Below are 140,329 nucleotides of genomic sequence, written 5' to 3' on the forward strand. Positions count from 1 at the left end.
AAAAAAACAAAGAGTAAAAGGGAGTCTTTTCAAATGCATTTCCCTTTTTTTCTTGTCGGGTGTTTAGATGTCAAAAAATCCAATATATATATTTTCATGATAAAATAACACAATGACAATATTAACAGAAGACACTTTTGAGTTTTTTTATTAGTAACTTTAAGATATTCTTGTAAAGAAGAAGTTTTTTTGTTGAAGTTGTAAGCAAGAAGTTGAACTTCACAAGTTTAAAAACCATTAATCTCATATAATATATAGTTTTCCATACACCACTCCAAATTAGGTAAACAGATTCTAGGTTTATTTCAAACGTTAGTATTTCTTTTCTCAAACTTATGAGAGATAGATCGTAGACGATAAGTGAATACCTACTATCAATAAACCTTCTTCTGATTTAGCCAAGTTCAAGGGATATGAGTTTAGTCAGAGCGAGTATATATTCTATTTTTTTAAAGACATTTTACACCTCTCTGATAGTACCGACAGTTAAGATGTATGTCTCCGGAATACATCGACTATTCTTTTTTACAGAGTAAAACATGTTTTACATAAAATACAACGATAATGTCTCCTCATATCCTCCTCTCATGTTGTAACTAGTTAGATCTCCTAGAAAACTAAAATATCTAAACAAATGACTAAAAAAAATCTAAATCAGCAAGAATAAAAAAATAAAAAATCAGAGCGAGTATATATTTTCCTTCTTTAAGACATTTTTACACCTCTCTGATAGTACCAATAGTTAAGATGTATGTCTCCGGAATACATCGACTATTCTTTTTTACAGAGTAAAACATGTTTTACATGTAATACAACGATAATGTCCCTTCATACCCTCCCCTCATATTGGAACTAGTTAGCTCTCCTATAAAACTAAAATATCTAAACAAATGACTAAAAATCTAAATCAACAAAAATAAAAGAAAAAAACTGAAAACGAAAATGATGGAAATAAAAAGATTTGAAAGCAAGAAGAGAAACACAGGAGAAAGACATCTTCATCTATTAGTCCCATGTCTATGTCAACTAGGTGGAACTTAATTTAAGAGGAAATAAAATAAAATTTCAAACATGAGGACATGATCTTCATAGGATAGCCCCTTTATTTTAAAGATAACCTAAATAAATGGTAATAATTTTCAACAAAAAAATAAAAATAAATAAATGGTAATAAGGAGTATCTTCTTTTTTCTGTGTTTGTCTAATTAATTGAAAACGGACCATTTCCAACTCCTTGGGATTTGGTCCCCTCAAGGAAAAGAAAACAAAGAAAATGACTACCTAGGAGAACAATGGGTGTTATTTGTATTAATGACCAAGAACCAGATCACAATTATGGATGAGTTCTCAATGTTCCTCATTGTTCATAGATCGTCTGCCACCACTCAAACTCTAAAATTTATAAGGGTTGTTTCCCAAATGGTTCATAGATTATGCCAGATTTCCATCCAATCACTTAATTTATCAAAAATTTTCAAATGGTCCACTTTGTCATTTTCGATACATTGACTAGAAAGTTTATTCTTAAATTACTCTCTTTTGTCTTTTTCTTCATTTTCAATACAACTTTGGATGCAAACATGTAAGAGATTTTTTTTTTCTTTTTGTTGAACAACATGTAGGAAGTTCATAGTAAGATTCCTGCTATAAGTAGTACTTCGTGAGAATCTTGATCCCTTTGTTTGTTTGCCAACTTTGGATTTATAATTCCAAATTTTGTGTATGATTGAAATCATAGCCTATAAATTTTCTATATGTTTTTTAGCCGCTAATTTCAAAATTTTCTCTATGTAGAAAAAAATTGTAAAAAAAATCAAACAATCGCGAGTCTTAGGATTCTACTTGGGCCACTAAATAGACCAATCAAAATCTTATGATTCATAAATAATGAAATAGACCGAGCAAAATCTTATGATTCATAAATAATGAATTTCATGATTCCTTCATCCAAATAAAAGAAAAATCAATTACATAACTTTAAAAAAAATCCAGAATATCAGGATTCAATAGTCGGTGCTACGAAAATCTTTGATACTTTTTTATGGAAGTTGACTACGACCTAAGATAGTCATTACATTGACATTGATACATCAAAGACGTGATAAGCACGAAACTGTCGAATTCAAACTCTTACAAAGAACAGGCCTATAGCCCAACAAAACTATGACCTGAAGCCCTACAACATTATTTATACCTTAATAACCCAAATTCAATGAACCATAGAAACCACCTCCTCTAGAAATCGAACCTGGGACCTTCAAGATTTTGAAATTTATGTCAACCCATTAGACCACTTGGGCAACTAATTGTTGACTAATCTTTGATATTTGAGTCATGCGCACCCTTGTAAAGTGAAATACCATATAACTATATCAGATCAAAACATAAATAACATTGTACTATCATTTTTGGGTATTTATCTTGCATCTCTCTTAGTATATTCAATAAAAGAGAAGAGACACATAAATGGTGACGGTTCCAAACGTGGGAAAGGATTTTGTTGTACTTTTGTGTGTGGTAGTGGATGTTTGGTGCTGACTCGGATCCACATTCGCTTATCATATCCATGCCAATTAGAGCCTTTGATTATTTGAAATTGGTACACCATTCATTTAGTTTATTCTGTCTTAGAACTTTCTTCAATTAGTTTAATTTTCACTTTTGCCTTTTGAATTATTTTGTGCCTTCTTTTAATAGGTTTTCTTTTTGTTGCAAGACCTTCTTATAATAGTTACTCCACCAATGTTATTTGTGACTTATCAAGTTTTCCGGTGAAGATACATTATCAACTTTATTAGCTGGGAAGAGTTTATGTACGATACATTGTCAAAAAGAACTTATCAATGACTAAAACTGGTATTTCATTCATTAACCCAGTCTCATTTTTTTTTCTCCTCGCGTATTTCACTATCTTTTGTGGGTTAATAAAATTTGATTGATCAATTTCGGAGAAAACAAAACTTGATACTCTTAGGCTCTGTCGGGCAATCGATTGGAGTGCAATGAATAAAGAGACACATCTCAAAATAGTGTTTGATACGTGAAAGCTCGAGAATCCCAAATATGCTATGGACATAATGGATTTAATCGTGCATCGTAAAGAGATAACATAAAAATTGGATTGACCATTTGACCTACTGGACTTAGACATTGATCTGTTCGTGTCGACACTGTCTGAATGTGTCTCTCTCTTGAATATGGGATCTTGCGTAAATTCGCGCACGTAACGACTGATAAACCCAAAAGATTTGACAAATTTAGACGGATTTTGGACACTAAATCTTAACATTACCTATTCAAGTCCACCCAATAACTCTAGTGGCCATAAAATTCCAGAGTCTGACCAATGAGGGAGTAACCTTTGCTCACCGGACCTGCCTGATTCTCAATTTTATATGGGTGGGTCAATCAAATGATCTGTCTACGAAATGACACTCCATTCCTGACTAAACCAAATAGTATTACAAACTTAAAAAATGACATTCTATAAATGTTGTCCCTAGAAATCTACAATTGTATTTCATACCCGTGTGCTTAGCACTACTTCGATAATTGATTGGTTAAAACTTAAAAAATGACGGATTTAGGGGTGCATTTCGTTTCTTCAATAATTCACCAAGAGAAAAAAGGTGGAGAATTAAAAAAGAAAAAGAAAGTATTATTTATTCCAAGAATCTAATAATGAAGTTTTTTTGTTTAGTTTATGAAAGATGACAATTTTATATAAATTGGTCGGCACGGAAGATTTAGGGCATCTTGGTTGGATTAGGTTTCAGGTTTGTTAGTTAGTTGATGATTTATGTGATCTTAATCACTGAAATGTCCTCGATTATAATGTCATTTACAATTATGTCCTCCCAAATATATCAAACTATGTGAAACATCTCAAATCGTGTCATGCTTCTTTTGGCACAAAATTGTGTCATACTTGTTAATTGATCGGTTGGCACCAAAATAATTTTTGAACGAAGCCACTAACATCAATGACACAAATATAGATAAATAAAAGATATTAGAACTTATTTAAAACATACACAAAATAATTATATTGTGAAGCCGGTAACACAATGGTGCATCATACAAGACACATTTTTTTTTGTTGAAATGTGACACATTTATGTTCTTAAATACAATTTCACTTATGAGAAGTTCATAAAATTACTTGTTATTATACTCAGATTAATCTCTTTCCTTAGAAATCGACCTATTGCTTGTGAAGACGCAACAACCTTCCACGGTTCCCCCTTATTTGCAACATAGATAACTAAGGGGTAATTAGGTATTTTGACCTAAGATTCCAACTAAATTGAGATAATTAGTTATTTTTGGTTTGGTCCCTTATTTTATAACCAGTCTTCTTCCCTGCTATTAATTTTGTACAAAATTTTCGTATGGGACCTTGTATTGCATTGTCAATGCATTGACTACTAAGTCAAATTGTTGTTTTTTTAAATTTCCAACTGTAACCTTCTTTAATTTCATTTTATCTCATTTTATTTTTATTTTTCTTAAATTTATCTTTATCATCATCCTCTATTTCATCTTCCATCTTCAACATTCAACGTCATGAACTTACAATAACCCTACACTTGGAATCATTGCTTATATGACACATGCCATTCCTTTCGCATTCATTCTCGGCCGTAAACACCCACCTTATGGAGTCTTTTAGATCCAAAGTCCATCCTGGATCTAAGAAGATCAAATGGTGGAGAAGAATTGGTTCTTTCCAACTCATACGTTGAGGCATTTATACAATTCTACTAAACTGGAGGGCTTGACAGAAAATTATTGTCAAAGGGGGCAAACAGAAAATAACCCTAAATACGTAAGAAATATTTCATACAGCGAAAACGAATTTAGTATTTATCTTTTTTTTTTTTGAAAACCGACTATATTGTCGTTACATTTTTTTTTTTTTTTTTTTTTGTTGAGAAACGAATTTAGTAGTTGTTGGACACTTGGACCTCTCTTTTCTTTTCATTTCTTTCTTTTGATTCCTAAAAGACAAGTGTTTTGTGTTTGGCATTGTCACAGTGCCACACTCTTTTCATCTCTCTAACTTTTTTTCTCTCTCCAACTTTTTCCACTTTTGTTTTAAGGAAATAACTAAAATAAACATTTCAACAAAAAAAAAAAAAAAACTAAAATAAACACGGAGAAATGAAGGTCAATTAAATACTACTACTACAAATTCATTCATAAACAATCGAGCGAGTAAATGCCGGATTCTTTCTTCCTCTTCGTTCCTCATTAAACTAAACCCCCCACTAACCCAATCTTCTTCTTATCCATTTCTCATCAATTTTCTTATTCAATTAGGGTTGGTTTTCTTCTGATTTCAATTCTGATGGGAGCTGCTACTTCTAGTTTTCCAACTGAAACTGATAAAAAAGGATCTTCTAATCCGATGAGTTTGGGTCTTGGTGATATGCCTGAAAGTTGTGTTGCTTCCATTTTTATGTATCTTGATCCACCAGAAATTGGTAAACTTGCTAGGTTAAATCGAGCTTTTCGTGGTGCTTCTTCCGCTGATTTTATTTGGGAATCTAAACTTCCTTCTAATTACAAATACCTTATTGAGAAATTGTTCGATGACGTTCCTGTTAATTTGAGTAAGAAAGAGATTTACTCTAGGCTTTGTCGACCTAATCTCTTTGACGGTGGTGCTAAGGTTAGTTCTTTTTCTTTCTCTCTCTCTAAAATTGAATTGATTATTAGGGTTTTCTTTCTTTCTGCAAATGTATTGATTGATGGGTTTTGTTTGATTTCATTTTAGGCAATTTGGCTAGAGAAGAGTAGTGGTCGTGTTTGTTTATCAATTTCAGCAAAAGCCTTAACAATAACAGGAATTGATGATCGGAGATACTGGAACCACATACCAACTGAGGAATCTAGGTATAAATTTGATCTTTTTCATTATCTCTCTTCAATTCAAATTGGGTTGTTGTTTATCAGTTTTTTTTTCCTTCTGCTGTTTATGAACTCCTAGGTTTTTTTTTGCTTTTGAATTGATGTTGATTTATCATTAATGAGTATTCCAATTTAGTAATCCTTTTCCATTAAAATCATACAAGACTTGAGCTTTTAGATTGGTTAATCATGATCTGATTAAAAAACTCATACTTGTTTTAATGGTTATTTAGGATCTGATAAATATCTTGAATTTCTTTGTATTAGACTTCTCTGGTTGAAATAGATAGGGATGGGTAAACCATTCTTTTAAAAAAGGTTGAAAAGATGAAAACAAGAACCAATCTTTCTGTTGGTATTGATTATTGATTGATATTTGTCTACTAATATCCTTGATATTTAAAATATCTCATTCAAGTGAACTAATTGTTGAATGTGAAATATCTAAAGTTGACATGAAAAAGCAAAGTTTGAATTTGTTTTGATCAATTCTTATTAGCTTATCTCTAAGTCATGTTTTTCGAGGGCTTGGTTTGTTACAAGTGGTAGTGACTATCCGGCTCTTCTGAATTGTCAATAGGAATTCAATATTGACCCTAATAAACTATGAAGTCATGGCCTTATTGAATATGTTCGTTCTTATCCCTTCTTTTTTTTTCTTTGTATTTATTTTTTCGGTTGTGGGTCTAGGGTATTTGGACTAACTGGCTATAGATTGGCCCCCATAGTGGGGATACCTAGTAAAAGCAACCTCCTTGAAAGGGACTGCACATTTAGCAATCGTTCCTAAGCGTTTCCATATCAACCCCATAAAATGGATTATATGATCCAATGCCCCTCCAATCATTTCTAGTTATTAAACTCCGAGCTAGACATAATTATTTTATATTTGAAAAGATAACTCTCAATTCGGAACATGGGAAAAGTGGGGAATCTCCATAGATGCTGAGTTGTTTATAAGGCTACTGGATTGACTCAGTCCGACGCTGAACTTTTTTGAAGTGACAAGTCCGCTCGTTAGAAATACACTATTTTCTATATGTTGAGTTGATCTAAATAGTTAGATGATTGTCGTTTATATGATTTTAGAGTTCGGTTTGTAGTTTTTGAAGTTACAGATATTATCTTGCATTTGATGTGATGAACTGATTGAGAATTTCTGTTTATTAGGTTTCATTCAATTGCTTATCTGCAACAAATTTGGTGGTTTGAAGTTGATGGTGAAGTCAATCTTCGGTTCCCAATAGGAACCTACAGTTTATTCTTCAGACTTCAACTAGGAAAATCTGCCAAGAAACTCGGCCGGAGAATATGCAACTCTGAACATGTCCATGGATGGAATGTAAAACCCGTTCGATTCCAATTAACGACATCAGATGGACAACACGCAATATCTCAGTGTTTCTTGGATGAACCCGGGAACTGGGTTCATCATCATGTGGGTGATTTCGTGGTTAATAACCCAAATACCCCGACGATTGTCAAGTTCTCAATGACTCAGATAGATTGCACCCACACCAAAGGGGGACTTAGTTTAGATTCTGTTTTAATATACCCAAGAGAGTTTAGGGAGAAATTTAAGGGTTTTTGAGTATGAGTTTTTAACCTTATTTTAGGTCTTAGATAATGTCATAGTGAGGAAATGTGTGGATTATTATAAAAATAGAAGTTTGCCAGGTTAGTCTGTTTTTTTCAGGTGTGGGTTTTTCCTGGACAATTTGTAAAATATTGTATATTGATCCTTGTTCTAGTTTTCTCTGTTTAATGTAGTACTTGAAGAGGTTTTGTTTTGTCAAAGGAATTGTAGTTTGAACTTTCAGTATGATTGCTAAGATGCAGAAACTTTTGAAATCCCTTTTACCTTTACATTGACATTTCCATAATAGTGGAGATTGTGATATTTGATTAGTCGATAAGTTTGTGTTCATCTAATTCAATACTAATTTGTGGAGTGAAGATAATATAGACATTATATTTTTGGTGACTAGAACATTCTTTATTTTTGGTAGTTTTTTTTTTCTCTGAGAATTGGACTACGATTTACGTAGTCGATACAAGGTATTAATACATCATGAAGATGTAATAAACACGATAATAGCCTAATTTAAACCAAGAATGAAAGAGACCTAAAACCCAACAACAAAGAGGGCAAAGCCCGACATAAATTACATAGGATAAATCTTGATGGCAAACTGGTTACGCGGAGACGCGATCCCATTACCTCATGAGGTTAAGATATGTGTGTCTAAACCACTTCACCAAAAAGCTGGTGGACAAGAGATGGTAGTTAGTGTCGTTAAATAAGGGGCCAAAATGTGTACTGGTCACATTTATATTGTCAAACATGCGACTTTTTCATTCCAAGTTGATCGATTTCAGAAGCAACTGCTCATAATCTATCTCTACCTTCTCTCTCTCTCTCTCAGGGCTTTCTTCTTCTCTGCTGAGAATTGATACTTTGGGTGTCTAATCATTGTATTTGAATTTCATCTAGGGCTAAATTATCAATAAGATTCTTCTGTGGTATTGATAGTTACTTATAATTGAGTTTGAATGGGGCTGCGATCAATTGATTTTCTACAGTTTCTCAACCCCGACTTGTCATCAATTATTTTCTCTTATTTGGATGATCCAGTTGCCATTATTCGTGTTAGTGCTGTTTCTCGTTCTTGGCGCCAATTCGGTAAAAAACCTCAATTCATCAACCCCACATATTTTTTGTTTTGTTGTTGTTTTTCCATAATTGTTCTACTACTATTTTCAGAATCTGGTTATCTAGAATAGCTATTAATTAAACTAATCTTTGTTTAGGAAATAAATTTGTAATTAGTTATTAGATTCATCTTTTAGAATACTAGTACTTGAACTCTTGCCAAAAGGAACTACATTGTTTGTATCAAGTTAGTCATTACTTACTCATAACTCATAACTAAGCGTGCATACTTCGGCCGAGTTTATCAGGTTACCGAGGAAAATCAGTACCAGTTTCTTACTTTGTCGAGATAGTATGCCTTGGGTTTATCACAAAATTACCTGGTTGTACCATAGCTGTGTGTGCCCTGGTAAGGTCGAGACTTGACCTGATCCAATCGAGACAAAACTTGATCCGGTCAACTGTCCGTCGGTGCTGAGACGAGCGTTCCATTAGCCATCCTCAGATCGTTATAGAAGTAGTTCGGTTTGTGTCGATAGTATGTAAGGTGCAAGAATGCTTGAACTTCTAGTTTACATTGGACTGTCGTGCTTTTCCTTGGTTAGCACAAGAGAAACATGACTGCCCAGATCTAGTTTCTGCAATAAATGTCAAAAATGTGTATTTTTTAAGAAATTCTCTTCCTAATTCTGTCATTGATGGACGGAACTTAGGAGTTGGGGAATCAGGGTATTGAAAAGTCTGGTCAGCATCTTGATTTCTTCTTTCAAAACAAAGATTATATTATTGAAACATATACGATCAATTGTTTTTCTGCAATAATTTTTTTAGAGCTTCTGACTTTTGTTCTAAAATGTTCACAGTAATTGTAAATGGCCTGTCTAAGAAGCTATGCCTAAAACTATACCCTGTGCTACATGGGCAATTGAAGAAAATAATAAATTAGAGCCAGTAGAAGGTGGGCCCGTCAATGACGTTGAAGCGGATAATTTGAAGATAAACCATCAAGTTTATGCCTAACTAGCTCGAGGTCTGAGTCCTACTTTAAGAAAAGATTGCATCTCGTTAGCAATATGTGCATCTAGTACTGATCATTACCCTGAAGAAAGAATGCGCAACACATTGAATCCTTATGATAGATTTGGCGACATAGGTTGTTATTGGTCAAGTGAAGGAGAAAGTGACCCTGTAGTGCCCGAGACACTAACTTATAAATTGAGCTCCAACTTGTGTTTTGTAACTGAAATCAACATCCGACCTTTTCAAGGTTATTTTTCCAACTTTTAGATGCATATGTGGTTTGGTTCTGTCCTGTTTTTATCTTTAGCTGATAATAATATTACTTTTCTTCTCTGTGTACCCAGTATTTTGGGAGGTTGGTTTCCCCATATGTTCCGCCAAAACTGTGCGATTTCGAATGGGCCATGTTAAGTCATTGGAGCTGGGAAGAGATCTTCTCTCAAGGCTTGAGATGGATCGTAGATCAGTTGATGATTTCATGGTATGGACATACGTTTCACCGGAATTTCCAATGGCTCAGGTGTGTATCTAATTGGCCTTGTGATGGACATATACATTTGTATGTATATATATATATATATTTAACTTATGTAGGGAAGGATAACTTGTTTTTTGAGATTGTGGTACTGTGATAAAACGTTCGAGGCAGATTGATATGATAAAGCTGAGTGTTGCTTTGAGGCGTATGCCTCAGGTAGTGAAAGGTGCACATCAATTTGGCATAAGTAAACAACATAATATTCCTCGAAAAATAAAGAAAACATGAAACAGTTTTTTTTACTTTGAACAAGTCTCAGGTGTTTGACAAACAAAAATAGTCCAATTTGTATATCCTCCAAGTCAAAAAATAACAGTTTTCCACAGTTCTCCATGAGGCAAGCTTCAAAGGTAATGTCTCGAGCGTTCTTTTTAACCTTGACTGCCATGAGTTCCACGTGCAGAAGCCCAAACTCGATCTTTTGTTGTTGAGTCATTACTTCAAAGTCAACGTTTAAATAACTGTTTCATATCTATCCATGACCTTTCTACCCGAAAGACTGGCCATTATCATTACTGTCAAAAGTTCATAACAAGTAAATGCTGGTAAAACGTTTTTTTCATCTAAACAAGAAATTAAGAAAACAGTTGATGATAGAAAAGCATCGAAAAGCAGTTAGTATGGTAGAAGTGGTAGTTATAATGGTCCATCTTTCATTACAAGTGCTATTTAACCGTCAAAACACAGTTTCAACAGAACAACTATCCTTGTAACAGTAACATTGCAAAGAACAAGATTTTTGGAGAAACGTTGATGATGGGGGGCTGTCGTCAAAAATTACCTCTATATCTATTATAAGAACCATTTTTAAACAGGGTTTAGGGTTCTTGTGGCTTCATATTTTAGTAAACTATCAATTTGATAACTAAATCAGGAAAACCACCTCCAGAAATTCAAGCTGCCGGAGCCTGTTCTTTGTTTAGGTGGAATTTTGCAGATAGAGCTGTTGGGTAGGGTTCAGAGTTGTGTGGTGGACGGATTATACTACATATGGTTAGTTTTCTTTCATTCTTTCATTTCGAGTAGTTCTTTAGCTACTTCCCCGGATTCACGTTGGTTTGCTATTCTTTACTAGTTCCCTCTCAATTCAGTATCAGTGTCTAATACACATCATGGCCGGCTATTGGAAGGCCAAACCTCTGAACTCTGACATATTATGTCAACTTCTGCTTAAATTTGCAAATTGCACCATCCACTTCCAGTATGTTTAGTTTTAAAATCCTGCTAGGTATGGTTTAAGAGACATGCAAATATATTTTCAGGCTCGTGCTCCCTATGCGAACCTGTGCATTTTTAGTGAAAACTTATGCAGGTTATGGTGCAAACTGAAAACCCTATATATTATGTGCGAACTTGTGCAAATATACACAGGGAGCCGAAGAAAACCTGATGGATTATGCACCGGCACCAGCCACGCTGTTCATGGGTTTTATGCACCGGCACCACAAGACCTGATTGAGTCTAGTTACACCTGGTACAGGGTTTTTTCTTGGCATGGGCCTTCCTAGACCATCGCGCGCTTCCCAACCCGAGATGCAATGTGGGACTAAGTGAATTGCACGTATGTGTTTAGCTCTAATCATGTATAATTAGTTGGTTAATGTTACTGATTCATGTTCTGTCTTTGCATTGGCATGGCTGAAGTATATCTCATGTTCAAGTCGTTGGACGCCCACTATCGCCAGCATTTGATGTCAAGCTAAATGAGATCACCGGAAAGTGGACATTGAAATATATATGACCGTTGGTCGAAAATGTGAGTACTTGTCCATGGAGATCAATAAATGGTATATACCCGACAGCTTGGCTTACGTTGGTATATATATGTAATATATCAAGAGAGTGTTTGTTGTTGGTTGGTAGAGCTAGGATTGTATTTTCTTTACGAGGTTTCCTTTCAAATAACTTTAATGGCTATAACAAAGTAAAACCAGAAAGAGGAGCCGAAAAACATTGGTAGCTCTAAAAGATTATACTGTTAAACATTGGTAGCCGAAAAACATGTTCTCTCTCTCTCTCTCTCTCTCTCTCTCTCTCTCTCTCTCTCTCTCTCTCTCTCTCTCTCTCTCTCTCTCTCTCTCTCTCTCTCTCTCTCTCTCTCTCTCTCTCTCTCTCTCTCTCTCTCTCTCTCTCTCTCTCTCTCTCTCTCTCTCTCTCTCTCTCTCTCTCTCTCTCTCTCTCTCTCTCGATCCGAACCAAGCATTAGTGTCATGATTGGCGAGCTTAAGCCCCCTGGCAGAAATCTAAAAGTTAGTGCCGTAGCCTTAAGATTGATTCGATCAAAACATCAGTGTCATGACTGGTGAGAGAGAATATGAGAGAGATAGCAAGAGAGAGGGAGGAAAACAAAAAAGAGAAATAGAGAAAGAGATGGCAATGGTGGTTGGGGAAGGTTGTCGATGGTGGTCAGACGTGGGAAATGAAAATCGGAGGCAGAATCAAACAAGCTAAATTTTAGACTCAAAATAATATTGTTTTCTAGGTCAATTCTAGTTAACGCAAAATATTATGTCTTCTAGGTCAAAATATTATGTCTTCTAGGTCAAAATATTATTAACTCGACTCTCAACAATAAAAAGTCTAATTAACTCAAAATCTTTAGAGGGGTTGGGCCATTGGTCCAAAAAGGGGGCCAAAATGAAAATCCCACCCAAAGTTGCCTAAAAATGTAAAGGAGGTCCAATGTGTCAGTTTTGGGGGTCAAAATTACGTAAAGGGCCCTTAGAAAATAAAGTATTTACAGTTCATGCCATCGAAAATTACAAAATTGCCATCGAAAATTCTCGGGAAACGATTTTTTTTCTGAAAAATAATCTGACAACCCGTCCATCAGAATGTGTACTGTTCAGAAAATTACAGAACAACCACCGAAAAATTCCCGGGAAACGCAATTTTTTTTGGTAAATTATTTTATTTACTGGAAATTTTTTTCTGTACTAGACATTTTTGCTGGGCGGGAATTTGAAATTTCGTAAAAAATTTGAAAATTTGGGCGGGAATTTGAATTTTCGTTTGAAAATTTCAAAACTTCGAAAAAAAAAATTTGTGACCGGGAAATTATTTTATTTACTGGAAATTTTTTTCTGTACTAGACACTTTTGCTGGGCGGGAATTTAAAATTTTCAAAATTTGCCCGGGAATTTAAAATTTTCAAAAAAATTTGAAATTTTGGCCGGGAATTTGAAATTTCGTTTGAAAATTTCGAAAAAAGATTTCGTTTGAAAATTTCAAAAAAAATTGAAAATTGGAATTTTTTGTGTACAGGAAATTATTTTATTTACCGGGAAGAGATGGTTTGCTGGGCGGGAATTTGAAAAATTTTCAAAAAATTTTGAAACTTTGAATTTTTCGTGTACTGGTAAATTATTTTATTTACCAGACATTTTTTTTTTCAGGAAAACGTCAGCATGTCCCGTCCAAGGGTAAGAGGGGAATAAAAAAAAAAACTGACATTTGGACCTGCAACTAATTTTTGGGCAAGAGTGGATTTTTTTTGGGTTTACCCCCCAGATTTTGGACCTTTGACTCAAAAATCCAAATCTTTATTCTCCGCTAATTTTCATTTTTTATACCCACCTCATTTTTTATTCTTTTTTTTTTCCTTGCAGAGCACATTGGGATTGTTTGGCTTGCTTTGATCTGATTTTGTCACGGATGCCACCTATCATTCTTCTATTTATAAACAAATGTTATTGACTTGGGGCGCTTCTTTAAGTTTCATTTTTTTTGTAATCAAACCTTTGATATTAATGGATTTATGTGCTTTCAAAAAAAAAAAAAAAAAAAAGTTTCATTTTTTTTGTACGTCACGTTGAAAATAATATATATGTTCTAATTAGATTTGTAACATGATTTAAGCGTTAAGAGTTTATATCATGTTCAAGAGTTCAAAGCCTCCCCTAAACATTATTAAAGACTTTTTTTCCAACATGCCCTGTAAAAGGTTCCCATTTTTAAAAGGCCAGCGCTTTGGGGAAAGCTAAATAGTTTCCGGGGTGTGAAGACTTGGTCAAAAAGTGGTCAATTTTGTTTGACAATTTTATTTAGGGGGAAAGCAAAATAGCTTCTCCACCTCAGCTCTCTCTTTCTCCACCTCACTTCTCTCCCTCCACCTCATCTTCTCTCTCCACCTCATCTTCTCTCTCTTCTCCGATTAGGTCGCCGGCCGGAAAATTTTCCGGCCGGCGACCATGAACAAAAAAAAAAAAAAAAAAAATTTTTTTACTCACTCTCTCTCTCTCTAGAAACTCCGGCGAAGGGGTTTCCCTTCGCCGGAGTTTAGAGAGAGAGAGAGAGATGTGAGAGAAAAAAAAAAAATTTCATGGTCGCCGGCCGGAAAATTTTCCGGCCGGCGACCTATCGGAGAAGAGAGAGAGAGGATGAGGTGGAGGGAGGTGAGGTGAGGTGGAGGGAGGTGAGGGGGAGAGTTTTTTATTTTGAGCCATATTCCCCATAAAATATGTTTCCCCAGAAACTTTTCAAAATTTTGCATATTCCCTTTAAAATTTCAAACCCCGGAAACTATTTAGCTTTCCCCAAAGCGCTGGCCTTTTAAAATTGTTTGGGGCCTCCGAAACGATTGGGCGGGCCCTGCCCTCTCAAACTATTCTGTCTGGGGAAAAGTGCCGACAGAGGGCGCCAGTCAAAACGACTGGACTAAGTCAAGGAGTGTTTGGGGGTGCTAATGGCAAGAAACCGGTGTGCCTGCAGACGCACCCATATATTTCTCCTGTTTCATTCCCCACTCTTATAAATTCTCTAAAATCTTACATCTTATTTTCAGACTACATTGACTATTATCTCTATTCTCTCTCTCTCTCTCTCTCTCTCTCTCTCTCTCTCTCTCTCTTTTAAGGTTTCCTTGTTCATCTGTCCTAAAAAGATCAGATCCTTCTCCTGTCCTCCATCATATATATAGGTAATTATTAGTTCGGAGCTTTTATCAGATCTTCAAAGTTCTTAAGACCATTCAAGTTTAGGGTTATTGTTTTTTAAAAACTTCTAAGTTTTGTATTATTGATTCAAACTTTTATTTAAGACCTTTAAAGTATCATGTTATTCATTCAGGTTTTTTTTTAAAGAACTTCAAAAGTTTAGCGTTATTAGTTTACAATTTTTTTTTTTAAGGACTTTGAAAGAACACGTCATATGTGCTTTAAATTGATTATATTATGTATTCTAATGGCCAGCTAGTTAATATTTGGGGTTCTTATTAGTTTGTTTGTTTTGCTGATTAGGGTAAAGCTCTATTCTTTTGCAATTTTACTTTTTTTTTTTTGTTGAGGGCTTTTGCAATTTTACTTGGTTGGGTAATGGGTATCTAAATATTCTACATATGTGAATGTCAATCAGGTGTTAATTATCAAAAGGATATTTTTTTTCGCTTGATCTTATAATGGAGAAGTCAACTGATTTTCTGCAATTGTTCGACCCTGACTTATCTTCGGTTATTTTCTCATGTTTGGATGATCTTGCCGATATTATTCGTGTTAGTGCTGTCTCACGTTCTTGGAACGAATTCGGTAAGATCAAACTATCTACTTACGCCTTTTTAGTTTTATTCCGCAATGATCCACTACAACATTGAGTTTGAGTCGAGTCAACTTGGCCCAGCCACATAGGCTAGTTTCGGCCAGCCTAAGGTGGCTGGAAATGTTGGCCTGGTTTGGGCCCAATCCGCCAGCCTCCGGTCTACAGAGGGCCCGAGGAGTTAGCGTTGTACTCTAAATGTTAACACGAAGGTATCATGTCGTGTACTCGTGTACTGGAATTAACCCTGAAATAATCGAAATTCCCTGCTTTTATTGTCTCTACTGTTTGATCTGGCCAATATCATATTTTGTACAAACCCTGATTTTGAACACATCAACAACTCGTTCTCTAGAGCTTTCTCAATTTAGTGTTTTGGTTTTAACTTTGAATAAGTGAGAGTTATCTTAAAGGCTATATTAGATACAACTGTGGAAGAAGCTCTAGACAATCATTTTTAGCTCATGAGAAAATGAGATGCAACCTATCCAGTTATAACTTTGGTGTCGATGTTGAGAATGTCTATTCTCCTAATATACGGGAATACGCATTATTAATGCTTGTACTAAAATTCCACTTGTCGATAATAGATATTAAAGATCTAATTATGTTATATAACTTGTGTTCTAAAATGTTTTCTAGTGATTGCAAATGGTTTCACTAAGAAGCATTGCCAAAGATTATTTCCGGAGATATCAAGTGCTACACGTTCCATTGAAGAAAACAATATGATTGAGCCAGTTGATGCTGGGTCGGATAATTTGAAGAGAAACCATCTACTTTATACTTTACTAGCTCGAGGTCTTACTTCTACTTTGAGTTACGATTGCATCTTAGAAGCGTTATGTGCATCCAGTACTGATAACTATCCGGAGGAATGGATTCATAATACATTGGTATCTAACGATAGGATCGACCGGAGGGATACTTACTGGTCAAGTCAAGGAGAAAGTGACCTAGAAGTGTCGGAGAAGCTAACTTATATGCTGTGCTCCGATTTGTGTGTTGTTACTGAAATCAATGTCCATCCATTCCAAGGTTACTTTCTCTGATGACATTCTATAGAATACATATGTAGTAGAGCTCCATCCTGTTCTTTTTTCCTTTTAACTGATGGCAAAGATTACTTTTCCCAGCACATTTCCAGAAGAATTCCCCTATATATTCTGCAAAAGCCGTACGATTTCGGATGGGCCATTTGAAAGTATTGAATCTAGAGAAAGAGATTGGCCATGAGGATATGGAAAGTTTTGAGGCAATCGATGAGTACGTAGTATGGACGTACATTTCACCCGATTTTCCAATGGTTCAGGTGCGTAACCAGATGTTCCTTGTGACTCTTTTAGTTGTTGATTTAGTTTCATATTTCGTCAACTCCAAACGATTTTATCATCAAACAGGAAAATTATTTACAGAAGTTCCGGCTGCCAAAACCAGTGGTTTGTATTGGTGGAATCCTGCAGGTAGAGTTGTTGGGAAGGCATCAAATACAGGAAGCGGATAAGTTATTCTACATATGGTTAGTTTTACTCTAAAAGTTTAATTCATTTTAAAATGTTGTTGATCTTTTGACGGTGACCGTTTGAAATTGAGCATCCAATTTATTGGAGGAGTCTGCCCGACCGAGTCCACCAGATAACCCTAAGATTGTCGATCGCCCGGCCTAATGAAAACTTAAACCGCAACTGCACGGCCTGGTCGGATTCCCATCCTTGATTGTGTTGTTTAATTCAAATTGTTTAGTGATCTTATTCTGGTTTGTTGTGTCGTAATTGTCATGGTTGAAGTGTGGCACATGTTGAAGTCGTTGGATGGCCGCTATCCTCATTTGATGTGGAGTTTGTTGATGTCTCCGGAAGGTGTAAATTGAAGTATAATAACCCTTTGGAAGGAAGTGTCAATACTTCTGAAAGAAAAAAGGGTTATGGTAACGGACGAAGGCATTTTGCTTCTCGCTTGAGATCCCCAAGGTTGATGCAGACGGACGAGAGGGGTTTCCTGCTATTATTACCTGATGATCAATGAGTCAGAGTGTAGTTACAAGGGCTACTTCGGTGCCTAGTTGTTTATTATTAATATCCCAGATTTTCTCTTAATGATCATCGATAACAAAGATACCTCAACAACCTAATGAATTTTATTTGGTCTCAGTCATACTCATAATTACTACGACATTCTAAGCATGATATTGTCCAACTGATAGTGGCTTAATTAGCATTTCTTACCATGGAAACTACATCATAAATTCGAAAGCAGTACCATATAAGACATAAAGCCTTCTCACATTTGAATAATGACCAGGCTAAATCTAGTATGGCAAGATAAGTCCAAGATGGATTGCATGCACCTCAGACACTCAGTGACATATTGCTACAAGTACAACTGTACATGTAATATATGCTATAGACATTTAACCCACACAACGCGGAAACAAAATAGAGTTCAAACGAGCAGGCCAAGTGAATCAACTGAAGTATTTGAGGCACCAAAGTATAGACAATTTCGCGACCTTTCTCTTTCCAAATAGAAGTTATGGTTGTAGACTTATCGTAAACAGTAAACATTGGTTATTGCGGTAAATGAGTGGTGTTTTTTTCATTGCCTGAATCTGACTCGTCTCAACCAAATGGACCCAAAAGTAGCTCAAATCAGACACTCAGACAAGTCAGACATCACGCATTAGCCACAAAGAACAATCTGAAAACTGACTCGAGTTAACTCAGACCTCAAGGCAGATCCACTTGAAACTTTGAGGTATAAAAACACTTCCTCAGTCAAGGGAACACCATATAATGTTGTTTTTGGAAAATGATATTAATTCTCAGTTTGTGTCCAAAATATTGAATGGAGCTACCAAAACATTCATGTTCATTCATTCATTTCTAAACAAAATTTCTTATAACATTATTTGTAACAAATCTCAATTATCGGCGTCATATGGCAAGATGAAATATCTCTTATGGACTCTCCCTGATTAAGTTGATTTCCTTCTTCGTACATTACTAGGGGAATTGAATTAATCGACCCCAGATACTTGAGCTTCTGAAAAAAGACATAGCTCTACATGTTTGTTCATGGTTTCCATTGCGCAAAGTCGCTAACAGCCATTCGGGGTAGTGTCACCTACAGTTCAGTTCGTCTTCTATTTGGGTAGATAGCTGTTCCAACACCAAGAATACTTCATCCTTGGATGGATGAGATTGATCTGCGACAGTAAACGTGTGCACCTTCCTTTCTACTTCCAACCAACTCAGCGCTCGTTCTTTCTTCACTTGTCTCTTGTTCATAAGGTGCCTCACCTTCTCGACAGACTCCCACCTCCCACCCGCTGCGTATATATTTGAAAGCAATACATAAGCTGCAGATTCTTCAGGCTCCAACTCGATAAGCTGCTCCGCCGCTTTTCTTCCCAATTCTACGTTTCCATGAAGCCTACAAGCACCAAGCACAGCATTCCAAACTCTACCGTCAGGCTTACATGGCATCTTTTCAAGATGAAACATGACCTTCTCAAACTGTCCAGCGCGACCCAATAGATCAATTAAACACGCATAATGTTCTTGGTCGGCGACAATGCTATGTTCTCGTGTCATAACCTCGAAAAGTCTGACCCCTTCATCCACGAGCCCCGAGTGACTGCAAGCGCTAAGAACAACAACCAAGGTAATTCTATCAGGTTTAGCTCCTGCTCTTACCATCTCGGAAAACATACTTATGGCCTCTGCCCCAAGGCCATGTTGTGCTAGGACTGATATCATCGTATTCCACAACACAATATCTCGCTTTTCACCCATAAGGTCAAAAACTCGTTTCGCAATTTCTACACACCCACATTTTGAATACATATCAATGAGAGAGCTAACGACTATTGTATTTGGCACGAATCCCATCCGTATTAGGCGAGCGTGGATTTGTTTACCATGCTTAAGTGAAGCAATGCTGGCAGAAGCACACAAACTACTACTAAAAGTGAACTGATCTGGCCTGAGATTTCTCAAAGTCATCTCTTCAAAGAGCTTAAGTGCCTCTTGTCCCTGGCCATTCCGAGCGTATGCCCCTATCAAGACTGTCCACGAAACAGGATTTGGCTCAGGCATCTGGTTGAACAATTCACGAGCAGACTCCAGATCCCCGCATTTAGCGTACCCAGAAACCAAGGTAGTCCAAGCAAGAACATCTCTGTCATCCATGTCATTGAACAATTTCCTGGCATCGTCTATCATCTTACATTTTGCATATGCATCAACAAGAGAGCTCGAAAGTACCAAATTTGACAAAAACCCAGCAACCAAAATTTGACAATGGACCTGACGAGTAAAACCGAAATCTTCCAACCTGACACAAGTAATAAGAACCCCAGCGAAACTAAACTGGTTAAACCCAATCGACGACCTACGCATCTGAACATAAAACCTCAAAGCATCACGGTGCATCCCATTTTTAGCAAATGCAATAACCATCGTATTCCACGAAACAACATCCCTTTCGGGCATCTTATCAAACAGCTTCTTTGCTGGTTTAAGCATTCCAAGTTTAGCATACCCAGATAACATATTGTTCCAAGAGTACAAATTTCTCATAGACATTGTATCAAACACTTTACGAGCTTCGATATCGTTACCACATTTAAAGTACATTATGATCAAATGGTTGGACAAGTAGGTATTGGGATGTTTGAGACCAGTGAGCTTCAAATGAAGGTGAACCCATTTTCCTTGTCTAAGAGATTTATAGTTACCACATTGTTGAAGAAGAAATGCAAGAGTTGTAGAGTTTAAGCGAATACCCTGGCGAGAGAGGAGGTGTAAAGAATGAAGAGCTTGTTTCAGTTTACCTGTCAAGGTTAGATCAATCAAACCATGGATTAGACAAGGTCTGATATTGGATTTGTAATCTGAACTCCACCTCCCATCATTACCTGTTGTTGTTACAAGTTTATTTGTGGGAAATTTGGTTGGCATTGCAGAATGAGTAGTAGTAGTAGTACAATTTTCTCTTCAGATGTCTTCATCTATCTATCTATGTTCTTCTTCTTCTTGATTCCAACACAGAAAGTAAAACTTCATCTATCTAACTATCTATTCTCTTCTTCTTCTTCTTAGAGATAGATCAACCCAATCACACAGATTCAGCACAAATATTTTTTTATTCAGGAATGAATGGTGATTTGATTACTAGAGAGGTATTGTTGGAGGGGTCAACTGATTTTCTGCTCTAATATTCTCTTGTGAATTCGGAGGGCTCATAATTCACGAAGAGGAATCCTTTTAACAAGAATGAGGGGCCTTACAAAACTTTCCTTAGTTGTATTTGGTTACAACATTGAGTTCTAGTGGTGTCAACTCGGCCGGGCTACACAGGCCCAACCTAGATCTAGAGTACCTAAGGTGCTCGGAGCTGTTGGTCAGGTTTGAACCCAATCAGACAGCCTTGGGTCTACTTAGCGGTGTACTTAAATGTCAACACCAATAATTACTTCCTTCTTACTTGACCTCCAATTTGTGACCAACTGAAAAAACTTGCTCTCGTATAAGTGAAGTTGTCTGTCGATCATCAGTTTCAGACAAAGAAGAAACATAAGGGAAATAGTGTAAGCGAATTGAAAAGAAATGATAAAAACAAAAAAGTACATGAGGAGTTAAAGTTAATTGGGGGAAATTGTTTTTGCCGTCATTTTTGAAACGCTGAACAAGTATGAGAGCCTAATATTCGTGTTGGTCACGAACTGGAGGCCGAATTGGAATTAACCTTGAAATAATTGTACAACGAAATACCCTGTCAACATTGTGGTCTCAACTTCTTGGTCCGGCCATTATTGTATTTTGTACAAACATGGATTTGAACAAATCAACAACCCATTCTCTAGAGCTTTCCCAATTTAGTACTAATCTTTTTTGGCTTTGAATATATGAGAGTTATTGTTGATCTTTTGACAATGACCTTTTGAAATTGAGCATCCAATTTATTGGAGTCTTGCCCGACCGAGTCCACCAGATAACCGTAAGATTGTCGATCGCCCAGCCTAATGAAAAATTAACCGCAACTGCACGGCCTGGTCGGGTTCCCATCCTTGATTGTGTTGTTTAATTCAAACTGTTTAGTATTCTTATTCTGGTTTGTTGTGTTATTATCATGGTTGAAGTGTGGGACATGTTGAAGTACACTATAACTAGCTAAATGCATATACAATTACAACACTACAACTAGCTGGTAGCAACAGGGCGTTATCACATGAAAATCATTCAAGGCTGAGTCTGAAAATATGTTTGCTTTCAGAATATAAGTTGTGGATGTAGTCATTGATAGTCGAGATAGGGTAATTGATGAACGTACCCTGCAGAATCAGGCAAAATGCATCAGATAGATGAGAGGGTATTAGACGCTTTCAGAGGAGGAAAGCTGCAAGGAGATACACACTCTGAACTCTGTTGACTGCCTTTGCTCTCTGGAGTTTCCAAACTTCGCAAAGTAGCTAAAGGAAGGGAGGTCAACCGGAGCCCCCGGTTGGAGAGAAAGTAGCGGACATCTTCGGTAACAAAGAAAAACCTTCCTTTTACATGCTCAAAAATAACCTCAAAGTAAAACTCTAAGCAAGCAAATTCTGAGAGAAATATTAAGATTGAAAGCTATAATAGTGTATTATAATTGGTATGTTGGGTCCAAGGTGATTGGACTTGTAAGCCTGACTAAAATTACAATTGAAATACTAAAACAAAAACAGGAGAATGGCAAACCCTTTCAAAACTGCCAACAACACAATAATTTAAAAATACCCACTGTTCCTTGCTTTTCTTTCACATTTAGTCATCATAATCACCAGAAGTAAACTATTAAGAGTTCGCTCTTATGAAAAAGGGTTCTGTACAGACACAGAAAACTAAGAAGAGGTTGTCATTTTCAGAGAAATTGTAGATTCCCTCTCAATATATAGACTCACACTAGCTGATCCCAATCAGGGAATTCAGATAGATCCGGCATATCTGAAAAATTGTAGTGAAGATCAGACGCTTTTGTGTCGAAGCTGTTTGCACCACCACCACCACTACCAACCGTGGTGATGTTATTGTTTGCACCACCGCCAATCATGGTGGAGTTGCTGTTATCACCACCACCACCACCACCCATGGGGGAGTTACTAGTGCTGGCAGTTCCCTTGAAACTATCACACCTTGCCATATTTGGGTTATGGTTTCCACCTCCAACCATAACTGCAGGGTTACTATTTGCACCACCTCCTACCATTCCGGAGTTACTACTGTTGCCAGTCCCCTTAAAACTTTCACTCCTACCCATACTGGGGTTGCTGTTTGCAACACCGCCACCAATCATGGCGGAGTTACTGCTATTGGCGGTTGCCTTGAAACTGTCACTTCTACCCATACTCCGGCCCCCAGAAGTCATGTTGTTTCCAAAACCTGGAGGGATTCCTACAGAACCTGTGCTTCCGGCAGGCCTCGCCGTCAATGTACCACCACCACCTGTACTAACAGCATTTACTGAATTGAAAATATTACTGTTCAGGTTCTGACTACTGGAGTTCTGCTGTTGCTCGGGGATCCTTCCGTCCCCAGTGCCACCGGTATTGATCATTTCTGACAGCAATTGGTGGATCATGTGCTGTTGTAAATTCTGATTTCCTTGAGAGGATGGTGGAGGGTTTTGTTGAAGTAAGTTACCCTGCTGCTGCTGCAGCTGTTGGTGATGGGGAGGACTCGACAAGTTACTAATGTGTATATTCTTAAGAGATCCTTGAGTTGAGGAAGCGGGATCTTGAAACGGCAAAGACTGCCGCGTCTGCTGGGAACCACCAAAAGAAGCATTCTCTTGTTGAAAAACATTAGGATTTGAGGCCATAGAGTTCTGTCTTGGCAAATTTTGGTAATTACTTGATGCCTCTGCCAATGGAGTGGAGTTGTTCAAAACTCCTCCAGTTCCAATTAGGTGGTTGTTGTTGTTCATGTTGTTGCTCAGGCTAGATTGCATTGCCATTAGTTTGTTCAAAGTGCTGACATCTGTTGGCAAACCTTGTGCATTAGCTAATTGCTCCATCTCTTGCATCTTCTGCATCTGATACTTGGATGTATTTGTCTGCCGAGGATAACTCTTCAAGCTCTCTGCAAATGGTGTGTCCGTGTTAAATAGAAACCAGAAGGAACAGAAAATTAAAACCATTTATCAATTATTTTATTCATTATCGAACACAAAAACAATCGAAGTTTATTCAAATATGGTGAATCAGTGACTAAATGATAGATTGCTTGCAGTTATATGTTCAGCCACACACCCCAGAAAACTTCTTAGGTAAACATCAAATTTCTGAATAATAAGAGAAGTGTAACAGTTGCTTAACATCCAACCACTGAAATGGCATCCAGAAGACGACTATGTTTTCCTTACATTTTCAGAGTACCTCATAATCATCAAAACCAACAGACCGAAAAACATATATCATGAAACAGGAAACAACATTTCCTCCATATCTAACAAAGGGAACTAGTAGAACTTTTTCAGGATAATAGAGACATATTTCAGGACTAGCAAAATAGAGACGTATTTCAAGACTAGCTAAGTCTTAAAAGAGGAACCTAAGAATTACATGCTTTCCGACATGGTAGATTGGTATAGGAATAGTTACTCTCTGTGACAAGAAAAATTCAGGACAGAAATTGCTATTTGAAGTTTTAGACTACGAACATAGCATGAAGAGGCTCGGTTCAAACAACCAACAGATGAATGGCAACCCAGACTATACATATCAATATAAAAAAATTCAAAGTAGCAAGATACCAATAGGTCCCATGTTGTGCTCCCGGCTGAAATCTATCAAATCTTTCATACTACTAACAACTTCTGATATCTGTTAAAATGGATAGACAACATAATTAGGAAGAGAACAAACTAAAGACTACCCACATTAATGCATCACAATTGAAATGCTAAACGAAACAATACATGAACTGCTCAAATACCTGCAAGCATCGAACATATCGCTTGGAAAATCCCAAGTCATTCAGCGACTGCAACTCCACACTTTTAGCAAGCTGACGCCAGGCCGCTACAAACCTAAGGAAAAAAATATTCAAGAGCAAGGTCCATTTTACCAGAATTAGGTTCTATTAAGATAGCCAGCAAAGATGACTTGAATGTCTTGAAGGCAGAGAGAGGAATTTCTTGACGAGCTTAACTTGTAAGGACAACAGAACTCCCCCCCTCAAATCATAAACAACAAAAATGGGTCTAATAAGAAAACACCATTGCATAGAAGAAAGTACGACAAAGAGGTGCTTGTTTGACTTACGCATTGCAGTTTGCTTGCAAGTCCTGAGGGGAAAGCCCTGCAGACCCACTTTCAGAAACAGCATTTTGGTATTTTTGTGCAACCTGCATCAATTGACCCACCTGTAACCGAAAAAAACATTTATCAGGTAACCAACCAATTAGATCCCAGATGTTTTCTTAATGATCATCTATAACAAAGATACATCAAAAATCTAATGAATTTTATGTGGTCTCAGTCATACTCATAATTACTGCGACATTCTAAGCATGATATCGTCTAACTGATAGTGGCTTAGTTAGAATGTCTAACCATGGAAACTACGTCATAAATTCGAAACGATATCGTCTAACTGATAGTGGCTTAGTTAGAATTTCTTACCATGGAAACTACATCATAAATTCGAAACTAGTACCATATCAGACCTAAAGCCTACTCACATTTGATTAATGACCAGGCTAAATCTAGTATGGCAAGATAAGTCCAGGATGAATTGCATGCACCTCAGACACTCAGTAACATATTGCTACAAGTACAACTGTACATGAAATATATGGTATAGACCCACACAACGCGGAAACAAAATAGAGTTCAAACGAGCAGGCCAAGTGAATCAACTGAAGTACTTGAGGCACCAAGGTATAGACAACCTGAAAACTAACTCAAGTCAACTCAGACCTCAAGGCAGATCCACTTCCAACTTTGAGGTAAAAAAACACTACCTCAGTCAAGAGAACACCATATCCTTGTACAAGTAATGGTAAAAATAATCAACACATGACAACCTTTCGAAACTATAAGACACCCTTAGAACTTCTGAGGCTGCAGACGCGTACTCAATTTAGAAAACTAAAACAGAAAAGCTCCAAAAGAACTTCAAGAACGAAACCGAAACTAATTGAAAAAAGGTTTAGTATGCATGTAACCGAGATACTTCATTTATTATTTGCAAGTAAACTTAATGTCATTAATTTCCTTCCACAAAAATTCAAGCAGCATTCTAGTTTCCTGCTTTCTGTATTTAGGGAAGTGGGAATTAATAGTGTTCTGTCAAGAAAGAACTCTAAACCAATAAACCGCAAGAACATACGGTGTAGCAGGTATAGAAATGTTATTAATGCAATATATTATCTGGTTTTAGAAAGGAAAGAAGTGGGCGTGCACATAGGGAATATGATATACTTAATTACAGTAGCCATGTAGACCTTCATGAATCTTCAAAGATACCCACAACATGTAATAGGGAAAAAAGTTATGAAACTATAAGTTTTCTTACAGAAATGAGAAAATACATGACCAAAGACAAAAGAAATCATTAGATGATCTCAACAAGAGCTCATAACACATAAAATCAAGTTAATGCAATCCAAGAAAAAGTAACAGCTTTACCTGTGGTGCCAACAGTCTACGGGACATAAGTTCTTCGTGCCTCCGTGCACAAAACTCCCAAGACAATATCTGTATGGAAAATAACGTTCATTTATGCCATTGGTATCAAAAATGCACTATCACAACTAAGAAACCAACACCCTCAAATAAAAGAATACACATGTCAAGAACACAATGCTACTTCCATCACAATTAACTTCATATAAATTGCTCAAATTCTTTCTTATAGATTATTTATTTTTTGTTTTGCATTTTTGCAATTCAAGTTCCGATCATCGTCTGTCAGACATTGGTTGTTTACTAATTACTAATAGAAGTTGATTCCAAGGATCAGAGAAGTGCTGTACTTGAAGGCATGGTCTTCAACATGGAAGCTATCAAAGGAGAAGCACAAAAAATAGTCTTGTTTTATCTCGTGACCCGATTTCCTTTTGATGACGGAACTTACAGATGTACACACCCATCTAATCATACCTTCAAATCGGAGGAGAATATTATACGAAGTTGACCTTCACGAGCAACACGAGCTTGATCGTAAACGCTTTCTTGCACTGCTTTTCCATATTCCAACATCATTATACCTGAGGGGAACCTACATTCCCGTGGCATGTCTACAAACAAGAGCTCGTCGATAACCCCACCGTCAAATTTGATCTTACTAAGCCTGGGGAGTACTTCACAGGTTGCCTCTGTTCAATAACATATAGAAGAGACTATTAAGCAATACGATATCTTGTCCGCAAGACAAACCAGAGTAGCAGAAGAAGATACATGAAAGAGTATCGGCAACAAAAACAAAAAGGTACATTAATGTAACACAATGTACATATGACTTTCTAGTGAGACTAATAAAAAAGAAATGGAAGAATTCTCATGCACGCATACACTTATAACTCGTCATTACTTGAGGACTCCAGCATCGTGGGATTATAGCACAGTAGAACAAAGAACAAACGCAATAAAAGCGAAGCACAAATTAAATGTCATGTAATGTTTTTCCCTATGATGGAGGAGTCTAACAGTTCCATTAGTGTGCAAATGCTCTGATTACCTCGTTTCAAAAAATTTCAAAGATATCAATGGAACTCTAGATTGAAGCCATACGGTTGTATTTTGAATGAAAGACAAATTGGTGCTACACGCAAATTGCTAAAAAGAGGTAGATACAAAATTTAAATCAAGTTCACATCACATGAAAGACATTGCAAATCTCTAATAAGGACAGCAAGTTAAAAAGTGAAGCATTTAAGGGCTTATGGCCAAAAGAATAAAAGAACATGAGATCTGGGACTTGCTTAACACCTCCTGGATACAGAACCCAATGAAAAAAAATGTACTTACCAAATCCCCTTCCTGATCTGCAACCACAAATGTCGCACTGCCAAGCATCCTAAATGGAACAAATTTAAATCACCTTGTGAGATTGGCAAAAGTGGGTATACTCAAAGTCAAAGGGAAGGAGAGTGGACGTGTAAAGACGAAAAATTGCATCTAATTAAGAGGTAACAATACAAACCATAGCTGCCTGAGCAAAAACACCTAGAGCATGATGTCCAACATTATCATATTGCGACAAACACCACCTTCTTTTAGCACGTGGAGCAAAATATTCCGCCACAAATTTCCTCCAGTAAATAATTGTATTGTCCTAGAAAGAATAACTTAAAAGATAAGCTGAAATTATGAACCCAATAAGGCGTAACACAAGATGCCCGATTTTGCAACCAATAACTCATGAAGAACCCAATTGAGGAGAACCAATGAAACTTAGTAGATAAAAAGTAAAACTCACGGGTGGCCTATGACGCTGATGATATATATATTGCATCAGCCGACGAGCACATACACCGCTTTCGTAGGGACGTTTCACCCCAGTTACTTGTTGCAGGCCCTGTTGTTGTCTTATTTGCTGTTGCTGCAATTGCTGGTGTAAGTGGGTTCGCTGAATCTGTGGCATTGACTGCAATATCTGTTGTGGCTGTTGTTGCCTCTGCAAGAGTCTCTGTTGCTGAACTAAAGTTGGTAGTTGTGGGTTATGTCCTTGCAACTGGATCTGGTCTTGTCTTTGCAGCAATTGTTGCATTACCTGCTGCTGCATAATATCTTCTTGCTTGATTTCAAGTTTGGGTTTTTTGTTCATATAATTGTTTGGTTCTTGGGATAGAGGATTAGGAACCGAAAGTTGTGAAATTTGGCCTGCTCTTGACGATGGTTGGGATGTAGCACTTGAACCTCCTTGATGAGGGTTTTGCTGAATTGAAGTTCCATCCATCACGGAAGATCCTGAAATACTTATGTTATTTGACGAAAAAGACATTGGAGATGCAGGTAAACGGACATGAGAATCAGTATTGATGCTCGCACTTCTCTGCAAGTGAGGTCCTCCAACGAGAGATGAGTTTCCGTCAGTGACTAATGAGCTTGCAGCAATACTCGGTCCAGAGTTTGCAGTGCGGTTCATATCACAAGCCACACTCAAAGTTGAACGTTCATTCCCGCAAATAGAGTTCCCGAAAGATGAATTTAAGTATGTCTTAACAACTGACTTGGGGTGACCATCTCCAGAGAAGAAAATACCAGAGCTTGAAGACGAATGAGCTAGGCCCCCAGCCACCTGAGACGGTGCCAAAGGGGCCGCCGCCAACTGATGGCTGGAATTCAAGTGGCTATCCAGTGCCAGCCCTAAAAAAACCCTTCTTCACAAAACCATGTGCTCAGCATAGCTCAAAGTCAAACCCTAGAAAACTAACAACATCCACTTGAATCTAAAGATTCAGAAACAATTAATTTAAGTCCACTCTCCCAGATCACATAAACATTGAAGCAGAAATAGTACAACACGAATCTACCATATCCATCTGATAAAATCTCCTGAAAGTTGTAGAATCTGTGATATTAACAAAAGATAAAAATCCAAGTATGAATTTACAACTCTATTTATAATCATAACATATAAGTAGCACAACAAGTATTATTATTATAAAACAACAACAAACTGAAATTAATCCATCGAAACATGAACAGTAGAAATCAAAACAACCCTAAAGCTAATACCTTGTAATGCATCAACTAGACTCATATTACAACTCCAACAAAAACCCTAACTTTTTTAATTCTAAAAAAAATCAAATCTTGAAATTCTAATCTCCCACAAACAAAAACAACGATCTAAAAACAAACTCACATAATGAAATCAAAACAACTCTAACATTCAGCAACTTAATCTACCAAGAGAGAATGTCCAAACCAAGATCAAATCCCCAAAATCAAACATTTAAATTAGAGGCTAACATCACCTAATCGAAGTCAATAAACACTAAACAAATAAAGATTCAGATTAAAAAATCAAAATCTTAGAGGATCAAAGTGATGATTATCTAGAACAAAATGGATATAAACAAAATTAAAGTTGAAAGATTTGTTTTTGATTCAAACAAAAAACAAAATCAAAAAGTAAAAAAAAAAAAAAATGAATAAAAAATAAATAAAAATACTGACCTTGAAAATGAAGCTGGAAAAAAAAGAAATACTAAATAAAAAAAGTGAAGTAAATCTGTTTTCAACTGAGTTTCTTCAGAACCGCCATTGTCGCTTGAGTTCAACCTCAGCTTTTATATATACACACTAACACACACACAAGTTGTAGGAGTTACATCTGAGATAGTGACCGACTGCATCGGTACTTAACCCTACTTTAACCGAATGTAGCCGGTAATTAAATCTAGATACGTGTCTAAGATCCACACGATCTTGAGGTGGCGACACGATCGAGTTGTTTTATAAAGTGAACAGATGGCCGAGAATTATTGGAAAGTTATTGTTTCCAAAGATATGTTAGAAGAAGGGGCATAGTAGGAGAGAGAAAGTAAAGACTTACCACTTTGACACTATAAAATTGGTCTCTAGTTTGACACTATCTTGGTAGGTATAGAGGAAAAACTATTCAATAATCTTCTAGCTAGTAATATTTAATCTAACCCAATAGTTGTTTATCTTCATTTGATATAGTTGTATGATAGTATACAACAAGATTTGAACTCCAACTGATGACGATTAATTCAAAATTGGTAAAACGACACAATTCAATCATATTTGACAAGTTACAGTAATTGATTAACTAATTTTTTTTTTTTTTTTGATGAGAGAATTGATTAACTAATTTACTATCTAAAACAGTAATAGCTAGTGATCGTAATACAAAAATAGAATTTAATTCACGCGAATTTGTGGTGGGATTCCGTTATTGTTAACTTCTATGTTATTTATATATACTTCCTAAAAAAAACACGATCTAATGAATGTGATCTTTAAACAATTTAAACTTGTTATTTTACGAAGACGTAAACCTACAATATATGGAGGGTTGTGGTTTTTATTTTGGCCGCGGCTTTGGGGCGTAAAGAATGTTCTCCGGAGACTAGATTCTCTAGGGAATCTATATTTTTGTGTCAATTCTCGAGGGAATATTTTCTTTTAGCTCAAAAGTTATATTGATCAAGATTATCCCTTAATCTTCATCTTCTCTATCATCTTCACCACCACAACTTCTCACCACCACCATTCCGACCCTAATAAACTGATCTAAAACAATACTAGTTCTATTCTCAATACTATTACTCACAATTGAAGCCAAGGACCCAATTGCACTAGAATACTTCATACATCTTCTATTCCGATCACTCTCCGAGGCGATTGACCTTAAACTTCGAAACAATATCATTTGACGTTAAGTTGTTTTAGTGTCTTAGGAAGCTTCAAGATTTGAACCTTATTGACGGGCGGTTACGGTGTGGGTATTCGTTCGATAGCGTTAAGAGTACACCAACCTTGATTAACAGTACCGGCCCTGATTTTTGGGGGGCCCTAGGCGAACGTATCGATGGGCCCCTACACTTTAAGTCGAAAACAATATAAAAGTTGACATGTTACATTGGAGTTTGAAAGAAATTAGACTAGAGAAGAAACTAAATTATAAGAATATGTGTTTAAATTGATTTTTTTTCTTTTGATTAAGTTTAAATGTTATGACTTGTCTCTTAAATTTCATATAATTAGGTTGTTTTTAGTAGGAAAAAATTATCAAAAATATAATGCAGGTCGTGGGGATCGAAACCATCACCTTAGGTTCAAGAAAAAACCACTCCACCAACTTTACTATCCAAACAAAAGTGATATACGTCTGCATAAAATAACACATATAATAATACCTTCTTTGTAACATGAATCGGGGGCCCTCTAAATTTGGGGGCCCTAGGCGAGGGCGCCTAAGCCCAGGGTCGACCCTAAGCTTGAGTCAAACATCCAAGGGTATGATTTGGTGTTAGATTTGTTTGTAAAAAGACTTGTTTAGTGACTGGACATGTTTGTTCTTAACATTAAAGAACCACTTTTCTATGTTTTCACGATCATATGTGATTCATGTTAAAACTTTAAATGGATCTCGTGATTTCTAGTGAGATTAGACATAAAAAGTCAGGAGGAATATCAGTCTCTTTCTCCATTTTAGACTATAATTAGGGTTTGGGCAGACTTAAAACGTGAGTTTTTATTTGATAGAATTGGGCAGACTACAATTCAAGAGAGAAGTAGACGTGGGTATTTGATAGAAATTGAAGAAGAGGAGGAAGAGTTGATGTTCTTAGAAGTTGAATTAGATCTGTTTTGGAGAAACTCTTACTTTTGTACAATTGTATGTATCGAAGTTAGAGAGAGAAAGAGTGTAAAAGTCATCATAGGGTTTCTAAGAGATGCCTAAACCCTATGAGATGCCTAGAAGATGGAGAAGACGAAGATTATAGGCCAATGTTTGATCAAATTAATTTTTGAATTAAAAGAAGAATGTACCCCTACGCCCATATTTATTGAGAAAGTTTTTATGTTGTGGAGATTTTTCTTTATTCCCAAAGCTGCGACTTTTATTTAAGTTTATGACGCTAGTAATTTGTTGAAGAATGATCAAGTTCACTTCAACACATGGCGATTATATTTGGAGCCATAGTTGGGTTCCCAACATCTTTGGTTATTTTCTTAATTTTTGTTTGAGTGGAGCATGAGCTTCCTATACTTGCTTCAACATGATTTATTTAAACATTACTTAGTTATCTTTCATGTAAGAATTATAAACAGAGAAGTAGCTTCTTGCAAGATTTAAGAAGTAGTAAAACAAAGAAGTACTTGATTTTCTTCTATTCATTTTAGTTGTATATTTGGACGGACATAGCCCTAATAAGGAAAATTTCTAAATTTGATACTATTTAAGGTGTGGATAAGTTTGATATTTTATAACTAATTTGCTAGTAAGGAAATTTCGTACTAGTGGTCAGCTTCTTACTTTGTTCATTAATAGGAGAACATTTTGTCAAGCCACATTATCACCAAGGAGAATTCATTTGAAGATGAGAGAAAGTCGGATTTGGATAATGAAATAGTATGACATAGAAAAATATTGGTGTTTCTCAGTCTGATGTGATTAGAGGTTCCCCCTTTCTCTCACACCAACTTTCTTTTTCTCTCTTTATCTTCTTTTGTTATGTTTTTCATGGTATTTGTTTTATTATTTATTTATTTTTATCTAAAATAGATAGTTATTAGAAAGCACATAAGATCTAGAAAAATATTATTATAAGTCTTTTATCTTCATTTGGTTGAGCTGGATGTGAGAAGATCTTACATATTCATTGAAGAACAACAACAGACACAACACAACTTGAACTCAAACTGTGGTCTCTGACTCAGAACTAGTAAAACTATATAATAATATAAGGGTTAGATGAGAGAAGTCTAAAGTAATAGAGTCATTGTTCATGTCATTTACTATCTAAAACAATAAGACAACTCAAACTATGAAAAATGTTTTTTTTTTAGTTTTTTTTTTCTTGAAAGAGCAATAATATTAACGAATCAAAGAGTTTTTTTTTTGTTGATAGACGAATCAAAGAGTTATTACAATAAAGATGAGCCAGAAATTGAAGAATAATAGTAAAAGTTCTATTGTTTTATGAGTTCGAGTCCATTTGGCTAAGTTGTCCGTTGATATGTTGAGCTTTCTATTAATGTAGGTAAATTTGACGACGAGGATTGGGGAAGTGATTGTTGGATAGACATTTTTTAGTTATGTTATTAAGAACGTAACAATGAAAATACAATTATCATAAATATCTAATAGTTGTATTGGTTATAGTAGTCATACTGCATCACGGAATTGTGTAATACGAAAATGTAATGAGATTTCAGCACAGTTATAACTTAGATATGTTATTTATGTGCACGTTCTTAAAATGCGATCTAATGAATATGATCCAACAAATTGTCTGAGCCATTCGATATTTTACCTGATCATTTTGGAAAGACATGAACGTGCAACTGCGGGTTCTACGTTTTATGTAAGTTTAAGAGGCTACTAGTTTTCTCGAGGTGGGATCAAGCTTACTTCAAGTACGGAGATCATATTCAAAGCGGTATAGTAGTGTTACTAAGATTCATTGATTATTTTCTTGAATCTTGTTTGAATGGCGCTTCAGCTTCATGTTGTTGCTTGAGCATGATCTAAACAGTATATTTTGTTATCTTTCTTGTAAGAAATACTGGCAGAGTTTATTTATGTTAAAATGAAGCAATATATTATTTTCTTTTATTCGTTTTAGTTATATTTTGAGACAGGCAAAGCTAGTTGATAAATTAGTTTGGATTTCTAAATTCTAAGTTAATTAGTCCAGTTCGAATAAGTATGATACCTTATATATAATTTACCAATTTATACGGAATCTAATTTCTGTAATCTCTTATAAGTTGTTTATGTGAAAACTGATTATCTACATAAAACAAAGTTAGAAATACTATAAAACATCTATCTGGATTCTGGAATATCATCCAGAGGGACGAGGGTTGCGCTTCTTAATTTATTCGTCGTTAATAGGAAAACATTTTGGCAAACCACACTATCATCAAGGAGGGGGATTCAACTGAAAATGAGAGAGAGTTGGATATAGTTAAATAGTTATACCACATGAGAAAAGAATTGTTGTTTCTTATTATGAAGTAATTAGGGTTTACAAACTTTCTTTCTTCTCTCATACATTTGTTTCTATTTTTTGTTTCCTCTAGTATTTTATTTTATTGTCTGAAATAGCTAGTTCTAGTCTTCTAGAAACCCATTAGGATTAGGAAGATATCATCATAGAAACTTGTAGTTTAGTTTAGAATTTAGTTATGTAGAGAATAAACACGCGTAAATTTCCATTGAAACTTAATGAATTTATATTATAGTTGTAGTCCACCATCCTTTGGTGTAACGGTTGGGCACCCCTCTTAAGTCCATAAGGTTATGAGATCGAGACTCGGTGAAAGCACTTTGCCATCAAGATTTGTCTCATGTAATATAAGTAATATACAAGGTAAATATGGTAATAAATTTGTCGGACTTTAGGCTTCTTTCATATGTCAGGATTTAGGCCTCTTTGATTATGGTTTAATTTAGGCGGGTATTGTGTTCATCACATCTTCATGATGTATCAATGTTTTGTAATACGTAAATCGTAGTCGATTTTCCAAAAAAAAAAGAAAAAGTTGTAGAATCTTATAATAGGGTAACCTGTAAGACATCTCTAATATGATCTTAATGGTGATTTATGAAGTAGTTGTAAAATGTAAACTCATTTTCTAATGATGCTTTTTGTCAGTCATGACTCGTGTGTCGACATAATGTTAAGGGAAAGAGAATCACTACCAACTTACAAGACCTAATATCTTGCAACAAAAAAAAACCTAATATAACAATTATGTAAGTATAACATAGAATTTTGTAATATATTCCAATAAGGCCAAAAGGTAATATAGTAATTTAAGCATGCACCACAATGACATTTTGAATAATCAGAGTAACCTGTGTAGTTTAGGGGGAGACTACAACTTCACTTTTTTTTTTTTTTTTGATGAAAGTCTACAACTTCACTTTATTGCACATATTATTATTCTAATGGGTAATGTTTTATGGTATATAGTTACAAAATTGTTTAGTTTAGGATTTTACATATTACACTCTATTATTTACTATATTTAACTCTACATTTTTTTTTTTTGTTGAAAGATATTTAACTCTACATGATTGGCTAAGTTACTTGCTTCTATTGAGAAAATAAGCTATTTTGTACTGAATTAAATCAACAAACATGTGTAGAAATTAATGTGAAAATTAGTATTTGTACAAAATGTGAATAAATTACTAATTTATCCGAGCACACCAGCCCTTCAAATTTCACGTTGTTATAATTGGTCTTTTTTTTTTGTTGTTGAAATGTTATAATTGGTCTCTTAATCCCGGAAAATGTTATGTTGTGAGAGACACATCAAAATTGGTAAAACGGAAGAGGTATTTTCTGATCAGCCTATAAGATAATAACGAGCAAATCCGAGCGTAGTAAAGAGAAGTGTATTTTCTTTTTTGCTTAAAAGTTCGTAGGAGTGAGTTAGTCGTTAAGTTTGTTAAGCTGGTTAGAGATGAATCGCACTCACTATAAGTACAAGAGTGGTGTAAATTTTCGAGATACACTGAATTACTAATTAAAGTACTTTCATGGTATCAAAATAGGTTTTGGTTCCTAAACTGAAAAAATTCCTTTAACGGATTATTACAAACTAATTTCTTTCTATATCGAATATCTTAAATTTCTTTCTATATCGAAATGTTCTTACAAGTATTGATCTCATTGTTTAAGTGATCAGTTAAGGAACCAGTATAAACAATTCTTCAACAATAATAGTTCAGTAAAAAAAACTTAATATTATGAAATCTGATTCAAGCTAATTCAAGTCTTTAAGTCATTTCGATTTGAAAAAATAACAAAATCTCTCCAATATTGAATTGTATTCTCGTCCAAGAAAAGCAATACATATAAACTCCTTGTGGAATTGGGATTCTCACATTGACAAGAGACAAGAAAATCAAAACAAGTATTAATCATTTATACGTAAAAGAAACTGTGCTGCCTGTATTTCAATGTTTTCTTTTTTGTTAAAGTTAATCTTTTATTAATGATTAGCAAACAATCGTTGTTGCACGTACAAACCATATAGAACTATCAACCATACGGACCAAAAACAAACAATAAGAAAAATACAAGCCGTCAACCCAGAGCAGGTGTGTGTTTGAGGGAGTGCGACTGGTGCGATCACACTAGATCCCATTACAAAATTTTCTCAAAGAAACCAAACAATCATAAGAGTTGTAGGTTAGTTGGGCCTTTTACCTCGAGTATGAGGTCATGAGTTTCAATCACCCCCTTAGTTAATTTTTCATTATTTTCTCAACTCATTGTTATCTTGAACTATTGGTGACAACAATATGTATAATCAATTAAATTAGTTTAGTTTGTATGCCTAAAGATTTGTTATGAAATTCAATCATTATAGTTTGTTTTTTTATAAAGGAAATGTAATTCAATGTGTATTGATATTGCTTGTAAATATTTGAGAGCAAATACACATCTTTGATTCATCTGAGGTAATATTTTTATATGTTTTATTTGGTTCATTTAGCATTTTCGTAAATACATTACATGTAGAATAAAAAAAAATTATGTTTTAAGCTTATTAATTTAAGTGTCTCAATTTTTATTTTCGCACCAAACCCCTACATTCTCAATCCCGCCATTCACTCAAAGTCTCACCCAGAGTCTCACCCAGCGGCGTCAACAACTGGTATCCCAGTTGATAAGTGCATCTACTTCGCAATGCGGAGGTCTCAGGTTCGATCTCATAGAAATGTAAATTCAGGAATATTGAACTTAAGTATAAATAAAATAGTTTATGTGAATTTTAGGCCATTTGATTTCGTCGAACTTTAGGCCAGTACTAATTCGGCAGTTATCTTGCTTGTCACATCGCATCGATGTGTTGATGCCTTTGTAATGACTATTGTAGTCAATATTCAAAAATAAAATGTTTGAATATTTGATGGGTGATTTCTGCTCAAATAGGATCCACTATAAGTACTCTTAAACAAAAAGTAAAAAAGTAAACAATACGGGCTTTAGAGTGGGCTAACCTGTCTGTAACTGGTTATGGCCCATGCTACCCAGGACTGCCCTTAATCAGGGAATGGTGGGCACTAAAGCCCAGCTTAACCCTACTTTAGGCCTTTCTGGAACAATCTAACGTGTTACGGCCCATGTTATCCAGGTTGCCCTTAATCAGGGAAACATGATGACCAAGACGGCCCAGCATGAGCCTACTTTTGGCCCAGCCCTGGCCTTTCTGGAACAGGAAGATCGAGGGTGGCGAAACTATGATAGGCATGGTATGGTGAGGAACTGAGGTACTGAGCATTAGTCAATTGTCCATCATTTGCCTGAATAGAGCCCAAAAAATAAATTTTTTGAGTGATTTAGGTAGGTTTTGTTTTGTTCGATTCTACTTAATTTGCTTTAGTTGATAAGTTCAATCGAATTAAATATACAATTAAGATTAATCAGTTAAATTGTCAACCTTTTCTTAAATGTCACAAAAGACATCGAATATCATCAATTTTAGTATATGATTGTGGGAACAATCCCTCGAGGCTACTAACGATGTTGTTCGCTTTGCTACTTTGGAACCACGTACTCTGAAAAGTATAATTACGAAATGGTGCTCAAATCCTTTTAAAACTTTTAAAAGGTATCACATTTCGTGTCCCACTAATGTAGAATTGTTCTATAATGCACCTTCTAAAAACCGCATCGTAGCACAAACTATTGTGTTGGTAACATATTAAAGATTTGTACATACCATCGTTCATACTTTTAGCGATGTTTTCTGCCTAGACACTTGAACTTCACTCTATTAAATGTGCCAGTAGAAAATTAAAGTTCTCAAAACCTTTAAGAGGCGCCACAAAGAGGTCGAGATTTGTAGACTCAACTTTTTCTTAAAATTCAAAAAGCACATTGAATATCATCAGCTTGAACAGTATCGAATAAAGTTTAACATTAGTTCTCTAAATTGTTAACCATGGCCTTGAGCTTAATTACATGATTGTGTGAACCATTGCTTAAAGCTACAAATGACATTGTTTCTTTGCCACATTAGGACCACACACTTGGAAAAAATGTTACAAGACAATAATGTTTAAATCTTTTTAAGGAGAATTACACTTCATATTTAACTGGTGTAGGATTGCTCTACGACCCATCCTCCTAAGATCACATCGTAACATAAATTATTGTGCTGGTAACATACTATAGGATTGTGCAGACTAGCCTCGTAGCTCATGCCAATATTTTCCGTGCATTTCATGACCTCGCTCTTTAAAATGCGACCCTCGTATTGCTTAAATCTTTTAAATACTTCAAACGTCAGCTAATTTTCAATGCATTGCTTAGAGACATTTCGAATATCCTCTATCATCAAAGTTTGTCATTCATGATATCTTATCTACATACTCAATGTCTTGAAAAAATGTTTATCAACTGAATCAACAAGTGTGAACCTCCATTATAGTTTTGCAAGCAAAATTAGTGCATTCACTTCTTGTCACTCATAATAGACCAATAACTATTATGTGAGCAAAATATTGTGTATACCAAAATGTCAATGAAAATCTAAGTCTATTAAAATTCATAGATTTGCGGATGCTAATGACATTTTCAGACTCTGAAATGTCTGAATACCACTGACAATTACAAATTTTGAAATGTCCGTAATTAAATGTCACATACAATCGTGAACTTTAAAATGTCTGTGATTGAATATCGCTGACATTTGCGAACTAAGTCATCTAAAATCATCATTAATTAGGGCAGATAAAATTCTTGCCAAATAAGGTTATATTGTGTGGGTCTTGCCAAACCCAAGACTCGAGAGTACCATTAAACGAGTATCCATTAGGCCAAGAGTCACATCTCCTATCTTCTTGAAATAAATACGTGGGTGTGCACATTTAAAGACCCCTTTCGTTATTTCCAATGCGAATTTAAGAGCCCCACAAAACAAGGAAAGAGTATTTACCTCGAGATCCACGTTTACAATCCTGTACACAGTCTCAAAACAAAAATCCAATCCAAGTACGGAAAATCAAGGGAGTTCCCCAACAACACAAAAAGAGTAAAAGGCTATTTAAGTAATTTTGAATCAATACAAACCTGAGATGGTCTTTCTTCATCTTTCGTCTTCTTCTTCTTTCTTCTCTTCTGCTTCTCCAATCAGAGATTCGATCTATTATTTAGAGAGAGAAAGAGAGAGAGAGAGAGAGAGGTTCAGTGAGTAGTTCTGTGTGTTTTACAGAGAAACGAGCCATGGAGCTCGAGATGGATTCCATGGCATCTAGTATAGGAGTATCAGTTCCTGTTCTTCGATTCCTTCTTTGTTTTGTCGCTACTATACCTGTTAGTTTTCTTCATCGATTCGTTCCTGGAACTTTACCTAAACATCTCTATTCTGCATTTTCTGGTGCTTTTTTGTCTTATCTTTCCTTTGGATTTTCATCAAATTTGCACTTTTTGATCCCAATGTTTATGGGATACACTTCCATGATTCTTTTCCGTCGCTATTCTGGATTCCTAACTTTCTTCACCGGATTTGGATATCTCATCGGCTGGTACGTACGTCCATCAATTTCCCCTATTTTCTTCTTCGATTTTCAAATTGTTACTTGTTATGTGTTAATGCCGATCCAGATCTAACCGGTTGTTAGTTTTATTTGGTGTATATATATATATATATATATATATATATATCTGTATGAGCTCTAAGAACTAAAGATTTATGATTGTTTATGCGATTTTGTTTAATATCTGGTGTTGAATTGGAGGAATTGGTACTCTTAAGTTAATAAACGGATTATCTTTGACATTATAAGTTGAAACTTGTTTTGATAACCAGAGACAATTTTATAGAAAAGAAGATAATCACAAAAGATTTTCTAAATCAATTTGATTGTTTAAGTAATACTTTAAAGCTCTGATTTCTGTTTCAGAGTATCTAACTAGTTTTGTACTTGTGTAGCCATGTATATTATATGAGTGGGGATGCATGGAAGGAGGGAGGCATTGATGCAACTGGTATGCACAGTTTTGAACCTTTTGCATATCTAGTTTTGCCTACTTTAATGTGTCCAACCTCCAAATCATTGTTCTTTCTACTTCCAGTCGTGTATTTCACCATCTTTTGGTAACTGAAAAAAGCTTCGATTTGGCTGAAATGGGAAAACGAAAGCAATATCATTTAGTCCATAGTAAAGATAGATGATGAATCCCTAAAAGATTGTAAGGCAAATTGGTTATAGTTATAACTTTAAATGGTTTATACAAGAATATTATTTTTTATTTTGTGATATGAGAAACTTGAGGTTCCGAACATTCATGTCACTCTAAGACCTTTTGCTTGGTTGGAAATGGAGAGTGGGTTAAGGAAAAGCTCTGGTCCGCACAAATATGTTTGTAGGTTTGCTATTCACTAGAAGTTTGGATGTGGATTTTGGATTTGAGTTTGGTCAGACCATCTAGCCATTGATGAATGTGTTCTTCTGCTTTCTCAATGAATTTTTATCAAAATGTTAGAACCTGTTTTATAGACAGTTATAGATAAGAAACTAAGAATTGTTATTAGTTATGCAAATATGCAACCTTTCGGTGTTTTATATTCAATTGGGGTTGTGTGGTTGACTCGACCTGCCTCTCGATGGTCCCGTGATTCCTCCGATTTCCTTACTGTTTTCATTTATCTATTATGTATGAACGATGGAGCGATTGGTTTTAGCTTTTAAGTGTATTATTGACATTCTATTAATGACCATGAGCACTTGTAGGAGACCTATATATTTTTATACTTATAACTATAGGATGGAACTTTTTACTAAAAAAGTTCGACTAGGCTTAAAGCTTACATCTCAAGTTCCCAAACAATGCTCTTGCGTTTCAGAGATGCCTAGTTTTTAATAGGTTTAAACTAAAATTGTATTGACATGTATGTATGTATGTTATCAATTTGATACAATTAGGTCAATAATGAACTTTTGTTCTTCTGCCCCTCGATATAGGAGCCTTGATGGTGTTGACACTAAAGGTCATCTCATGTTCAATTAATTACAACGACGGATTGTTGAAAGAAGAAGAAGGTCTCCGTGAAGCACAAAAGAAATACCGTCTGGTAAAATTGCCTTCCATAATTGAGTACATCGGCTTTTGCCTCTGCTGTGGGAGTCACTTTGCTGGGCCAGTCTATGAAATGAAGGATTATTTGGAATGGTCAGAAAGGAAAGGAGTAGGTTTCCGTTCATTTCCCTGTTGTGTTACAGTTTGGTTAACTTGATCAAGTCTAACCGCTTATTTTCCTTGGTGTCCTCCAACAGGTTTGGGCACGTTCTGAGAAATCACCATCACCTTTTGGTGCTACAATCCGAGCTCTCATTCAAGGCGCTTTTTGCATGGGCTTGTATTTGTATCTGGTACCACATTTTCCCTTGTCTCGGTTTACTGATCCTATATACCAAGAATGGGGTTTCTTGAGGCGACTAGGTTACCAGTTTATGGCTGGGTTTACTGCACGATGGAAATATTATTTTATCTGGTCAATCTCTGAAGCTTCTATTATAATCTCTGGTTTGGGTTTCACTGGTTGGACTGATTCTTCTCCTCCAAAACCACGATGGGATCGTGCGAAAAATGTTGATATTCTTGGAGTTGAGTTAGCAAAGAGTGCTGTTCAATTACCAGTTTACTGGAACATACAAGTTAGCACTTGGTTACGTTATTGTAAGTTTTGGTTGATTCTCCTCCATCCATGAATTCACTCTTAATAATTGTTGATTAATTAACAATATTATCCTTTTAATTTGTGTGTTTTAGATGTTTATGAGAGGCTCGTCCAGAAGGGGAAAAAACCTGGTTTCTTTCAGTTGCTGGCTACACAAACAGTTAGTGCTGTTTGGCATGTAAGTATAATCTTCATCTAATTTGGGAACTCACTTTAGTGTTGCAATTAATATTATATGCACGTACTTGTTTGACTCTATTTCCGACCGTAAATACGACACTATGTAGTTGGTTTGGCTCGGCTGAGCAGAGCCTGGGCTGATATGTGGTCGAACCCCTTAGTTAGGAGTTTGGCGAGTAACTCAGTAGTTTGCAACATCTTGGCTAGCTCAGAGCTGAGTCATGGCCGAGCAAAGCCAGAGTCCCAAGCCCAACTGCCTACTGCCAGGTGCTAAGCCCTAGCCCGACTAGCTAGGTACACACTCGGGTATCACTGCAATATTACTTCTTTTTCTTCATTTAATTGGTATAATCTAGTTATCTAGATAGATTTGAATGAAAAAAATTGACTATATAATGGGTCAAATACTTCTACTTTTTGCGTATAAGAGCTTACTCGAGTATAACTTGACCCTTTCCTTGTTATATATAATTAACGTACTTGGTATTATATTTTTCATGAAATACAGGGATTGTACCCTGGGTACATCATATTCTTTGTTCAATCAGCGTTAATGATTGCTGGTTCAAAAGGTACACCGAATCTAACTTTGTTGAAGAAACTATTCATCTTGTGACTCATCATCTACAACCATTAATTGATTATCTTTTATTGTTAACAGTTATTTACCGATGGCAACAAGCTATTCCCCAGAATAAGAATCTATTTAAACAGATACTTGTGTTGATGAACTTTGCATATACAGTACTGGTTCTGAGTTATTCCTGTGTCGGCTTCATGGTATGTTCCACCCTTGTTTTAATTTCGATGACTACATTCTTCCTGTAATTCTGCGTACAGCATCACAAATAACCCTTTAACGGGCCATGCCCGGCCTGACATGTCCCTTTTAAGGGCATGTTTCTGATCCGCCTATAGCCAGGCGGGTGTTGGCTGTCCATGGGGATGGCAGAACTGTCTTACAAATAGCTATTGTCCGAAATACCTTACGTTCTTTTGGCTATGGTCGAAAACTCCTCTTTGTGGTATTGATGAAAAACATATTATAAAGATGAATTTTCTGTTAATCACCAATCGGACATATAGATAATTCAGCAACCACTTCACTGATACTTAAACACTGATTTGAACCACCTTGTGTCTGAAAATGTGGTGGATTAGGTAGTTGTCATAGTATTTTATTGGACATCACTCTAACAAGGTTTCTCTCTCCGAAAATGATCTTTGGTTTGTAATGTGAAGGTGTTGAGTATGCACGAGACAATAGCTTCATACGGGAGCGTATATTATATTGGCACCATCCTTCCAATTGTGTTGATCCTATTAGGTAACATTATCAAGCCAGCAAAGCCTGCAAGATCTAAAGCTAGAAAAGCAGAGTAAGTTTAGAGACCAGTCACATATTTATGTTGTTAATTCTAATGAACAAGCACAACCAAATTGGTCTTGCTTCATCTTTGCTCGTAGTTTCTTCATCTGTTCTATTGTCGAAACTGTTAAGCTTTCTCTGATTTAGATAAGATCTAAATTTATCGATAATGTTTCGACGTATCCACTTAACTCTTGATTAAGAACTTTTCGGTTGTAACTTCATTTCGTTTTTTGTTGTCTTAATGATCAATGAAGTAGGTTTCATTTCGTTTTTTAGTTGAATTTTCTAGTTTTATTATTATCAAGGAGTGATAATCTAGCCTGAAAGCCTGGTACCTCCAAAGGAGGCCAAGTCTGAATAATCCCGTGGGCGGTCGAAGGTGGGTTGGCTGCTCTACCTGTTATTAGCGGGCTGGGCTCTGGCAAAATGTCTTGCCTGATTTGTCATGTTACTCGAAATATAAGCTTCATATTATTTGCACCACAAACCGGACAGATGCTCGCTAGCCCCCTATCTGATGAACCCTTGCTAGTACCTAGGCGTCACACCCTCCTAGACCACCAACATGTTAAGTAGACCAATCTAATCCGAATAATTGGTTGTAAATCTGTTGTAATATAAAAAATTGAACATGAGCACCTCTATATGAATATGGGGGTCGATATATATATATATATATATATATATATATATATGTTTGGAGTCATTTTAGGGAGAAGAGGAAATAATTCATGGCTATTTGACTTAAATAGGAGACCCCAACCCATAATATAAAGAGAAACTTTGCTATGTCTCTTGAAGGGGATTAAAAAGTGAAAAAACGTGGTGAAGTAAAAGACAAGATGTAATAGTAATAGGATAATAAAATATTGTGGTAATGACATCAGTCTTAGTTCTTGATTTGACGGACGAGCTCCCCTTCCAAGTCCACACTCTCTGGGAAAGGGAGCTAGCCATTCCTATCCTATTTTCTTCTAGCTTCCAACAAGTATTTCGAGTCACTAGTTACACATATATAAATATATATAAAGAAAATAAATGAGTGAAGAGCTCGAATTCCGAAAATCTAGACCCTAATACTAGAAAAAATAATGCATCCAAAAATAATATTGAGTTACTAGTTATTAGTGGTGGGAATGTTGCACGCGAGCCCAAAACTATCCATGGGTATCCGAGCCCATGATTGACTACGGGAACCCGTTATCCGTTGAGGGTGGATCCCGTCCAACCCGATGAAATTCGGTGGGTGGGCGCGGGTTAAAACCCTTGCCCGACCTCCCGCCCACACCCGAGTCCGATAGGGCAAGTCCGAGGGGTGTCCATATATTCGCCCGTTTGTGGTCATTAGGAAGCTTAAACGAAGAAATCCACTTCAAATCTTCAATAAGGCAGAGAAACCGTATGTCGTTAGATGAAGAATCTCTAACATCTATTACCAAGACCAAATACAAGCACATATGTATATAAATATATCAGTATTTGATCAATATAAAACATAACCTTAACAATCTACTGAAATATGAAAGAAGAAATGAATTGATTCCCTAAACAAACAAATAAAAAATGATTCAGACTTGGATGTAGAACTATGCCCGATACCAGAGCCACCCGTCGCCCGACAACACGACTCCTTTAGTGGGTGTGGGCGGGCTTTGGAAAATTAAAAATTACCCGCACGATCTACCCGACTTTCCTAACAACCAAAGAAAATATCTACCCGACCCGTCCGAGCCCGAAGTGCTTTTACCCGTAGGCGCACATACCCGCCCGATTTCCACCCCTTACATATATAATTCTGCTGTTAACAAGACAATTATATTTTTTCATAATCTCATTTTTATCCTTATATGTTGACAACATATATAAATATGTTGTTATAAACTATTGGTAACATATATAATTGTGTTGTTATAAACTGTTGACAACATATGTGATAATGTCCAGACTTGTTATAAAATGTTGACAACATGCGTAATTGTGTTGTCAATAACATATACAATGCATTAGCCCAAATATTATTTGTCTGTTAATGGGTTTGTCAAATACAAAGGATAACATGCATAACATTTTAATTTTCTCCTTCCAGCCCAGAATGCTTGGCCTCCTGCGCCAAGTCGATCTTTTAAGCTTGGCTTCATTCCGGAAGCGAAGCTTCTATGACGAGTCGCTTTTCCCCTTCTCCACTCTCTCTAGCGCTCTTCAAGCTTACGGGTGAGCTTACGCTTACTCTCAGCCTATTTAATTGGTAGGCGGGCGGGCTAAGCCCCCTACTTAAGATTCAAAAGGGTAATTGGATTATGTCGTGACGAGCCTGCCCTATCACGACAAACCGAAATTAGATCGCCTTGCGAGATACGACTTTTTGGCCCTATCTTACATAGGCCGACTACTCTACTATAGGCTTTGGCTACTTCTAGCTTCTATAGTGGCCCTTCCACTTTGGTGTAGTTGTAGTTTGTATTGGTACTCAAACAAAGGCGAGCAGTAGTTGCCCTTCCCCGACCTGGGAAAAGCTATAGAGGATCAAGTGACTGTACTCGCCCTTCATCCCTCAACCATTAGAAGCAATAACAAACAAAGCAGCAAGAGTGGAGATAACAAGCTCTTTACGCTCATCTTCGACAACTCGAGAAATGGAAACTGTACTCTTACGAGATCAAAGTAGTAAGACTGGAAAACAAGAATAAGCAACAAGCAACAAGCGAGCAACCAACAAGTGAGGAACAACGAGCAACAACGACCAACAACCAATGAAGAAACAAGATCGAATAGAAAGGAGGGAAGGAAGAGTTAACAGGGCATTACATACATGGGTGGTGGGGTGTGGGGGCTCACCTGCAAAAGACATAAAAAAAATGCATTAGTTCTAATGTTTCTGTCAGAAGCAAAACAAAAAATGCGGGAACAATTTTTTTTATTACAAGACAAATCAAAGAATGTTTTAGCCAAAATATTAGTGTAAGTCTGTATGTGAAACATTTTTGCAAAATAATTTTTAAGCAAAAATGTTTCTGTTTAGAAATTTACAAAATTGTTGAGAACAAGCTAAGATTCGTTAAGAAATTTCCAAAAAGGTTTTTACCGGTGATTTCGAGGTAAAATTGTACTTTCACAAGTTAGGTTTTCTTTTCAAATATTATTTAGATCTGAGTCTAGTTTCCTGTTATACAGAGCCGTGTTTGAGGGAGGGCAGCCAGGGCATCCACCCTGGGCCCCACCTCAAATGGGTCCATTTCAACTTAAATACTAATATGTTTATAATTTTAAACAGTTAATTCAAACAATGGAAAAAATAGAGCATATATGACCCAGCAGCAGTGTGTTTGACTCATGAATCACATGTTGCGGGTTCGACCTTCACAACTGCCATGTTTTTTTAACTATTAACTTGTTTTTAACTAGTGCAAATCAAAATTCTAGGGGCTTATAATTTGCTATAATTTTTATTTTAAATTAAAAATATCTCAAATTAACTTTGATTTAACAAATTTAATTCATAATATATTTCAACTATTATTATTAACATTCATTATGTTTTCTTTGATCATTTATGAATCTAACTACTTAGTTGCAATACTACTTGCATATCAAAAAACGTAAATAACAATTGAAGCAATCATTTAGAGACCTCTTACAACAAGTTTTGTTTCGTCAACAATTTAATATTTATGTTTAACAAAAAAAATTAATATTTATATTATTGAATAATTTTGAACTTTTATTTATTGGTATATGAAGTATTTTTTTTTTTTTTTTTTTACTTTTTTTATCATACAAGATGCCTCTTGTAAAGTATGGCCCTGGTCCCTCAAATTCTGAGCCACGGCTCTCCTATTATATCTCAAATTTTAGGTTTCTAAATTACTCTCCCTTATATAGCTCTTTTAAGGACTATTATTTATTTCGTCATAAAAAACCTAGTTATATATAAATGTATTTACAGACGCTTGGTTATTTACAGTTATGGATTAATCATACATATGTTCTATATATAATTGGCTAACTTTGTAATAGAAATTGGCTAACTTTGTAATAGAAATTTTCACTAATAAATTGAACTTTAGTTTTTTGGTGTAGTGATAACTCTAAGTAGCGCCTTGTTATTTAAGTGTAAAAAAATTAAGTTTTTTTCTTTTTAAGTAACAGACCCTGATATGTCATATTTATATTCTCCCAAAATAGCACAAAACTATACAATCAAAATGAAGTGGAAACAACTTCTTACCTTCCTTCACACCCAAAACTCCCTACACATAAAGACCAAGAATAAATACACCCCTAGGAAGACAAATTTTCGAACGAAACAATGAGAAAATTTCAGGGTTATACTGGCGGTTCACCGAGTTTATTTCCTAATAAAGAAGTCGAAAAGTCATTATGCTCGTTCCCTGGCACGAAGTAGTAGTTGTTATTATTTTCATCTTGTGTTGCTTGTGTCAATTCTCTAGCTCTCTTTGCTTGTAACTCCCAATTTGTTGTTCCTAAAACTATTACCATTAAAACTACACATGAAAATTGTGCAGCTAACATTCCAAGCCAAAGACCTTTAAAATCAAACCCATAAAAGAATGCTAATGCAACTGCAATAGGCATTCCAACTAGATAAAATGATCCTAAGTTAATATTCGCACCGATTTTCGGTCTAGCACTTCCTCTTAAAACCCCACAACAAGTTGTTTGTGGGCAATTCCCAAGCTCACATAATCCAATTATGGGTAAGACAATAGATGTTAATTTGATTATCTCTAAATCTTTTGTGAACATAGTTGCCCAAACTTTTCTCACCAGTATAGCAAAAAATAGAGCAGATAATCCGAAAAAGAAGCTTAAACTAAGTCCTGTTATTGCTGCAATTTTAGCATTTTTTGGTTGATTTGCACCCAACTCATTACCGACTCTTGTCGACAAGGCGGAACTTAATGAAGATGGGAAAATGTAGATTAATGCAGTTGTTTGAATCAAAATACCCATTGCAGAAACAGTTGTTCTTGGATTTACTAACAACCCACATAGTAAAATCATGATTTCATACCACCACCATTCTAAACAAACCGAAATGCAACTTGGGATTGCTAAATTTAGTAGTGATTTCCAATCTTTTAAACAATCTGAAGATAACCCATTCCAAGTTTTCTCATAAACACCAGAGATGTAAATATAAATGATCAAAGATCCAACAAGATTCATATTTGTCCAAATCCCACTTAAAGCAACACCTTCAATACCCAACTTGAGATAGAAAACAAAGAAATAGTTTATGGGTAAGTGAAGAATGATAGCAAGAGTAGCACAAAATGTTAATGGAAGAGTTATCGATTGTGTTCGAAGATAAATTCTTAATGGGTGAAGTAAAGAAAGAAGGAAAAGATCAGGAAGTGAATATAAAATGTACTTTTGAGCTTCATTTGAGATATCTTCATCTTGACCAAAAAAGATCAAAACTTTTTTCATGTTTAACCAAAGAAACCCAATTGGGATTGAAGTTAAGAGAAGCATAAGAATAGTTTTTTGAAGTGAAAGACCAAGAATTTTAAGTTTTTTAGCACCAAAAGCTTGACCACAAATGGGTTCCATTCCCATGGCTAGTCCGGAAAGAACCGAGTAGCCTGTGATATTGGCGAAGGCAATGGCAAGAGAACCACCAGCTAAGGGAAGTTCACCAAGGTACCCAAGGAAGAGCATTGAGATCATCGAGCGAGGGTAGAGTAGAAGACCAGTTAGAATCATTGGAAGTGCTATGTTTGCAGTGGAGATTGCTTCTGTAACAACTAGGGTCTTAGTGGATTTTGGTGGGTTTTGGACTAGTGTTTGTTGCTCAGGTGATTGAGGTTTGGGGATAAAATGGGTGTGAATGTTGGGTTCTTGATCATTAATTGAAATGTTAGTATTGCATTTACCAAAGGAGACAAAGTATTGCTTACCCATGATGTAGTTTGAGAGAGAGATAGAGAGAGAGGGAGTAGTGATTGAAATTTGAAAGTTGAGAGGTTTAGGGAGGAGTGAGTGTTAACATGGGGTAACCACCTACATATATACAAGAATTTTGAGAATTGACTCTTGAGGATTTCAAATTCTAACATTAGTTAAAGAGAGGAAGATTTATAGGACAACTCAAAATTCAAGATGATCACTTTGATAAATTCTATTCTTTTAAATGCCTCTTTGATAATTTCTTTTTGCCTTTCTGGAAATCCATATATATAATGTTTTTTTCGAAAAGGATAATGTAGTGATCAGATGCCAAGGAGGCAGGAGAAGTGAACAAACAAAAGAAAATAGTAACATAGAAATCGAAAGAGAACTACATGGGAAAAACAATGTTCTCCATTTCAAAATGAGTCCCCAAGGCAAAGAATGAAGATATGTCCCACATTCCAGGAGTAGATAGTGTTAGTGTATAAGTTATGGGTGTAAGTGGCCAAACCATTCTTAAATAGTGTTAGTTCTTTCCTAAGTTAGATTCCGATGTTCAAATAGACCAGACTGTTTGTTTTTTATTGAATCTAAATCTGAAATCTGAAATCTGAAATGAATAATGTGTATACTTATATAATCTGAGTATTTGCATGTGTTTACTTCTCTGATCAATTCAGATCTTAAAACAAAGTCTTCTTTCCAAATTCAGACTTATCTGTAAGGCGTAATTTCCATTTACCGTCCATATTTTGACCATTGAACTATTTGACCTTATCATGAAAAGGAAATGGTCGGCACCCTGGCTCTCCTCTTTTCGTTATATTAGAATGTATTGAAAGAAAAAAAATGAGAGAACTAAAAAAGATGAGAAGGGTAAATTCATAAGAACAAAAAACTGTTGACGAACAAGGAACAACCCATATAGTTAGAAGGCTAAAAATTCTACTGGTCAAACTTAGAGGTAGATAGTCGATTTGATCAAATGAGTAAATATGTGATTCTCCTTAAGGTATATCTTAAAATGACTTTTTGGCAATGAAGCTCTCTGGCTATGAATGTCCATTGATATTGAATTTTCTGAAGAACAAGTCAAGAGAAGACGAGGCACACGCTTACCGATTCAAAAAAAAAAAAAAAAAAGTCTAGAGAAGACAGACTTTTGCAGCCTAATTTGGTTGATGTTAGCAATATTGACCTTACTATTTCTTGGTGTTTCTTTGCATGTCATTTTGACTTTTTTTTTTTTTTTTGTTGAGAGATGTCATTTTGACTTTTATCACAAATTTCAACTAATTAAAAATTACAAATTGAAGACATTTCATTAATTTAAGACTTTTTTTTTGTGATAACTTGGAGTTATTCGGCTTATCTTTACAACTTTTATTAATTAAAAATTAAAGTCCTTAATTTTGACTCTCAGTTTTGGTTGAGTTTGACAAATTTTGATTATTCCTAAAACAAAAAAGAGTAGTTTTCACGACATGAAATTTTAAACTAGTGGGCAATTGAAATTTGAAGTCTATCTCATGAAAATGGCATCCCATTATGCACGCTATTTCAATTTCTATAGGATAGTTCAAAGGTTTTAGATGACAGACGTAACTAATCCCGACCCTAAATCAATCAATTTAGTTGGATTCAATGGCGGGTACTATTAACTTCCAAATAGATCAAAAGGAGAAGAAATAAATTAAGGAAACAATTCAAATCAGTAGACTCATGCCAAATTTTGTTATAATAGTAATTCGACGCAAATCCACTTATTCAAGTGCAGAACATTCAGAGTTGAATTTGGTGGATCTTGAACCCAATTTTGCAACAAAATTAAGTCCTAGTCTACCAATTTTACTCCAACCTGAGAATTAGTGGTCCAATCAGACCCCTAAGTGGATGAACTTTACTCGGCACAAAATGAAGTTGGCCAACTTTACCAGGCCCAAGAAGAAGTTGGCCAAACATAGCCAGTACCACTAACCCAAGCAGAGGAATTCATAAGAAAACAATCGGTCTAAACCAATCAAAACAACAAGTAAACAATTACATTGTATCTAAGATGGAACAATATACCAACTATACCAATATGACATAAGTTGAGTAAGCGAACTGAGTATCTCGGTAAGAAAACATAAACCAGGTAATTAATTCCTTACCGATCTGAAGAATTATTTGATGGCATGAAGGTTCATGAGCCACTTTTACTTCCATCTTCATGGTGTCTTCGACTTCGGTGGGGAAGGAAGTAACTGCAGAAACCGCGGACACATAGAATGGAAGGACAGAAAATATCAGGTTATTTTAGAATTTTAAAAAAGAAATCCACGGTGAAGAAGAGGAAGAATAACGAACCTGGTAACACGAGATGAGTGAGCTAATAAAACCAAGACCTCCCGTTACCCGAGGAGTTACTTTGTTCGGTGCTAATTGTAGCAGACCAACTGCAACCACTATGTCGATAGACGATTTAATAAACGCCAATTTCCTTGCATTTGATTGTTTGAGCTTGTTAGAGTGTTGTTCGTTCTGAAACAAAAGTATAAAACAATTAGAATCATAAAAGAAGGAAATTTGACATGAAGTGGAGAAAGCCATTTGAGACCCACTGGCCGGGGAAAATGTGACCGGACCTTCCCTTTAGGCAGTTTTTACTCATTCGAGTTTACTATATGATTTCTATTCTGAACCTCTGTCGACGAGATCACATATTGCAGTTAAAAGACTCTTGCAACAAGTCCAATTAAGAAGTAAAATTTACACGTACCGGACATTTCTCAGAGTCCTTCATGTCTTTCTCTAACTTCTTGATAGATGCCGACAGCCTTCCAAGTTCAGCAAGCTTGAAAAAAGAAGAGGTAAATTGGAAAAGTTGTAGGATAAGTATTAGAATCAATTTATGTATAAACCTTATAATGAGAGTTCAAGAACTCATCGAATTAATCTTAACCAACATGAGATGAGAAATATTTCACAGAGCCTCGAAGGGGATAACACAAACCTCAACTGCGCTGGTGCAAACCGAGGAACCCATCCAACAGAAAAGAGAGATTCTTCCGAGTAGATCTGCACGCTCTTTGTTCTGGAATTCCAATAACCTTTATAAGTTTGTCTGAAGTCATAATTTTCTTATCAAAGAAATAGAATTGGATAATACTCAAAGCTAATAATACCTTATAGATGCCCGATCTCCCGAGCCAGACAATTTGATCGAGAAACAAGAAAGTAGATAGTAACGCATTCTTTGACTGCATAAAAGTATCAAATATATAAAGGACAGAAATAGGGGGGAAAAAAAGGAAGAACTTCACATGGACTTAAATGGACAGCAAACTTGTACCTTTCCAAGTACGATAAGGGGAAGAGGAGTTCCTTCAGGAACCGGACTAATAAGCGCATGGAAGTCATTGACGAACTGAAGATTTAAAGAGATAGAGAGAAAACAAAGTTAGAAATAATATAGCACAAACAGTAATTAAAAGGTGAAGACCCAGAAGCTTGGAAAAGAAAGATAACAGGTAGTCAATCTCAAATCAGTACCACAAGAGAAGTACATCATCAAACCTTAAAGAGACGAAATACTTTTCGAGCCAAGCTAGTATTCTTGTCAACATTTTGTGCTGTACCAGGCTCTCCGTTGCTCAAGAATTTTGAACCATACTGTATTGCCCTGCATATCTTATCCCTGGCTTCAGCTTTGTTCAAGTACAAAACCACAAGAGCAAGCTCTGCCCTGGTTGCATCTAGTGTACTCATTTTTTTTTCCCAAACTAACCTGCTCAGCAAACAGACCACCTATCAATTACAGAGACCACATAATAGAAAATAAAAGCAGTTCTTTCAGGTAAAGTACTCAAGAACATCTATATGGCAGAAATCCAGTTAGAACTTAAAACAGAAAAAGTTTTTTCCAGGGAGTACATTAGAATGAGACAGAATATTTATGTCGTTATATAACGCAAACATTTTAACCATTTTGAAAAGTTTAAACATCTCAAATACACAAAAAGTTGAGGAAACACAAGGAAATGAGTTCTTAATGTGTAGAATATTATTAAGTTTTTGATGCTTGTACATCGGTGCTACCTCGAGAACAAATTTCGTGTTATCAAAATGAACAGCCCTAAGACAAAAAATTGATTCTTAAAACTTTTGTGTACTACAGTAGCCAGTAGGTAGGTAAGAGTATAGACACAAAACACCAATATATACAACAGTGAAAAAGACTAGATTAAGATTAATGAAATTTGTTTAACAAATTTCCTTAGAAGTTATATAGTTTCTGACAAGAGGGGGGGTAGTAGTAGGCGGAAACCAAGGTTAAAGTTTGTATATTGTTTCCACATGTCGTTTTGAGTAAAAATCTTGCTGATTTGATTGGGGAACTTGCTTTTCTAAATAGGTATCATATACTTCATGACATCAAACTATAAATCTGAATCATAAATACTTATTCGGTAATAAACAGCAATTCAGCTTAACAAGTATCAGCAAACAATCTGATACACAAATATCTCAACTGATTCATGTACTTGAGCTGAAATATCAAGGCAAAAAAACTCAGATTACTGAAATCAAACAAGAAAATAACATCTAATTAACAATGAACCTAATAATAATCACAAGTACAACAAATCTAAACAAGTAAACGTCACTTTCAGAAACACAAACTCAAATCAAGCTCTTTTACAAATCAACAGTAAACAGGAATATAACAAACCAGCAACTTAATCAGAGATGATTTTTTAAAGCAAATTCAAAGACGAAATTGTTTCGTGCTTTCATTAACGCATAATCAGTTGGAAACTAAACAAACTTTTAAAATAAATTGAAGTTCAGATCATATAATAACCCTAATTTGATACCTTTAGAAAGCAGAAATCGAGATGAAGAAGTGAGAAAATTTGGTGATGGAAATGAAACGAAGTTTTCGTCTTGGTATAAGGGAGAGGGAGAGAGATGGAATGTTTCAGTTAGTAGTAAGATTCATAGAGAGATGTGCCACTTTCTCTCTCTCCTCCTCTTTCTCCCTCGAATACCACACCACACCACACGTCCACACGGACCACACCACACCGTCTTCTCTCTATCCTTCTTGTTTTGTTAGGAGGATTTCGATAGGGTTCGTTAGAGGAATTGCGGTAACCTTACAGAACAAACAAAATTTCATTTAAACACCCATACATCAAGTTTTTGTTATTGTAAATGAATATCAAGTTTGATATCTCACTACTTAAGGTCGGTCACGTTATTCAGTATTTGACCTAGCAGATGATGTTAATGAATCGGGAGGTTGTGTTGGTTTAGTATGGTGGTGGTCGTAGTACCTCATAATTTCTCTTGGATAGAGTGACCATTATTTCTGGCGGGAAACAATTAGACGTTTTCCTGGCGACCACTTTGGCTGTGGTGTCCAAATGGATATGAAACCTTGGTGGCTTATTTGTAGAGAGCTATTTTACATAAACAGAGAGCTACTTCTGTTTAGCTCAGTCAAACTTAGGTTAATATTTAGAGTTATTTCGTCCTTCGAACAAACATAAGTACCTCATAACGAGTTTATGGCATAAACTTCAGCTAAAAACCCATATATCCATTTACTATCATTTTTCCTGTTGAGATTGGTTTCCATGGACAATAACGCCAACTAAATGGAAGCAGAAAAAGAGAATAGAAAGTAGACTAGATTAAGACTAAACAACAGCCAAAATTTTTAAGTTGATTTTGAGTAAATAAAACATTCAAACACATGAGATATCCAGAAAACAGTACAACAATTTGAAAATATTTAAAGTTTAGACCCTAATGGTGTTTCTTTCTCAATCACAATTATCCCTCTACTAGATAAAATCCTCCACGAAACCAACTTTGAACCTTAAAATGGTAATTCAGCATCCAGTTAACCAGTTCAATAGTCCACATTCTCCATCCTTCATGTTCTTCTGCAAACTTGTGCTCGATATCAAGTTGATCTTTCTCGGGCTGGTGGCGAGCGACTGAAACAACCATATGCAACTTTAACAAGTTAGAAAGAGAAAGGGAATAGTTCATGATGGATCGGATAAGAGAATGTTGAATTGCCATTGAAGGAAAGCTATGCTTACCTGCGTTCTCTCTCGTAGACTGGACTTTCAGGCCTGTCATTGTTGGGACTCTCTTTTGCTTCATGCCTACGGTTTGGAATCGGACTTGGGCTACGATCACCGCCAAAATCAGGGCTGTTTTTCTCTCGTTCTCTTTCTCTTTCATATGGGCTTTCCCTTGCTCCATTCCTTTTGGTTGCGGCAGGGCTTGGGCTTCTGCCACGACCATAATCAGGACTAACTCGATCTCTTCGACCAAGACTAGCTCGATCTCTACTACGCTCAGGACTAGCACGGTCTCTACTCCGATCAGGACTTGCACGGTCTCTACGACGAGGACTCTCCCTTGCTTCGTGCCTTCTATTTGGTACTGGGCTTGGACCGCGACCATAGTCAGGGCTGGCCCTCTCTTTCCTATAAGGGCTTCTTTCCCTTGATTCATGCCTTCTGTTGGGGCTAGGAGCACGACCATAATCAGGGCTACCTCTTTCTTTTCGATAAGGACTAGGGGACCGCCCACGTTCACGGGATCTATCCCGCCCTCTTCTGTCAGGACTGTAAGCAGTTTTTCTTTCGTCATCATCTCGAATGGCATATTCTACCGAAATAACTCGATCCATCAACTTACTACACAAAAAAATACAAAAGTTTAGATAATTAAGTTAATTAAGTTGAAAGCTTCGTCTCTAACACAAAAACTACTTATGGTATGACATTTTAAAATGATATTAAAAGAAAGATAGACAAAGAAAAATAGGTTACCTCATGTTGGTCCCATCCAGTGCTTTGGTAGCATCTTCCTGCGTTTCGAACTGAATGAAAGCAAAATTCCTTCTGATTCTTATATTTGATATCTTCCCATATGGATCAAAGTGTCTCTCGAGGTCCCTTGTCCTAGTGTGAACTGGGTCAAAGTTTATGACGAATAATGTTTTTGTGGGCTTCGAACTAGCTGAAGATCTCCTCGAACCTTCAGGCCTCCGAATACCTCGTTCTTGCTACAATACATAATAGAGAAGCAACATAAATCAAAATTGAGCAGGCAAGATGAACAATCTATTGGATAAGATCAGGCGCCCAATACTACCTTTGTCCACTCAACACGAAGCCGACGACCTTGCCTACCAAATTCTACCCGGTCTAGTCCTCGAATTGCATCCTCAGCATCTCGCTCATCATCCATGTAGACGAAAGCAAATCCTATAAACGTTAATAGTTCAAATTATCAGAAACAGGACATAGCAAATCTTGACACAGAAATACCAGCTAAAGATTTAAAACGTCCTCCCTCGAAGGCTTTCTTCAATAACAAATGCGCGGTGGCTGCTCCTACACTTTCCACCAGAAGTGAAACGCACAAAACAGATGGACTTCTATCTAACACTAGAAACTAACTGACCAAAAGAAACAGTAACAGACCTGTTTGATGAATTAAATGATGTCAAGGGACAAAAGTGTGTCTTCTCGGTCCTATTCTGCTGTCATTAGGCATGAGAACGGCACATGTTCTATCTTGGGGGCATGTCAGAAAATGGTGACCGACGGTGTCATGAAGAATGAAAGGCAATTGTGTCTGAGGTATATGTAAGGTGGTTGTGCCACTGATGGATCAGATCGGGAATTCTGAAAAGGCGAGCATGAAAGGAAATGCAGATGAGCAATCCATCATCCAGGAAGAGCATGGATTTTCCAAGATAATCCTGCGCCAAAGAAACTATTGAGTATGGCGGTGCACACTTTGAGAAACAGATTTGCTTTTTCATAAAATATCTTGACGCCCCGATAAGGATTCCAAGAGAAGCGCCACCATCATCATGTCATGAAGTCTGGATGATAATGCCTCTTGCAACTGAAGAACCAGTGTATTCAAGCTACCCACCTTTATTGAAAAGGGTCATAGCTTGATGAAATATCTTGTTGACGGCAGTAGCCACATTGGAAATACGACATTAAACTATTAAACAAAATTGACTTATTATTTATCAGTAAACACCATATATTAGATGTATATATTGTAACTCCCAGTTTTGATCAATCCTTGCTCGATGGTCAAGAAAAATAATTCTAGATTCTGCACACAGATATTTGATAATATAAATTGTCTTCAAAAATTTCTTCCCACGTGGTTAATAAGGAAATCAAGAGTTGGATCTGCGAGCAACAACTATGCTTTAGTAATACCCAAAAGAAACTGAAAATTAACCCTGCAGTTTGCTGGTACTCAAATCCCTTCAAGCCGATGCAAAGGGATGAAGAAAATGTCAAGCCAAGAATAACACAAGTGGAAATGTGGAATCACATAAAGAAAATTCCCTAACATAAATTCGAAAAAGAAATAATACAAAATGGAGGAGTGCACAAAAATTAAATTTCACTAACCAGACTTGATATCTACCCTCTCAACCTTTCCATATTTATTGAAAAGTCGCTCAAGATCGGACTGTCGGGTCTCATACTCAAAATTCCCACAGAAGATAGGCCTCATTTTTCCTGATCAATTGATCCAACAAACTCTTCTTCACCTATAATATAGACACACCACAACAGTTAAATAACCAAACTATGTGCATAAGAAAGAACCCAATGTACTTAGCAAAATAACAATATTTAATCACCGAAGCAAGAAAACACCATAATTACAAGAAGACTAAATCTAAACATGTATCTTCGAAAAAGTCAGATACTTTATATAATAAACTAGGTTTTGAGCTCAAGACGTGTCTTTGTATGAGCTAAAGATGAAGTTATTGCAACAAAAAACTAGGTTTTGAGTACAGAAAGAGAACAAGCAGATCTACAGTAATAGAGAGACAAGAAGATTCAATAAACACATAAAACCCTAATAAACGAAATATCAATTGCAGAGACAGATCTAGGGTTTAAGATCTAAGTTAAGGGATAGATCTGCGAGAAACAGATTGATCTATGGTCAAGTTGAAGGTAAATCAAACCTGTCAAATCTTGATTACGAGGTGAAATGATTAAAGGAAGATTGTTTACGAATCTTTACCTTAAAAAAGACCACAAGCCGAAAGTCTCGAACACCACCAGATAGCTGAAACTCTCGAAAACCCTAAAACCCCAGGAAGAGAGAAACAGGAAGAGGTCCGTTGGTCAGAAAATATCTTCAAGACATTAATAGTAGTATTAGATGACATCAGAATCAACGAATAAGATTTGGCCACGTTTTAGATAAGTAAGTACATCTTGTGACTGTTGTCTTAGCTATTACTGTTCTGATGGTAAACTGGATGACCCAATCTAACGCAAAATCGGCTAAAGGCCCCTGAGAGGTTTCATGTATAATCCGTGAGTTCTAAAGGCGCTCCACTTTATCTGTCTCTTGCCCCTGGTTTAAGGTAGTCATTACAAGACATTGATACTTTGTGCACTTTCAGGGGATCTAACAAGGGACTTCCGTGTTGCGGAGTGAATGTCCATCCACTAAGCCTGTGGTGGACTTTGATGTTTCTTTAACTCGCTAGATAAGAATGAAAATGTTATTTGACCAGAATGGTCCGAACAAAGTAATTCCATTACGTTGTGTCGATATTTCTACAAAATATGTTTTGTCCGCCCACTTTGAGCCACGTTTGTCGGGCTATTACGGATCACCTTTGTCCGGCTAAGTAATATTGTTGAAATAAGAAATGGCCAAAATAACATTTTATGAACTATAATATAAAACATGAGATCTTTCTATCACAGTTGAGCAAGATTCTTGATCTTCTGTTAAAACCATGCGAACCTTCAAAAGAGAAATGCACAATTTCGCGTTTAATTGTCGATTACAATAAAATAAATCTTTTATTAATTTATTGTTATAAAAAAAACTTAAGATTGATCAAGTTTACAACATAACTCACTTAAACATTTATTGGACATATCAAACTTTCTCTCTCTCTCTCTCTCTCTCTCTCTCTCTTTCTGTGTCTATCTTGATCAATTATTCACCACATTACATTTCAACCTTACTTCACCATCTCCATTATTAAGAACACCAACATTCCCTAGCTTAACCATTGAAGAAACAAATTCTTTAAAAAACAAACCCTCATTTCTACCAAAAGATTCAACAATCCATTTTGTTCTAAAATCATTAACCAAAGCTTGATCAGATCCAAAAACACCTTTTCCTGTCATAACTTGTTTATAATAATCATTATCAAATACTGCTGAAGTTGAATCTAAAAACTGGCCAGAACTTGAATTCTTGTTATTTTGACTACAAATCTTTCTTAACTTGTTTGCAAATTCGTCGTTCATTGTGGGATCGACATCGTTCGTAGAACTGAAACTACGAAGTCTAGATTGAAACGAAGAACAATGTGAAAACCCTAAAGTATGACCACCAGATAAAGCAACCAAGTCTTTGATATCTAGTCCTCTTTTTGTGAAGCTTTGAATGAGTTGTGAGACATTCATGGATGGGTTTGGTAAATTTATTGTCTCTGATGCTTTTGATATTTTTCCATCTTTTCTTCCTTTTAGAACATCCCAATGTGGACCTCCAGACTTTTGAAATAAATTAAAAAACATCAAGAAAAATGATGATTAAGATATGTAATTAAGAAATATGCTAATTAACAACATATTTTTAGTCCTAATCATGAGAGGTGGCTCAGCTCGTCTAGGACGTTGACGTATATCATATATCAGTGTTGCTCGAACATTTCTTACTTTTTTACTTTCAAAAGATAAAGAATGGACGAAAACTATTGTCAAATATGTACGTATGCCCTAAGACGATCTTATTACATCCCACAATGGAGATGGTTAATTACCTGAGTTACTACGTCTCTTGACGCAATGGCTAGAATATCAGCACACGAAACTGTTTTTGGACATTCTTTTTCCAACTTAGTTTTAGCTTCTTCAATTACATAAAACGATCGTAACGAAATATTTGGAGGACCATCTTTCTCAGCTTGGTTACTTGGTGTTGAATCTAGCAAAACAGATGCATCACAACCCTACAAATAATACATATCAAATTGAACCAAATTATTAAGATTCAAACATACTCATTTAACACTAAAAGAAAATGAAACGAACAAAAATAAACCATACCCTAATGAAGCAGTCGTGGAAAAACATACGAAGAATTCGTGCAGGAACCTTAGGATCATACATGGATGCATTACGTATAGTATCTAAGATTATATTTTCAGCTCTAGGACATGTTTTTTCGTAATAATGAACATCGAGAGTTGCGAATGAAAATGGAATAATTACTAGCAACAAAAGAAGAACAAGAGAAGAAGAATAACCCATACTAACAAATTAAATTACGGTTAATTTAGTTAGACCAAGAGAGATAAAAAGAATGGATGATAGATGTATGAAACTTTAGATTTATATATAGATATAGTATCCAAAAACAGATACTCTTGGTATTCTTTGAAGTTACTCTAGATAAGAAAAAATAAAAGAACCGACTGAAATGGAGTAGTTTTGATGTACTTTGAGATTAAGTATGTCCACCTATGACCACCAATATACATGCTCTCTTATCTTGAAGGACCAACAAAGTATGAAAGAAATAGAGTACCTAATCTGGACTATTAATCAATGGAAGAAAATTCTTTCCTACGTAGAGAGAGAGTCGGCGAACAATGTAGGTATCTCTTCTAATAGTTAGGGTTGGAGTCACTCGACACTCTTCCTATACGGTGAGCTATGGTACAAATATCCAATCCATCTTTGTGACACTAGCTCCATACCATGTTAGCCTATTGAACCTTGCTTTCTTAATAAACCTGCTTGCAAGAAAAGAATTGCCAACACTTGTATTATTTACTAAAAATGTTAATAACTAGAGGATGTGTATTCATATTTCGTACTAATTGATCTATAGACAGAACTTCTGGATTAGTACACAATTTTTTTTTCTTTAATCACCTACCAAACACAACCTATAAAATACAAGATTTCAACAACCAAATTTTTGAAAATTATTTTTAAAATGAAACATCATATATTTCAGGGCTTACATGTTAAATATTCATTGTATGAACTTGATATTTCATCAATCTTATTGAAGTTTTTGTTTTCAGGGCTTGTTAAATATGCGATAAACCTAGAGTGATACTATCCCAATTAGTAAAGTCTTCTTTAAGAGTACTCTTCCCGGTTACTAATTTCTTTTTTTCTATTAAAATTTTCTTATTTTTCCAAATCGACGGCCCAAAAGAATTAAAATTGTGGGCCCCTAAAATTAGAGGAATTTTTGGGTTTATAGCCCAAAAAACGAGTCCTAATAAGACATTTAGTCCTCTCTAATCCTATAAAGGGTTTCAAAACCAAAAAAACAATATAAATGGATATCTAGTCCGTTTGGTATCATCTAGAGAAAAAACACAAATCCCTATAATACCAAATAAATCATAATTCCTAATCTAACCTTCCTCATATATTATAACTGATTTATCTTCAAAATCCATAAAGATCTTCTTCCATTTTTATCTCTCACATTCTCTCTCCAATCACGTTTTTAAACAAAGTAATATATATTATAACTGATTTATCTTCAAAATTCATAAAGATCTTCTTCCATTTTTATCTCCCACATTCCCTCTCCAATCACATTTCTAAACAAAGAAACGTGATTCATTATTTCCAGTAACTGAAACCTCTTTATTTTCTCTCTCTCTAAATCCGATTCACATAACAAAACCTCCATTAAACTCAGAAATCTTGTTTCATCTTCATTAGATTGCTTTTCAAACATTCGTCTTCTAATCCAATACACAAGCTTGAAGGATTTATCCGTTCGGTCTGAAGGAGATGTCCTTCGACCAAGGTGGCAATGCGATCAATTTGTCAGTTAGGATAACGATGACCACACGTAAAGATCATCCAGTCCGGTCCAATTAGGGGTCGTAATGCTTTGCTAGAAGCCAACTACGATCATCGGATCAAGGAGTTGATTCGAGGCTAACATAGACCGGATCCTACAACGGGTTACACATAAGAGTGGTAACTTGATCGGAGAGATTTGACTAGACGGGAACTGGCTAAAGTTGGATGGGATTCAACTGGAAAGGCCGAAAGGGTCCGAATGGAGATTCGGGACAAGATAGAGGAAGGCTCTTTGGGCCGGCCATGAGATGGCCGACCAGAGTAAGTGGGCCGGCCACATAAGGCCCATGGTGGGCTGCCCTGGCCGGCCACACTTAAGGGGATTATCAAAATACCCCAAAAAGGGTATTTTGGTAATTATCTTTTCTGTGACCCAGAAAATAGAAAACCTAATCTGAATGAGATTCTAATTAGGGTTTGTCTATATATTGGGTCAGTTGAGAACAGAAAAGGTGTGGATTTTTCTCTAAGGAAAAATATACAGCTCTCTCTCTCTCTGAATATACAGCTATTGGAGAGAGAGGAATATAGAGAGAAAGTTCCCATTCTATCAATCTAGTCAAGAAGAAGAGTTCTTCTCAACCTTCTATTAAGTCCTAGCAGTCTGAAAGGAAGGGAGATCAAGTCTATTCACTCGGTGTCTCAAGTAGAGGAGCTACAGTTGGAGCTCTCGATCTTTGCATGCGATTGGAATGGTTCGAGGGAAAAACGCGTTAAGGTATTTATCCCTCTCTAGTTCATTGATTAGTTTATGCATATAGGTCCTGGGCAATCTAGTGTTAAACATGAGATGTTTGAGATTCCGCTTACAACACTAGGTAGTGTATAGGATACACCAAAACCCAACAAAGCTCAGAACTCCATTTCTATTTATGTCACTTCATATCAAGTTAATCAGGTAAAACATAAATCAATTTATAAGTTTCAGTTTATAGTAGTTGATTCTCTCTCTCTACATCTTAATCTACTGAAAATCTTCCATTAAAACAAAGAAATTGTTTCATATTCATTAGAGTTTTTCAAAATCAGTTTTTTAATTGTTAATCAGGTAAACAAAATTCTTCTTTAATGGTTCTGTTTCAAATCGAGTATGTTATTATTGTATTTCTCTCTCTAAAAGTTTCTTTAATGATTTCGATATTGATGAGATAATCCTTCATTACTAATTCCTATAAATCGAGTATACTTATTGTTGCAATCAATCATCATATCAGATATCTTTAGATATGTAGTTTAAACCTAATGATATTCGTACTTTTTCTTCAGATCTGGTTTTCAATCCGTACGGATTTATGAAACGTGGTTTTTTCGTACGGTTCCTCATAACAGAATTAACAGTACATGTACTTTATCATAAATTACCATAATTTATAGTAAATTATGCAAACATCTCCCGTACGATGTTTTTCAAAATGAGAACATGATATATGTATTTTCTAACAAATTATATATACTTTATCACGAATATCATGAATATTATATGGAACATTAATTATGCTTTAATCTCAAAAACAGTACTTGTTTCATTATTATAACAACTTCGCTTATATATGTAAATCCCGTGTACTTTGAAATAAATTACATATAATTTACGTAAATGTTCATGTAATTTATTGTAAATAATATACTTTTTTATATAATTTATATGTATTAATCTCTCTCCATTTGTTATCACAGATGGAGTTCCAGGCAGAATCATCAAATCAAAATAAGCAAATCAAACTTGAAATACCCTTGTTCTTGTTACTTGACTTTTTGATTGGCTCCTCGAAATATTTCATAAGAAATGCACACTTGAATGGATCTTGATCATGATTCCTTGGAAAAGCCTCATATTCGGCCCCCTCCATTAGCATTCCAAGCAATAGGGCAACATGGATGGGCACCATTATTGAACCAGAGAAGATTTTGTACGTTTTTTTTTTTTTGTAACAGAATGTAAACGATGTGTTATGTAAAAGAAATTATGTGTAATTTACTGAACAATACCCAAATACATTTGTTAAATTACGTTGTATACTTGACAAATGATGGTTTATTCGTCATAAATAATACATAATTTCCGTATTTATTTCATAATTTGTATTCGATGAGTATTTATGTATGAGTAAAAACGAAAACAAATGCTGCTTTAATGTTCCCAGAAAAATATTCTATTTCCAAAACTAAAAGTTAAGTGAGAGAAAGTGACATATATGTTTTGTATATTAACCCCCAAATCACGCTAAATTGATCCTAGATTATATACTATTTCCAAATCTGAAAGTTAAGTGAGAGAAAATTGTTTTGAATCGAAAAAAAATTTACATAGTAAGATAAAGAAAATTGATTTGGTTTCCAAATCTGTAAAGAAGAGAGAGAAAATTGATTTGGAAATATTCGTGGTGATGACGTTTTGGTTTTGGTTAGGATTTTGGTTTCTGATTGATTCGGATAATAGGAAATAGAAAATTTGATTTCCAAATCTGTTTAGAGGAGAGAGAAATTATGATTTGTTTCTATCCATTTGTTTCTAATAAATCTCCATATTTTTGGCTAATAAATCTCCATATTAAATGTGTAAAGAAGAGAGAGATAATTGATTTGCAAAAGTTTGGATTTTGTTTCTAAACAGATTATAGAAGAGAGAGAAAATTTCGTGAGAATCTATCCGTTTTTTCCTAAATTTATCCTAAAATCAAGGTACATTAAACCATTTGAAATTTTTGTCCGGCCCCACATATTAAAATCCCGCAAAAAATGACTGGGACATGGAAGGAATTATGTAATATATATTAAGGGTTTTTAGTCCCAAGAGCAAAAGGACTAAAAATCCATTTTTTGGGAAGATTGGACCCTAAATCCTTTTTGAACATTATTTTGGGTTATATACCCACGGACCCAAATTAGAGGGTTGTTTTGGAGGTTTTTACTAAGACAAAATTACATTACGGGTCTTTCGTGCAACATAAAAGATTACAGACAAAAATATAACAAAATGCAAGATCATTTATCAGCGAAATGACGCATCCAAATGTATTTGTGGAAAAAGTAGTCGAAGAAAAAAATTTCAATTTTTAAACTTTTATTTTTATAAGGAATCTACTCTAAGAATCCACTATCACTTTGAGCAAAACTATTTCTATTTTTAAATTTTCATGGAATGTTTTCTCTTTTCTTTTTTTAAATAACGCCGTTACATTTTTTCATGGTTTTAATACATCAAATGATGGAATATGCTCATAAATGACACTTATAATTTTGATATGACGCTTTAAGATCATACAGACTATCTTATGGGACATTCATTATTTATACATTTAATAATCCGAGTACAATAAATCATGAATTCCGCCTCCACTGTGAATCGAACTTGAGCCCTCCAAAATTTTCAGAGTAGATGTGCTACCATTTAGTATCTTAATATAAAATTATATTGAATGTTTAATGTGCAACTTATCAAACATGGTCAAGAGTTCGAGGCACGCTGAACAATTCTAAAAAAAAAAACATGGTCAAAGACAGAATGAAGATTTTTAGTGAACATAACTGACTTAAAATGACATAAATAAAATAATATATTTGTACAAGGTAGGATTCTTTTTAATATACTAGTTTGGAAGCTCACGAACCATACCAATTGAGCTAATAGATGATCTATGGTTAACTAGATACATTTAGTTATATATTACTACCTTATCTCCAAAATGACTAGAAATAAATTTTATCTAGGATTTGATCAGACTTAAACTCTGATATGGATTCTTATTAAAAGATGACTCCCTTTAATGGTGGTTGTCCACTAGCTCCATTGCCAGTGGGACAAGCTTGGCTGGTCATGGCCTCGGCCCGGGCCACGTACCCGAGCAAGTGCCATCTTTGGGTCCGACTCCCAGCCGACTTATTTTAGACAACTCTTTGTCCAATTGGAATCCAATCCTTGTTTTTGTCATATTCCTTCTAGTCAATTCTTCTAATCGAGTCCACACTTTTTAATTTGTGCAACCCGTTTTAGGATACATCGTCGTTAGCTGCGACTATTTCAAAAAAAAAAAAAAACAATACAAGTGCACCACATGTTTTACATGGCTTTTAAATGGCCGGAAAAGATAAAAATTATTACTAGTCCTACTGACCACCTAAGACACTTTTCCAATTACAAACTTGCCCAATCAGCTCCCGTTCTTCGCGTGTTAACTACGTGTTCACTTTATGCCTTGTTTCTCGTGAGTTCCACACGGGCACATGTCATTTTACTAATACACCCCATTTCCCTCCCTTTAAATATCAAACCTCCTTCAAACTCTCCCTCTCTCTTACTCTGTAGTTTCTTTCATCTCATTCTCATATCAATTCACCACCTGATCAATAACACTGATCCAATGACCAGACATTCCTCCTCCTCCTCTAGTGGTGGTGGAAGTGGGAGTAGTCGTGGTGGTAGATCATCTTCTAACCAATCTAGAGAAGGAAAACACCCAATTTATCGAGGTATTCGTTGTCGAAGAAGAAAATGGGTATCGGAAATACGCGAACCACGTCAAACAAGACGTATATGGTTAGGTACATTTACTACACCAGAAATGGCTGCAGTTGCTTATGATGTTGCTGCCCTAGCACTTAAAGGAATTGATGCTGTTTTAAACTTCCCCAATTCTATCTCATCCTATCCCATTCCTGCTTCTTCTTCAACGGAAGACATTCGAGCAGCTGCCGCTGCTGCAGCTGAAGCTATTGCTCCTCCTCCTCCTCCTCATACTACTACTCGACCACCAAATGTACCACCACCATCAATGTCTAGTGAGAGTTCGTCACATACAGGCAATGGCCTACTGCAGCTCATCAATGGCCAGTGGCAGCTCATTGAGTAGGGGCACAGTGTTTGTGTTAACTAGGGCATATATATATATATATATATATATTATGTGTCTCTTCTTATTGAATAACTTTTTGGATTCTCACAAAAATAAATGTACCTGGCATAACACCCTATAAGTTAGTTGGTAGCTTATCCCTACTCATTATAACTATATATATAGGTGAATGTATTGGGCTCTAATATAATTGTATTTGTTTTGGGCAGTGTAAATGTGTTGATTCTTTTTTAAATTATGGTTTAAATCATTATAACTTGAGTTTTTAATGTTAGTTACTTACATGCAGTAGTGTGCCACTCGCAAGTCTTCACTTGAGAATCACGAGATAAAGTCCTTTCACTTTGTGCAGATATTCACAATTCCAAACACTTTGAGCTCAATTTCACAGACAAAAAAAAAACAAGAATTTTCCATCGTTCCACGTAACCAAAGTACCCTAAAATAAAATGTATACTTTCCATATAGACACTGACCCCGAGTTATTAAGCAATAGTAGGACTACACCCTTAAAATAAAAATATATATTACGTTGATTCCCATTTTCGATTTTTTTTCGTTAAAGTTCGTGTACCAACCACATGTGTGACACCTTCATCAAAAAAAAAAAAACCACATGTGTGACTAATGAAAAAAATACCCTTCATGAAATATTTAGATTATTTAGAGATTGACCCCCAACTATTTACTGATATTAGGACTACACCTCCAAAACATAAATATTTTTTCTCATTTTCGATTTTTTTGACAAATACCAATTAAGTAGTTCGCGTGCGGATTCGTAATCCTCTTATTTCCATAGGTTTTCAAAGATGATTTTTATGATGAAAATTTCATCTTAATTTGACAACATAATCTAAGATCTCAAAATTGCATAATGTACAGAAAATGATTAGTCCAAGAATTCAAAGTTCGTCCCAGAGCCCGATCCAAATAACCAGAAATAGTAAAGAAAATAGGCTAGCCGAAGTCCTAGACGGATTCGACCCATCAGGCTAGATATATTAGATAGGCTACCGATGAACATTTAAATTAGGGTACCAGAGTATTTGGTCGTCTACGTACTAAGTTTGATTAGTTGGAGAGATTCGGAAAAGTCTCAAGTATATAATTGTTACATACAAAGTCTAGTCCTTAGTTAGTTTTAGACTTGTTACTTATAATATAAAAAACTTATGCATGTGGTAGGCAAACAACTCACTTTCCTGAATGAGAGTCAATCCAAGACATTTTTGTTTTGGGGTGTAGTCCTAAAATTACTAATATCTGGAGATCAATGTCTAAATAAATTTAAATATTTTTTGTCATAAGGAACGAATGTAGTTAGCACATGAACCACTTAATTAACATTTGACGAAAACATAGAAAATGAAATATGAATCAACACATATATATTCTTACTTTGGAAGTGCAGTCTTACTATCGCTGAATAATGAAAGGTCAATTTTTAGATGAGAGATTTTATAGGGTCCCTTCATTTTTGTTAAAAGGACTCCCTCAATAATAATTTACCAAGTGAAATGGTTGGGAGGTCGTTTAACAAAATTGGGGTGACCCTATAAAACTTCACCCATGAGTGAACGACCCTCCCTCCGTATAGAGATAGGTAGCTCAGTAGCTGCGTTTTGAAAAGGCCAGCGCTTTGGGGAAAGCTAAATAATTTCCGGGGTGTGAAATTTTAAAGGGAATATGCAGAATTTTAGAAATTTTCCGGGGAAATAAATTTTAAGGGGAAATAAAAAAAAACACTCCACCTCACTCTCTCTCCACCTCACCTCACTCTCTCTTCTCCCACAAGCTCGCCGGCCGGAAAATTTTCCGACCGGCGACCATTAAAAAAAAAAGTATTTTCACTTTATCTCCCTCCTCTCTCTGTCTAAAAAACTTTTTTTTTTTCTTCTTCTCTCTCTCTCTAGAACAAATCTAGAGAGAGGCTGTTGAAGGTCCTGTTCGGGACCTTCATCAGATCTGATGAAGGTCCCGAACAGGACCTTCAACAGGTCCTCTCTCTCTAGATTTGTTCTAGAGAGAGAGAGAAGAAGCAAAAAAAAAAAATGAAAAAGTTTTTTAGAGAGAGAGAGGAGGGAGAGAGAGTGATTTTTTTTTTTTAATGATCGCCGGCCGGAAAATTTTCCGGCCGGCGACCTGTCGGAGAAGAGAGAGTTGTGGGGAGAGAGAAGATGAGGTGGAGAGAGAGAGAGCTGAGGTGGAGAAGCTATTTTGCTTTCCCCTAAATAAAATAGTCAAACAAAATTGACCAATTTTTGACCAAGTTTTCACACGCCGGAAATTATTTTGCTATTCCCCAAAGCGCTGGCCTTTTGAAAATGTTCGGTAGTTTTCTTTCCGAAAAATTTGACCCCACCAAAAAATATAAATAGAATAATATTTTGTCGTTTTGCTTCTTCTGGCCAAGCTAGTCCAAGCGTGTACCCTTTTAATTCGTGTACATTTCTTGAGTGAGTCGGCTGACATTGTGAGTACCTATATCCATTATTGTCATTTTCCATATATAGCCATTGCTAAATAAAGAGTCAAGGGTTTCAACAAAAAAATAAAATAAAGAGTCAAGGGCCATTGTCTGCTATTTTTTTTTTCTTTTTTTATGAGATATATTAAGATAAACCAACTACAATCTTCTTACATGGAATCCTAAATTTAAAGCTGAATCAAAAGATGGTACTACATTTCATATTTTTTTCTGAGTCTACTACTTAATGAGGTTGGAGTTAATTTCCACCCTTTCAACAAAATAAAAATAAAAAAACAAAATAAAAATAAAATAATAATAATAATAATAATGATAATTTCTACATTAAAATAATGAGATGAGATTGGGGTTGATCATCGATATGCATTACTATTATATCAAGAGCTAACAACTGATAGCTCAGTTAGTAGTGTATGTATTCTAAAATCTTAGAAGTCTCAAGCTCGATTTTTGAAGTGAATTTATGGTTTAATGAACTTACGATATTAAAAATCTGAAAGGACGACTTTTAGTTATATGGCCTTTAGGAGCTTTATTGAAGTCGTAATGAAAATAATGAACATATTCTATCATTTGACGTGTCAAAATCATGAATCAAACTGTAATCGTGTTATTTCAAGAAGTTTGATAATAAATCTCAAGGAAATTGTATTATGAGTTAGTAGTCCCCAAATGACCTCAATTTTTGACTTATTCCCCCCCACAATATATTTACAAGCCGACAGTTTGGCGCCGTAATGAAATGTTCCTTTGGATTTTCTGGGTAGGGTTATTTCCTAAATAGTCTCTATCTTTGTGATCAGCTTCTCGTCTAACCTCCTACTTTATCAAAAATATCCAGATGACCCTCTTTTTGAGTTACTCTTATAATTCTGTTAAGCAGTCATCATCTCTCTCTCCTCCATTTCATTACCTCTCTCTGCCACCTCATTTTCTCGCCACCTCATCGTCTTCACCGGCATAGGTCGTCGGCCGACCAATTTTTCCGGCCGGCAACCTTCAAACTTTAATTTTTTTTCTTTTATTCATCTTCTTTTTCTCTCCCATTTTCTCTCTCTTCTAACTCGATGAACATATAAAAAAGACGAAAGAGAAAATAGCCAAAAAGAGGAGCTTGAAGAAAGAGTGGAAGGCTAGAATAATATAGCCAAGAGGGGCTTGAAGAAAGAGTGGAGGGTAACGATAATATAGCCCTCTCTACCTTTGCTTTAGTGATTAACGATGACAATCGGCTACTTCTACGATCCAGAGAAAACAAATATAACGAAAGAGCTGAGAGTGAGAAAAAGATAGGGAAATAGCCAACTGTCGTCTGCCCATCGTCTATCTTTAGTTCTTTTTCTCTCTACTACAGCTCTCTCCAATTCTTTTGAATTTTAACAGTTCAACTCTTTTTTTTTTATATTAGTTATTCTAACATGACTTTTTCGGTTAGAAAAGTATGTTTTATCCCTTTCTTTCTTTCTTTTTTTTTCTTTTTTTCTACTTTCCTATTTTCGAAAATTACAATTCCTAAGGATACAACTGTAATGATGTATGATGTATTTGAATTACGAAATTTGGTCAAAGTTCCCAATAAAAATTTTTGCTTTGGTGCAAAAAGATCGACTCAATTTTTTTAGTCTTCAACTTCTTAAGTACTTTTTTTTAATTTGCAACAACTTTACAACAATTTTCGACAACTTTGCAACATTTTAAGATAGTTTTGTAATACTTTGTGATAGCTCTGCAACACCTTGTGACAGTTTTGCAACAACTTTGTCACGCGCTGTAACACCTTTGTAAAAATATTGGAGTTTTAACCAAACAAAATATAAAAATTTAGATTTTTTTAAAAATTAAATAAATTTTTTAGATTTTTAACTAAAAAATATAATTTGTCATTTTAACTTTTTTTTTTTTTAAATTGAACCTTAATCCGAATTTTCTATTTGAATTACAGAATATGAGTAGCATTTTTTTTTCTTAAAAATGGGAGAAAAAACTGCATAATCTTTGCTTTTCAGATAGTCTCTTGATCAAAATATGTAAGTCACTCAACTAATAGATGACAAGAATTAATCATTGTCTTCCATTTTCCGAAGAGTGAGACTTAGAATTCTAGTCTCTCCTCCTGTATGTTACCATTTCAATCCAAATTTAAAACAAAATTATTTTGTAGCCAACCCCACTCTCATTTCAGATTCCCCATTCAATCCCAACCCATCATATTTTTTGGTCCTGGAACCATTTCGCATGTCATAGAGATCTACAAAACACTCAAATGGTGTTAGAGCTCAAAATACAATCAATACTTAAGTGGCTTGCTACAAATGGGTAGAGTAGAGATAAAACCACTTTTTTTCTTGTTGCAAAGAGCCAAAGACAAAGAGCCACTTAATTTTTAGATAGACTTGGAATGGAAACCCAAATCAACCCCAATCCAGAACACCCGTCTAGAGGAATTAATAAATCAATCTCTACCGTTAATTTACGGTTTTAAAAAGCCTTCACTAGGGAGGGGTGTTTAATCTCTTAAAGGCTGGTCCACGCCATCATGAAGATGTAAACAGAAAACACGTGGGTTTCAATCGTTTCACTTTCTCTTGGTTGTGCTTTCATAATTATTTCCACCACTGGTTCTACTTATCCTGACACCGAACCCTCCTTCTCTCCATTCCAACCACGATACTCACCGAAAATTTCTAAAACTCATCAGAATGTCATACCTAAGGTACTCAGTCTTGGCAAAAATGGAAGATAATTCAGTAGTTACAATAAATAGAGAGTGTATATGATTTATCGCCCTTAATTGATCTTTCTTCTTTTTAATTATTCCTACCAATTTAGGAGTCTTCTTCTTGCGTTGTATTCATGTATCATAAAAAACCATCTCATTTATTATTGAAAAATAAATATATACCCATTTGACCTAAGATTCTTTTTTTGAAATGGCATTTGACCAAAGTTCCATGTGGGTACTTGTAACTTTGTAGTTATGTAAAGAGCAAGAAGCAATTATAATATCAACTGATCATTCTAAAGTTGATAAAATTTAAGAGAGAGAAAGTAGTTAGAGAGAGAATCAAAATGAACTCATCTCTCTACTTCTCTCTGTTCATACTGTTCTTTGATGTTAAGTTTCCTTATGAATTTCTTGATTTTCATGTTGTTGTTCCCAATTTTTCCGAGATCTTTGTCTTTCAAGTATAGTAATATCGATACCATTTCCGGCTAAAATTCTCGATGTCTGCAAACAACATAACATCACCAGTAGAATTCCATTCATAACAGAAAATGAAGAAACCAGAATTGAAAAAGATAGAGGCGTCCCTTGTTAGTGAAGAGACAGAAAGAGAAGATATAGAAAGAAAGGAGGTGAGGGAAGAAGAAAGAGCTAAAAAAAATCTAATCCGGTTTATTTGATTTTACATTAATTAATGAGCCTTGGGACCTTAAGATTTGAGGTTGATATCAAATATTGTCAAAGGGGCAATTTAGAAATGAAAAGCCAGCTCGCTAACGTCTCACGAGAAAAATAACTGAAAAATAATAATGGGGGTTAAATTGGAAACTGATCATCTTTAAGAGATCATTTTGGTGAGTTAATTGTTTGAGGGGGCTAAAATGGAATCAACCCTTGTAGTGTTGCTAAATAATTGAAGGTCAATTTCCACATGACCCTTAAATGAACGAGCCTCCCTCCACATAGCTGATAGATAGGTAGCTGCTTTTTGAACAATGTCCGGTAGTTCTCTTTTGGAAAAATGTGACCCCACACAAAATATAAACAGAATAATATTTTCTCATTTTGCTTCTTTTTGGCCAAGCTAGTAGTCCAAGCTTGTACCGTTTTTGGATCAATGAAAACATGTGATTCATACTAATTCATGTACATTTCTTGAATGAGTCGGCTGACATTGTGAGCAGCTATTTCCATTACTGTCATTTTCCATAAATAGGCATTACTAAATAAAGAGTCAAGGGGTTTACTGCTTTATGAGGCTGGAGTTAATCACAACCATTTCAAAAAAAAAAAAAAAAAGAAGAAGTTAATTTCAACATTAAAATAATGAGATTAGGGATAATCATCAAAATGCATTACTATTATGTCAAGAGTCAACTGTTGATAGCTCGGTTATTAAAGTCGTAATGTAAATAATGAACATATAGATGTATTTGATGTATCAAAAGTTCAAAACCATGAATCAAAACGTAATTATGTTATTTCAAAAAATTCAATAGTAAATCTTAAGGAAATTATATTATGAGTTAGTAGTCTCCAAATTACCCCAATTTTTGACTTATTCCCTGCCCACTATATGTCTATAAGTATACAGTTTGCCGCTTTAATGAAATGTTCCGTTGGGGTTTTCTCTTTATAATGTTTTCTACAAAATAATAAAATGTTTGAAAGAAAAAATGGCGAAAGAGAAATTAGCGGAAAAGAGAGGGTTGAAGAAAGAGTTGAGGCTTAGGATAGTATAGCCCTCCCTACCTTTGTTTTAGTGATTAACGATGACAATCTGTTACTTCTACGACCCAAATAGGAAAATATAGCGAAAGAGCTGAGGGTGAGAAAAAGATAGGGAAAGAGCCAACTGTCGCCTGCCTGCCCATAGTCTATCTTTAGGTCTTTTTCTACTTCTTTTGAATATTTAGTAGTTTAGAAAAGAATCTCCCTCCTATCTTTCCTTTTATATTAGTTTTTCTAAAATGATTTTTTTGTTAAGAAACTATGTTTTCTCCATTTCTTTTTTTTTTACTTTCCTATTTTCCTACTTTCGAAAAGTAAAATTCTTAGGGAGACAACGATAATGATGTATGACGCATTTGAATTAGGGAAATTTAATCAAAATTCCCTATAAATTTTTTACTTTGGTGAAAAAGATCAACCCATTTTATTTAGTCTTCAGCTTAATTTGCAACAATTTTACAACAATTTGGGACAATTTTGCAACACTTTGCCATAGCTTTGCAACACCTTGTGACAATTTTGTAATAGCTTTGCGACACCCCTGCGAAAGCATTGCACCATCTTTGCAAAAATATTGGAATTTTAACCAAACAAAATACAAATATTTGAGTTTTTAACAAAAAACAAATAAAAAATTAGATTTTTAACCAAAAGAAGATGTCTTTTTTAATTTAAAAAATTCAAAATTAGATTTTGCCCCAATTTCCTATTTGAATTACAAAATAACAGTAGCATTTTTCTTAACGATGAGACATAACAGCATAATCTTTATTTTTCAGATAGTCTGGTGAACATATGAAACCTAAATATGTAAGTCAGCCAAATATTAGAGGACAAGAATTAATTATAATTGTCTTCCATTTTTGGAAGAATGAGACTTAGAATTCTAGTCTCTCTACCTATATGTTACCATTTCAATCTAAATTTAAAACAAAATTTTTATTGTAGCCAACTCCACTCCCATTCCCAATTCCCCATCCAATCCCAACCCATCATATTTTTTGGTCCTGGAACAATTTTCCCATGTCATAGAGATCTACAAAAAACTCAAATGGTGTAAGAGCTCATAAAGGCACTTTTTTTTTGTTGCAAAGATAAAGAGTCACTTACTAAATCAACCCCAATCCAGAACACCCATCTAGAGGAAATTAATAAATTAATCTCAACAGTTCAATTTATAATTCCATCCCCAAATCTGTGTAGGAATTGGATAGCTACATCATCTTTTCAAGAACTAATTTACTAAATTGCCCTCTGGGCTCTAGTTTTTTTTTTTTTTTTTTTTTGTTGAGGGCTGGGCTCTAGTTGGTAGCGTGTTAACTATGTGTTTCACTTTAAACCTTCTCTACTCATAAACAACAACAACCTAGAATAATTTCTGAATTCTGACCCCACCCCATTTCCCCCACATGGCAACGTGTCATTTTATTAAAATCCGCGAAGTCCCCTCGTCTTTCACTTCCTATAAATACCAAACCTCACTCGATCAAGTTTCCCACAGCTCACTCTCTCTCAATCGATTCACCACGTGATCAATAACATTAATCCAATGAACAGACACTCATCCTCCTCCTCCTCTAGTGCTGGCGGTGGAGGTCGTCGTGGTCGTAGTAGTGGGTCATCTTCTAACCAACCAAGAGACGGAAAACACCCGACTTATCGAGGAATTCGGTGCCGAAGTGGAAAATGGGTATCGGAAATACGCGAACCACGTCAAACAAGACGTATATGGTTAGGTACATTTACTACACCAGAAATGGCTGCAGTTGCTTATGATGTTGCTGCCTTAGCACTTAGAGGAATTGATGCTGTTTTAAACTTCCCTCATTCTATCTCATCTTATCCAATTCCTGCTTCTTCTTCACCCGATGATATTCGAGCAGCTGCCACTGCTGCTGCTGAAGCTATTGCTCCTCCTCCTCCTCCTACTACTAGACCACGAAATGTGCCGCCACCATCAATGTCTAGTCGGAGCTCATCAAATACAGGCAATGCATATAGTAACCAATTCATTGATGATGAAGCTATATTTGATATGCCTAACTTATTGGCAGATATGGCTCAAGGAATGTTAGTTAGTCCACCAAGAAACCAGCCCCCTTCTGACGACTCGCCCGATAATTCTGATGGGGAGAACTTATGGAACTATTATCCTTAAGAATAAGGCTGGATGATCAAATATAAGTAAGTAAAAAAAAAAAAAAAGAATAAAGAAGTAGCTACCCATATATAAGAGAAAGACATGGGAGCTAGTTTATATTGGTGTGTTTTAATTTTTAGGGTTTTTGGATAAGATGTGTGAAGCTTAGGTCTTATATAGTATACTCTTGCTGAATTATATCTAGAGAGTGAGACCAAGCTATTTATAACCTTCCTACCCTACCCCTTCACTTTCTTTTTTCCCTCAAAAGTATGAGGGTTTTTTTTTCTAAATATTTTATGTTTGACTTTATTAATTCATCATTCATGCATGAATTGATAAGATTAAATATATATGTATTTGGCTTAATTGCCCTAATTGTATTACGAATATGAAGTAATATTGTGTTTAATGTTATGGTGTGCATTTAATTAGGGTTTTATAAATGAATGCAAATAATTATGTGCATGGTGACAAATATTGCAGACAAATTAGAAATTGACTAATTAATCTCTGGTTGGAAATCTAAGACTCAATAAAACATATTTGAACAAAATTGGCATGTCAAAGGTGAAAAATCATGGGATGCCATGTGGATTTGTCAATCCATTTGCTCACAGTTTGTCATACCTCATACTTCCTTGTGGATCATGATATATGGTTCATGGTTTGACATAAGGAGTGTAATTTCTTTTTGGGTCCATGTTTCTTAGTTCTGTGCTGGGTCCACAAAAATGGTTGGTTAGGCAAATAACCTTGTTAATGAGCTCTCTTGTTCAATCAAATCTAACCCCACTTGAGCCACTTCCTTACTTTAATACAAGTCTCTCTCACATATAAGTTAAATGACTTTTGCTTATAGTGGCTTTGCCAGCTATTTTTGTGAGTTGGAAAATGTTTCGAGGTTAATGAGTTATCTACGTGGCAAATACAATGAGCCCGGCGCAAAAATATTGGTTAGTTAATTTTACTGATAAATGATAATAATTATATATAATATGAATTCTAAATATTTCCCAGTATAATATAATAGTATCAAATAGATATTATCATTGAACAAATTAAGTAACAAAGTTACCATAGTTATGTTGATAGAGAAAAATGAACTTTGTTTGTCTGCGTACTCTGATCAGGATGTAGAAGTTATTTGATCTATGTCCTCTTAACATGATTAAACGAATCATAAATTGAACGGAACAATGTAACCACCTCAACCAACACACACGGGAAGAACACTAGAACAATACTTCTACCGGGACAAAAACTGTTCATAATTTTGGCATATTAGCTAAAGGAAGCTTTATTTTGTTGTTGCAACCAAGGAAGTTATCTCAAAAACAAAAAACCAAGCTTAAATGGTATCATTTCTAGATTGTAACCTGTCAGTCATGTAGGGTCGACAGTTCATTAAATATTATAAGGTCCCATTACATGATATAAGAGAGAGAGAGAGAGAAATGGGTCACTCCCACAAGACTGCCATGCCTGTCCATGTGTGGTAGAAGAGAAAAAGATTTGTAGGACAAAATATATAGGGCCACTTCAAACTTATAAAACTCCAATTTTTGAGGGAGAAAGTTCAGTGAAGTCCACCATGGTAGGTCAAATAGCACCAAAATTAAACTGTGTAGAATTAAAGATGTTTAATGGTCTAGTACGGGTTTAGATATCTCACAATCCAAAATAGAATCTCACAATTTCTATTATTATTATTATTTTATTAACATGTGTCTTATAGTGCATAATTTAAAATGTATACACGGTTTATACAGCCATACAGGTAATGATTAATAATGATGTATTTGCTATAATAATGTCTTTTCAAACTTCAATTTCACTTATCCTTCCAAAAGAAGGTATTTCATTAGAGATTATGTCTAACAAAGAAGTTACACTTACCTCAAAATTTTCCCTAATGGGATGATGTCACAAGGAAAACTTTTAACCCTAATGTTTTTAACAGTCTAATTAACTCCCGACCTCATATTAATCAATTTTTGTAGGTGTGATTTAGACTGATATTTTCAACCTCTGTCGTTTTCGTAATTATTAATCAGTGAGAGGAACTAATGTACAAAAAACATGAAGAATCTTTTAACCTTAGAAAACTATTAATGAGTTGATAAATTCGTATTGGCCTCCACCATCATCTATTCATCTGTGCCTCTCTCTTAATCCAGGCAATTCAGGTGCTTACAACACTTTGACCGAGGGACTTTAGCCTCTCCCTTTATGATTTGGGCTTCGAGAATGGCCCCCTCCTCATGTGTGGGGTGATTTTAGTTTGAAAATTTTAGATATTCTAAAATTTAGTAAATATTTGAATTTGTAGAGGATTATTTTTTTTTTTTTTTGACGGAAAAGCTAATTTCATAGATAATATCCAAAGGATACAATGAGTACAAGCTTATAAGTCCCAAAAAGGGTCAAACAGAACATACAGACAAAGTTATGGATTCATAAGAGATTTCGCCAGTTCATGTGGGGCTAAGTTGGCTTCTCTCGGACAGTGCCTGATTACCACATCTCTACCCGTTAGATAGCCACGTAGACGGTCCAGATCGTTTATCAATCTCCACGGGGATGCATCTCGTCCTTCCGTTATTAGGTTTACCAGGACTAAAGAGTCCGTCTCTATCTCGAAACTATTAAGCCCTAATCTCTCAGCTACTTGGAAACCTAGCTCCATTCCCCTTAGTTCACTGTGGAGAGATGAAATTGGTGGGAAGTTATGCACTTCTGAATCTATCGTCTCCCCTCTCCAATCTTTTGCAATTGCTGCTGCTGCTGCTTTATCCCTCCTGAATGCTCCATCTACATTGATCTTGATTCGTCCTTGTGGTGGTGGATTCCATGCTTTGTCCTGTAAAATGTTCGAAAAAGAAGGGAAAACAGATAAAGAAGGAAATCTTTTGAGATCAAGAGAGATTTTATGCCAAGTTCGATTCAAATCAAAATCTTGGTTTTGAAAGTGTTTCTCGTTCCTGGCTTTCCACCAATGCCACAACAGATAAGTATATTTGTACCAAAACTCATTCAAATCCTTCCCTTTGTTAAGAATGTCTTTTAGATTTTGTATCGGATCCTCTGTTAGATTCTGGAAATCGACATCCTGCAAGGAAATAATAAAAGTTTTGAATGTCTTGCATGTCCCAAATAGATGGGTATGTGATTCAATCGCATTCTCGGAACACATCTTGCAATTTTGGTTTGTCTGTTGGGGTCTATGATTCATATTTGATATTGTTGCAATCCCATTATGGATTAACCTCCATATAAACAGTTGGACTTTCGGATCCATCTCTTTCTTTTTCCAAAATTTCGACCAAGGGAAATCACCTATTTCCATTGGTAATGTTGGGTTAATTTTGATGGTTGAATAATATGATTTAGTTGTGAATCGCCCTTGCTCTGTATTCTTCCAAATTAGTCTGTCCCTTTCACCTGTTATTGAGATTGTTATGTTGGTTATTGCAATGATTGATTCTGTGGTGAAAAATTGTTGGAGTAGATGAATTTTCCATGTTTTTTAGTTTGAATCTATCAAGTCTGCAACCCATGTTATGTTCTGTGGTAATTGCTGAATTAATGTTGGAATATGATCTCTCATTTCAGGGATCCATCTATCCTCCAATATTCTTGTATCAGACCCATCTCCAATCATCCATATGGTATTGTGTTGTAGAGTAGTTCGAACTTGGAGTAGTGATTTCCAAAATGGTGATGCAGGTGAATTCATTTCTACACTCCAATAGTCTTCCTTCTGGAGATATTTAGCTCTAAGTAATTTAACCCATATTGCCTGTTTGTTAGTAAGAAATCTCCAAGCCATTTTGGCTATAAGAGATTCATTGACCTCTTTTAAAGACCTTATGCCTAGGCCACCATGCTTTTTAGAGCTTGTTATTATGTCCCAATTGATAAAATGCATCTTCCTTTCCTGTATACCATGTCCCCACCAAAATGCTCTTTCTTCTCTCTCTAATTTGTTAAGTACACCTTGTGGTAATAGTTGATAGCTAAATGGGTACACACATAAAGGACTTAATACTGATTTTATGAGCACTGTCCTACCTGCCTGTGATACCAATTTTTGTTTCCATCCTGCTAGAGTTTTCTTGAATTTCACACTTTTAAGAAATGGACAAACATAAGTAAGGGTGATGAGTTCCAGACACAATTTTGAGTTTTTTTTTTTAGTTTGAGGCATGATTTAAATTGGACTAACTTTCCAGAAATTAAAGGCGGTTATCCTTAATAACTTCGTGTTGCATCCCTTGAAATGCCCAAGGGAAAATGGTTGTTAAGGTCAAAAAATTATTTATAATAACTAAAAAAGCAAGTAATTTTTTATATTAACTAGAAGTGTTCAAAATATAATGGGTATTGACACATAAAGTTTAAAATAATATCACAAATTATTAATCAGGTCATTTCTTAATATTTAGGTTCCCAAAATACCCTCATACATTAAAAGTTCCTTTCTCTCACAAAACCCACAAATTTGAGGAATATTTTTCTTCTTCTCGATGGTTCTTCTTCTTCCTTCTATGAGTTCGTGTTTCCATCATGAACCTCTTTCAATCAACAGTTCTTTTTTATTCTTCATGAACCTCTTTGAATCTCTGATCATCATCTTAGATTTTTCAGTTTGGTATAAGTATGTTGAAACCCTAAATCATTTACTTCAGAAATTTATTAATCCCTCCTCTCTCTCTCCTCATGGTGTCACCGACTTCAATCTACTCATTTTCTGTAATCATCTGCGCAATACCAACAACAATGTCAACCACCATCAAGAACAACAAACCTAATCTCAAGAATAAGAAGAAGAATCCATCATTTCTTGTTTTGGTGGTCAGATCTGTGGATTTAAATTTCAAGGTTATATTGATGGCAACAATGATGGTAGTCTTAAAGGTTGCTTTCTTATTGCATTATAGATTGCTTTGTTTTAATAAACTCCAGTATTGAAGAGTTTGTTTTCCATTTCAATCTTCAATAATTGCTTTTCTCAACCCAATTGACATAGTTTGAGTTTATTTGTATAGCCATGGACGGCTTTGTGCCTAATATAAAGAAATGGGTTGTGATTTATCCTGTTTATATTAATTCAAAGAAAACGATAGCTCAAGGACGACAAATAAGTGCAAGTAAATCTTGGGAAAATCCAACTTATATTGAGATGAGATTGGTGATTGTTGCAGCGCTCTTAAGCTTCATTATGAAATTGAGATGACTCTCTTATTATCTTATTTCTTGATAGTATTATTTCTTGGTGATTGTCTTCGATGTTCCATGGCTCGGTAGTTGATTTAATACGTCCACTTGTTGCAGATGGATAAAGCGTATCCGCGTGATTACATGCAAGTAGGGAGAGTAAGGGTGCAGCTAAAGAGATAACATGGCACCTTGTGTAATCCGGATATTGGTTCAAGTAAGCATTAGTCATGCTTAGACGATTACACTTTGCTTGCTAAAACTAGTTATATTTATGGATGGAGTTCATTTGTCTATCTCTTTTTCACATAGTTGTTAGATTAAAATCTAAGGCACCATAGTTAGATAACCGTTAGAACTCCGGCTTAAGTTAACTACCTTAGTGATATACTAACATTTCGGAGTTCGGTAAGAACTTCAGCTTAGTGAAGTTTTTTTTGTTGGAATGCAACTTTACTGTGGTCTTATAACTCCATTTGAATTCTTCCCATTCAAATTATCTTCTTACAACCCAAGATGCAATTCAGCTTAGTGAAGTTTTTAATGCTTAGTGAAGTTTCTTATCTTCAAGCTTATTAAAGTTTCTTGTTGAAATTGGACTGATTTGGTTGTTAACATTATCTTCTTCTCTACTACTCTTTGATGGATTAATTAATTCTGGAAATTACTGTAGAGTTGTAATTGAAGGTGGAGGAACTCAAGGTTTGCTCGAGGATAATGGCAGTATACCTGAATCATTTTACACAAATGGGGGTCTGAAACTAAGGGTTATGTCGACAAGTGGCTCGTTCATCGTTGCTTCAACGAGGTAATTCTTGTTAGAACCAATAATCAAGGATCACCCAACGTTGAAGACTATAGTTTTGATTCTGATAGGCAAGGGACACTAAGCATGGGGATAGAACAGATAAAGGAGAAGGAGGAGGAGGAGGAGGAGGAGGAGGTGGTGGTGATGGTAGCGACTGTGGCGGTATACTACTAATTCCGATGGATGATGAACCAAACGGAACTAAATGTAACTACTATTTTGTGTTGGTATATAAGTATTTTTGAGTGATGATAGACTTCATAAATTTTATATGATGAATGATGAAATCAATTCCGAACTCAAGATTTCGTAGACACGTACTTTTAGTTTATATTTTCGATTTGCAAATCGAGTTTGCAAGATATGCAGCTCAAGATTATATTAGGGTATGCAAGCTTGCAAATCATGTTTGCAATCTATATTTTGCAAACACGGTTTGCAGTTTACATTATGCAAACACGTGTTTGCAACAATTTGTGTTGCAAACACTTGTTTGCAAAACCGATTGTTGTGAATACGTGTTTGCAAAAGTTGTTTGTAAACCAGATTGTTGCAAACACTTTTGCATAACAGATTGTTGCAAACACGTTTGCAGAACAGATTTTTGCAAACACGTTTGCATAACAGATTGTTGCAAACACAGTTGCATAACAGATTTTTGCAAATATGTTTGCATAACAGATTGTTGCAAACACGTTTGCAGAAAAACGTAAAGGAAAAAACGTCGTTTTTTTCTGGGTGTTTTTTTTGAAAAAAAGTATTGAAAGTGGATCTTGTTAGAAAGCTAATGAAAAATCATTTCTAAATATACAATTTTTATAGAAATCCGACATCTCAAACAAAAGTTATATCGATTTAAAGTTTAAGGAAAAATGAAAGAATTTAGTTACACAAAATGACAAAAAGGGGTATTTTGGTATTTGCACACTTTTTGACCTGAATAATAATTTTCAAATGTTTTGTGTTTTTCTACTCATTTTCAATATTATTTTGACCTTTCTAGCAATTACCTCAATGCCCAACCACTAGTTTTTTCGAACTTTTGATGTCTCAAATACTAATTTTTCAAATTTAGATGTCTGTCATAACACTTGCATGCTCATGTAAATTCGTTAACTCCTTGCACAAACTTTCATAAAATTTACAACAATAAAATTTGACTGTATCATACACTCGTTCACATATAAATTGATTTTTAAAAGAAAAACACCCGTATATATACATCTTATTGTTTATAAACATTGGCGAATCTAAATATTAAACAAGTAATGTCCACCTAAAATATCAAATACTGCTACTGCATCCACCTAAAAAACCAAAAGAAGTTAAATTTGGATAGATTACTTAGCCTTTCCATTGCTGTCTCAAGAGCTAAAAACTAAGAACCAGAACTTTAGATTTGATTTTATAAGATCTGGAAACCAAAGAAAATGTGGGAAAAACACTGACTAATATAAAGAAAAGAAACTCCAAGAAACCCCCTCCAACTTTAACTCTCTAGCATTAGAATGACCGTATAAGAAGATGAAGCTCCTCTCCTCTTTTGTTCGCGCACGGGAAGAAGATCGATAGTTTTTATTATTTGTTAATAAACCTTCTTAGATTTTCAGTTAGAGCATCTCCTATGCAACACTCAACAAAAACTCAATTAATCGAATGTGTCAAGTATGAGTTGAGTTTCTCTTTGCTAGGTTGTTGTAATAGTCCCGCATTGCTCACAAGAGTGTCCAGAGACTGGGCTATATGTGTATGCTCAAGCTTAGTAAGTACCGAGGCCTTTTGGGTGGGCTTGTGGTGCCTTCGCTAAGAACAAAACCCCGTACCCGTGTGGGCTTGGGCCTGGGTGGTTAAAGCGGGGACAATATCGGCAACTGCTAAGGCTTGGAGCGTTACAAAGTGGTATCAGAGCCGAGGACGGCTCTTCGCTGAGGGTGGGGGATTGTAATAGTCCCACATTGCTCACAAGAGTGTCCAGAGACTGGGCTATATGTGTATGCTCAAGCTTAGTAAGTACCGAGGCCTTTTGGGTGGGCTTGTGGTGCCTTCGCCAAGAACAAAACCCCGTACCCGTGTGGGCTTGGGCCTGGGTGGTTAAAGCGGGGACAATATCGACAACTGCTAAGGCTTGGGGTGTTACAGTTGCACTATTGAGATACTCAATTCAAAATTCGTCTCCAATGCAACACTAAAAAAACTCAACATTTACTTTAGATGTACTTTTAGTTCTTATATTAATATATAAAATGTTGATGTGAACCAATTGAAATACAAAAATAAACGTTGAGATACTCAAAAGAGAACTCAATTACTCAAAGAAAACTCAACAATTGAGTTCTCTTTTGAGTATCTCAATATTTATTGTTGCCACATCATATTGAGACTCTAGTTGAGTGTTGTATTGAAGAGTGTTTTTTGTCAAAAACTCAAGTATTCCTATGTGTTAAATTGAGTTTTGTAAGTTGAGTGTTGCATTGGATATGCTCTTAGGTCAAACGAAAGTTAAGAGGTAAAATGGCAAACATGTAATTATTTATAACATTAAGGGTTCGTTAAATACATCGGTATGCGCCTCAAGTTTAAAAGAATTCAAAATAAGGCCATCACAAGTACTCATATTGGCTCCTTTTACAAAGCAAAGGAACGTAAAGGAATTTACCCATAAAAACTAAAAAATAAGGCCTACGTTTTGGGGAAATCAGAATATATATTTGTGGTGGAAAGACTTTGTCAAAACAAAATTGACCAGTATATTTTCTAATTGTTAGGGGGGTATTTCTTCTCCATTCCGGCAAGGATCACCGGTAAACTGTCATTGTCGGCGACCTTAATTTTTTTTCAAATCTTTCTTCTCATATCTATTTTTTCGATCACCAAAATCTGGCCACCACCATCAACATTTGCATCTTTCTCTCTCTGTCTGTCTGTCTCTCTGTCTGTTTGTCTATCTCTCTCTTCCCGATCACCAAAATCATAATACTCGGTCTCACTCTCGTTTTCTTTCAGAATTCGTGGTCGACTGACCCACGAAACCCTCCTTGAAGTTTTGTTCCGGCGAAGGAAGACGAAATTATGTACGAGAGAGAGAGAGAGATCGAGAGAGAAATTGAGAGAGACAAACTATAAGAGAGAGAGAGAGTGAGGAGAGGAGGAAGAAACGAAAAGAGAAAAATGGCGGTGGTGGTATTGTGGCCAGAGTTGGTGGCTGGTGTTGAAGATGATGATGAAGCAGAAGATATGTTTGTTACCCCTTAAAATTTGTTCCCACCCCGAAAAATATTTTGGTTTCACCAAAAGGCTGGCTAAAAATAAAGGTGAGGGAAGTAAACCTGGAACCTATAAAGTAGACAATTACTTGACCACACCAAACCTTGGTCTTTGATATTAAGTGTTATTTTGTTTTATAGACCTGATTAGTGATTTCTATTGGAAATAACAATTTAACTTTTGAGCGTGTGGTAGCTTGCGTAGATTCGCATGTCCCCACGGCCCCTACGTGGATTCGCCCTGGGCAAAGTAGAACATCTTTGTCTAGCTTTCGCCGTAAATACATGATTTTTATCCTAAGTTTTCTCCCTTGGAACTTGGAAGAGAAGTTATACTTCAAGAGGGAAATGGGAAACACAATTTCCATATCCTAATTTTCTAGTAATCTTATCTTACGGCCAGTTTTACATATTCACGTGCTACAACAGACAAACTAACTCATGCCTCATATATCTTCCTTCTCCATTTCTTTGAAGGACAATAAAATTAAAAACAATCTAAATTCAGACCAAAGGACCTCTTTCATCATCTTCTTCGAAATTTTCACCCCGATTCTTGACATCTTTATAAGGAGACATAATCGAAATCACCTTTTTAGATGGTAATATTGTCGGAATTTTGTTTTCTGGTAACATCTTCAATACGATCCCCATTGTTATCAGCAGAAGACCTGTTCCATGTTGTTCTGTTAATGGCTTTGTAAAGATCAAGTATGATAAGAGTAATGTCACTGCCTTCCTTGCTGTTGTTATCTGAAAATTTTAATAAGAAACAAAAAAGAAAATAAAAACCTTACTCGGTTAGATTTGAATTTCATCGTCAAATTAGGGAAATGGAACAATTCAGTGTTGATAAAACAGGGGTATTAGACCATTCTATATTTTAATATAAAAAACAGATTTGTATAACAACAATTTCTATTGTTACAACTGTTTTAATGTTATTCTTCGATAAATCGTTTGAAGCAAGAAAAATAAAAATAAAATATCACTACTCCTTTCTCTATTTATTATAATGATAATAAACCATGAATTGTTGTGCAAATGTTCGATAAGTTAAAATTAGTTAAGAGAGTGAATGAGAGAGGAACATACCATGGCTGTTGTAGCAGCACCGAAGATAGCGATGAGGGACAACACGGACACTTGACCAACAAAGGTTGCCATTGCTTCGAAAACTAGTACCCCATATACATATGGATGCTGCATTGAGGAAATGCATCTATTAGTCTCCCAAGGGAACCTGTAGTAGGACGATTACAGCTACAAACCCCCTTAGGTGGTGTCGTTAGTGGTGTCTGGTATTTAGGATTTTCATTTACCTGAGAACATGAAGTCCAGGCTTTAAAGAGCTCCCCTGTTAAAAGCATCGGTGGGATCAAGAAAGGTAACCCAACAACAGTTGAACAGAATAACATCTCCATCTGTTAAAATGAAATTAAAAAGTAGATTCAAAAGTTAGAGATTCCTTCTTTCTTAGTATAAAATGTCAATAAATTTATTGCTACAGGCTCAATCTTGATCCCTCTGATTAGGCGGCCTTCGACTTACAGGTTAATGAGATCCAAAAAAGGAAGGAACAAAAAACTATTGGATTAGGCTTGTCAGGGTACCGGTATCTAATGGTGATACCGAAAAAGCCCAATTTGGTTAAGTGGTATTACGTTATCAAATGACGGTATCAGAAAAGCCAAACTTGGTTAGTTGTTATAATGTGTTGCTCTCTAATGACAAAAGCGAAGTTTCTTCCTTGCTAGTGAGATTCTGGGTCCTTCTACAAACTACACTGACATTCCCACAGATAAAAAAATAAATGGGATAGATATTATTAGCAGTAATGGCCTAATGGGTCAAAAAATTAAGTAAGGATTATGCATTTAAATTAGCATTAGCATAAAAGTAATGGAAGAAATGATAGTCCTAGGAGTTGTTTCAGGATTCATTATAAAAATTGCTTCTTGTAACTAACCAGAAAGAGATCTTTCTTTCTCGGTAAAAGGTATGAAGTCACATAATGGTTTGGAAAAAAGTGCTAATTACCTGAGTTGTTTCCGGGTTCATGGTAAAAATCGCTTCTTGTAAATTACCAAGAAATGCATCCATAACGAGAGCTCCAGTTACCATCACAACACCGATAATACTGAAGTTAGGAGATGTATTAGCATCTGCTAAGGTGAAAAGGATTAATCCAATGACGAGGAGGATAGCAGATATATATTCATGAGGCGGGTATTTTCGCCTTAAGCCCGGAATGAAAGCTCCCATTATCATAACGGGCAAAACCTGAATTAGGAACGTAGTTTAAATCACAATAAAAAAAACAATTTAGAGTAAACTCGATGAAGGTCAACTACGATGATTATAAGATTTCATTGAAGGAGATTCAACTAACAAAACCAAATATTTACAGACTAAGGTAGTTTTCGTTTTTTTCATACTGTTTGTTTTTATTTGACTTGTGCTCGAATGGCTGTTTTAGGTTGATTTCGGCCGTTGGGGTCCATTTGATTTAGCCAACTCAAATTCATATTCAAACGACTCAGATTTTGGTGAACGAGGAAAAAACAAATGCCACCTAAAAATATGTTAATATGTTAAAATCCCTTTTTGCCTAACAAAGATCAGTTCATAGAGGCAATTAGGCGGAGGAGTTTCTACAAACATTTTACATAAATATTCAACCAGCAAACTTGTAAAATTTCTCAAGATTATCATGTTGATTTTTGGAAATCATCGATAGCTAGGGAACTCGACTTCATCAGGTGGTAGGTATCATGTGTTGCTCTCAATCGTGGAAAGAGGGGTTCGACTCTTGGTGGTTAGGTTTGTGCTCCTTTTAAGAACCATGTTGACCCTTGCGAGAAAGAACAAAAAAATCATTGGCTTATCAAATTATCTATCGAGCCCTGAAAAAGATTCAACAAAAGACAAAAACAAGTCCACTATCTATTTTACGTCAAGCAATACGTGGAGCAACTACCAATATAGCAGTAAAAGCAAGACGTGTAGGATATACAGAAGGAAAATCACTTGCCATCCGTCAACATTTACACAAAAAAGGTAAAGTCTAACCCAAAATCATGTCACAACCCTCGAATACGAAAAATGTCATAAACATAAACTAACACTCAAACAACACAAACAAAAATCCAAGAATTACTATTGTGATGTGAATTTTGTACCTTAGTTGATTTGAACATAAGTTGGGCTGGGTAGTTGAGGAAAGCTAAAGATCCTTTTGTCAATCCATGGGAACCCATAAGAACAGCAGAAAGCTTCCAATAAGTCTTCCATGGATTCACCATTTGTTTTGTGGTGAAACCTTGCAAGTAAATTAGTACTAAATATACAAAACCTTGAACAAAGGTGAAGTACCAACCATAACTGTAAATACCCAAAAAGAAACATCAAATTCAAGAGAAAAAAAAAACGGAAATCAAAGTGGAAGGAAACCTAGAGAATTTTACAGAGAAATAGTATTACCTAAATTGAAGTCGATTATATACATATTCCTATAACAAATTAAGACATAGAAATATGTTCAAAATTAGCTAAAAAAATTACAATCCCACATTAGGAAATCATAATAATTGATAGAGGTTGGGAATTTATTCTACTATAATTTTTGTAAATTTTTCAAGAGCTTATATGGGTTTAATCACAATCTTCTTAATTATTAGTGCAAATGATCATGAAATTTCATTGGGTTAGTCCTAAAAAGGTATTAAATCATCAAAATATGAATGGGTTTTGAATCTTTTCTAACAATGTTTGATTAAAGAACAAGAAAAGATGGAAAATTTTGAATACTAACCTCACAGATTCCATTAACGAGGTAACCAAAGAAGAAACCAGAGGAACAAATAAGAAATTGTTGCCAAATTGGTTTACTAGTAATCGAAATCCCAAATAGAGACCTAGCTTGTTCTCCATTCTTCATATCTTCTTCTTTTCTCTTTCTCTCTCTAGAATTTGGAAATTTTTTGAATCAAACAGAGAAGGAAGAAAATCGAAAGTCTGAAGAAAAGAAGAGAAACTCCTTTGAAAATGCACGAAATTCTCACTTGTGCATGTCGATTAAAATGCAATTATATTTTTCTCGTTTTTGGTGGGGACTCTCTCATTCATAAGTAGTCTAGAGAGAGAGAGAGAGAAGAGTTTTGGGCGCTTGAGGTTTTGAGTGGATATTTAAAGAGAAGAAGGGAGAGAGAGAGAGAGAGCGTTACAAACTTACCATTAAAAACATGTGGCCTCCAAAATTAACGTATGATCCCACATTTACCAAGATTATGTATAAATTATGATCGACTAAAATTTTTGTCACAAAAAAGAAATGGACTGTGGTGATAATTGATATATGACCCGGAAATTTGTCTCGATTAGATCTCCAAGATTATGTATGATCGACTGAAATTTTTATAAGTATTTTAAAGAGAGAGAAAGTGAAAGAAAAGTATGTTCGGGTCTTAATCAACTCGAATTCTCGGGTAATATTCTATTTATTTTTTTGTTGCAAAGACAATATATTGTTTGTAAGATACTCTTTCTTATTATTTAACACCAAATAAGATATATGTCTTTTTTTTGTTGAAGGAAATACGATATATGGTTATATATTTATTGGTAGGGTTATTTTCCAAAGGACCCCCAATTTTGTGACCAGCTTCATGCTAGTCCCCTACTTTATCAATAATTTTCATATGACTCCCTTTTTCAGTTACCGTTAACTAGTCATATTCTCTCTCTCTTCCATCTCATCTCTTCTCTTTGCCACTTCATCATCTTCTCCGGCGGCCTTCAAACATAAAAAAAAACTTTTTTAATTTTCTCTCTCCTCTCTCTAATTTCTTTTTTGTAAATCTCTCCTCTCTCTCTCTCTCTTTCTCTCTAAAAACTCCGGCGAAGGGACTGTTCACGTACAAAGCTGTTCGTGAACAGACCTGCTGAACTGCCCCTCCGGCGAAGGGAAACCCCTTCGACGGAGTTTTGAGAGGCCCTCTCTCTAGATCTGTTATAAAGAGAGAAGCAAGGAAAGAAAAAATTAGAGAGAGAAAAAATATTATTATTTTTTTTTTTTTTTATGTTTGAAGGTCGCCGACCGGAAAATTGGCTGGCCGACGACCATCGCCGGAGAAGATGATAGGGTGCCAAGAAGATGAGGTGGTAGAGAGATGAGATGGAGGAGAGAGAGAATATGACTAGTTAACGGTAACTGGAAAAAAGAGTCATATGAGAATTATTGATAAAGTAAGGGGTTAGGCAGGAAGCTGGTCACATAGTTGGGGACCATTTGGAAAATAACCCTTATAGATGCAAGTGAAGGGTAAAAACACTGGTGGGTCCCTGTTGGGGTCGTTCATGTAGAGAGAAATACATGCCTAGTGAGTTTTAACCACATCACCCTTTTGCCATGTGATACAATCCATTTTTCTGTCTAAATGGGATTGCTCCTCGTATATTAGTTTGATTGAAATGGAAGCCAAGTTCTTTACAACTTTCCTTCTTTCTTAGGTTCTCTTTTCTTTGTGGTGTTTTCTACTTTGAGTAAAAATCGGGGTGCAAGGAAGAAAATACTTTTAATTTCACAAAACCCCTCTAAGCACTTGATTGTTATTCCTCAATAACAAACATTAAGTAGATATAGCTCCAAGAGACATATCAAGGAAGAGCTATCATATAAAAGATTATAACACAGAGTTAATCATGAGATTGCACACAAGGTTACTTGCAAACTTTGTAGGTTCCTTTACATAGTCTCAAAGGTCTCTTGCACTATTGAAGTATATTGAAGAAAAGGAAGATATCTAGAAGATATCTCTCCAAGATAGAAAGAAATACATAATATAGCAATTGTAATTTTAATTGTTTCCTCTTTGTAATATTTCCTTATTTATTATTTCTCTACAAACCCTATTGTAATCTCTATAAATATGTACCCAAGTCTATCAATGAAATCACCTTTGCTAGTTATATCTCTTGTGTCTCTATCAATTTAACATGGTATTAGAGCCAAATTAATATTTCCGGGATTTTTTGTTGGTAATAATTACTTCGTTACTTCGGTTTTATTCTTCCAAGGAGCTCTACGGATTCTTATTATCGTTATATTTTGATCATCCCAACTCCATCTTCAAAGGTCAGTTTTCATAAAAATTCAATTTTTTTCGAATTTTTTTCGAATTTTTTTGATATTTTTTTGATATTTTTTTGCTAATTTTTAGGTTAGAATTAATAATTCTGTTCCAATTCTAGGTTAGAATTGTTTCTGTTCCGATTTAAGGTTAAAACTAGTTCTGTTTCGTTCTGGGTTTTCTTCACAAAACCAGAACAGACATAATCCGGTTCCATATAAATCCGAAAAAGATAAACCTAGTATATTAGGATACCAGAACCAAATTAAACCTGGTTTTTTTTCAATACCAGAGGATATATTAAATCCGGAAACACACCTATTCAGTTCCAGATCGGAACCAAAACTTATTTTGGTTCCCGACTTCATCTTCTCCGGCGATCAAACTCTAGAGTTTGAATCTCCTGTCGGAAATCTGCCCGTGTCGGAAACACCACCACACCTGGACCATCTTCTCGTCGGAAAATAACCACGACAACCTAGGGTCGTCCACCAAATCCATTACAAATTTGGCCGAAAGCGGCAGTTCCAGAGAGCTTTCTCTCTCTACGAATTATCCATATTTACTCACTGTTGGTGGACGAAATCAATCGATTTCAACTACTTCCTCTTCGATTGATAGTTCCCCCTTGTTAATTACACCAAACCGATCATATTTGAAGAAACCCTAATTTGATAAACCCTCTGCCTGAACCCTAATTTTGGTCGGCGACGGCGCTTCAAACAGGAACCCTAAATTTGGTCGGGAAAATCGACTGACCCTAACCGGTTGCTTTGACCCGTGACCCTACCCGGTTGCTTTGACCCGTGACCCTACCCGGTTGTCTTGACCCGTGACCCTACCCGGTTGTCTTAACCCGTGACCGACAAAGTCTACCCACTTTGACCGAAACACAGTCTTCTGACTTTGACTGACCAATTTTTATTTGTGACAGCACCTCACTACGATCTTTTGTGACGGTTTTTTTTTTTACCACAGTTATCACCTGTTTGGAATTTTTATCTGTGACGGCATCTACTGTCCCTTTTTTACTTTCCCATATTTGGGACAGCTTATCTTTCCCACTTTTATATTAAGTGTGACTTTCTGCACCGTCGCTTATATTGTGACATTATTTCTTATATTCTTTACAGAACAATGACTTCTGGACAATCTGCCAACATAAGTGATCTGAACTCGAATTCCGATGACAGTCCACCGATGACAGATTCAACTCCTCTCCAACAAATATGTGAGGCTTATTATGTGCATCCTTCGGACAATGCAACTTCTGTTGGTGTTAACCCCGTGCTTACCGGGCCAGACTATGCTGAATGGGCTCGCAGTATGCATGATGCTCTTATCATCAAAAATAAGCAAAGTTTTATCGATGGGTCGCTCCCTAAACCGACGGATCCTGCGCAACTTCATGCATGGATCCGTTGTGACACCATGGTGGCTGCTTGGATATCCAATTCTGTCAGCGAGGAAATCCGACGTAGCACGAGACGTTCGGCTTCTGCTTTTGATCTTTGGAAGAATTTGAAGGAGCGTTTTGCTACGTCTAACGCTACCTACATTTATCAACTGAAGAAAAAGATTTCTGCCCTTACACAGGAGCACCAGACTATTTCAGCTTATTACTCTCAGTTGAAGTCTTATTGGGACGAATTGGATGCTATCATTCCACCCACTTCATGTGCTTGCCCTGTTGGCAAAACAACCATTGAATATCATCTTACCTCGCGTACAATTGAGTTTCTCATGGGTCTTCATGCACGTTATTCTGCAACTTGCAATAACATCCTTCTAATGGAACCGTTACCTTCTCTGGCTAAGGTATATAATTTGGTCATTCAAGAAGAGCAGAAAAACAAGATCAATGCTCCCTTTGACTTTCACGCTTTCAACGCCAAGATCACGGCCGCTAACAAGCTGAAAGAAAGTGATTTACCTCCCCCGAGAAATAAGCGAATTCGTCCTTATTGTACTAAGTGCAACCTTCATGGACACACTGCTGACACTTGTAACAGAGATGTAATGTGCACTCATTGCAAACGTCTCGGTCACCCTGTTGAACGATGTTATCTTCTTCATGGTCGCCCCCCTCGTCCAGGTGGTGCCCGTAGCACTTCTCAGGGTTCCAGCTCTTCTCCAACTCCAACTCTTACCAGAGAAGACTATGACCGCATTATGGCAGTTATCAATGCACAAACTCCTTCCAGTTCTGCTATGATGTCAGGTACTTCCCTATCTCACCCTTCTGTTTGGATTGTTGATAGTGGTGCTTCAAACCATGTTTGCTTCTCTCTAGATGCTTTTAGCTCTTATGCTTTAGCACCACCATCTTGTTATGTTCAAATTCCTGATGGAGCGACTTACTTAGTCAAATACATTGGCAGAGTCGTCTTTTCCGACTCTCTCTCTATTGACCAAGTTTATTACATTCCTAATTTCAAATTTAATTGATGTCTGTAAATCAGACTTGTAATCTTTGAAATCTGGTATTTATTTTGATTCAACTCATTGCCTTTTTCAGACGATCTCAAATCATCAGGAGATTGGTCGGGCTGATGCTATTGATGGACTCTACATTCTCCGTAGGAATTTTACTGCACTTGCTTTGAATAAGTCAATCGACGTCTGGCACCGTCGACTTGGACATCCTAATTTAGGCCGTTTACGTACTTTATCAGAACGTTTCCCGTTTATTTCCTTTAATAAGTCGCATGAATGCGTTGTATGCCCTATGGCAAAACAATCTAAGTTGGTTTTTAATAAAAGTAGTAGTTTTAGTACTTTTGCTTTTCAACTTATTCATGCTGATATTTGGGGACCCTTTCCAGTTCTATCTTTAACCAACAAGCGTTATTTCCTCACACTTGTTGATGACTTCTCCAGATTTACTTGGACATTCCTTATGGAAACCAAGTCTGAGACTAAAACACATTTAAACTTCTTTTTTCAGTTTGTTTCTAAACAATATCATAAGAAGATTAAATCTATATCCTCGAGTCCTGAAAATACATTTTCAAACCCGATTGAAACATTTCGTTCTGATAATGGAGCCGAGTTCTTATCCAATGATCTCCAAACTTGGTTCCATTCTCATGGAATTCTCCATCAACGCAGTTGCGTCTCCACACCCGAACAAAATGGTGTCGTCGAACGTAAACATCGTCATTTACTCGATGTTGCTCGCGCTTTGCGTTTTCAAGCACATCTCCCTTTAAAATTTTGGGGGGAATGTTTAAAAACGGCAACCTATTTAATCAATAGAATGCCGACTCCAATACTTTCATACAAATCTCCTTATGAAATGTTATATGATTCTCCACCGGACTACTTAGCTCTCCGAGTTTTCGGTTGTTTATGTTTTGCAACCAATACCAACATCCAAAATAAGTTCGATCATCGAGCTAAACCTGGAATATTTGTTGGTTATCCGCCTGGGAAGAAAGGATACACCATTTACGATTTAGAGACACACAATCTCTATGATTCCCGGAACGTGCGTTTTTTTTAGGATAAGTTCCCTTTCGCTGAACGTCAATCGACATTCTCTGAACCTACCTCCTTCACTCCGCTTTCATCGGACGCCTATTACTTCAGTCCCATCGACGATACCCACTCGCCTCATCCGGACTTGTATACTCTCCCGTCTTTGGTCGACGACCATTCACACTCTTCCACTGACGCGACCCCCATCCCACCTATTGTGTTAGACTCCTCCTCTTCCGCTGCTTCTTCCTCGGAGGAATCTCCCGAGCTTCCTTCTGACTCTGTTATTCCCTCGCAAGGTATTTCCCCTCTGCAAGGTGCTTCTCCTTCGAAAGAATCTTCACCTTCGAATTCTGACACCACCCCGGTTTCAGCTACTTCTCCCGAAGAACCTTTACCTTCTTCTCGACCAGTCCGTACAACGAGACGTCCTGCCCATCTGGCTGACTATCTTTGTTCTTGTACTACTGCACCTACGACTTCCACCAAATATCCCTTAACTGACTATGTCAGTTTTGAAAAATTCACCCCTTCCCATCGAGCATTTCTTACTTCCGTTGTCAATACGGAAGAACCCACATCCTATTCCGCCGCCAAGGCTTTTCCAGAATGGCGTGCTGCAATGGATAAGGAAATTCAAGCTCTTGAACAAAATCAAACTTGGTCATTAACTCCCTTACCCCCGGGAAAGAAACCAATTGGTTGTAAATGGGTGTACAAAATCAAATACCGCTCTGACGGATCAATTGAACGTCATAAAGCGCGACTCGTTGCCAAGGGTTATACCCAAGTAGAAGGCGTCGATTATCATGATACTTTCGCCCCAGTCGCCAAGTTGGTCACTGTTCGTGCATTTCTTTCCGTTGCTGCCATTAAAGATTGGCCCCTCCATCAGTTGGATGTGAATAATGCTTTTCTCCAAGGTGACTTGGATGAAGAAGTCTACATGACTATTCCACCTGGGTTTTCCAGGACTGGTGACAACAAAGTATGTCGCTTGCACAAATCCCTTTACGGATTAAAACAAGCTTCTCGACAGTGGTTTGCCAAATTTTCTACCGGCTTACAAGCTGAAGGTTTTAAACAGTCATCTTCTGATCATTCACTGTTTTGTTTTTTTGATGGTCCGACTGCCATTTACGTCTTAGTTTACGTAGATGACATCATTATCACCGGCAATAATGCCTCGGAAATTTCATCTCTTCAATTACGTCTCGAGAAACGTTTTTCTCTTAAAAACCTTGGACGACTTCAATACTTTCTTGGAATCGAAGTATCTCGTTCCCCAAAAGGCATTTTCCTTTGTCAACGCAAATACACGTTGGACATTCTTCGCGACTCGGGTCTCCTCGGAGCTAAACCAAGTCTTTTTCCTATGGAACAACACTTAAAGTTATTACCTACTGATGGTACGCCATTAGACGATCCAACTTCGTTTCGGCGTCTTATTGGTCGACTTTTATATGTCACGGTGACTCGTCCTGACATTTCATTTTCTGTGAATTACCTTAGTCAATTCATGCAAAATCCCCACTCCAATCATATGGATGCGGCTACTCGAGTTGTTCGTTATTTGAAAGGCACCATGAATCATGGCCTCCTTCTCTCTTCGTCCAGCACTCTAACTATTTCTGGTTTTACCGACTCTGATTGGGCTAGTTGTCCCATCACCCGTCGCTCGACCACCGGCTACTTCACTATGCTTGGTTCAAGTCCGTTGTCTTGGAAGTCCAAGAAACAACCGACTGTTTCCCGATCCTCGGCTGAGGCAGAATATCGGGCTCTAGCTACACTCACTGCGGAACTGCAGTGGCTGAAATATTTGTTTCAAGACCTTCGTGTCTCAATTCCAGAACCCTTTCAGGTCTTCTGTGACAATATGGCGGCTATGCACATTGCCGCCAATCCTGTCTTTCACGAACGAACAAAGCATATCGAGATCGATTGCCATTTCGTTCGGGAGAAAATTGAATCTGGTCTAATTAAGACGACTCACCTTCGCTCTGCCGATCAGATAGCTGACATCTTTACGAAACCACTTGGTTCAGATCCATTTCATCGGCTACTCTCCAAGTTGGGCTTGATTCAGATTCCTTCCCCTGCTCCAACTTGCGGGGGGGGGGGGGGGGGGGGTATTGAAGTATATTGAAGAAAAGGAAGATATCTAGAAGATATCTCCCCAAGATAGAAAGAAATACATAATATAGCAATTGTAATTTTAATTGTTTCCTCTTTGTAATATTTCCTTATTTATTATTTCTCTACAAACCCTATTGTAATCTCTATAAATATGTACCCAAGTCTATCAATGAAATCACCTTTGCTAGTTATATCTCTTGTGTCTCTATCAATTTAACATGCACGCATAACTGTATGCACGTTAAAGACTACCACCACGTACAGTGAATGCGACATTTCTTCAAATATTATAAATATTTGATTTTATAAATTTGAAATTTCAACTTTTGAAGGTGAATGTAGGTCAACATCTTCGGCTAATTTGTTCCTAAATTTACTTAAAGTAGATCAGCAGTTTGAATTTGCTTCGATTTTTGCAAGTGTAAAACTCATACCTTAAATGCCTCAATCATAATAGAATATTGATAATTTACCAATTACAAAAATTCTTTAGATTTGTTAAAATGCATCAAAAACCTTTTGCTAAGATTTCAGATATATAATAAGAGAAAAGATGCGACAAACTTATATTTAATTACTTTGCTTTTAAATGGATCCAAAATGTAAAAAGACTCATCTGTATAACTAATATTGGGTTGACTTGCTTTATTTAAGCTTCAAATGTCAAAATATGTGAAGGTGGGTTTGGCTATCATAAACATTGTTAGGCCCCAAAAAGTAAAGAAGGATGACTTGACCAAAGAGAATGAGCAAGGTGTAGTTCATGAACACTGTATCTAATTTTATGTGTTATTTTAACTTAGGATTTGGGTTAAGTGAAGTTTTGAAGAACTTTGAAACAAATTTTCATCCATTTTTATATTGGGCGTGCCTTACAGTTTGGGGATGTTAGGGGTGATTTTTGTCTAAATTGACACCTTACAGTTCTTGGGGCTGAATTCAGAAAAGTGCGAATTGTACAAATTAGACCTGAAATTAGGTCGTCTTGCAATGGCTGTAGTGGCCTAGTGGGGGTTAGACTTTGAATTTATAAAGAACATCATTTGGCTTTCAAAACCAAATCTTTGTTGTTCGTCAAAAAAAAAACAAATCTTTGTCTCAAAGTAGTCAAGGGGGTTTGATGTATTGGAAGTGGTTTTATTACTTCCACATTCCACTTTCAAATATGAGTTTGTAGTCTAAAACTAAGTGGTATAGGCAAAGTGTAAAAGATAAAGGGTTTTGGTATAGGAAGAACACTTTTTAGCAAAAGCAGTGCATTAGATATGGAGACCACTCTTTTTAGAATAGGGAGGGATAAACATTTTTTTTAAATATCTCAAATTTATACTTTGGTCCCTCCCATCAAACTATTTTGGACAAAAAGAGAGAGGAGAGCGTATCCTCCTGGTCGACTAAAAACCTTCGAGAGAGAAGAGAGAATCCAGTTCGACCTAAAACCTTCGATCAAATGAAAGAGAGAGAAGAGAGATAAACATTCTGAAAAGGAGAAAAGCCCTAAATCTGTTTGATTCTATCAAAAAGAGAGATATAGAGATAGAAACCTTAACCCTATATGACTAACACAACACTCATCTCCATAGAGAGTTTGTAATTCTTGTTATTGCTTGATTTCTCCATAGATTTTTTGGGTTTTAACACTAACTAAGTAACTTTTGAAGATTTCAAGTATCAATATTGCAATGAAGTATACAAACAACGATGTAACCCAAAAAAATATATAAGTGACATTTACATAAAAGAAATTTAGCATAAATAAAAATTCATGAATACCAACTGAAAATTTTAAACAAATTCGGCCAGAGCGGTTGAAAAAACAGACAAATTTCAGGCGTCTCAGCCGAAATTTATTACTATTTTCAGCGGGACCAGCCAAAATTTGTTATCTTGTTCAATCGACCCAACCGAAATTTGTCATCTTTTTCAGCTGTTACGACCGGAATTTGTTGTCTTTTCCAGTCGACCCTATCGAAATTTGTTGTCTTTTTCAGTTGATCCAACCGAAAATTCTTTACGAAAAAAAGCGACCTAAAACCCTAAAAAAGACAAGAAAATGATATTTCTTTACCTGAGGCATATTATCTTAATTATAAATGTCTTTGTTTAAGTCAATAACTTGGTTTAAATCCCCGTCCTTGTTTAAGTCGATGGTTTCGTTTAAGTCGATGTCTACGTTAAGTCAAAGGAATATTCTTTCTTGATGTAGGTTGCCTCCTTCAATAACAGTGGTTCCTCATCCATGAGATCTTGAGGCATCATTAAAAGCTCGAAACTAAGACTATAGTGATAGTAAACTTTGCAAGTTTTTTAATACTAATAGTGATGTTGATAGTAGTGACGATATTAGGGTTTTGGTTGTTTATGTGAGAGAAACTACAAGTGAATAAAATTTTAGATTTATTAATAATTTTTATCTAAGTCCTTCTATTTTGGCACTATTTATTAAATGATCCTTATAACGCCCTTTTTAAACTAATTTGGTAAAGGAAGAGCAAATACATAAATTGACCTTTCTAACGCACTGCTTTTACTAAATAATGCTCTTCCTATTCCAAAAGCCAAAATAAACCACCTGGTAGTTGTCTGTCAACACGATCTATTACGGGACTTTCATATCAACTTTTTTATATATTTGTAATGTTTGCAGTTAGTTTATTTTTAAGTGCTTTTACCAAAAATAAAATATTATGTAGTATCTTTGATATCCTCCTCTAAATCAAATTTATTTGGAAGATTCTTTTGTGATATAGGTGATTATATTTTTTGACTTTTGGTATAGGAAGAGCAGTATTTAGTAAAGGCAGTGTGTTAGAAAGGTCAATTTATGCATTTGTTCTTCCTTTACTAAATTAGTTTAAGGAGAGCGTTATAAAGATCATTTGATAAATAATGCTAAAATATAAGGACTTCGATAAAAATCAATAAGAAATCTGATATTCTATTCACTTGTAGTTTTCTCTCACATAAACAACCCAACCATAATATCGTCGCTACTATCAACACCACCGTTGGTATTAAAATCTTGCAAAGTTTACCGTTAATATAGTTTTAGTTTCAAACTTTTAATGATGCCTCAAGATCTCATGGATGAGGAACCACCATTAATGAAGGAGGCAACCTATATCAATAAAGAAAAGTCATGTGACTTAAACGAAGACACCGACTTAAACGAAATCATCGACTTAAATGAAGATATCGACGTAAACAAAGACATATATAATGAAGATAATATGTCCCGGTAAAGAAAAATCATTTTCTTGTCTTCCTCTATGGTTGAACAAACGTTTTAAGGTTTTTGGTCGTTTTTGTATCGTAAAGGATTTTCGGTCGGGACGACTGAAAAAGACAACAAATTTCAATCAGGATGGCTGAAAAAGACAACAAATTTCGGGCAGGTTAGCTGAAAAAAATAATAAATTTCGGCCGAATCGGTTGAATTGTTCTGTTTTTTCATCCGCTCTCGACGAAATTTGTTTAAATTTTCAGTTGTTCTGGGTGAAAATTTTCACTAATTTCATTCATGAATTTTTATTTATGCTAGATGAAGTTTCTTTTATGAATCTTTAAAATTTACTTTAATCAGTGTTAAAACCCTAAAAATCTATGAAGAAATCAAGCAATGCCCCTCTATGGAGATGAGTGTTGTGTTAGTCATCTTGGATTTAGGTTTCCATCCTTATCTCTCTCTCTCCCTCTCTCTTTGATCGAAATGAACATATTTAGAGTTTTTCTCTCTTTTGGTTGAACATGTTTTAAGGGTGTTTATCTCTATTCTGTCACTTTGTTCGACAAACAGGTTTTTGGTCGAACATGATTTTTCTCTCTTCTCTATCTTTTGGCCGAAAATAGTTTGAGGGGAGGGACCAAAGTTTAAAGTTGAGATATTTAAGAAAATATTGTTTATCTCTCCTTGTTCTAAAAGGAATGCTCTCCCTATCTAATGCACTACCTTTGCTAAAATTTGCCCTTCCTACACCAAAAACCATATTTTTTCATAACATTAGACTATTTTTGGTAAGTTTGAATGTAAATATATGCTTTTGGTACTCGGTAATTATTTTGAATATTATCAATAAATGGTAGTCTAAAAGCGAATTATCTTATCTCATTCACGCGACCGTGATATAGACACGACACGTCTCCCGACTGATGTGTCGGGCATAGATCTAGAGAGAGAATTTTTTTTTAATTTTTCTCTCTCTAGATCTATACCCGACACATCAGCCGATTGGGATTCAACTGAGAAATGTACCTGACATAGTGTCATTTTAAATAAAGCAAAATAATGTCTATACTATATCTCTACCCGAAGTCCCAAACCAAACACGCAATAGGTTCAATAATTTCGGGTATACGGTGTACCCAAACACATTCGGTTCCGGGTCTAACGTTCATATCCGTATCCGAAAAAGATCCAAACTCATCAGTGTTGGTATTTTGCCCTTGAATGCGCAAGATAGCAGAAACCAGTCTTGTTGAACTCCAAGGAGCCGTTACTGCCCTACTCCGACGAACGAACAAACCACTTCGTCTTCTTCTTCTTCTTCTTCGTCCAAATCCATCAGACGCAAGTTAGCAATAATGGGTGTAGGGGGTAATTTCTGGGATTTTCTAAAACCCTACGCGAAAAACGAAGGTTTTGATTTCCTTAGAAACAAGAAAGTAGCAATTGATCTATCATTCTGGATTGTTCAACATGAAACTGCCCTAAAAAACAAAGCAAGAAATCCCCACCTCCGTCTTACTTTCTTCAGAACCATCAATCTCTTCTCCAAGGTACCCCCCTTTTTTTTTTTTAAAAAAAAACATTCCTTTTTTTAACTGACATGAATCCATGAAAATTTTCTGTTTTTTTTTTCTTTCTCTTGTATAAAAATTGCAGCTTGGAGCTTTTCCAGTATTTGTAATCGATGGGGTTCCTTCTCCGTTAAAGTCTAGGGCAAGAATTGAAAGGTTTTTTCGTTTTTCGGGTATTGATTTATCGAATTTGCCCAATGTGGAAGATGGTGTTTCTGTAGAAAGAAATGGAGCTTTTACTAAATGTGTTCAAGAATGCGTGGTAAGTTCTGTTTTAATCATTCAATTGGAGTTGTAATTTGATTTATTTGATTCATAAGGAACATAAAATGATTTATTTGGATAATCATCTATTAGTTCTTTGTAGAATTTAAATTTCGGACACTAATAATGCAGATTTTGATCAACTAAAGAGGGGATGGCATATATTTCTTATTGGATATCTATCTAGTTCCTAGTTAGATATCTTTTCATTATTACCATTTTGTTTACTAAGATATTCACAATTAGTAAAAATATCTCAAGATTAGAGGATATTTTCGAAGTAGTCAACTAGTGTTTTAGGCGATCAATAGAAGGCACAAGGAGCGTAATTTATGTGGCAAGCTAAATAAGTATAAAAACCTGCTTAGCTTGAGGGAGGCGTGTGGAAGCTATCGATATTAACCATTAATTGTTGAATGATGAAAATTTGCAGCATAAGTTATATATATATATATATATATATATATATATATATATATATTTCTAGATTCTTTGTTTTAATTACTTAATATATTGTTATGTCGAAGTCGTACACAACAAATATTCACTAAATAAGACTTTTTTTTTTTAAGTTCATCAAATATAGCGGATCTACGGTTAGCTCTGTCTGTTGAGCTATAGGTTTTAATAAAGTTGATATTATGGTATGAAATATTAATTAAAAATATCTTTTCTCTCTCTAGGAGTCCAGAGACCAATTTAGATATTGTAAAGCACACGGGGTTAGAATTTAGTAGATGCGCACTGCTCCAAAATCCAAGGTGTCAAGGATCAATATTTGGTAGGCCGGGTTTTGCTCATTCATTGTTCCATGTAACTATAGGTATAAACAGAGTACATATTTTCCATGGCCTCGCCCTTTAAGGTCGATAATGTTGTTTAAACGACGGTTTATGAGCTTATTCTATCATCTTAGTATATCAATGCCATACTATGTAATGATATTCTGTGGTACTTATGTATCTATTCCATCCTTCGATGCATTGTGCATGTTGGTGGTGAATTTCTCTAGTCCCTTGACATTCCATGTAGTCACAGACGACATCATTTACTTGTATGTCTTGGTTGTTGTGAATGCAAACAAATCACTCTGATGTTAAAGGAAACTAGTCTCGTATATCTGCCTCGCCAGGTATGAGCAACTATAGGAACACTTAAGACCCTTGAGTATGGAACGTTTGGAATATATTAAGCCATGTGGAGAAGAGTTCTAGCTCAGTGGCACATTATTCTCGGGTTTAAGCTCTCTCGGAAGAGGTATCAGAATGAGGTTCTAGCATTTGATTTTTGTTGCTGTTGATTCTAAAACCTAACCCTTGTTTTTAAGTTCTCATAGAAGACCTTTAGTTTTCAACTCTTTGCCAGACAAAAAGAGTTCTTTTGGTTTTTGTTTACTGTATGTAAGAAACATAAATTTTAGTCACTAAATTGGACAAACAGTTCAATTAAGCAAAAAAGAGTTCTTTTGGTTTATGATCAAAATAGTTCCTTAATTGTTTCACCCATGATTTTTTGTTATTTTTCCGTTATCTAAAGATTTGAAGTCATCGTTATCCCAATGCACGAAAAGAAACAACTTCAAATCTAATTGATTGACCTTAGAAGTTGTTTTCATCACTTCCCAACGTTTACATATTACTTGTTTTTCTTTTGTGCGCTTTTGGAACGTTTATTTTACTAATGCACTAAATTTGGAATGCCAGGAATTGCTTGAGATCCTCGGGATGCCCGTATTAAAAGCAAGATCTGAAGCCGAAGCACTTTGCGCTCAGTTAAACAGCGAAGGTCATGTTGATGCTTGTATTACAGCTGATAGTGATGCTTTCCTCTTTGGAGCCAAATGTGTGATTAAATGCCTTCAACGAACTTCTAAAGTAAGTTCTGACACAATTTTTTGTCACTATTTCTTGTGTTAGTCTATTTGCAAGACTTGATAAAATAGATATCTGAAGACCCTTCTTTCTTGGATAATCGTATGGATCATAAAATATGAAAGATTCACATATGATCTGTTTCTTTTGAGTTTTAAAGTTTGTGGTATTTTGAAGCTGAAAGAAGAAAAATTACATCAATTTTTGTTTTTACTCCATTGTTACTTAGTGGTTAACAAATTGAGTTGCCGTGGAGGAGTTCTCATCTCTCTAGGACACATGATCATCGCATTTTATGCAGGAACCTTTTGAGTGCTACTATATGTCAGATATTGAAGCTGGTCTTGGACTGAAGAGGACGCACTTGATTGCGATCTCTCTGTTAGTTGGAAATGACCACGATCTAAGCGGGGTGGCTGGAATCGGGATTGAGAAAGCTCTCCGCTTTGTTCGGATGTTTCCCGAAGATGAGATCTTAAGCAGGTACCTTATTTGAATTGATTACACATCTCATATTACACATACGAATTTGAATGTATTGTGTGTGTATGTTGATATATTATTCTACCAGTTTAAATCATTGTCATGTTATCAACGAAACTTTTGCAGGTTAAAGGAAGTTGGCAAGGGAGATATTCCGCTATCTCAGATGGATATTGAACCTTTTATTGATCGTGATAAATGTTATTTAAATGAGAGTTCATCGAAGACAAAGTCTCCTCACTGTTCTCATTGTGGACACCCTGGCAGCAAGAGAGCTCATGTTGATCTCCCATGCCAGTATTGCATGATTAATTATAACGAGAGTTGTCTCCAAAAGCCATTAGGATTTAAATGTGAATGCTCCTCTTGCATCATGGTATTCGATTTCCCTAATATGCTATATTATGGTATTCCGGCCAAGAGGCTAGGCTGGGCCTTATTAATTGGGTCAGGGCCCAGGGCCAGTCCAGGCTCGGGCTGCTCGTGCCGCTCGGGTTGATTGATACGCCTATGGTGTGATTAATTTAACATATCTATTCATCTCTTTAGTAGATATAAGTTTTTATGATCTTTCTATGGTAGGATAGGAAAGAAAAAGAACAGAAGAAGCAGAAGAATTGGCTAATTAACACATGCAGTAGAATCGCAATGGAGCAGAATTTTCCTAACATGGAGATCGTTAACATGTATTTAAGCCAGAATCATGGAAATATAAGAGGTATATCTGATTATAATCTACAGTTTTATGCTGAAATTCACTTTTAAACATTTTAGCGAGACGACATAGAAACTGTGATATGGTATTGGTAAAATGGTTTTACTTTTTTCCTCGTTAAATACTCTCTCACGATCATCATGAATAATGTGCACTCGATAACCCAATATTTTTCACTTTCCTAGATCGTCAAATGAACAAAAGACCTTACTTTTACTCGTGTTTTATATTTAAAAATATAAATGGTGTAATGTTGTTATTCTTGGGCAGGAAAAGAGAGCATTTCTCTAGTGTGGAAAGAACCAAAGGTCGATGAACTGATTGACTTCCTAGGTTACCATCAGAGTTGGGACCCTTCTTATGTTCGACAGAGATTGCTTCCTATTTTGTCTACTAATCTCTTGAGAGAGATGACTTCAAATCCAACAAAATGTTTATTATTGCATGAACAATACGAGTTTCATTCAATACAGAGAGAGAAGATAAGATGCGGTCACCCATTTTACTTGGTCAATTGGAAGAAAGTTGCTGCTGTGGATAATGCTAGTTACACAGTCCAGACCGAAACTGAAGATGTTCAAGAAGAAGATATCTTGGGGGTTAGCGAAATCGTGGATATTTTGGATGATGATGATGTCCCTGAGATTCGTGTTGATCACGGATGCTTGTTTTTGTCGACCGACGAAAATATGGAACTTGTTCAGACCGCTTTTCCGGAGGAGGTTAACAGATTTCTACAGGAAAAGGTATGGCATTACATCTTCATCTAAGATCTTATTTGCTTGGTACTAAATACTAACTATCGACATAGTTTATAAAATGACCTCTCCAACAAAAGAATATTTCCACCTGGATGACTCCAATAACAAAATATTTCAACGAAAGAATACGTCTATGTACCTGAACAAAATATCTTACGCTTTAGCGAGACCAAAATGTATACTGAAACCTGGGTTATGAGATAATAATGCACAAAAAGGAAAGCGGATAGAGAGAGCCATAATCAATCATGGATTCACGAATTGATTTTATTTTTGGTTATGAAAGCCCACATCGACTCAGTGCTCATTAGTCCTTTTAATGGTTATAAACCTTCATTTGTCATTTTTTCTTTTCTTTTACTCTACTGCAGGGAAAGAAAGAATCAAGGTCACGAAAAGGGAAATCTAGTGTGATATTTAAAGACGACCAGAAAACACCAGAAAGTCCAAGATCGAGTGGAGTTCAACTCAGTATCACCGAATTTTATCGGTCAACTAAAGTATCAGTTCAAGGAAAACAGACAGAAGAAACAAGTAAAGATTCAGATGATCAAACAAAAGGGTTGTCAAATAAGAGGACAAATTCGTCAAATTCAAATTTATCTAAGTCGGTAAGGCGTCGCCTTTTGTTTGATTAAATAGTATTATCCCATGTCTAGTTCAGAGTTATATCCTTTTGTTTTTCTTTTCTGTAAAAAAGAGAACAAGTGCCTGTAATTAAGTCCGAGTGGATGTTATTAATCAAAAACATTATGTGCTTAACCCTTGGAGATAATCTAGTTCACGTTGTTTTTTTTTTACGGAAGCTCTATCACCAAACCCTAAACTGATGACAGTTTTGTAATTTAAACTAATATAAATACAGGTGCCCTTGTTTTTATTTTAGAAACTCCTTAAAAAAATAGTTGCAAGTTTTTATATGGATGGTTTTAGTAAAACACTAATCCTATATCAACACAAAGAACGTGAATAGAAGTCCCTATAAATTAGAATCTCTACCTTATCACAAATATATATATTGTGGTGGGTGGGTGGGCAGTAGATAGAAGAAGAAAGCAGTAAAGCAAGCGTGAGAATGGAGGATTCTCCTTTGAGGGTAGAAAGAGAAAGGTTGCGGGATGAAATACAAAGCATAAGAGATGAAATATTGAAGATAAAAAGGAAAGTGAGGATGAAAAACAAAGTTAATAGTAGTACAAAAGATCAAGAAGTGATCAAAAAGATTGATATAGTAATTGACGATGGATTAGCATTAACACAACCACAAGAAGAGAATCCTCCTCCTCCTCCTCCTCCTCCTCCTAAGTTCAAGAATTTTGATATAATTAAAGCACAAGTTGATGATGAAGGTTACGAGATATCAATTAAGGATCATTATTACTATGACTACTATGCTAAAGATACAAAATACTATACCAACCCAACTAAAACAAGAATAATGGAAGAAAAAAAGATTCTAGAAAAAAGTCTCCCACCCGATTCAAATATCTATGTCAAAGCTTATGAAGCTAGAATCGGTCTCCTTAGAGCAGTCATTATCGGTCCATCAGGTACCCCTTACCAAGACGGTCTTTTCTTTTTTGACATCTATTTCCCACCCGATTACCCTAATCTTCCACCAATGTTTTACTACCACTCTTTTGGTTTTAACTTGAATCCAAATCTACACACTAATAATGGGGGAGAGGTTTGTATTAGCCTTTTGAACATTTCTGATCAAGGAGCTCAAAATAATGAAAAATATTGGAACCCCTCCCAATCCAACCTGCTCCAAGTTCTTCTGTTTATTCAAGCTTTTGTTCTAAACGATAAACCTTATTTTAACAACACCCCCAGACCCAGACCCAGTATTACTATTAAAACTACTGGGGACGACGACGACGAGAAGAAGAAGGACAAATTATCTTTAGATTATAACAGAGAGGTGTTTCATTTAAGTTGCAAAACAATGTTGAGTGTTTTAGCTACTCCACCAAATCATTTCGAAGAATTTGTTTCTCACCATTTTAGGTGTCGTGCTAATACTATTTTAACTAGTTATAAAGCTTACAGAAAGAATTACCCATCCTCTAAAGCAATCAAAGCAACCACCATCTATATGTTTATTACTTTGACTTATTTGAAGCTTCATCGGGCGTTTATAATGAACGGATGGGATTTCATAGCAGAAGACAAGGATGATTGGAATTTCATGCGCGATGACATCTTTGATTATTACCCTCGGTATATTAGAGACTCGATTATATGTATGGGTAGTTCAGGTTGTATTTTGTTTGTCTGCTTTTGCCTTCTCCTTGCACTAGGTCTTCGTCAAGAATTGCACAGGCGTTCTACTCCTAGTACTGGGCCGTTGTGGGGGTTTTAAATGGCGGGCTGAGTAGAGTTATTTTTTCTTCTTTCTTTTTTTGATATAATTTTTTCTTCTTTCAATTACATAAATTACCTAAGTTATCTTTAAATTGGAAATTTCATCCAGAAAAATCTTTCATTAGAAAAATGACATCAGTTATCTATTAGTAGTATTTATCTATGCTTAGTGGAGCTTTGTAACTTTGATTAAGTTTTTGTAGGGTATTAATTTAAATTGGGTAACGAACTATTCTAGTTATAAACTAATTTGAAAAATTTATACATCTGAAATTTCAACCTTTGAACTGATGGTAGTTCAACAAAAGAAAAAATTCTTCCGCTAATTTGTTTTTAAATTTACTGTAAGTAGATCACCATTTCTTTCAACAAAAAAAAGAAGAAGAAGTAGATCACCATTTTGAAATTTGCTTGGATCTTGGCAAATGTATATATATGAGTATCCATACATGATACATACAAACACACACTCCGCATAGGTATTATAGGGTAAATTGAGGGCATTACTAAGCGTCTTACGTCCCGCAAATATTAATTGGTCGGGCTCGGGCGAAATGCTGATAACACTTTAAAATTTGAGTTTGACTCATTTATTTCACCGGGTCGGTCGGGATGAACCCGTCTTCAGGTTTCGAGTGCCCGTAAACTCTTGAGAGTTTCAAGATCTGTAAACCGCAAGAAATCTCTCTGTTATTTTGTTAAAGAAAATTAGTTCTCAAAGTTCCCGTTTCATAAAAAAAAAAAAAACAAGTTTCCTTTTCACTATTTCTTTTTTATTAAATTGCTAAACAACACCAAAATTAGTTTATTGATTTTATTTAGCAAAGTATTATTTTGAATCTTAAATTGCTAAATACAACTATGTTTTAACTCGCCAAAATTATTTACTAGACATAACTTCTTTTTTATTAAATTATTAAATAAAAATAGAATTTATTTTAAGGTTAAACCAAGCTTGACTAAGTCATAGTACTCTCTTCAACAAAAAAAAAAAGTCACATAGCCGTTTTATTTAATGAAATATACACTATCAAGGTTTAAATCAAGCTTGATTAAGTCATAGGAGTTAGGATTATTTTCTCAAAAAAAAGTAGTTCGGTTATATTTGATTTTTTTTTCTTGTAGCGTTGGATTTAGCAAATAAAAAAGAATTAGTTGTGTTTAGCAAATAGCTTTGTGAAGCATATGATTGTCATTTGACACCTAAGATTTGTATCAAAGTAACATCTTGATACAAAACCGTGCCGAAGTGGGTAAAGGTACTTTCTTTGTGATACACTTGGAACGCATTTAGCATTCATGTTACTTATGCCTTCTCTTTATACTAGTTACTTGTAACGAATTGCCCACGAATTTTGAGAACAACAGCTGATATAGGAGTAACATTTGTATAGCTTTCACTTTAAATGAACCATCATATTGTTTTAACGAATTGCACATTAATAATCCTTCTTCTCATTTTGTTTGTCTTTATGAACATAAACTCTTTGGGAGTTAAAATAGACTAAAACTTAATTTTCAACATCAAAATTAATTTTTATATTTTTGTCTCCTAATCTTTATTTCACCACCAGCATCTTTTTTTTTTTTTTTTTCGAGGGAAAGCAAATACATAAAACCGAAATAATACAAGTGTAGTACAAGAAAGACGAAAAGAAAACCTGATGTCCTTCAGGGACTACCTAGTAATAATGTTAACAACAGGGATTAAAGGCAAACTCTATTACTCTTGTAATGCTGACGCGGCCAAATTGTGTGCGTCCGTGTTATGCTCTCTGCGACAGTAGGACCAAGTGATGTGGAAGCATCTCTTCATAACACGCATCTTTTTCTTAATGACGGTAAAAGGTAGTGTAAACACAATGTGAGAAAGAAAAAAGATAAAACAAAATAATTAAATTCAAATCATCAATAGTTGGTAAAGGTCAAAGAGAAATTTCAACAAAAAGAAAATTAACAGAAACCACTTACACCAAGAACGTGTAAAATTAACGGTAGGGGGAAAAGAACCAGTAAACAAATAGCACATAGCACAGACAGCAATAATATACGCAAATACTCTAAGGGAAATTTTAAAGGCAATGTGTATTTTTGTTAAAGACAATGTATTTTGCTCCAAATACTTGGTCAAAACAAGTTGACCACAAATTGTTAGAGGCAATGCCAATTCTATCATCTCCCGCAAAGATCGCCGGCTAGAAAAATCTCTCTTTTCTTCTCTTCTCTATACTCTGGTTCAAAACCAGTTCTTCTTCAACATTCAAGATCGTACCTTTAAGAGAGTTAGTAATGAAATCGATCAATCAATGAAAATGGGTAAAGACTAGCTACTGTAAAAACCACTGGTTGTACTATGGCTGTTAAATTAGCTTCAAGCATTACAAGTATTTTTAAGATAAAGAAAAGGGTTGTTACTCTCTCATCACTTCTTCTCAAATCCTTTGAATTTCACCTCATCTTACAATTCTCTGTTGATTTCTGTATTGGCGGCATTTGTTTTTGCACAAACGAATTTTCTGATTGGAGTTTGGATGTTGTTGCAGCGCAAATGGATTTTCCCTTCAATTCGAATCTCACCTAGTCGATTTGTTTCTGGTTCAAACCTTGAAGGTTTGGTTCGTCTGACGTTTCTGGCGAAGGGGCTCCTCCCCTTTGACGGAAACAGAATAAGAGAGAGGATATAGAAGAAAAGAAGTTAATCGGACTTTGTTGGTTTGCTACTTAACGTCAAGGTATAGGCATTGCCTCTTAAGCACACATTGTCTTTAACCAAACAAGAGATTGCCTTTAGCGAGATTGCCTATAACAATTTCAGACATTACCTTTAAGATCTCCCATACTCTAATCTCTCTAAATACCCTAGGGAAAGTATCTAAGACGTCAGAAATTTGAATCCTTCTTGTCTTCTCTTAAAAAGTTCCATCCATTCTTTATAAACGCCATATGAAGCCTTAGATATATAAGACCAATAGATTGATATACCGTGGTAGTTCTTACGTTTGAGGATGGCCAGTCTTTCTTGTAAGTTTTATACCTATCTAAAATAGATTTAGCACGAAACCGGAAGTGATAAGTTACAAAATCTTGAAAGTGGTTTGGTGGGCTAGCTAAAACTCTCAACATTGTTTGGCAAGTCAAAGGGAATACTTCTCTGTTATAATCCGAAGATTTTTCGTTCGGCCCGCCATAAGGATTGTTGTTGAGAATTAAGGTTTGAATAGACACAAGAACTTGGAGAATAGTTGACTCCCAGGGATCCACCGTTCAGTTTCTTGTCCTTCGGTGGAGGTGTTCAAAAGACTGGAACAAATCCCTCCCCCAGTAGGGGAAAAATGGGGAATTGGGGATTCAACCAAAAACGAACCGAATGGTAGTAAAACAGTGGTGGTTGATAAGGGTAATCGGGTGGGAAATAGATGTCAAAAAAGAAAAGACCGTCTTGGTAAGGAGTACCTGATGGACCAATAATAACTGCTCTAAGGAGATCGATCCTTGCTCCGTAAGCTTTGACATAGATTGTATCTGGAAGACTTTCTTCTAAATTCTTCCATTCTTTCATTATTCTTTTTGTGGTTTTGTTACTATAAGCTCTTTCCTTACATAGTCATCATAGTAATAATGATCCTTAATTGATTTTTCATTATCTTCACCTTCTCCGTCGGTAATATCGAACTGTTTGAATTTACAATACTCAATTTTTCCTCCTTTATCAATGATGATGGTGATTTTCTCATCTTCAATTACTCTCTGGATCAATTTATTTCCTCTTCTCGCTTCTTGTCTAATACTCGCTATTTCATCTCTTAAGCTACGTGCTTTATCCATCATCTTCCCTTGTTCTGTTGTCAATATACCATCCATTCTCGCTTAGTTAATAGAGGTTGCTTTCTTTTCAATTGCTCATCTATATATTTACACTGTATATATTTCTCATAACTGAAAGATTAGAAACAACCATTTCCTTGGAGCATCTCCAATGCAAAACTTTAAAAAAAATTCTATTTGACTTATGTGTTGAGTCTCAATTGAGATTCTTTCTCAAAAAAAATTCTAAAGTCCTAGGTGGCACTTAAGATTTTAAGATTGAGTCTTGCATTGGAGATGCTCTTATTATTTGAGATTCTTATTTTACTATCCGATTTTACCTCTGTAACCGCCCTAATTCGTGTAAATAAGGATAAGGTGGGTCCTCAATTAAAACAAGCCAAACTCATTACACATCGTGCCATATGGTCAATCTATTCTTGTAGACTAATTTGTTTTGAGTTGGAGTAATATGGCACATTAGAAAAATCAAGTGTTTTTTCTAGTATTAAACCTTGCAGTGGTATAATATTATAAATACCAATTCTTAAGGAAATTAAGGCGAGTCTTTGATACTTTGTTCCTTTTCGGATTGAAAAGTTTGTTCTATTCCTATCAAAAGAACAAGGATTTTATTTTGGAAGAAAATTTAATAACACCCATATATCTAAAATTCTTTTTTCTCAAATTCTAAAGACTCCAAAGATTTTTTATTTTTTTTTGTTGAAACAGACTCCAAAGATTATTGGACATAACAAAGGGTTGTAGAAAGTATCTATCACAAACAAAGATGACGAGTCACCTACGAGTTCCAAGATATGATGCAATATCAAATTTTTTCGCGACCATGTGACTAGTCATCGAAAATGGTTTCTCCATGTATTCTCTTTTATGGTACACCTCTGAATCGGGAGAGATTATGGGTTCCATTCTTGAGGGTTGGTGCATACTCACAAGTAAACAATTTTTGTAATTTAAGTCATAAACAAAATACAAATCTTGCAGGGTCTTGTTATATCCTTGAAAAATCAAATTATCAATGTTATGACTGTGGGTTTGCTCTCTTAATCATCATGCCATATTTTTATTTTCTATACTCCTGGTGTGATTCCCACGTAAGAAAACTAAAATTTTCATTTATCAAAAGGAATTAATTCCTATATGACCCCATTGATATTGCCCAAATTCTCACTCGACCTTTTTTTTGTGTTACAGATAGGGGCTAAAAGCACCCGCCCTCAAAGTGCGGGCTACAAGCACCCGCCCTCGAAGTTTTGTAGGCACCGGATTGCACGTGGACATCTCTGGATTTGTGCTTTGACTGAGTGTTTACAACTGTTTGGGAGGGGACTCGAACTTCACTGTTTATACATTGTTATGTCTCTCTCTCTATAAAATTTGTAATCGTTTTGTACTAAATCTTCCGATCTTTGTTGCTTCTCCGGCGAAGAGTCCTCCTTTCGCCGGATCTCTTTCTTTTTTTGTTCTAATAAATAGTTATTATCTTTGTTGGTCTTTAGGGCATGTTTTTGCTGATCTATAGGATCTATTTTTGTTGCTTTCGTATTTCTTCCGGTTCAAGTGTTTGGTCATGGACACCTATTTGAAGCTTCTTCAACAACTCACAACTCTCTTCATTTACAAAGGTGTGCTGAATCTCCCATATCCATATACATTTACAGAGGTCGCATATATTCAATTCCTTGCAAACCTAGAAACCTCAGGAGAAATGGATTTAGTCACACGTAAAGTCCCATGGATCTTAAGGGATGATACAATCTTGGTCGAAAGATGTGAAGCAGACAAATCTCCGATTGAACATGATTTTGATTCGGTATGATTCTTTGTTCATGTTCAAACTCATCATGTTCAAACTCAAATTTCTGCCTTCATGGAGGAAGATGTTGGACTGAAAATGGGAGAAGGATCCCGACCGACGGCCGATGGAAGTTCTCCAATCACTCCAGTCCGCGGTGGGGAAACGGTTACAAACTTTGACCCACTCGTAGTTAGTTACTCAACCAAAGGAACCATATGGTGGTAATGGGTCATGTACTCATGATAGTGGGGGAACCACTAAAATCACATAGAAACTAAAATGCCTCCTTCTTCATAAGTAGTGGGCATAGGGTTACATTTTTATGCTTTGTTCTTCTTATTGTAATCCATCTTGGCTTTGCCTAATCAATGAAGTTATCAGATTCCAAAAAAAAAAAACAGTTTGGGAGGATGCCTTTAGCCGCACCCTTTGACACTTTGATTGAATATGATAAGTCAAATGTCATACTTCTCGAGCTAATTAATTTCTCATGATAACTTTTTCTATCGTAATCTTTTGTGCCACTTTCACTTCTTTCATCTTTCATCTCCATTAATTCTCAAACAAAACATCTTATGATTTATTAGTACTTCGTAACATAAGAATGAAAGTTAAACCAAATTTAGAAGTCTGAAAATATGGACTAGTAATTTGTTTGTTTTTATGAACATAAATTGTTTGAGAGGTGAAATAGACTGAAACTTAATTTTCACCCTAAAATTAAATGTTTATATTTGGTGGCCAATACATGGACAATCAGTTTTCTTATATGGACTACTATTTTTAGATCCGGTTCAAATCAATTATGTTCAAATCAATTATGTTTGACTTAGTTGACTTTGATTTAATAAGGAGACAACTTCATAAGGCTTTAAATATTAACCATTATTAATTTATGGACCATTAACAAAAACAATAATTAAAAATAGAAAATCCTAGACTAATTTCTTATTCTTCCATAAACAACCGTTACCCATCTCTCTCTAAACTAGCGTCAATTCTAAAACAATATAACTAGTTTAACGGAGAAGATATGGTGGTGTGGAATGAAGAAGAGATCGTCTAATTGGGAAAGTCTCCCAGAAGGTCATGTGAGGATTTATGTTTTCTTTTTTTTTCGAGAAGGAGCCAATTTCATTCACCATCACTCGTTTTTGATCTTCTACTACAACAATAAAGATCACATAACCTAATTTGTAGCAAATACCCTGTATTGTTCCCAATCAACAAACTCATTTGGAGGAAACATAAAGCACCAAAATCCTCTTCATCACGAGCTGTCCATCACTATAAACTCTTCTTGGCTTCGTGTCAGAATTGAGTAAAGAAAGCCTCCTGCTAAGTTCTCTATGAATTTCTACAGATTTAACTCCATCAGACATTGCACCCAACTCTCTTGATAGTTCATGCATCCACCAATTTATTTGGGTGATTCCAAGTAGTTCGAATATAGTTCAACAGGAAAAAAAAAGTAGTTCAAATATAAGCCAGAACATAGAGCCTAAAAAGTGACCCCAACGGCAGTCTGACTTAATCCAAGGATGGTATTAGTTTTTGGAACTTCAAACTCATGACTATGGTGAATACCAGCCGAACACAAGCAGTTTCTGCTCATCTTTCGTGGGTTTTTCAAGAAACACAAGCATATCCGCTTGTTGTTTGATCCAAAATTATAATTTTCTAGGTTTTTTTTATTTCAAGGGGTTTAGGGTTCACGAAGAAGAATAGATTTGGAAGAAAAGAAAAGTAGATTATGATCCAAAATACTGTCTCTCCAAAGTTTCTTTCTCTACAAATTTGTAGGTGACGAAGAAGAAGAAGTAAGATAAGTCTAGGATTTATGGAAGAAAAGAGAGGCGACTTAAAATAAAACCTCTGGTTCTTAGAGGACAAGAGTGAAAATAATAAAAAGATGTGCACTTAAAAATGGTTGTCCATATAAATATTTTAATTTTTTTAACTGTTCATCTAAAATGTCCATATAAAAAAATTAGTTGTCCATGTATTAGCCACCTTACCTTATATTTTTACCTTCTATTCTAATCTTTATTTTCACGGCCGCCATCTTTCTAATGTCCAAGTGCAAACTCCAACATGTTCTTTTTTCATCATAAATTTTGTAATGATAGTAAAAGTAATTGAAACACAATAAGGGAAGAAAAAAGATACTAAACGAAATAATTAAATTCAAAAATCAATTTGTTCAAGTTATGAGAAATTTCAACACAAACGAAGTTAAGAGAAGGTACTCACATAGAACTCGTGCAAAACCATTGGCAAGGGGAAAATAAACAGTATAAAAATAGTCCAGACACAAAAAATATATGCAATTATTCTTATCTCTCTAAAATCCCCGGGGAAAGTATCGAGGACGTCATCACCTAAGAAATTTGAATCCTTCTTGTCTTCTCTTAAAAAGTTCCATCCGTTCCTTATGAACGCCATATGAAGCCTTAAATATATAATACCAATAGATTGATATATTGTGGTAAATCTTATGATTCTTGAGGATGGCCATGCTTTCTTATAAGTTTTATAAGTATCTAAAATAGATTTAGCACGACAACGGAAGTGACAAGATACAAATTCTTGGAAGTGGTTTGGTGGGCTAGCTAAAACTCTCAACATTGTTTCACAAGCCAAAGGGAATACTTCTAAGTTATAATCCCAATTCATTTCATTCTCCCCGTCCCCATTCCTAAAATCGGGGTAGTCAAAAAAAGGATTGTCGTTGAGAATTAAGGTTTGAATAGACACAAGAACTTGGAGAATAGTTGACTCCCACGGATTCCATCCCTCCTTTTCTTGTCCTTCGGAGGAGGTGTTTAAAAGACTGGAACAAATCCCTCCCCCCGTAGGGGAAAAATGGGGATTCAACCAAAAACCAAATGAATGATAGTAAAACAATGGTGGTTGATAGGGGTAATCGAAGGGGAGATGAATGTCGAAAAAAAATAGACCGTCTCGGTAAGGAGTACCTGGTAGACCAATGATGACTGCTCTAAGGAGATCGATCCTTGCTTCGTAAGCTTTGACATAGATTGTGTGGGGAAGACTTTCTTCTAGAATCTTCCATTCTTTCATTATTCTTTTTGTGGTTTTGTTACTGTACTCTCTTTCATTACGATAGTGATAATAATAATGATCCTGAATTGATTTTTCATCGTCTGTAGCTTCGATAATATTGAACTGCTTGATTTTATAATTCCCAGTTGGTGGTGCTCTTTTATCAATGACAATTGTGATTTTCTCATCTTCGATTACTCTATTGATCAATTTATTTCCTCTTCTAGCTTCTTTTCTAATACTCACTATTTCATCTCTTAAGCTCCTTGCTTCATCCATCATCTTCACTTGTTCTGTACTCAATGTACCACCCATTCTCCTCGCTTCTTTCTTTTCAATTGCCCATCTATATATAATATATATAGGGAAATGATAGAGTGACTTAGAAATTGGTACTTAGAGGGTGACATATTTCCTTATTTAGAAATAAAAGCGGTTCCCACCGTAGTCAAACTTTGAAAAAACCTTGTCTTTTAGTGATTCCACATCAGCTGGGCACTAAAATGCCTAAAAAAATTTGGGCTCTCTAGCATCTCCCATATATATATATCTCTAGATTAGAAACAACGACCCTTTCCTTGTGTTATTTGAGATCCTATTCTTATTAGTATTAAAAACAACCCATTTCCTTATTATTTGGGATCCTAGTTTACCGGTTGATATAGACTTTTTGACCATAATAGTCATCCCTACTCCATCCGCAATTTACCACTATAACCACCCTAATTCCCGTAAATAAGGGTTAGTTAGTTGGGTCTTCAATTAAAACTAGCCAAACTCCCTAAGATGCTTACACATCATGCCATACGGTTTAACATCTTTTTGTCGGGTTTTATTGGATACTAAGTAAGGAATAGCTCGTGACTACGTATTACTCAACAAACAAAAATTAAAAGACCACAACAAGTTTTCTTCTTTATTTGTGCAACCATGAAAATTGTGAAAGAATGGAGGCAGGTGGCAATACAATTGAGTTCTCTAGCTTAGGGGTCTGACATAAATTCTCAATATCCCTCAACTTTGCCAAGGACAAATCTCCTTCTTGAGTTAACATGATCATTTTGGAAATTTTGATAGTCAAATCTCCTTCTTGAGTCTATCAATTAACAAGTTGAGCTCAGTAATCTGCATTTTGGAAATCTTGATCGTCAAATCTCACTGAATATATAAATAGTAGAAGCATACATTTTTATAACTCGACTGGGGTTCATTATAACCGGAAACAAAAGATACAAAACTTACATGGTTGTGTAATTTCGAAGATCGAATTTCTGTTACCCTAGAATGTCAAATTTCTGAATGAAGTCATACATGATTCACAAACGGAAGGTATATTAGCATACTAATAATTTATCTCGTTTCTCAGAGCTCCTCTTTAGCTAGTTATAGAAACATTTTTACAAAAATCACATTTTAACATCAAATTGCCTTTTTATAATAACCTAGTTCTCCGCTTGAAGCAGATACGGTGGTCGTAACTGCTGGACACACGATGAATCGATTATTTCAGTGTTATACGTGTTGGCAATTTGAACCATTGCCTTGGTTCAACCATTGCCTTGGTTGAATTAAAATTAAAAGAGACACATCCCTAGGATCATGTCTTTCCATATAGATGTCTCTCCATATAGTCACAATCATCTCTATATATACATAATCCAGATTTCATTTTAGATATAGAAAAATCAATTAGTTTTCTGAGTTTAGAGTTTGCATTAGAAGTCTAAGAAGTTAAGAGAGTTCTCTACTTATTTGGTTCGAAGTTTCTTGAAGAAAGAAGTGCTGCGCTTCAAGAAGGTAAGACTGTTTTATCCTGGGAGACGATTCGTATATACAACCCGGCTTAGCACCATTGCGGGACGAATAACGTCTTAAGGAGAGAGTATCCAATACTCGACTCGGTCATAAAATTATTACTTATTCTTTTACTTATTTGCTTCCATAATTTGTCGAGCGGAATCATTATCGAATTGTGTATTCGAGAAGGACAACTAAACTAATTAGTCCAACAATCTTAAGACGTTATTCCGTTTGTCAAATTTCGCTCGTCAATTTTATTTGATACTATTAGTTTGTGTCCGTTAGTATTAAAATAGGACAAACCTAATTAAGTAATAACAAGACAAAGAATGCTCCTGGACCTTGATGTTCTTATCTTTGCATGTGACTATTAATTACACTAATTTGGTTTCGGTTAGTTATATACAATTGAAAAGGAACACTTTTCATGTTAAGAAGAGTAACCATTTGGAGACCCCTATTCATTAGAAAAAGAATAACAATACTTGGTAGGCTTTAATTCTACAGGAGAGATAATGTGAATTAATAATCTCCTTAGATGTTTTGATTTCAAATCACACTATAAAGGACCACCTAACCAGTTTAGTCAGGAGACTCAATCACCTTTTATCCTCTTAACTTTGCACATGAAGACTGTCTTAATACCGAGGCATAAAAGTAGGCACAATTGATCCACGTCAAACTTACCGTCTTGCTCGATTCACTTTTTACTAGTATTTGGTTTCTTTCCTGATGAATAATTAGTTCTAGTATTGGCAGTCAAATTCCAAGTTACTTTGTCTTCTTTACTGTGTAAGTGATTTAAGTGTATACATTCCTGTTCATAACCGAGATACCCACTGGCTACTGGACGTGGGTGACTATTGCATGGAAAGAAACTTTAGTGCACTTCTTTGTGACTCTTCGCTATGTCATATTAATTGATTTACAATATATGAACTGGATACAATAGATGAAATAGAAATATAACTTTTTCTTATTGAACATATTCATTGTCTGTTCTGGAGTATGAAGCAATTATCAAATTGATTTTGGTTTATGCTAGTGAGTGTTGATGCTTCATTTATTCTGTAATTTCAAATTTGAATTGATTATTTATTATTTATATTCAAGAAGGTATACAACCAAGAAGGGTATACGGTTTATTACCATATTCTTATTCGTCTGTGAATTTTGTATTCAACAGACAATGGGAAGTGATATTGGAAACAACATTTCTGTCCCTCCAACTCACGGAGAAAATCCTGAGAAGTTTCGTGGAGGTAAAGAAAAATATCATGGGAACTCTAAGAAGTTCAAAGGTACTTGTTACAATTGCAACAAGAAAGGACATCTTGCCAAAGATTGTCGCTCCAAAACTTGGAAGAAAAATTTCAAGAAAAGAAAGATGGAAGACAAAGTGATAGATAACTTGTCTGATGGTGTCAAAGAGATTAATTTATGTGCCGTTATTTCTGAAGTCAACTTGGTAAATAATCCAAGAGAATGGTGTTCAGAGAAAGGAGTATTCTCATCTTATAAAAAGGTAGAAAACGCTGAACCTTTATTTATGGGAAATTCGGCAACATCCAAAGTTGAAGGCACCGGGACAGTCATACTTAAATTCACACCTGGAAAGGAAGTAACTCTGAAAAATGTGCTTCATGTACCCGACATCCGAAAGAATTTAGTTTCTAGTTCTTTATTAAGTAAGAATGGTTTTAAACTTGTATTTGAATCTGATAATTTTATTCTTACTAAGAACGGGATGTACGTGGGAAAGGGGTATTTAAGTGAAGGTCTGTTCAAGATGAATGTAATGACCATTATTCCTAAGATTAATAAAATTAATGATTCTGCTTATATTGTTGATTCGTGTATAAAGTGGCATGAGAGGTTAGGACATGTTAATAATGATTCTTTAAGAAGATTAATTAACATGGACCTTATACCTAAATTTGATTTAAATACCAATCATAAATGTGAAGTTTGTGTCGAATAAAAAATGACTAAGTCGTCTTTCCGTTCAGTTGAAAGAGACACAGAACCGTTAGAACTAATACATAGTGATATATGTGACTTAAAAACGGTTCAGACAAGAGGTGGGAAAAAATACTTCATCACATTTATAGATGATAGTACCAGATATTGTCATGTTTACTTATTAAGAAGTAAAGATGAAGACGTAGAAAAATTTAAAATATATAAGAGTGAAGTTGAGAATCAACTCGATAAAAAGATCAAAACTTTACGAAGTGATAGAGGTGGTGAATATGAATCGCCATTTGCTGATATTTGTGCTGAAAGTGGTATTATCCATCAAACAACGGCTCCTTATTCGCCTCAGCAAAATGGAGTCGCTGAAAGAAAAAATCGAACTTTAAAAGAAATGATGAACGCATTACTTATAAGTTCAGGATTACCCCAAAATTTGTGGGGGGAAGCTTTGCTTTCAGCAAACTATATTTTGAACAAATTGCCTCATAAGAAAAAGGATAAAACTCCTTATGAGTTATGGAAAGGAAAAAAGCCTTCTTATAAATACCTCAAAGTGTGGGGGTGTTTAGCAAAAGTGGCGATTCCTACACCAAAGAAGGTCAAAATTGGACCAAAAACTATCGATTGTATTTTCATAGGATATGCACATAATAGTAGTGCATACAGATTTCTCATACATAAATCTGAAATTCAAGACTTACATGTTAATACGATAATCGAATCAAGAAATGCTACATTTTTTGAGGACATATTTCCATGTAATTAGACAATGAGAAAAGTGCTCAAAAGAGGAAATTTGAGAATATTAGTAACAATGAAAATACAAACCAAAATGATAAAGAAAATGTGGTTCAAGAACCACAAGCAGGAGAAAATAAAGAGGAACTCCGAAGAGGCAAGCGACAAAAAATTGCCAAAACATACGGTCCTGATTTCCTCACATATTTGTTAGAACAAGAACCGCAAACATACAAAGAAGCAATGTCTTCTCCTGAATCTCAATTTTGGAAAGAGGCCGTAAATAACGAAATTGAGTCTATCCTTCAGAACCATACATGGGAGTTAGTAGATCTTCCACCGGGGTGTAAACCATTGGGTTATAAATGGATTTTCAAGAGAAAATTAAAAACGGATGGTTCTATAGACAAGTACAAAGCAAGACTTGTCGCAAAAGGATTTAAACAAAAAGAAGGATTAGACTATTTTGATACATATTCTCCTGTTACGAGAATAACATCAATTCGGGTGCTAATTGCTATAGCAGCCCTATATAATTTAGAGATACATCATATGGATGTTAAAACAGCTTTCTTGAATGGCGAATTAGAAGAAGAAATTTATATGGAACAACCAGAAGGGTTTATAGTATCTGGTCAAGAAAAGAAAGTTTGTAAATTAGTAAGGTCATTGTATGGGCTAAAACAAGCACCAAAACAGTGGCACGAAAAATTCGACAAGGTCATGCTGTCAAATGGTTTTAGTATTAACGAGTGTGATAAATGTGTCTGCACTAAATCTACTACCAACGGAGTTATAATTCTATGTTTGTATGTAGACGACATGTTAATAATGGGTAGCAATTTAGATATGATCAAATCTATGAAGAAAATGCTATCAAAAGTATTTGATATGAAAGATTTAGGTCAAGCAGACTTAATTCTTGGAATCAAGATATGTCGAACTTCTAATGGAATAGTTTTATCTCAATCACATTATATTGAGAAAATTTTAGAGAAATTCAACAAAAATGATAATCAAGTTGTAAAAACTCCAGTAGACCTTAGTCTACATCTAACTAAGAATACAGGTCATAGTACTAACCAATTAGAATATTCTCGGATAATTGGTAGTTTGATGTATCTGATGAATTGTACACGACCCGATATTGCATACTCAGTAAGTAAATTGAGTAGGTTTACGAGCAATCCAAATACAAGTCATTGGAGTGCTCTGATAAGAGTTCTTAGATATTTAAGATATACTAAGGAGTATGGGTTACATTTTACCAAATACCCTGCAGTTCTTGAAGGGTATACTGATGCAAATTGGATTTCAGATACAAACGATTCTAAATCCACAAGCGGTTATGTTTTTACTATTGGTGGTGCATCAGTTTCATGGAAGTCCTCAAAACAAACTTGCATAGCAAGATCAACCATGGAGTCAGAGTTTATTGCTTTAGACAAAGCTGGAGAAGAAGCTGAATGGCTTCGTAATTTTCTAGAGGATATTCCAATTTGGCCAAAACCGGTGTCTGCTATTAAAATACATTGCGATAGTAAATCGACAATTGGCAAGGCACATAATAAAATGTATAACGGAAAATCTCGACACATACGTCGAAGACACAATACCGTTAAACATTTGCTCTCTAGTGGAATTATAACAATTGATTATATAAAATCAAAGGATAACCTAGCGGATCCGTTTACAAAGGGGTTATCGAAAGGGCAAATGTACAAGTTATCAAGGGGAATGGGCTTAAAGCCTAAAGTAAATGAGTAGATCGCAATAGAAACCCAACCTAGTTGACTGGAGATCCCAAGATCTAGGTTCAAAAGGGACAACATAAATGTGAAATACTCGCCAGTAACACTGAAAGAGTCATTCTCTTACCCATTCCTAAGTATCAGTGTTGCCTGTCAGGTGATAGGATAAGCGATGCTTTTAATGATGCCTATATTCTTGTGTAAACAAGTGGGGTACGTCAGGGTACTCTTCATAGGACATCACCTATGTGAGTGTAGAACTGATGCCGGTTCTATGAGAATGTCTTAAGGCGGAATTCTCTAAAGCACTCATGAATCCAGGAGTTGTCCAGGGCCGAAAAGGACACAACCAAAGAATCAAATATGTACGGAAGAAGTTGTGTGTTGGCTATTGTATCGACTTACTGCGAAAATTGAATAGTTCAAGACATCATGTTCACTAATCAATTAGTAAGTCCGGTAGTCATACACTAAGGAAGGTTCAAAGCCAAAAGCCGCCTCTCCTGATGCAACAACTTCCATATGAACTCTCTTAGTTTGTATGCATTGTCAGTTTGCATAGTCTTCATATAGAATAAATTTTAATTCATGTGGGGGATTGTTGGCAATTTGAACCATTGCCTTGGTTCAACCATTGCTTTGGTTGAATTAAAATTAAAAGAGACACATCCCTAGGATCATGTCTTTCCATATAGATGTCTCTCCATATAGTCACAATCATCTCTATATATACATAATCCAGATTTCATTTTAGATATAGAAAAATCAATTAGTTTTCTGAGTTTAGAGTTTGCATTAGAAGTCTAAGAAGTTAAGAGAGTTCTCTACTTATTTGGTTCGAAGTTTCTTGAAGAAAGAAGTGCTGCGCTTCAAGAAGGTAAGACTGTTTTATCCTGGGAGACGATTCGTATATACAACCCGGCTTAGCACCATTGCGGGACGAATAACGTCTTAAGGAGAGAGTATCCAATACTCGACTCGGTCATAAAACTATTACTTATTCTTTTACTTATTTGCTTCCATAATTTGTCGAGCGGAATCATTATCGAATTGTGTATTCGAGAAGGACAACTAAACTAATTAGTCCAACCATACGCCTCTCTTGCTTCCAAAGGATTGAAACTTCGGCGAATATCTCCATGAGATTGACTGTCTTAAAAAGTCATAGGACTAAACTCCCTATTGTTGTCAAGCAGGTGACGCAAGGCCATTGGTGAAGAACCTAGGTCGAACTTCAGTTTAAGATTATATTTTGGATCCATATGCAAATTGCTCAAATAGCCATATGGTTCGAAGCTAGTTGGCTTTAAAGGTGAGGAATTTTTCATTGCTAAAGGTGCTCGAATATTTTGCATTTGTGGATTTCTGCAGCATAACTAAAGGAGCGGCGTCACTGACTTGCTTTACTTTTTGAGATATATATCAGCCTACTCTGAAGTAAGGTCCATGTTAATGCAAAAAAAAAAAGTAAGGTCCAAGTAAGGTCAGGATATTATATCTTTCTTTGATGATTTAACAAACATAACTATTGACTATTTTAACTGCAGTGAGGCGTTTGTCTTTGATTTTAGAATGAATACTTAGACCGTTGTAAAAGATAATCTTGAAAAGTTTGTCCAACTCCTAGAATGAGGAAAATGGAGATAAATACATGCCAACTGACCAGATGGATAAGCGGTTACGGACTTACGGGTTTACGGTGAAATTGCATAGACGGTGATTAACAACTACCAGATCATGTATATACATTTCGATATTAAAATCGGAAAAGAAAACAATCACAAACCTTGCAACTCCTCAAGCTCTACAGATTGTCGTTCAATAACTTTGCAGGGCATCATTTTACTTTTTGGCTATCTATCAATGGCATATTAGTTTACCCACGAGAGCACCGCTCTGAACAAAAAAGAAAAGATGAGTACAGAAGATGCCAATATGGGAAAAAAGCATCCTGGATCCAGAATAAGTCAAGCTAAAGAAAACTGTGAAAATTGAAGGAATCAGAACACAATCTTGTAAGAAAAAAAATCTACCATAAGCAGAATTATTGGTAATGACAAGAAATGCGAACAATTGTTTCGAAGCTTTCAACCAAAAAATCAGGGCACTATGAGACTCCACATTCTATCCATTACTCTAAATGTCAAATACTAACTTAGAAAACCACCAAAACACTGCCTCAAGCCACCACCATCCTTGAATGGACTTGGGAGTATTTGAGCTGCAGTTTATCATTATTTGTTATATAAGGGTGTTCTCAAATAAATAAATGGATGCAAAATTATAGATTAAAAATCCTGTCATACACACGGGCTCTAATTTCATGGTAGTTTAGGCTATATTCATATATCATTTGATATACTTGTATGTGATTAGGTTCATCTTGCATTGCAGCATTGGTTCTGTCAGAGTTATTAACAGGCGCGATATCGGTGATATCATACCTTTGAGAATACACACAAGCTTTTGTAGGATTTGTTAGTGTCGGTGCTCTTGGGATGGCATGTGGTCCTGTTGCCTTGTTGGCTAACTACAAACAAATTTTAAGCTAACATTTAAAAATACTTTACTACCATGGTTCATGGTTTGTATGGTTTATGATTTCATTTAGAGAATCTACTCACGAGACGGAAGCCAACCCTGTTTCAGAGGAAGCTGGTAGTGGTAAGCCCAACTCGGACTTATATATCTTACTAGTATGACAACCTAATTCAGTTCGAGAAGTGGCTTGATCTCCCAATGCTATTACCAGGTCTGTTCATTAAATACTATGTAACCTATAGATCATAAAACATAACTCAAGGTTAACACCGTATGCTATTACCGGGCTAAACCAATAAATTGTGTTGCCCTATCATATGCTTAATATTCAAATAAAGCTTCCTAAATTGGTATATAATAACCCTCCCAATAACTTCATTAAAATGTTCAAAACTTATATTCAAAAGCTAGGTGCTTCATTCGGTTTCAAAATGTCAAAACTCCTAGCTTCGCTTCATTTTTAATCATTCCCATATCTTTTTAGATTCCCATGTCCACCAATAATGTATTCTAAAGTGTTGCAACAAAACTGACGCTACAAAGTACAAATATTAGCAGCGAAAAGATGGTACTTCAGTATTGACATAAGTTTGTTGTTGCTTTTCTTGCTTCCAGTTGGCAGCTCCTATACAACTCCAGAATCGCAAAATCAAGTTACTCTAACAGTGTTTTTGGGAGCACTTATCCATGGGTTACCGGCAACAACAAACCTCCATAGTGCATTTACGTGAGCTGTGTGACACCGTCGTTTATGTATCAAGATGTTTATGTTAAGTTTGTGGCCATCCAACTCAAAACCAATTGACAATGAGTGGAGAGGACCTATACTTTATATTCTTGGTTGCTAGTTACCCATTCTCTCATGTGGGACTATTCTCACACGCCCCCTCACGTGTGGCGTTCTTTGAGCCGTGTTTTTTCTTTCAGAAATGCCGTATAGAGCGACCGTGAAAAGCGAATTCAAAAGCGAGCGAATCCGGGAGCGAGACGTGGCAAGAGCATTTGATTTCATGTAATTTCCTGAAGTTATATAATATTTACAGTTACATCCTCAATTTTAGCGTGTTTCTACTTAGGTCCCGCCTAAAAATCTAATCTGGACCGTTCCCACCAGTGTCCATCCGCCCAAACACAACAACTCCCTTCTCTCTTTTGATTTTTCAGCTCTCTCCTTCTCTCTCTCAACACAACTTATTCAAAGAGAGCTGGGTTTCACAAACAAAGTTTGTGTTTTGGGTTTTCATGCTCATAATCAGGTTTTCACAAACAAAGTATGTGCATATATTTTGAGTTTTTTATGCACCTTTTTCACCAAACAAGAACGTTTAATAGTGAGTGATGACAATTTTTGTTTGTTTAAATGGGTATTTTTTATGGGTTTTTGACTGTTTAGAAAGAGTACAAACATTATACTCTTTCATTAGCTTAATTAAGAAGCACTAATTCTGTGTATGAAATAAGCCAAATGCTAGATAAAAATCACATATAGTATGTTGTTTGAGAAGGTTTAGAAAAGATTATTCTTATTGTCATAGAAGTGGATCAAATTTTGTGCACTATGGATTTGGAATTTTAAATTTGGAGCCTTCGCTGTCGTGAGAGTGTCGGGAGCTTGGGGCTACAAGTGAATGCTCAAGCTTAGTAAGTGTTGAGGCCTTTAGGGTGTGCTCCTGGAGCCTTCACCAAAAACAAAACCCCGTACCCGTGGGCTTGTGCCTGAGGTGTCTAATTCAGGGACAATATCGATAACTGCTAAGGCTTGGGGCGTCACAAGTTTACGTTTACCTTATTGAGTTTTTTACTTGGTCGATCGTCAAGGTGGATATACATTTAATCCTAAGTTGTATGTTTTGAATCTTATTGGGAATGTTAATGTTGTGCTTGAAGTTATCAATAACTAATTCTTTTATTTACAGAGAAATTTTGACTGGCAGAACATGACAAGTTTTATCGGGTCATCCTCTAATTGTAATGGGTTGTTTAAAAAAGATAAGATATGGGTTGATGATAATGATGAAGATGAAGATGAAGATGGAGGAGAGAGTGATTCAAGCTCTGATTTGTTTGAATTACAAAACAATGATTTTGGTCTTTATTCAAGTGGTTTACCTGTTTATGAAACAACCCATATTGAGAGTATCAAGAGATGACCACCCATTTCAAATGGCCCTTTTTAGTACTAGTTTAGCTACCATTAACCCTTTAACAAAAAAAAAAAAAACTACCATTAATCCTGTTTCTTCTTTTTTCCTTTTGTGATGTATTCTTATGAGTTATGAATGTATATATAGAATTTTTATTTTATCTTCGTCAATCAAATTACGCGTTGTGTTTTTTCAGAGCTAAATCTGTCAAACAATAAGATTTGAACCTTAATCTCGACATCATCGGATAAAACATGACTTACCTTGTAATTAATTTTTGAATAAATATTTAAATTTATATCTTTCTATTGTTATGCCATACAGTCCATCAAAATTAGTACTCTCGACCGCCTGAACAATTTGATGTAACAACAATTGGAAGATCCAAATTTTAATACTTCGATTTGAATAAGTTGTGTTGAGAGAGAGAAGGAGAGAGAGCTGAAAAATCGAAAAAGAGAAGAGAGATGTTGTGTTTGGGCGGATGGACTTGCTGGTGGGTTGTCTTCAATGTAATAGGGAAATAATCTGGACCGTTGGAGAAGCCAACGTTAAAATTGAGGATGTAACTGTAAATATTACATAACTTCTGGAAATCACATGAAATCAAATGCTTTTGACACGTGTCGCTCACGGATTCGCTCGCTTTTGAATTCGCTTTTCACTGTCGCTCTATACAGCATTTCTCTTTTTCTTTACGGGTGACGTGGAACACGTGTGGCTTTTAAGCCTATCACGTGTGGGCCGAGCTCTAATACCATGTTAAGTTTGTAAAGTATAGGTCCTCTCCACCCATTGCCAATTGGTTTTGAGTTGGATGGCCACAAACTTAACAGTTTCTTTAGGTAATCGATTTACACACTCTAAAATATTTTTTTCTCAAAACAAACCACTGGAGCCATGACATCATTTCAAAATCCAACCCTTTGCATGTTCAAATTTTCGTTATATTTTGTTTGATTCGGGGAAAATAGGGAAGATGATTCTAAATCACAATTACTAAAACAAATATGTTCGGTTAGTGAGCATCTAAGAATATCGATGATAGTGGACCTTTACTTCTTTAAAAAGATAATATAACACAGTTGAAAGATGAATATCTCACTCGAATTGAAGGTTCTGTTTATTTGAGTGATCGCCGGTAAGTGTCGATGTGGTTGTCAAAGAATGTCGGTAGTAGTGCACAACCTAGGATTTTGTTTTAGAAGAAAATTTAATAACACCCATATATCTAAAATTCTTTTTTTTTCAAATTTTAAAGACTAAAGATTATTGGACATAACAAAGGGTTGTAGAAAGTATCTATCACAAACAAAGATGACGAGTCACCTACAAGTTCCAAGATATGATGCAATATCAAATTTTTTCGCGACTATGTGGCTCGTCATGGAAAATGGTTTCTCCATGTATTCTGTTTTATGGTACACCTCTGAATCGGGAGAGATTATGGGTTCCATTCTTGAGGGTTGGTGCATAGTCACAAGTAAACAATTTTTGTAATTTAAGTTATAAACAAATTACAAATCTTGCAGGGTCTTGTTATATCCTTGAAAAATCAAATTATCAATGTTATGACTGTGGGTTTGCTCTCTTAATCATCATGCCATATTTTTATTTTCTATACTCCTGGTGTAATTCCTACGTAACAAAATTAAAATTTTCATTTATCATAAGGAATTATTTCCTGTATGACCCCATTGATATTGCCCAAATTCTCACTCGACCTCTTTTTTTGTGTTACAGATAGGGGCTAAAAGCACCCGCCCTCAAAGTGCGGGCTACAAGCACCTGCCCTCGAAGTGTTGTAGGCGCCGGATTGCACATGGACATCCCCGGATTTGTGCTTTGACCGAGTGTTTACAACAGTTTGAGAGGATGCCTTTAGCCGCACCCTTTGACACTTTGATTGAATATGGTAAGTCAAATGTGATCCTCATCAAAAAAAAAAAAAAAAAATTCATGATAACGTTTTCTATCATAATCTTCTATGCCTTTGCATTTTGCAACAACAAAAAAAATCTTCTATGCCACTTTCACTTCTTTCATCTTTCATTAATTCTCAAACACAACTTCTTATGATTTATTAGTACATCGTAATATAAGAATGAAAGTTAAACCAAACTTAGAAGTCTGAAAATGGACTAGTAATTTGTTTGTTTTTATGAACATTAATTATTTGAGAGGTGAAATAGACTGCAACTTAATTTTCACCCTAAAAATAAATATTTATATTTTTAGGGTCTAAGTGCAAATTCAAACACGGTTTTTTTTTCATCATAAATTTTATAATGATAGTAAAAGTAATTGAAACACAATAACGGAAGAAAAGTAATTCAAATCATCAATTTGTTCAAGTTAGGAGAAATTTCAACACAAACAAAGTTAAGAGAAGTCACGCACATAGAGATCGTGTAAAACCTCCGGGCCGGGGAAAATAAACCATACAAAAATAGCACAGACAGCAATAACATACGCAAATACTCTAATCAGTCTAAATTGCCCAGGGAAAGTATCCAAGACGTCATCACCTAAGAAATTTGAATCCTTCTTGTCTTCTCTTAGAAAGTTCCATCCGTTCTTTATAAACCCCATATGAAGCCTTAGATATATAATACCAATAGATTGATATATCGTGGTAGTTCTTACGATCAAGGATGGCCAGTTTTTCTTATAAGTTTTATAAGTCTCTAAAATAGATTTAGCACGACACCGGAAGTGATAAGATACAAATTCTTGGAAGTGGTTTGGTGGGCTAGCTAAAACTCCCAACATTGTTTGACAAGTCAAAGGGAATACTTCTCTGTTATAATCCGAAGATTTTTCGTTCTGCCCACCATAAGGATTGTTGTTGAGAATTAAGGTTTGAATAGACACGAGAACTTGGAGAATAGTTGACTCCCACGGATTCCACCGTTCAGTTTCTTGTCCTTCGGAGGAGGTGTTCAAAAGACTGATACAAACCCCTCCCCCGATAGGGTACAAACGAGGATTCAACCAAAAACCAAACGAATGGTAGTAAAACAATGGTGGTTGATAAGGGTAATCGGGAGGGAATTGAATGTCAAAAAAGAAAAGACCGTCTTGGTAAGGAGTACCTGATGGACCAATAATGACTGCTCTAAGGAGATCGATCCTTGCTTCGTAAGCTTTGACATAGATTGAATCGGGGAGACTTTCTTCTAGAAGCTTCCATTCTTTCATTATTCTTTTTGTGGTTTTGTTACTATAAGCTGTTTCGTTACGATAGTCATCATAATAATAATGATCCTCAATTGATTTTTCATTGTCTTTAGCTTCGATAATATCGAACTGCTTGAATTTATTATAATTCTCAGTTGGTGGTGCTCCTTTATCAATGACAATTGTGATTTTTTCATCTTCAATTACTCTATTGATCAATTTATTTCCTTTTCTAGCTTCTTTTCTAATACTCACTATTTCATCTCTTAAGCTCCTTGCTTCATCCATCATCTTCACTTGTTCTGTACTCAATCTACCACCCATCCTCCTCGCTTGTTAATAGAGGTTGCTTTCTCTTCAATTGCCCATATATATATATATATATATATATATATATATATATATATTTCTCATAACTGAAAGATTAGAAACAACCCTTTCCTTATTATTTGAGATTTTGATTAACTGAATTCCTTTCATATAGGGTTTGGGATCCTAGTTTACCCGTTAATATAGACTTTTTTACCAAAGTCATCCCTCAAAGCAAACCCTAATCCATCCGAATTTACCAGTATAACCACCTTTTTTTTTTTATTGTCAACTATAACCACCCTAATCACTGTAAATAAGGTTTACATGCTTACACATCGTGCCATACGGTTTAACGTCTTTTTGTCGGCTTTTATTGAAGGGAGTACTAAGGAATGACCGGTGCCTTTAGCACAAAGTGCTTGTAGAGCACTCTCCCTTTATAGAGCCCTTATAGAGTTCTATCAGTTTTCAACAACAAACAAAAAAAAGATTATTTTCCTAATGACCCCCAACTTTGTGACCAGCTTCCCGCTTGGCCCTCTACTTTACAAGAAATACCCATATGACCCCCTTCCGGTATAACACCGTCACTCTCTCTCCTCCATCATATTTTCTCTCTCTGCCAACTCACGCCACATCATCTGTTACGCCACCTCATCACCTTCTCCGGCAGAGGTTGCCGGATGGCCAAATTTCCGGCAGGCGACCTTCAAACTAAATTTTTTTTTTCTCTCTCTCTCTAGAACAGATCTAGAGAGAAAGAGAAGATTCATCACAAACAGAGTATTTGAGCTGCACTTTATCATTATTTTTTTGATCATTCCCATATCTTTTTAGATTCCCATGTCCACCAATAATGTATTCTAAAGTGTTGCAACAAAACTGAAGCTACAAAGTACAAATATTAGCAGCGAAGAGATGGTACTTCAGTATTGACATAAGTTTGTTGTTGCTTTTCTTGCTTCCAGTTGGCAGCTGCTATACAACTCCAGAATCGCAAAATGTGAATGCTCCTCTTGCATCATGGTATTCGATTTCTCTAATATGCTATATTATGGTATTCCGGCCAAGAGGCTAGGCTGGGCCTTATTAATTGGGTTAGGGCCCAGGGCCAGTCCAGGCTCGGGCTGCTCGTGCCGCTCGGGTTGATTGATACGCCTATGGTGTGATTAATTTAACATATCTATTCATCTCTTTAGTAGATATAAGTTATTATGATCTTTCTATGGTAGGATAGGAAAGAAAAAGAACAGAAGAAGCAGAAGAATTGGCTAATTAACACATGCAGTAGAATCGCAATGGAGCAGAATTTTCCTAACATGGAGATCGTTAACATGTATTTAAGCCAGAATCATGGAAATATAAGAGGTATATCTGATTATAATCTACAGTTTTATGCTGAAATTCACTTTTAAACATTTTAGCGAGACGACATAGAAACTGTGATATGGTATTGGTAAAATGGTTTTACTTTTTTCCTAGTTAAATACTCTCTCACGATCATCATGAATAATGTGCACTCGATAACCCAATATTTGTCACTTCCCTAGATCGTCAAATGAACAAAAGACCTTACTTTTACTCGTGTTTTATATTTAAAAATATAAATGGTGTAATGTTGTTATTCTTGGGCAGGAAAAGAGAGCATTTCTCTAGTGTGGAAAGAACCAAAGGTCGATGAACTGATTGACTTCCTAGGTTACCATCAGAGTTGGGACCCTTCTTATGTTCGACAGAGATTGCTTCCTATTTTGTCTACTAATCTCTTGAGAGAGATGACTTCAAATCCAACAAAATGTTTATTATTGCATGAACAATACGAGTTTCATTCAATACAGAGAGAGAAGATAAGATGCGGTCACCCATTTTACTTGGTCATTTGGAAGAAAGTTGCTGCTGTGGATAATGCTAGTTACACAGTCCAGACCGAAACTGAAGATGTTCAAGAAGAAGATATCTTGGGGGTTAGCGAAATCGTGGATATTTTGGATGATGATGATGTCCCTGAGATTCGTGTTGATCACGGATGCTTGTTTTTGTTGACCGACGAAAATATGGAACTTGTTTAGACCGCTTTTCCGGAGGAGGTTAACAGATTTCTACAGGAAAAGGTATGGCATTACATCTTCATCTAAGATCTTATTTGCTTGGTACTAAATACTAACTATCGACATAGTTTATAAAATGACCTCTCCAACAAAAGAATATTTCCACCTGGATGACTCCAATAACAAAATATTTCAACGAAAGAATACGTCTATGTACCTGAACAAAATATCTTACGCTTTAGCGAGACCAAAATTTATACTGAAACCTGGGTTATGAGATAATAATGCACAAAAAGGAAAGCGGATAGAGAGAGCCATAATCAATCATGGATTCACAAAGTGATTTTATTTTTGGTTATGAAAGCCCACATCGACTAATTATCTCTAGCTAGTTTTTTATCAAAGAAAACTAGGTTCACACCTTATATTGTTTCTTTTATGTGGAGACTCAGTGCTCATTAGTCCTTTTAATGGTTATAAACCTTCATTTGTCATTTTTTTCTTTTCTTTTACTCTACTGCAGGGAAAGAAAGAATCAAGATCACGAAAAGGGAAATCTAGTGTGATATTTAAAGACGACCAGAAAACACCAGAAAGTCCAAGATCGAGTGGAGTTCAACTCAATATCACCGAATTTTATCGGTCAACTAAAGTATCAGTTCAAGGAAAACAGACAGAAGAAACAAGTAAAGATTCAGATGATCAAACAAAAGGGTTGTCAAATAAGAGGACAAATTCGTCAAATTCAAATTTATCTAAGTCGGTAAGGCGTCGCCTTTTGTTTGATTAAATAGTATTATCCCATGTCTAATTCAGAGTTATATCCTTTTGTTTTTTCTTTTCTGTAAAAAAGAGAACAAGTGCCTGTAATTAAGTCCGAGTGGATGTTATTAATCAAAAACATTATGTGCTTAACCCTTCGAGATAATCTAGTTCACGTTGTTTTTTTTTACGGAAGCTCTATCACCAAACCCTAAACTGATGGCAGTTTTGTAATTTAAACTAATATAAATAGGGGTGCCCTTGTTTTTATTTTAGAAACTCCTTAAAAAATAGTTGCAAGTTTTTATATGGATGGTTTTAGTAAAACACTAAAAACCCAAACCCTTCCGTGGGTTTCAAGTTAATTGAACCTAATCCTATATCAACACAAAGAACGTGAATAGAAGTCCCTATAAATTAGAATCTCTACCTTATCACAAATATATATATATATATATTGTGGTGGATGGGTGGGTGGGGAGTAGATAGAAGAAGAAAGCAGTAAAGCAAGCGTGAGAATGGAGGATTCTTCTTTGAGGGTAGAAAGAGAAAGGTTGCGCAATGAAATAAAAAGCATAAGAGATGAAATATTGAAGATAAAAAGGAAAGTGAGGATGAAAAACAAAGTTACTAGTAGTACAAAAGATCAAGAAGTGATCAAAAAGATTGATATAGTAATTGATGGTGGATTAGCATTAACACAACCACAAGAAGAGAATCCTCCTCCTCCTAAGTTCAAGAATTTCGATATAATTAAAGCACAAGTTGATGATGAAGGTTACGAGATATCAATTAAGGATCATTATTACTATGACTACTATGCTAAAGATACAAAATACTATACCAATCCAACTAAAACAAGAATAATGGAAGAAAAAAAGATTCTAGAAAAAAGTCTCCCACCCGATTCAAATATCTATGTCAAAGCTTATGAAGCTAGAATCGGTCTCCTTAGAGCAGTCATTATCGGTCCATCAGGTACCCCTTACCAAGACGGTCTTTTCTTTTTTGACATCTATTTCCCACCCGATTACCCTAATCTTCCACCAATGTTTTACTACCACTCTTTTGGTTTTAACTTGAATCCAAATCTACACACTAATAATGGGGGAGAGGTTTGTATTAGCCTTTTGAACATTTCTGATCAAGGAGCTCAAAATAATGAAAAATATTGGAACCCCTCCCAATCCAACCTACTCCAAGTTCTTCTCTTTATTCAAGCTTTCATTCTAAACGATAAACCTTATTTTAACAACAGCCCCAGACCCAGTATTACTATTAAAACTACTGGGGACGACGACGACGAGAAGAAGAAGCACAAATTATCTTTAGATTATAACAGAGAGGTATTTCATTTAAGTTGCAAAACAATGTTGAGTGTTTTAGCTACTCCACCAAATCATTTCGAAGAATTTGTTTCTCACCATTTTAGGTGTCGTGCTAATACTATTTTAACTAGTTATAAAGCTTACAGAAAGGATTACCCATCCTCTAAAGCAATCAAAGCAACCACCATCTATATGTTTATTACTTTGACTTATTTGAAGCTTCATCGGGCGTTTATAATGAACGGATGGGATTTCATAGCAGAAGACAAGGATGATTGGAATTTCATGCGCAATGACATCTTTGATTATTACCCTCGGTATATTAGAAACTCGATTATATGTATGGGTAGTTCAGGTTGTATTTTGTTTCTCTGCTTTTGCCTTCTCCTTGCACTAGGTCTTCGTCAAGAATTGCACAGGCGTTCTACTCCTAGTACTGGGCCGTTGTGGGGGTTTTAAATGGCGGGCTGAGTAGAGTTATTTTTTCTTCTTTCAATTACATAAATTACCTAAGTTATCTTTAAATTGGAAATTTCATCCAGAAAAATCTTTCATTAGAAAAATCTTTCATCAGTTATCTATTAGTAGTATTTATCTATGCTTAGTGGAGCTTTGTAACTTTGATTAAGTTTTTGTAGGGTATTACTTTAAATTGGGTAACGAATTATTCTAGTTATAAATTAATTTGAAAAATTTATACATCTGAAATTTCAACCTTTGAACTGATGGTAGTTCAACAAAAGAAAAAATTCTTCCGCTAATTTGTTTTTAAATTTACTGTAAGTAGATCACCATTTCTTTCAACAAAAAAAAAGAAGAAGAAGTAGATCACCATTTTGAAATTTGCTTGGATCTTGGCAAATGTATATATATGAGTATCCATACATGATACATACAAACACACACACTCCGCATAGGTATTATAGGGTAAATTGAGGGCATTACTAAGCGTCAAAGAGAAATTTTTGCTATTGGAAATATAGTCCATCCAACAGTGGAAACAACAGCTGATATAGGAGTAACATTTGTATAGCTTTCACTTTAAATGAACCATCATATTGTTTTAACGAATTGCACATTAATAATCCTTCTTCTCATTTTGTTTTAACGAAAAATTAAACCAAATTTATAATCATAAAACACAAAATATGGTCTAGTATTTTGTTTGTCTTTATGAACATAAACTCTTTGGGAGTTAAAATAGACTAAAACTTAATTTTCAAATATCAAAATTAATTTTTATATTTTTGTCTCCTAATCTTTATTTCACCACCAGCATCTTTTTTTTTTTTTTTTTGAGGGAAAGCAAATATATAAAACCGAAATAATACAAGTGTAGTACAAGAAAGACGAAAAGAAAACCTGATGTCCTTCAGGGATTACCTAGTAATAATGTTAACAACAGGGACTAAAGGCAAACTCTATTACTCTTGTAATGCTGACGTGGCCAAATTGTGTGCGTCCGTGTTATGCTCTCTGCGACAGTAGGACCAAGTGATGTGGAAGCATCTCGCCATAACACGCATCTTTTTCTTAATGATGGTAAAAGGTTGTGTAAACACAATGAGAGAAGAAAAAAGATAAAACAAAATAATTAAATTCAAATCATCAATAGTTGGTAAAGGTCAAAGAGAAATTTCAACAAAAAGAAAATTAACAGAAACCACTTACACCAAGAACGTGTAAAATTAGCGGTAGGGGGAAAAGAACCAGTAAACAAATAGCACAGACAACAATAATATACGCAAATACTCTAAGGGAAATTTTAAAGGCAATGTGTATTTTTGTTAAAGACAATGTATTTTGCTCCAAATACTTGGTCAAAACAAGTTGACCACAGATTGTTAGAGGCAATGCCAATTCTATCATCTCCCGCAAAGATCGCCAGCTAGAAAAATCTCTCTTTTCTTCTCTTCTCTATGCTCTGGTTCAAAACCAGTTCTTCTTCAACATTCAAGATCGTACCTTTAAGAGAGTTAGTAATGAAATCGATCAATCAATGAAAATGGGTAAAGACTAGCTACTGTAAAAACCACTGGTTGTACTATGGCTGTTAAATTAGCTTCAAGCATTACAAGTATTTTTAAGATAAAGAAAAGGATTGTTACTCTCTCACTTCTTCTCAAATCCTTTGAATTTCACCTCATCTTACAATTCTCTGTTGATTTTTGTATTGGCGGCATTTGTTTTTGCACAAACGAACTTTCTGATTGGAGTTTGGATTTTGTTGCAGCGCAAATGGATTTTCCCTTCAATTCGAATCTCACCTAGTCGATTTGTTTCTGGTTTAAACCTTGAAGGTTTGGTTCGTCTGACGTTTCTGGCGAAGGGCTCCTCCCCTTTGACGGAAACAGAATAAGAGATAGAGGATATAGAAGAAAAGAAGTTAGGTCGGACGTTGTCGGTTTGCTACTTAACGTCAAGATATAGGCATTGCCTCTTAAGCACATATTGTCTTTAACCAAACAAGAGATTGCCTTAAGGGAGATTGCCTATAACAATTTCAGACATTACCTTTAAAATCTCCCATACTCTAATCTCTCTAAATGCCCTAGGGAAAGTATCTAAGATGTCAGAAATTTGAATCCTTCTTGTCTTCTCTTAAAAAGTTCCATCCATTCTTTATAAACGCCATATGAAGCCTTAGATATATAATACCAATAGATTGATATACCGTGGTAGTTCTTACGTTTGAGGATGGCCAGTCTTTCTTGTAAGTTTTATACCTATCTAAAATAGATTTAGCACGAAACCGGAAGTGATAAGTTACAAAATCTTGGAAGTGGTTTGGTGGGCTAGCTAAAACTCTCAACATTGTTTGGCAAGTCAAAGGGAATACTTCTCTGTTATAATCCGAAGATTTTTCGTTCGGCCCGCCATAAGGATTGTTGTTGAGAATTAAGGTTTGAATAGACACAAAAACTTGGAGAATAGTTGACTCCGAGGGATTCCACCGTTCAGTTTCTTGTCCTTCGGCGGAGGTGTTCAAAAGACTGGAACAAATCCCTCCCCCAGTAGGGGAAAAATGGGGATTCAACCAAAAACGAACCGAATGGTAGTAAAACAATGGTGGTTGATAAGGGTAATCGGGTGGGAAATAGATGTCAAAAAAGAAAAGACCGTCTTGGTAAGGAGTACCTGATGGACCAATAAAAAGCAGTAAAGCAAGCGTGAGAATGGAGGATTCTTCTTTGAGGGTAGAAAGAGAAAGGTTGCGCAATGAAATAAAAAGCATAAGAGATGAAATATTGAAGATAAAAAGGAAAGTGAGGATGAAAAACAAAGTTACTAGTAGTACAAAAGATCAAGAAGTGATCAAAAAGATTGATATAGTAATTGATGGTGGATTAGCATTAACACAACCACAAGAAGAGAATCCTCCTCCTCCTAAGTTCAAGAATTTCGATATAATTAAAGCACAAGTTGATGATGAAGGTTACGAGATATCAATTAAGGATCATTATTACTATGACTACTATGCTAAAGATACAAAATACTATACCAATCCAACTAAAACAAGAATAATGGAAGAAAAAAAGATTCTAGAAAAAAGTCTCCCACCCGATTCAAATATCTATGTCAAAGCTTATGAAGCTAGAATCGGTCTCCTTAGAGCAGTCATTATCGGTCCATCAGGTACCCCTTACCAAGACGGTCTTTTCTTTTTTGACATCTATTTCCCACCCGATTACCCTAATCTTCCACCAATGTTTTACTACCACTCTTTTGGTTTTAACTTGAATCCAAATCTACACACTAATAATGGGGGAGAGGTTTGTATTAGCCTTTTGAACATTTCTGATCAAGGAGCTCAAAATAATGAAAAATATTGGAACCCCTCCCAATCCAACCTACTCCAAGTTCTTCTCTTTATTCAAGCTTTCGTTCTAAACGATAAACCTTATTTTAACAACAGCCCCAGACCCAGTATTACTATTAAAACTACTGGGGACGACGACGACGAGAAGAAGAAGCACAAATTATCTTTAGATTATAACAGAGAGGTATTTCATTTAAGTTGCAAAACAATGTTGAGTGTTTTAGCTACTCCACCAAATCATTTCGAAGAATTTGTTTCTCACCATTTTAGGTGTCGTGCTAATACTATTTTAACTAGTTATAAAGCTTACAGAAAGGATTACCCATCCTCTAAAGCAATCAAAGCAACCACCATCTATATGTTTATTACTTTGACTTATTTGAAGCTTCATCGGGCGTTTATAATGAACGGATGGGATTTCATAGCAGAAGACAAGGATGATTGGAATTTCATGCGCAATGACATCTTTGATTATTACCCTCGGTATATTAGAGACTCGATTATATGTATGGGTAGTTCAGGTTGTATTTTGTTTCTCTGCTTTTGCCTTCT

The 140,329-nt window shown here is 35.5% G+C and overlaps 16 protein-coding genes, 1 long non-coding RNA gene and 2 pseudogenes across 22 annotated transcripts; 10 read left to right on the forward strand and 9 right to left on the reverse strand.

Annotated features, from left to right (window-relative positions):
- The first annotated feature begins 4,998 nt into the window (after window positions 1-4,998).
- On the forward strand, window positions 4,999-7,764 carry LOC147534389 (F-box protein PP2-A13-like). The gene is made up of 3 exons (XM_086649609.1): window positions 4,999-5,674; window positions 5,780-5,898; window positions 7,084-7,764. The coding sequence occupies exons 1-3, from the start codon at window positions 5,351-5,353 to the stop codon at window positions 7,502-7,504; spliced, it is 864 nt and encodes a 287-aa protein (XP_086505735.1). The 5' UTR covers window positions 4,999-5,350; the 3' UTR covers window positions 7,505-7,764.
- Window positions 7,765-8,265: 501 nt separating this feature from the next.
- LOC147534390 (F-box protein At4g00755-like) lies at window positions 8,266-11,952 on the forward strand (annotated as a pseudogene). The gene is made up of 5 exons (XR_015228073.1): window positions 8,266-8,596; window positions 9,430-9,833; window positions 9,931-10,106; window positions 10,999-11,117; window positions 11,437-11,952. The product of XR_015228073.1 is annotated as an F-box protein At4g00755-like (transcript).
- A 2,920-nt stretch (window positions 11,953-14,872) lies between these two features.
- LOC147534391 (F-box protein At4g00755-like) lies at window positions 14,873-17,803 on the forward strand. Of its 2 annotated transcripts, none has more exons than XM_086648570.1 (6): window positions 14,873-15,042; window positions 15,477-15,646; window positions 16,296-16,691; window positions 16,790-16,965; window positions 17,054-17,172; window positions 17,441-17,803. In XM_086648570.1, exons 2-6 carry the CDS (start codon window positions 15,520-15,522, stop codon window positions 17,676-17,678), a joined length of 1,056 nt encoding a protein of 351 aa, XP_086504696.1. In that variant the 5' UTR covers window positions 14,873-15,042; window positions 15,477-15,519; the 3' UTR covers window positions 17,679-17,803. The 2 variants fall into 2 exon arrangements, with proteins under 2 accessions (XP_086504696.1, XP_086504697.1); XM_086648571.1 differs by having other exon boundaries at window positions 14,906-15,215; window positions 15,263-15,646.
- A 695-nt stretch (window positions 17,804-18,498) lies between these two features.
- Window positions 18,499-21,733, reverse strand: LOC147534392 (Pentatricopeptide repeat (PPR-like) superfamily protein). The gene is made up of 2 exons (XM_086648572.1): window positions 20,572-21,733; window positions 18,499-20,487 (listed from the first exon to the last, which is right to left on the reverse strand). Exons 1-2 carry the CDS (start codon window positions 20,612-20,614, stop codon window positions 18,773-18,775), a joined length of 1,758 nt encoding a protein of 585 aa, XP_086504698.1. The 5' UTR covers window positions 20,615-21,733; the 3' UTR covers window positions 18,499-18,772.
- Window positions 21,734-22,255: 522 nt separating this feature from the next.
- LOC147534393 (putative transcriptional regulator SLK3) lies at window positions 22,256-30,228 on the reverse strand. Its single transcript, XM_086649611.1, has 10 exons — window positions 29,818-30,228; window positions 28,112-29,206; window positions 27,836-27,967; window positions 27,661-27,709; window positions 26,794-27,008; window positions 26,320-26,388; window positions 24,952-25,052; window positions 24,623-24,716; window positions 24,441-24,510; window positions 22,256-23,767 (listed from the first exon to the last, which is right to left on the reverse strand). The coding sequence occupies exons 2-10, from the start codon at window positions 28,778-28,780 to the stop codon at window positions 22,587-22,589; spliced, it is 2,580 nt and encodes an 859-aa protein (XP_086505737.1). The 5' UTR covers window positions 28,781-29,206; window positions 29,818-30,228; the 3' UTR covers window positions 22,256-22,586.
- A 9,096-nt stretch (window positions 30,229-39,324) lies between these two features.
- Window positions 39,325-43,872, forward strand: LOC147534394 (lysophospholipid acyltransferase 2-like). The gene is made up of 8 exons (XM_086646348.1): window positions 39,325-39,889; window positions 40,297-40,352; window positions 41,330-41,553; window positions 41,642-42,044; window positions 42,138-42,223; window positions 42,734-42,797; window positions 42,887-43,005; window positions 43,468-43,872. Exons 1-8 carry the CDS (start codon window positions 39,588-39,590, stop codon window positions 43,606-43,608), a joined length of 1,395 nt encoding a protein of 464 aa, XP_086502474.1. The 5' UTR covers window positions 39,325-39,587; the 3' UTR covers window positions 43,609-43,872.
- A 4,048-nt stretch (window positions 43,873-47,920) lies between these two features.
- Window positions 47,921-51,718, reverse strand: LOC147534395 (protein DETOXIFICATION 49 pseudogene; annotated as a pseudogene).
- LOC147534396 (peroxisomal membrane protein 11E-like) lies at window positions 51,502-54,751 on the reverse strand. The gene is made up of 8 exons (XM_086650479.1): window positions 54,370-54,751; window positions 53,069-53,279; window positions 52,845-52,919; window positions 52,678-52,752; window positions 52,506-52,586; window positions 52,272-52,346; window positions 51,860-52,033; window positions 51,502-51,756 (listed from the first exon to the last, which is right to left on the reverse strand). Exons 2-8 carry the CDS (start codon window positions 53,258-53,260, stop codon window positions 51,721-51,723), a joined length of 708 nt encoding a protein of 235 aa, XP_086506605.1. The 5' UTR covers window positions 53,261-53,279; window positions 54,370-54,751; the 3' UTR covers window positions 51,502-51,720.
- A 440-nt stretch (window positions 54,752-55,191) lies between these two features.
- Window positions 55,192-58,916, reverse strand: LOC147534397 (serine/arginine-rich splicing factor RS41-like). 3 transcript variants are annotated; one of them, XM_086650483.1, is made up of 7 exons: window positions 58,598-58,703; window positions 57,967-58,109; window positions 57,007-57,287; window positions 56,675-56,787; window positions 56,350-56,585; window positions 55,609-56,214; window positions 55,192-55,500 (listed from the first exon to the last, which is right to left on the reverse strand). In XM_086650483.1, exons 4-7 carry the CDS (start codon window positions 56,768-56,770, stop codon window positions 55,467-55,469), a joined length of 972 nt encoding a protein of 323 aa, XP_086506609.1. In that variant the 5' UTR covers window positions 56,771-56,787; window positions 57,007-57,287; window positions 57,967-58,109; window positions 58,598-58,703; the 3' UTR covers window positions 55,192-55,466. The 3 variants fall into 3 exon arrangements, with proteins under 3 accessions (XP_086506609.1, XP_086506607.1, XP_086506608.1); XM_086650481.1 differs by lacking the exon at window positions 57,007-57,287 and having other exon boundaries at window positions 58,598-58,916; XM_086650482.1 differs by having other exon boundaries at window positions 57,007-58,109; window positions 58,598-58,860.
- Window positions 58,917-59,375: 459 nt separating this feature from the next.
- On the reverse strand, window positions 59,376-60,935 carry LOC147534398 (Peroxidase superfamily protein). The gene is made up of 3 exons (XM_086650922.1): window positions 60,658-60,935; window positions 60,372-60,560; window positions 59,376-60,102 (listed from the first exon to the last, which is right to left on the reverse strand). Exons 1-3 carry the CDS (start codon window positions 60,859-60,861, stop codon window positions 59,530-59,532), a joined length of 966 nt encoding a protein of 321 aa, XP_086507048.1. The 5' UTR covers window positions 60,862-60,935; the 3' UTR covers window positions 59,376-59,529.
- A 14,862-nt stretch (window positions 60,936-75,797) lies between these two features.
- Window positions 75,798-76,466, forward strand: LOC147534399 (ethylene-responsive transcription factor ERF026-like). Its single transcript, XM_086650118.1, has one exon. The coding sequence runs from the start codon at window positions 75,798-75,800 to the stop codon at window positions 76,404-76,406; it is 609 nt and encodes a 202-aa protein (XP_086506244.1). The 3' UTR covers window positions 76,407-76,466.
- A 2,371-nt stretch (window positions 76,467-78,837) lies between these two features.
- On the reverse strand, window positions 78,838-80,220 carry LOC147534400 (uncharacterized). Its single transcript, XM_086650119.1, has 2 exons — window positions 79,945-80,220; window positions 78,838-79,251 (listed from the first exon to the last, which is right to left on the reverse strand). Exons 1-2 carry the CDS (start codon window positions 80,218-80,220, stop codon window positions 78,838-78,840), a joined length of 690 nt encoding a protein of 229 aa, XP_086506245.1.
- Window positions 80,221-80,916: 696 nt separating this feature from the next.
- LOC147534401 (uncharacterized) lies at window positions 80,917-82,716 on the forward strand. Its single transcript, XR_015228231.1, has 3 exons — window positions 80,917-81,308; window positions 81,726-81,825; window positions 82,282-82,716. It is a non-coding gene; the product is annotated as an uncharacterized LOC147534401 (long non-coding RNA).
- Window positions 82,717-86,014: 3,298 nt separating this feature from the next.
- LOC147534402 (UDP-galactose/UDP-glucose transporter 2-like) lies at window positions 86,015-89,838 on the reverse strand. Its single transcript, XM_086647941.1, has 7 exons — window positions 89,494-89,838; window positions 89,163-89,191; window positions 88,862-89,063; window positions 87,720-87,962; window positions 87,002-87,103; window positions 86,775-86,882; window positions 86,015-86,432 (listed from the first exon to the last, which is right to left on the reverse strand). Exons 1-7 carry the CDS (start codon window positions 89,617-89,619, stop codon window positions 86,184-86,186), a joined length of 1,059 nt encoding a protein of 352 aa, XP_086504067.1. The 5' UTR covers window positions 89,620-89,838; the 3' UTR covers window positions 86,015-86,183.
- Window positions 89,839-92,947: 3,109 nt separating this feature from the next.
- Window positions 92,948-98,209, forward strand: LOC147534403 (uncharacterized). Its single transcript, XM_086650120.1, has 4 exons — window positions 92,948-94,225; window positions 94,329-94,529; window positions 95,316-96,278; window positions 98,084-98,209. Exons 1-4 carry the CDS (start codon window positions 92,948-92,950, stop codon window positions 98,207-98,209), a joined length of 2,568 nt encoding a protein of 855 aa, XP_086506246.1.
- Window positions 98,210-101,874: 3,665 nt separating this feature from the next.
- Window positions 101,875-107,203, forward strand: LOC147534404 (flap endonuclease GEN-like 1). 2 transcript variants are annotated; one of them, XR_015228074.1, is made up of 9 exons: window positions 101,875-102,205; window positions 102,312-102,488; window positions 104,194-104,364; window positions 104,663-104,844; window positions 104,971-105,220; window positions 105,427-105,562; window positions 105,830-106,305; window positions 106,692-107,047; window positions 107,157-107,203. XR_015228074.1 is itself a non-coding variant. In XM_086649612.1 (8 exons), the coding sequence occupies exons 1-8, from the start codon at window positions 102,011-102,013 to the stop codon at window positions 106,956-106,958; spliced, it is 1,854 nt and encodes a 617-aa protein (XP_086505738.1). In that variant the 5' UTR covers window positions 101,875-102,010; the 3' UTR covers window positions 106,959-107,082. The 2 variants fall into 2 exon arrangements, 1 of the variants encoding a protein (XP_086505738.1); XM_086649612.1 differs by lacking the exon at window positions 107,157-107,203 and having other exon boundaries at window positions 106,692-107,082.
- A 147-nt stretch (window positions 107,204-107,350) lies between these two features.
- LOC147534405 (putative ubiquitin-conjugating enzyme E2 38) lies at window positions 107,351-108,953 on the forward strand. The gene has a single exon (XM_086650590.1). It carries the CDS (start codon window positions 107,396-107,398, stop codon window positions 108,683-108,685), a length of 1,290 nt encoding a protein of 429 aa, XP_086506716.1. The 5' UTR covers window positions 107,351-107,395; the 3' UTR covers window positions 108,686-108,953.
- Window positions 108,954-130,647: 21,694 nt separating this feature from the next.
- LOC147534406 (putative ubiquitin-conjugating enzyme E2 38) lies at window positions 130,648-131,919 on the reverse strand. The gene has a single exon (XM_086651067.1). The coding sequence runs from the start codon at window positions 131,829-131,831 to the stop codon at window positions 130,710-130,712; it is 1,122 nt and encodes a 373-aa protein (XP_086507193.1). The 5' UTR covers window positions 131,832-131,919; the 3' UTR covers window positions 130,648-130,709.
- Window positions 131,920-132,824: 905 nt separating this feature from the next.
- Window positions 132,825-134,818, forward strand: LOC147534407 (flap endonuclease GEN-like 1). Its single transcript, XM_086649613.1, has 4 exons — window positions 132,825-132,845; window positions 133,052-133,187; window positions 133,455-133,930; window positions 134,391-134,818. The coding sequence occupies exons 1-3, from the start codon at window positions 132,843-132,845 to the stop codon at window positions 133,886-133,888; spliced, it is 573 nt and encodes a 190-aa protein (XP_086505739.1). The 5' UTR covers window positions 132,825-132,842; the 3' UTR covers window positions 133,889-133,930; window positions 134,391-134,818.
- Window positions 134,819-140,329: the final 5,511 nt, after the last annotated feature.

Source organism: Eschscholzia californica, unplaced genomic scaffold (assembly GCF_041429995.1).
Source record: "Eschscholzia californica isolate CP2 unplaced genomic scaffold, dmEscCali1.0.p SCAF_6, whole genome shotgun sequence".
Classification (NCBI taxonomy): Eukaryota; Viridiplantae; Streptophyta; class Magnoliopsida; order Ranunculales; family Papaveraceae; genus Eschscholzia; species Eschscholzia californica.

Bases quoted from the DNA above. Each gene is read 5' to 3' on its own strand.
- LOC147534391 (XM_086648570.1), top strand. From the start codon at position 15,520: ATGGAGAAGTCAACTGATTTTCTGCAATTGTTCGACCCTGACTTATCT. The intron at 15,647-16,295 runs GTAAGATCAAAC...AATGTTTTCTAG, and splicing joins ACGTTCTTGGAACGAATTCG to TGATTGCAAATGGTTTCACT. The intron at 16,966-17,053 runs GTGCGTAACCAG...ATCATCAAACAG, and splicing joins CCGATTTTCCAATGGTTCAG to GAAAATTATTTACAGAAGTT.
- LOC147534394 (XM_086646348.1), top strand. From the start codon at position 39,588: ATGGAGCTCGAGATGGATTCCATGGCATCTAGTATAGGAGTATCAGTT. The intron at 42,045-42,137 runs GTAAGTTTTGGT...TGTGTGTTTTAG, and splicing joins TAGCACTTGGTTACGTTATT to ATGTTTATGAGAGGCTCGTC. The intron at 43,006-43,467 runs GTATGTTCCACC...TGTAATGTGAAG, and splicing joins ATTCCTGTGTCGGCTTCATG to GTGTTGAGTATGCACGAGAC.
- LOC147534393 (XM_086649611.1), bottom strand. From the start codon at position 28,780: ATGAACCGCACTGCAAACTCTGGACCGAGTATTGCTGCAAGCTCATTA. The intron at 27,009-27,660 runs GTAAGTACATTT...GTTATTGAACAG, and splicing joins CAGATCAGGAAGGGGATTTG to AGGCAACCTGTGAAGTACTC. The intron at 24,717-24,951 runs GTAAGTCAAACA...TTTTTTCCTTAG, and splicing joins TTGCAAGCAAACTGCAATGC to GTTTGTAGCGGCCTGGCGTC.
- LOC147534399 (XM_086650118.1), top strand. From the start codon at position 75,798: ATGAACAGACACTCATCCTCCTCCTCCTCTAGTGCTGGCGGTGGAGGT.
- LOC147534406 (XM_086651067.1), bottom strand. From the start codon at position 131,831: ATGGGTGGTAGATTGAGTACAGAACAAGTGAAGATGATGGATGAAGCA.
- LOC147534396 (XM_086650479.1), bottom strand. From the start codon at position 53,260: ATGAGTACACTAGATGCAACCAGGGCAGAGCTTGCTCTTGTGGTTTTG. The intron at 52,753-52,844 runs GTACAAGTTTGC...ACTTTTATGCAG, and splicing joins CCCTTATCGTACTTGGAAAG to TCAAAGAATGCGTTACTATC. The intron at 52,034-52,271 runs GTACGTGTAAAT...CTTTTGTTTCAG, and splicing joins AGGACTCTGAGAAATGTCCG to AACGAACAACACTCTAACAA.
- LOC147534398 (XM_086650922.1), bottom strand. From the start codon at position 60,861: ATGGGTTATTCTTCTTCTCTTGTTCTTCTTTTGTTGCTAGTAATTATT. The intron at 60,561-60,657 runs GTATGGTTTATT...TATTATTTGTAG, and splicing joins TCCACGACTGCTTCATTAGG to GGTTGTGATGCATCTGTTTT. The intron at 60,103-60,371 runs GTAATTAACCAT...TTATTTCAAAAG, and splicing joins CAAGAGACGTAGTAACTCAG to TCTGGAGGTCCACATTGGGA.
- LOC147534405 (XM_086650590.1), top strand. From the start codon at position 107,396: ATGGAGGATTCTCCTTTGAGGGTAGAAAGAGAAAGGTTGCGGGATGAA.
- LOC147534402 (XM_086647941.1), bottom strand. From the start codon at position 89,619: ATGAAGAATGGAGAACAAGCTAGGTCTCTATTTGGGATTTCGATTACT. The intron at 87,963-88,861 runs GTACAAAATTCA...TTCCTAATTCAG, and splicing joins TTATGTTCAAATCAACTAAG to GTTTTGCCCGTTATGATAAT. The intron at 86,883-87,001 runs GTAAATGAAAAT...TCCTCAATGCAG, and splicing joins CCTGGACTTCATGTTCTCAG to CATCCATATGTATATGGGGT.
- LOC147534392 (XM_086648572.1), bottom strand. From the start codon at position 20,614: ATGCCAACCAAATTTCCCACAAATAAACTTGTAACAACAACAG. The intron at 20,488-20,571 runs GTAATGATGGGA...TAACCTTGACAG, and splicing joins TAAACTTGTAACAACAACAG to GTAAACTGAAACAAGCTCTT.
- LOC147534407 (XM_086649613.1), top strand. The intron at 133,188-133,454 runs GTATATCTGATT...ATTCTTGGGCAG, and splicing joins GAATCATGGAAATATAAGAG to GAAAAGAGAGCATTTCTCTA.
- LOC147534397 (XM_086650481.1), bottom strand. From the start codon at position 58,072: ATGAGGCCTATCTTCTGTGGGAATTTTGAGTATGAGACCCGACAGTCC. The intron at 56,586-56,674 runs GTAGTATTGGGC...TATGTATTGTAG, and splicing joins TTCGTGTTGAGTGGACAAAG to CAAGAACGAGGTATTCGGAG. The intron at 56,215-56,349 runs GTAACCTATTTT...TTTTTTGTGTAG, and splicing joins CTGGATGGGACCAACATGAG to TAAGTTGATGGATCGAGTTA.
- LOC147534400 (XM_086650119.1), bottom strand. From the start codon at position 80,220: ATGGCTTGGAGATTTCTTACTAACAAACAGGCAATATGGGTTAAATTA. The intron at 79,252-79,944 runs GTTGCAGACTTG...AACATTTTACAG, and splicing joins TACCACAGAACATAACATGG to GACAAAGCATGGAATCCACC.
- LOC147534389 (XM_086649609.1), top strand. From the start codon at position 5,351: ATGGGAGCTGCTACTTCTAGTTTTCCAACTGAAACTGATAAAAAAGGA. The intron at 5,675-5,779 runs GTTAGTTCTTTT...ATTTCATTTTAG, and splicing joins TCTTTGACGGTGGTGCTAAG to GCAATTTGGCTAGAGAAGAG. The intron at 5,899-7,083 runs GTATAAATTTGA...TCTGTTTATTAG, and splicing joins ATACCAACTGAGGAATCTAG to GTTTCATTCAATTGCTTATC.
- LOC147534404 (XM_086649612.1), top strand. From the start codon at position 102,011: ATGGGTGTAGGGGGTAATTTCTGGGATTTTCTAAAACCCTACGCGAAA. The intron at 105,563-105,829 runs GTATATCTGATT...ATTCTTGGGCAG, and splicing joins GAATCATGGAAATATAAGAG to GAAAAGAGAGCATTTCTCTA. The intron at 106,306-106,691 runs GTATGGCATTAC...ACTCTACTGCAG, and splicing joins ACAGATTTCTACAGGAAAAG to GGAAAGAAAGAATCAAGGTC.
- LOC147534403 (XM_086650120.1), top strand. From the start codon at position 92,948: ATGACTTCTGGACAATCTGCCAACATAAGTGATCTGAACTCGAATTCC. The intron at 94,530-95,315 runs GTATGCCCTATG...CGTTTTTTTTAG, and splicing joins ATAAGTCGCATGAATGCGTT to GATAAGTTCCCTTTCGCTGA. The intron at 96,279-98,083 runs GTATGTCGCTTG...GCTTTATTTAAG, and splicing joins CCAGGACTGGTGACAACAAA to CTTCAAATGTCAAAATATGT.